General features: G+C 48.6%; 6 protein-coding genes across 22 annotated transcripts; 3 read left to right on the forward strand and 3 right to left on the reverse strand.

The window, feature by feature from the left end:
• Positions 1–7,004: 7,004 nt before the first annotated feature.
• Positions 7,005–10,025, forward strand: HYI (hydroxypyruvate isomerase (putative)). The gene is made up of 8 exons (XM_036348361.1): positions 7,005–7,528; positions 7,617–7,728; positions 8,751–8,865; positions 9,067–9,145; positions 9,243–9,292; positions 9,391–9,460; positions 9,610–9,744; positions 9,867–10,025. Exons 1-8 carry the CDS (start codon positions 7,330–7,332, stop codon positions 9,938–9,940), a joined length of 834 nt encoding a protein of 277 aa, XP_036204254.1. The 5' UTR covers positions 7,005–7,329; the 3' UTR covers positions 9,941–10,025.
• Positions 10,024–66,031, reverse strand: SZT2 (SZT2 subunit of KICSTOR complex). 5 transcript variants are annotated; one of them, XM_036348350.1, is made up of 72 exons: positions 65,936–66,031; positions 53,009–53,134; positions 52,537–52,710; positions 52,065–52,235; positions 47,598–47,729; positions 46,678–46,819; positions 46,162–46,268; positions 41,752–41,962; positions 41,364–41,534; positions 40,688–40,922; positions 40,374–40,503; positions 39,493–39,635; positions 39,108–39,260; positions 38,851–38,965; positions 38,454–38,671; positions 38,138–38,353; positions 37,427–37,505; positions 37,117–37,211; positions 36,675–36,843; positions 36,362–36,476; positions 36,145–36,258; positions 35,762–35,932; positions 35,502–35,596; positions 35,150–35,273; positions 34,881–35,045; positions 34,587–34,791; positions 34,191–34,306; positions 33,840–34,086; positions 33,220–33,361; positions 32,986–33,078; positions 32,547–32,625; positions 32,150–32,443; positions 31,844–31,985; positions 31,581–31,688; positions 31,431–31,494; positions 31,014–31,199; positions 30,539–30,706; positions 30,365–30,452; positions 30,154–30,225; positions 29,773–29,974; positions 28,782–28,881; positions 27,220–27,349; positions 25,052–25,204; positions 24,868–24,970; positions 24,673–24,778; positions 24,476–24,587; positions 23,722–23,840; positions 23,449–23,613; positions 23,101–23,185; positions 22,784–22,948; positions 22,530–22,697; positions 22,038–22,171; positions 21,447–21,613; positions 21,231–21,328; positions 20,989–21,121; positions 20,739–20,869; positions 20,510–20,610; positions 20,260–20,436; positions 19,800–20,067; positions 19,620–19,699; positions 19,408–19,533; positions 19,092–19,291; positions 17,134–17,224; positions 16,813–16,893; positions 16,659–16,733; positions 13,751–13,964; positions 13,211–13,364; positions 12,939–13,061; positions 12,430–12,835; positions 12,194–12,310; positions 10,986–11,054; positions 10,024–10,852 (listed from the first exon to the last, which is right to left on the reverse strand). In XM_036348350.1, exons 1-72 carry the CDS (start codon positions 65,960–65,962, stop codon positions 10,709–10,711), a joined length of 10,299 nt encoding a protein of 3,432 aa, XP_036204243.1. In that variant the 5' UTR covers positions 65,963–66,031; the 3' UTR covers positions 10,024–10,708. The 5 variants fall into 5 exon arrangements, with proteins under 5 accessions (XP_036204243.1, XP_036204244.1, XP_036204245.1 ...); XM_036348352.1 differs by having other exon boundaries at positions 10,709–10,875; XM_036348351.1 differs by lacking the exon at positions 16,659–16,733.
• Positions 66,032–66,052: 21 nt separating this feature from the next.
• MED8 (mediator complex subunit 8) lies at positions 66,053–82,259 on the forward strand. 7 transcript variants are annotated; one of them, XR_004973926.1, is made up of 9 exons: positions 66,054–66,173; positions 68,003–68,121; positions 68,791–68,935; positions 69,437–69,577; positions 69,769–69,850; positions 70,613–70,861; positions 71,687–71,747; positions 79,879–80,003; positions 82,070–82,189. XR_004973926.1 is itself a non-coding variant. In XM_036348356.1 (8 exons), exons 1-8 carry the CDS (start codon positions 66,168–66,170, stop codon positions 82,185–82,187), a joined length of 921 nt encoding a protein of 306 aa, XP_036204249.1. In that variant the 5' UTR covers positions 66,053–66,167; the 3' UTR covers positions 82,188–82,259. The 7 variants fall into 7 exon arrangements, 5 of the variants coding, with proteins under 5 accessions (XP_036204249.1, XP_036204253.1, XP_036204250.1 ...); XR_004973925.1 differs by lacking the exon at positions 82,070–82,189 and adding an exon at positions 80,179–80,431; XM_036348356.1 differs by lacking the exon at positions 79,879–80,003 and having other exon boundaries at positions 66,053–66,173; positions 82,070–82,259.
• Positions 82,260–82,954: 695 nt separating this feature from the next.
• ELOVL1 (ELOVL fatty acid elongase 1) lies at positions 82,955–87,894 on the forward strand. 4 transcript variants are annotated; one of them, XM_036350407.1, is made up of 8 exons: positions 82,955–83,105; positions 85,682–85,741; positions 85,929–86,119; positions 86,297–86,377; positions 86,540–86,596; positions 86,684–86,789; positions 86,880–87,016; positions 87,190–87,411. In XM_036350407.1, exons 2-8 carry the CDS (start codon positions 85,696–85,698, stop codon positions 87,409–87,411), a joined length of 840 nt encoding a protein of 279 aa, XP_036206300.1. In that variant the 5' UTR covers positions 82,955–83,105; positions 85,682–85,695. The 4 variants fall into 4 exon arrangements, with proteins under 4 accessions (XP_036206300.1, XP_036206302.1, XP_036206299.1 ...); XM_036350406.1 differs by lacking the exon at positions 82,955–83,105 and adding an exon at positions 84,278–84,975; XM_036350409.1 differs by lacking the exons at positions 82,955–83,105; positions 85,929–86,119 and adding an exon at positions 84,271–84,975.
• A 139-nt stretch (positions 87,895–88,033) lies between these two features.
• Positions 88,034–93,645, reverse strand: CDC20 (cell division cycle 20). Of its 4 annotated transcripts, none has more exons than XM_036350403.1 (11): positions 93,530–93,645; positions 91,544–91,764; positions 91,280–91,431; positions 91,090–91,186; positions 90,812–90,940; positions 90,520–90,716; positions 90,333–90,427; positions 89,956–90,184; positions 89,688–89,813; positions 88,683–88,839; positions 88,034–88,292 (listed from the first exon to the last, which is right to left on the reverse strand). In XM_036350403.1, exons 2-11 carry the CDS (start codon positions 91,722–91,724, stop codon positions 88,114–88,116), a joined length of 1,542 nt encoding a protein of 513 aa, XP_036206296.1. In that variant the 5' UTR covers positions 91,725–91,764; positions 93,530–93,645; the 3' UTR covers positions 88,034–88,113. The 4 variants fall into 4 exon arrangements, with proteins under 4 accessions (XP_036206296.1, XP_036206297.1, XP_036206295.1 ...); XM_036350404.1 differs by lacking the exon at positions 93,530–93,645 and adding an exon at positions 91,862–92,015 and having other exon boundaries at positions 88,683–88,800; XM_036350402.1 differs by lacking the exon at positions 93,530–93,645 and adding an exon at positions 91,862–92,015.
• Positions 93,646–100,251: 6,606 nt separating this feature from the next.
• Positions 100,252–116,858, reverse strand: MPL (MPL proto-oncogene, thrombopoietin receptor). The gene is made up of 12 exons (XM_036351373.1): positions 116,660–116,858; positions 116,381–116,546; positions 115,886–116,073; positions 115,104–115,393; positions 114,532–114,694; positions 114,157–114,283; positions 109,037–109,218; positions 108,731–108,873; positions 105,046–105,205; positions 104,784–104,880; positions 100,753–100,840; positions 100,252–100,547 (listed from the first exon to the last, which is right to left on the reverse strand). Exons 1-12 carry the CDS (start codon positions 116,736–116,738, stop codon positions 100,260–100,262), a joined length of 1,971 nt encoding a protein of 656 aa, XP_036207266.1. The 5' UTR covers positions 116,739–116,858; the 3' UTR covers positions 100,252–100,259.
• Between the last annotated feature and the right edge of the window lie 3,451 nt (positions 116,859–120,309).

Here is a 120,309-nt window from a genome sequence, read left to right on the forward strand (position 1 = left end):
CCCTCTTAGACACTGAAATCCCTAAGATGTTGTGGGGTCATCTAGCCTATTCCTACAATCTATAAGAAATTATATAAATTAATGAAATGATATAAATACATAGCCTCAGTGTCCAGGGTTCAGATTTTAAATTGTTCGTGTGTGTGTGTGTGTGTGTGTGTGTGTGTGTTTTAACTAAGAGAACCAGTGTTTCTTGAATGTTCACAATGCTGGATCTTGGGATGGGAATAGCAAGTTAGTTTTGGCCCATCTTGTTTTTGGAAAGAGTTAAGATGAAGCAGCCCTAGCTGGTTCGGCTCAATGGACAGAGCGTCGACCTGCAAACTGAAAGATCCCAGGTTTGATTCCAGTCAAGGGCACATGCCCGGGTTGTGGGCTCGATCCCCAGTGGAGGACTTGTAGGAGGCAGCTGATCCATGATGCTCTCTCATCATTGATGTTTCTCTCTCTCTGTCCCTCTTCCTTCCTCTCTGAAATCAATAAAAATATATTTAAAAACAAAACAAGAGAATAGAAAGGATTATTTTTTTAAAAAATGAAGCAATGAAGGCCAGCCTTGTTGGTTCCCTTGCAGAGGTTCCAAGTGCTGAACAAAATGCCTCCCTTGAGTTTTCTTTGCCACTTCGCTTGTACATGAGCTTTATTCTCTCTGGCTGACTGTCCCCATGAGATATGGTTCTATTAGGAAGGAGAGAGGAGGGAACAGTGTTGGGTAGGCAACCTACAATGTCTACAACAGGTGCCGTGGTTGGTCCATCATGGGTCAAGTGTCCACTCATTGACCAATCATTGTGTCTTCGAAGACAGAATCATGTAAGGAGATGGCACCACTCATTTACACCTTAAGGTGAACAAGTAATGAAAGTGACATAGTTTCCCCAAACAAGGGAACTGTACCCAGAAGAAGAAAGAGATCCTCTATTAGTTACCTATTGCTGCTAAAAATTACCCCAAAACTCAGTGGCTTGAAACAACAAACATTTATTATCCAAGAGTTTCCATAGGTCAGGAATGGGGTGTGGCTCAGCTGTCTCTGACTCAAACCTCGTCTGTCACAGGCTGCAATCAAGGTGCTGGCCAGGGTACAATCATCTTGAGGCTCAATAGGAGCAGACTTGCTTCCAAGCTCACTCACATGGCTGTTGGCAGCCTCAGGTCCTTGCTGGCTGTTGGCCAGAGACATCAGTCCCTTGACATGCAGGTCTGACAATAGGGTCGGTAGCTCACAACGTGGCCGCTGGTTTTTCTCAGAGCAAATGATCGGAGTGAGAGAGGGCGCCCAAGGCCAAAGCTACAGCCTTTTTGTAACTAATCTCTGAGGTGACACTGTACCACTTTTGCTGTATTCTATTTATTAGAAATGAGTTGCTAGGTTCAAGAGGAGGGGATTTGCAGGAGGTAGAGATCATTGGTACATTTTACAGGCTGCCAACCATAGGTTCTGAGCAGGTAATGCAATAAAAGACCACTAAATTGAGCAGTGACACGTTGAATCTAAAAAGTGGTAATTATAGTTGAATACAAGTAAGCTGAGTCTGTAGAAACACCTTGAGATTATGATGATACTACAACAAGAAAGATGTTAAGCCCGGCTGGTGTGGCTCAGTGGTTGAGCATCGACCCAGGAACCAAAGAGATCGAGGTTCAGTTTCCTGTCAGGGCACATGCCTGGGTTGTGGGTTTGATCCTCAGAAGAAGGCGTGCAGGAGGCAGTCAATTGATGATGTTTCTATCTCTCTATCCCTGTCCCTTCCTCTCTCTCTCTAAAAATCAATAAAAACATATTTTTTGAAAAGAAATCAATAAATAAATATTTCAAGATGAAAAGCATTACAAAAAAGATGTTACGATAACATGTGCTAACAGGTGGTAGTAATGCATATAGACGTTTTACATTTTGTTTTTATAAAATATGAAACAGATATAAAATGATATTTATAAAATAGAAGATATAAAAAAGAGTGATAAAATGAAGATACAGGACCACACCATCCAGTGGAAGAGAAAGGGGATGATCAGTACCTTTGAAGTTTCCAATGTTCACCCCCTCCCCTCCCCCTGCAGAGGTCACCATCATCCTGAATTATGTGACCATTATTCACCTGCTCTTCTTCATAGTTTTACAGATGTGTCTTACACAAAATATTGTTTGGTTTTCTTTGCTTGACTGAATAGGGATGGAATCATACTGTATATATTTCTCTGTGATTTGCTTCTTTCATTCAAGATTATGCTTCTGAGATTTATCCATCTGATGTGTTCACACAGATATTTTCAATTTGGCCAAAGCTTCACTAGGCTCTTCGTATATTACTTTAATACAAAGCAAACTCAATTTTCTCCTGTGAGCCACCAGCTGGCTCTTCACTTTTATAAACAACAATGTATGGCTATACCACAAGTCACCTATATATGGTTTGGGTTAGTTCCATATTTTTGCTACATAAATAGTGCTGCAATGAACATCACTGAACTTATTTCCTGATATACTGGTGCAAAAGTGTATCCAGGGAATGCACCGAGGAGAGGAACTGCTGATCAAGGGCATCTGAATGTCCAGCTTTAAGAGACAATGTACATTGTTTTCCAAAGTGGTTGAAGTGATTTATACTCCTATCTCCAATAAATAAATGTTCTAGTTGTTTCCAATCCTACCCAGTATTTGATATTGTCTGTCTTTTAAATGTTTGCCAATCTGGGAGGTATAAAATGGAATTTCATTGAGATTTTTATTTCCTTTTCACTTGGGTTATTTTTTTTTTTTACCACATTGGCAGGTGCAATCCAATGATCAAATGAGACTCAGTTGTACACTCAAGGTTTAGCCATTATCCATGTAACTATTTACAAATTATTGCTACCTTAACTAATTGTCATACCGGTACAAATTCTTTGGTTAGGAGTTAACTTCAAAGAATCAAGATTTGTAATAATAGCCCTGACTCAGGGCTCAGTGGACAGAGCATCGGCCTGTGGACTGAAGGGTCTCAGGTTTGATTCCGGTCAAGGGCATGTACCTTGGTTGCGGGCACATCCCCAGTCGGGGGTGTGCAGGAGGCGGCTGATTGATGTTTCTCTCTCATTGATGTTTCTAACTCTCTATCTTTCTCCCTTCCTCTCTGTAAAAAAAAATCAATAAAATATATATTTTTAAAAGAAGATTTGTAATAATAATTTAGTGTAATGCCTATGTTACAAAGTGGTATAAGGTATAAATAGTCAAACGATGAATAAAGAAAATAATTTTCATGTGCATTGTTCTCCTTTTGTATTTATTTTGGTATATTAAGTGAAGATGTTTTTAAGGGAATTAAGGGGGAAAGTGAGTCATGCCTATCTAGTTCAGACACCATCTCTGCTGCCCTAAACGGTATACAGTAAAGAAGGAGTGGACCACTGAGAATGGGACAAATTTTGTTCCTGTTACAAACCCCAGCAGATGATGGTGCTTTTCTAAAGTCTTAGGATTTTCATGCTCAGAGATTTACAGTGAAGGATTAATAAAGAAATTACTTCCTTTAGACGTTCCTCTGTTTGGTCAACATTGGATCGTAAACGTGCTGAAGTTCGGATTGATTAAATTGTTAGGCTCGGTGAGGTCACATCCTGATTGGACCACACCCAAGAAACATGTTCCAGGACAAGTCAAAGTGCCAAGTATAATGCCAGCTGCAAACGGGCAAGAAGTCAGGTGATCTGTAATAGCTGGTGGCAGCCTGTTCTTACAGGCAGAACTGAAATGGAAACTGCCAACCACTTTGAGATCAGCCTGGGCCTGCCTTGGTTTGGAGGCTGGGTGTTGGGTGTTCCTAATGTTGCACTTTGAGCTTCCGTCTGTCAATGCTAGCACAGAAAATAGACAAGATGATTTCTACTCATGTATTGTTGGGGAATAAATGTACAGCGTTTTTGAAATGCAATTTAGCTCAGCCATGAAGAATTTAAACATATTACTATTTTTTGACCATGTAATTCCAACCTTAGGAATCTGCCCAATCAGAGAGGGAGAGTAGAGGCAGGGCAAAAAGGACTCATACTGGGAGGAAAGAGAGAGAAGGAGAAATGGAGGGTGGGGAGTTTGTGCACACAAGTATTTGTGTGTGTGAGTGCAACGATGGTGTGAACAAGTGTGGATGGACAGCAGGCTCCCAGTTCCCCCTCCTCCTTAGCCCTCCCTACTTACTCCCTTGCCAACTGCCTGCCCCAGCTTCAGGAAGGCACATGGTGGGTGGACAGCATGCTGAGCCTCCTCATATCACAGAGAGCTAGTAGTAACTTCAACATTATAGCTGGGTCCAGCACTTTCTTTCAACATCACAAACTAACTTTTTGCCTATAGTCCATTATAATCTTACTAGGGGCCCAGTGCACGAATTCGTGCACCTTGAAAGGAACTGTGGGCCGTGAGGCTGCATGGGCACAAGGGCCTCTGCCAGGCCCCTCACATGGCAGCACACTGTCCCCTGTCTGCTGGCAGCCCTGCTCCCACTGCCGGCCCTGGTCCCAAGTGCTGACGGAGCTGGCCCTGATCTTATCCACTGACTGCACAGAGCAACTGGGGCCAGCACCAGCAGCAGGTGTGAGCACTGGGCAGGGCTGTGGCACGCAGGAGCAAAGAATTTTCAGTAACCACCAGAGGCTCACAGATGACAGTGACCTGTGCCCCACCTTGGTCTGGCGCCCCTGCTCACCTGCTCCACTATCCCACCACGACGGCCACCTGCATGTTCTATGCTCTGCCGCCCACTGCCAATGCCCACCATGTTCCGCACGCGACCCCTGGTGGTCAGCGCATGTCATAGCGACCGGTTGTTCAGCCATTCGGTCAATTTGCACAGTAGCCTTTTATTATATAGGATGGGACCACTGTCATATATGTGGTTCCTTGTTGACCTAAACAACTTTATGTGCACAGGACTGTAAAGTACTTTTGGCAGGCAAGCACTGTAATGAGCATCTGCACACAAGGAACCCAAGAAAACAATTCAGAGATGGGATTGAGAGATGCATTAAAGTGCTTTTACAGTGTGCACACACACATTGAAAAACCCTAATGTCCATCAACACAGTAGTATGATAAATTCCAGGCTGTCTGGGCGTGGAACAATGAGCAGCTAATGCAATGCTTTTTAAGACCATTGAAGAACACAGGCATGAAAATGAAGGACACCTCAGCTAAAACTTGTGTGGAGAGGAATATCTCACCCCCTACCACTCCTCATCAATTATCCCCAACAGGAAAAGACATACCTGTGTCTCCAAGAGGAAGCTGTATCTACCACCCATGAAGGAGGAAGATTTTCTTCTCACCCAGCAACAAACCCAACCAATGGAAAACACTACAACTCAGCCAATAATTCATGGTTACCCTGAACTTGTACTTTCCTCCAATAAACTTTCATTTTTCTTCTGCTAGTGACTTTTGTCAACAGAAGGTTGTCATCAACGCCAACAGGAGTTTCCAATTTGGGGTGTGGTGAAGGGAGAGGCTTTATTCAATGAAAACAGCTCAATTGTGAAAGAACTTAGTGACAGCTCAGTCATGAAACAGCATGACTTGGTGTTACAATCCTGGGTTGCATTTCAGCAGGGGAAGGCGTAGTCTTCAGTGGAAACTGGTAGTGTGCTCAATGGAGACGGGGGAAGCTGGCTTATAAAGAGAAGAGTTCCCACCTCAGTCTGGGATTGGTTCTTCTCATGAAAATGAGGACTCCAAATTATCACAGTTTGATTTGTCCCAAGAGCACTGTCTTGATTGGATGGAATGGAGCCCCTCTAATTGGTTAGTGAAGATTGGATGGGGGAAATCTCAGTTCTATTGGTTGAGTTTGATCCTAGAAGCTCTTTTATAGGGGTTGACTCAGCTGAGAGTCAACCAATGCTTGGCAGTGAGGTGCGTGGTTTTCCCTGAAATGCAGTAGAAACAGTGACTACTCGACTCTGGTTATGAATTTGAGCCCAATTACGATGAATCCTTTTTGGCAAGTATATTTTTCTCAGGGTTAACACTTTCTTGCCCCACCCTCCTTTCTAAAAATGTCTTTCATCTTGTGTCACTCCTGTGGGTCTCTCTCCTTGCTAGATGAGATGTTGCCCGACCCATGAATTGTTTAATAAAGCCAATTAGTTCTTCAAATTTACTAAGATAATTTTTATTTTATGGCATGACAAATGCTCACAAAATAATATTAAATGACACTCTAGCCAGCATGCTCAGTGGTCAGAGCCTCGGCCTGCACCTGGAAGGGTCCTAGTTTGATTCCCACTTAAGGGCACATAACTGGGTTGCAGGTTTGATGCCTGCTCCCAGTTGGGGCACGTGTGGGAGGCAACCAATTGATGTGTCTCCCTCACACTGATGTTTCTCTCCTGTCTCCCTGTCTCCCACTCCCTTTCTCACTTCCAATCTCTCTGAAATTCAATGGAAAAAAATATCCTTACTTCTCCGGCAAAGATTTAAAATAATAATAATAATAATTAATAATAATAAATGAAAAGCAGACTATAAAACCATATATAAAATATGATCAAAATTTTCTAAGAAAAAACTGCACTTTAATTTTTTTAATCTGTAAGGGAAAGTTAATGGGTGATTGGTGTGATAACTGGTGGTTTAAATGTTCTTACTTGGTTATAAGCTTTCAAATGTTCTGTAATGAACAGGTGCCATTTTTACAATGAGGAAAAATACTTACTAGTAAGTGTTTGCTAAAGTCTCATTCCTTCATTTTTTTTTAAAAATATATTTTATTGATTGTTTACAGAGAGGAAGGGAGAGGGATAGAGAGTCAGAAACAGATGAGAGAGAAACATTGATCAGCTGCCTCCTGCACACCCCCTACTGGGGATGTGCCCGCAACCAAGGTACATGCCCCTGACCGGATTCGAACCCGGGACCCTTCAGTCCGCAGGCCGACGCTCTATCCACTGAGCCACAGCGGCTAGGGCTCATTCCTTCATTTTAATGGCCTTGGAGGCAGGCTGGCTTCTTACTTGCCACTGCAACCTCAAAGGGCCACTGGGCACCCCACCTTCTCTCTGTCTGCCTCCTGGCCGCGCTTCCCTCGCTCTGCCCTCTCTCCACTCCCTGCGCTTCCCTTTCTCCTATTTTGAAATATTTCACTTTTCTGCACTGTCCACGGTTTTTACAACACATTGCTTACCAAAAACTGCCCACAGCGCTCACGACCCTGACTCGCGGCTCCAGCGCGCCCCCTGTCGGTCGGCCGGGGCAGTGCACCTCCGCGAGCTCCGGACGCGCCCTCGCTAGCGCCCCACCCGCTTCCGCCTTCGGGCGCCGCGGACTCTGCCCCGCGCTCCCAGCCGGTCATGGCTCCGCTGCGCTTCTCGGCCAATGTGTCCTGGCTGTTCCCCGAGCTCCCCGGCCTCCCCGCACGTTTGCGGGCAGCGGGCAGCTCGGGCTTCGAGGCCGCCGAGGTCGCCTGGCCGTACGCGGAGCCGCCGGAGGCGCTGGCGCGCGCGGCGCAAGAAGCGGGGCTGCAGCTGGTGCTGATCAACACGCCTCCGGGTGCGCCGTGGGGCCCGGGCCCGGGCCCGGGCCCGGGAGGTGGGGGCCAGGCGCCTGAGCCGGGCGCTGAGGTCCGTTCTCTCTGCAGGAGACCGAGAGAAGGGGGAAATGGGGCTGGGGGCCGTTCCCGGGAGGCAGGCGGCCTTCCGCGAGGGGCTGGAGCAGGCGGTGCTGTACGCTAAGGCTCTGGGCTGTCCCAGGTATCCTGCCCTTTCCTCTTCCCCTTCTAAGACCCAAGACCCTACCGCACGTGTTTGGGGGGTGGCGGATGAGGACGCCAGGTTTTGAGAGGCTCAGAAGTCTGAGCGCGCTGGCGCTTCTACACCCCTGCAGTCCTGGTGCTTTGTAAATTGCCTTTCATATTTGTTGTGTGTCATTCTCAGTTGGCAACTCTTTCATGCTTCTCCCCTGCTGGGATCCCATGCTGGGAGCTCAGTCCGACCTGGGAGATAGCAAAGTAAACAGAAAACGGAGGAGGGATACATTTGAGAACAGGTCAATGCACGGAGGCGGAGGCAGTGGGAGCAGAGTAGGCACCTGTCTGGGATTAGAGGAAGCTTCCCACAGGTGTGATGTTGAACTGGGTCTTAAGGAGTGGGCATTTGCTTGATGTAGGAGCATTCCAGGCAGGGATGCTGTGGCCAGAGGCAAGAGGCGGCTTGGTGTGTTCAGCAAAGTTCAAGAGGCTGGATGTGGCTGAGAAAGATCAGGTGGTGATGGGAGGTGCAAGGCTCTAAGTGGGGCTGATCAAATGTCAAATCCTGCGGGTCTAAATAGGCTGAGAAGGAACTGGCAGTAAGGGGTCGCTATTGGTAGGGGTGGGGTGGGGTCAGAAATCAGACGAGAAGCAGCTAAAAAACATTCAGGAAATAGAGACAAAGCAGCATGGAATTCTCAAGAAGGGTTTGGGTCAAAATGTCTAAAAATGGGACTTCAGCATGTTTCAAGGCTGAGAAGGGCCCCTGGAAAGGAGGCTGAAAGTACAGGAGGGGCTAAGTGAGGAACTGGACTCTGAGGCAGGAGGATTGACCCTCAGGATTGTGGGAAAAGGCTTGCCCAAAAGCTGACACAGGTGTGTCTGAGGCCTGAGCATCAGGGCCAAGTGGTATGGACCAGAGACCTTTGGGGGATGGGAGGAGGGCAGCCGGAAGAGGAGCTGAGGGAGCAAAGGCCTGCTCTGGGATGGACTCCACAGCCCCTTCCGGTCCCCTTTTCCCCACAGGATTCACCTGTTGGCCGGCCGCGTACCCCGGGGTGCCGACCGAGCAGCAGTCAGGGGTGAAATGGAGACAGTTTTTCTGGAGAACCTGAGGCACGCAGCCGGGGTTTTGGCTCAGGTGAGATGACAGTGAAGACTGACACACATACTCACACGAACGTGTCCGAGTGCAGGGAAGGGTGCACAGTGCGGAGAGCAGCCGGCATAAGGCTGGGCACTGGCCGAGGTCAGAGGGACTGGTGAGGGGCTTGGTCAGTGACAAAAATAGAGGCCAAACCTGGGGGGAAGAGCTCTATTCACAGATCCAACCCGGTGCTAGGAGAACCTCGTGGGACTGCTGGAGCCCATTAATACCCGCATCACTGACCCCCAGTACTTCCTGGATTCGCCCCAGCAGGGTAGGACCCCCGCCCTGTGCTGCCTCCTGTCCCTTTGATTCTTGTGCCCTCCTTGAGTGTCACCCCCCCCCCCCCCCCCCCCCCGGTTTCTCTCCAGCGGCAGCCATCTTACAGAAGGTTGGAAGGCCCAACCTCCAGTTACAAATGGTACGTGAAGAAAAGGAGTGCTTCTCAGGGCCCATGCTCTCCAACTGGGCAGCATGGTGGGGCCTGAGGCAGTTCTGACTGTAGTAATCTCCGCCCAGGACATATTCCACTGGCAGATCATGGATGGGAATCTGACAGGAAACATCCGCGAGTTCCTGCCCATCGTTGGTGAGAGGGTCCCCTTTCTTTGCTCCTTCCTCATCTGCTGTGCTGCTTCCTTTGTTCTCCCACTCTTCCAATCCGCACCCCCCCCCCACACCCACACACACACCTGTCCTTCAGGCCTGAGCCTCACATCTGCCCATATCTGTCCCCAGGGCATGTGCAGGTGGCACAGGTCCCAGGCCGGGGGGACCCTGGCAGCCCTGGAGAGCTGAACTTCTCCTATCTATTCCAACTGCTGGAAGACGAAGGCTACAACGGCTTTGTAGGCTGCGAGTACCAGCCTCAAGGTGAGGGGCGGGCTGAGGCTCCAGGCTTGGCCCTGGGAACGGGAGAACTGGGGGACAGGTATTGGACAGGAGCTGTTTTCCTCCTCATGGGTTGAGATGCTGCTGCCCCACTCTCCCCTCAGGAGACACAGTGGAGGGCTTGAGTTGGCTACGTTCCTACTGGGATAGGCGGGGCCGCTCACAGGCTGGCCAGTGAGGTCCTGCAGTCCACCAACTTGCCTCTCTGGGACAGTGAATTGAGCTTCCTGAGTATCCTCTGGAATTAAAGACAACTTGCTGAACATTTTCATACATGTATGTTATTGGGACACACAGTGTCTAACCCTTCACTTTCCCTGATCGCTTCCCTCCTGTTGGGAAGGGACACACGGCTCACATCTGAGTCTTCCAGTCTGCAGTGTTGCTGTGGAGAAGGGAGAGCTTTGAGTCCACCTCCTCACGTACATTTGAGACCCCAGGGGTCGGAAGCAAAGGGACTTGCTCAGGCTCAGGTGCTCCAAAGACAGAGCTGGGATTGGAGCCCAGGTGTCTTATCTCAATGGCAATGTCCATCAGTGATGTCTCGGTGGGTAGTGAGGACCAGAGAGCTCAAGGTGGGAGGTGGGTGACTTGGAGGCGGGATTCAGGCAGAGGAGCCCTCGGGTGAGCGCTTGCCACCTGGTGTGAAGAAGTCCTGGACTCCACCAGGTAAGCAGGAAGGAGTCCCCCCTGGAAGGGCCCAGGGGCCTGAGAGATGGGAACCTCAGGGAGGTGACCTGACCTGCTAGAGCCCTGTGAGTCTTTAGGGAGGGTAGTCCCTGCTGCCAAGCTGAGGCTACAGACCCCGCAGAGAGATGCACAAAGCTGTTGGTATCCCTCAGTGTCCAGGCTTGTGCTGGGGTACACAGGGCTGGTCAGTCCTGCTTCAAGTGGGTAATCTTATAGATCATGATTCGAGGAACAGTGACATTCAGCGGTCCATTCCTCAGAGGAGACGGGTCCAGAGGGTGAAACAGGCTGTGTTGATGACAGACTCAAGGTGATGGTAGGTGGAGACCAGCTGGGCAGGGGGGCTCTCGCTGTCCTGGGGCTGTACTGGGAAGGGCTCTCGGAAAACCACTGTCAGAGACTGGGGAACACAGTGGGGGTCCACTGGTGAGAGAAGGGCAGGTAGGCATCCCAACCTCAGCAGGCTCGGGTGCAGCATTTGGGGTACAGCTTCCCACCAGGCTGACACAGAGTCCCACACCCCCTGTTCTCACCGTCTTTCCCAAGTGGGAATCCAGAAACACTAGCACAAAACAGTCAGTGAACTTCTGATTTAACACAACCTGTAGCAGAAGACAAAATGAGATGAGGAGGGAGGTTTGTCTCACCTGAGGAAGGACAGACCCTCCTGAGGGCCTCCTGGACGTGGGGGGGGCCAGTCTGAAGAAGGGCTGCTTCCATCACCACACCCGAACCCACCTGCACTCACTCCACCGTCACCTAGAACCTCACCTTCAAACGCAACCTCAGTCCTCATCCTCACTGGCCCCTGGTCAGCCTGTCCAGCTTCATCAGAGTGAAGGGGAGGGGGGCTTGACTGGGAGGTTCCTGAAGTCATCTATCTGGAGGCGCTGCACAGAGCTGGCACCGCAGCCCAACCACCACGGGGAGTTCTCTACCCTTGACAGGCCCCTCCTTGCCTCCTGTGCTATCCCAGGTTTTATATCTCTCTGACTGCCCTGGACTGTCCCCTCCTGTCTGTCTGTCCCTGGGCAATCTCTTCCACTCCCAGGCTGCAGGGACACCCTGTCCATACAGATGCTGCCCAGATCTCTCTCCTGAGTGCCAATCCCCGATGTCCCTTCAGAACACCTTGAAACTAATCTTCCCCACAACAGGTTGCAGGACCCATCACCACGAACCAACTCCTACTTTTTCTTGTGAAGTCTTCTCTTTATTATTATTTATTTATTTATTTATTTTTTATTGCTTAAAGTATTACAAAGGGTATTACATATGTGTCCATTTTATCCCCCCGCCCTAGACAGTCCCCTAGCCTCCCCTATCCCCCCATGTCTTATGTCCACTGGTTATGCTTTGAAGTCTTCTCTTAAGTGTCCTTTCCTGGACACTGCTCTCATTGGCTCATCTCTAACCTTTTACTCCCCCCGTGTGTGCGCCTATCACCACAGCTCTTCTCTCCCTGGCCTCCCTGGCAGCGCTTTCAGCTTCAGTGCACACAGTTCCCTGGGGATCTGGCTGAGAGGCGGATTCTCAGTCAGGGGTGAGTGCATTTTGGCAAGCTCCCAGGTGTTGCTGGTGCGAGGGCCACATTTTGGGGAGAATAAGACGGCTTAACGCCCAAGAGGTCCTTTCTGGGACTGCAGCCTCTAAGACCAACCACCGATGAGGTTCCAGAAGTTGGCCCTGAGGATCTCTAGCCAAGGAAGGTTTGTTTTTGAGGCGGGTCAAGGAGACTTACCAGGTACTGCGTTCCCAAGTCTGGGCTCTGGAAGTGGCGGCAGCTCTGGGGAAAGCGGCTCAGGAGAACCTTGATCAGGCTCTGGTACCAGGAGACCGTCATGGACAGGAAGCAGTCCTGGGGGAGGTCCACAGGCCTGGACCTGCTGTCCCAGAGCCACCCTGCACCCTCCACCCTGGCTGCCCATGGAATTCCTAACGTCCAGCCCAGCCCCTCTGGAACCCACAGTTCCTTACCAGCTGGGGGTCAATGTCTGCAATGGATTTGGCATGGACCGCCTCTAAGAGCTCCTCCAGCTCAGCCAGGGCCAAGCGCCCCCCTAGCCGCAGCCGATCAGGCCCTGGTGGCTCCAGCAAGAAGAGGCGCTTCCAGAGGGTGTCCCTGCGGCAGTGCCCTCCAGCTAGCCGTACCAGCTGAGCCAGTCGCGCCCGTGCCACGCCCACCTCTGTAGCCAGCGGAGGGAACAGAGGAGCTGGGCCAGGCACCGGACCAACCCCTGAGGCCTCCCTAGGGCTACCAGCGGAGCTCCCAGAAGCCTCTGGCTCAGGGGGAAGTCTGGGTGGCTTCCGGAACCTGCGCATGTCAGCAGTTAGTCTGGGAAAGAGCTCTCGTTGGCTGGTGAGCACCACGAAGAACTTCAGCCTGGAATGGGGAGGGGGCCAGAGTGGCGGTTACAGCAGGAAACAGGGAAAGGGCAGGGGGCAGGCTGGACAATGGGCACATTCAAGGTAGGGGATCTGCTGACCGCAGAACATGCCGCTCAGCCTCTCCTTGCTCCTCAAAGGGTGCGGCACAGTGACAGACAAGCAGAGACACATCAAAGTCATCCTGATGACGAAGCCCCTCAGAGTCCAGGTAGGAGCCGGAGCTGTGCGGTGGGGATGAGATGTCAGCCTGAGGTCCTAATGAAGTCAACCTCACCCCTTCTGCCCAAGAAAACACACGTCTCCCAACTGTGAGGATGGTTCTGACCGCAGCTACACCAGTTAACATGCTGGTGTCCCCTCTCCTCCATACCTGTGCCATGCTGACACCAGGGCGTATTCATTATGTTCTGGGCCCCCTGGCCGAGCCATCCGCAATGGCTTCATGTGGTAGGAGCTAGCATGGTCAGCCACGTAGTTGTACAGCTGGTGGGCAGCAATGAGCTGTGTGGGAAGCTCCAGGGTCCCTAAGGGGCAAGTTACAGGAGACAGTGAGCCTGGGATAGACACACTGATCGGATGGGCTGGGGGATTAGGAGGTCCTAAGGCTCTGACAAGCAGACTGGCCCTGCTTTTCTGGGGAGCTCCTAAGGTCCTGCAGAACATCAAGATGGGACAAAGTGGCTCAGGACAGGCAGGGCAGGGTATACAACATAGGATATAAACTTTGATATGAAACAGACTGTGAAGAAGTTAAGACAGAGACGTGGGGGCAGGGTCCAAGCCATATGAGGCAACTAACAACATGGGATAGAAAGTCGAAGTCTGGCCCTAGGAAGTGATCCCATCGGCCCACACCTTTGTGGCCTGTTCTTTTTCAGCTTCACTGGCTTGCCCTTGGGCACCAACCCACCTTGGTAAATGTGATTGCGACCAAAGTGGGGCCCATCAGGGTGGTGGGCCAGGAAGTGCCTCAGGAAGGTGGTGAGGTGGTAGCCGTGCCGCAGCACCAGGTGGGCGCCCAGCACGTGCTGGTGCACGAGGCGCAGGTGGAAGTCATAGCTGAATGAGTGCACGTGCATCAGGTCCCGCACCTTGTCACACTCCTCGGTGAACAGCATGGACAGCTGGGGAGGCACGGGCTGGGTTAGGAAATGGTAGCACAGGCTGCCCAGCACATTCCCATTTCCTCCTCTTCCATGGGAGAGGACAGCTCAGGACTCACCCTATTGCCCAAACAGCTCAGGGACGCCCTCCTCATTATATTCTCTTTTATACCGTATTGTAACCCTGTGGACATGAAACTGACCCTTTTGAGAGATGACTTTTTATTCTGAAGCCCAGAGTCTGCTAAAGTCTGGCACAGATTCACTGATGCAACAAATACTTGCTGAGTGCCTACCTGGTACCATTCTAGGTGCTGGGGATACACTGGCCAACAAACCCAAGCCCTCAGGAAGCTTACATTTGAGTGGTGGGGAGATAATACAATAAACACTAGACAGAGAAAATGAGTACACAGTAGGTTAGAAGATGGTGTTATGGAAAATCAAGAAGTAAAGCAGTTGCCATTTTAAACAAGGTGGTCAGGGTAGGCCAGGTGTGTAATTATTTATTATTCGAAAGTTTTTGCTGTCACCTTCCCATTTCTCCAGCTTTATTTTCCCGTCAAAATACTCATTCTTCCCAAGTACATCACATTCTCTCTCCACTTTTGTACCTGCTGCTGTTCTCTGCCTGGATGCTGCCCTCCCTGGTCCTCAAACCTGGCTAACTTCTCTTGGATAAAGCTTTGTCTAGGCCAGTGATGGCGAACCTATGATACACGTGTCAGAGGTGACACGCGAACTCATTTTTTTGGTTGATGTTTCTTTGTTAAATGGCATTTAAATATATAAAATAAATATCAAAAATATACATCTTTGTTTTACTATGGTTGCAAATATCAAAAATTTTCTATATGTGACACGGCACCAGAGTTAAGTTAGGGTTTTTCAAAATGCTGACACGCCGAGCTCAAAAGGTTCGCCATCACTGGTCTAGGACATCCTGCCATGACTAGGCCAGGGTGGGCCTCCTCTAACTGACCTGTGAATGAGTGAATGAAGGGTGGTAGAGAGACTGAGCTGAGCTTCTCTTGGTGGAAATCACCATTAGTGAAAGTGTTAACAATTGGATCAATGGTGCCCGAATGGCAGGATCTACATGAGCACTTCCTTGGGGGCCCTGGGCATAGGAGTTAATAGGAAAGGAGAAATGACTGTAGAAGAAGCAATAGCCTAGGAGTCAGAGTAGCTGCACGATGCTGGGGAAGTCACATTATCTGCTTCAGTTTCCTATCATGGAGATGAAGTAAAGGTCTCCCTAAAGCTAGAGGCAGTGTGAACAACTTCCACAGCCAGGGAGGAGCCTCAGAGTCAGTACTGCCCCCAACTAGCTCTGTACCTGGGGCAAATTAATGAGCGTCCATGAGCCTCAGTTTCCTGATCTGTACCAGAGAAATAAAACTCCACTTCAGTATATATACTAAGCACTTAAACAATAATAATAATACAGCAATTTAGAAACCCAAGTAGGGTTAGCGATTAGATATGTAGAGGCAGAGAGCCAAGCTGGATAGAGACCAGGGAGCAGGGAAGTCAGGACTTCAGAAAGCTTGAGAGTAATGGGGGGGGGGGAGGGGTCCTTCCCATTAATACAATAGCCCAATGTGAAAATCCCTGCGGCCCACAGCTCCCTTCTGAGCACACAGGCTCCAGGAGGTTCCTGCACAGTCGCCAAGCTTTCCTGGATCACATTATCCTGTGATGACTGGATTGGTATCCACAGCAAGTCAAAGGCAACCATCTATGGGCTGATAGGAGCTATCCAGACAGGAGAGGAATCTGTGTTGTCTGTGCTGGAAGGCAACAGACTGGACCCAGGCAGATCCTGATCTCTTGGAAACTAAATGGGAGGCATGAGGAAGGCCTGGGCCTTCGCATGACATGGGCACCCTGACGAAGCTGAATCATGGAAGTACTGAGGGCTCCAGGGCCCTGACCTCACTGAACCGCTCACTCACTGAGCGCTCCTCAGGCTCGGCCCTCATGGGGTGCAGAGGCCCTGCCTTGAGGCAGACAGACAGGCCTGAATAGTAACTGGCGGGGATGCTGTGTGGGTGGGAACTCCAGCCCACATTCTAAGTGTTAGTGACTCTACGCGATGCAAAGGCTATTGCCAGCTCTAGATCAGGCCAGGACTGCCCATGGCACCGACCTACCCATGTGTCAGATTAGCCCCTATGCTCAAATGTCTGCACTAACCATCTATGGCAGGGGTGGGCACACTTTTTGACTCGAGGGCCACAATGGATTCTTAAACTGGACCGGAGGGCCGGAACAAAAGCATGGATGGAGTGTTTGTGTGAACTAATATAAATTCAAAGTAAACATCATTACATAAAAGGGTACGGTCTTTTTTTTTTTTTTTTAGTTTTATTCATTTCAAACGGGCCGAATCCGGCCCGCGGGCCGTAGTTTGCCCACGGCTGGTCTATGGTTATGGATTGACACAGTGCCAGGCTGTCAGTGCCCAATGACCACGGCTAGCTCAGCCACTGTGCTGGACTGCCTTCTGCCCTCTTGTTACAGCTGAAGACAACTCTGGACTACCTGCAGAGTGACACTGGTCGATGGTCCAGTCACCAGAAGGACCACTAACCTAGCCAGCCCACAGCACCAGATCAGCCAGACTGCCCAGGCATTATTCTCATTGGCCACAGCATACCAGGGATGCACGGACCACACCTGAGACCCCATATTCCTGCCCCCGCCACATACCTGAGAATTGACGGCTTGCCCCATGGGGATTCGGGAACACTCTAGGGCAAACTGTTTGACACAGAAGTAACAGCCCTGGAGAGAGGGTGAAGTGAGGTCAGGAGGGTAAGACAGGTGGGTCTGGCTCTCCTCACTCAGGGCTCCCCCTGCTCACCTGGAAAGCCAGCTCCATGAGGATGATGCCTCCGGGCAGTGCCCGCTGTAGGTGGTAGGTGGTGACCGGAGAGCCAGTGCTCTGAAGAAAGAAAAAAAGACGGCTTCAGCGGCAAGAGTTGGAGGTTCACCGGCTGCAGATCAGCAGGGAAGAAGTCTCTGGGGCGGGTGACTTTCATGATGTCAGGCTGGGATCAACAACCTTAGTCATCACCCAGGGTCACTGACCTCTGGCCTTGGGAAAATAATTCAGGCTCAGTGACACCGGTATCTGGGACATCACTGATTTCACTATCAGGGAAGGTATGTAATGACATGTTACCTTGGGGCTCCCTTCAGTCTTGCTTTTGGGGCAGGAGAAGGAGCTCCGACCGTCTGTTCCAAGGATGGCCATGGCCCGCGGCCGGCTGGTGCTGTAGGAAAGGAAGAGGGACAAGAAGATGCATCCAGCCAGTGGGTGAAGGATTACAGCTATCTGACTCAGTCCATTTTATGTGGACTTGTCTGTAGGAGAGCAGACAGCCCAGAGAGGGCCTGCTCGGGACACCACGGTGAGGAAGTGGCAAGGCTCTCTAGTAACTGCTGCTTTAAGGGGCAGTGAGCAGTGCTCAGTGCAGATGTGGATGCCAGGCCTTTCTCTACCAGTGAGAGGATGAGGGTAGGGCCAGAGAGGCTGCTGAGACACCCATGAGGGCAGGGAGATCTGTTTACTGGGGGCAGCAGGGGAGGCGGGAGGGGCCAGGGGACTGTATGTCTAAGATTTCATTAGGAAAATTCAAGGAGATGCTTGAAGCCCTGGTTAGGAACTTTCCTCTGAGAGGGAAAAGCAGTTCTCTCTCAACTGGGGAATGGTACTCCCAGCATTCCACAGGCCCACTGTTCTTCATTTCTCGACTCAGAGGCCAGGGGAGAAGAGAAGCAGGGACAGGACTGTGAACAAGGACAAAACAGAAAGGGCCAAGGGGACCCAATTATTATACTTACGAGGTACAAACCACCAGAACTCTTGCTAGGGGTGGGGAGGGGGTGCCTAAGCCTCTGGTGAAATGTGCCATTTCATCCTTAAGAAGACAGGGACAAGACCAGCTAGTGACTGGTGATACTTAAAGACTGGTGACAAAGAAAGGCCTGACTTTACATTTTGCTCTAGAAACATGTTTTTTAAGCTAGTGTATCTTTTGTTTAAAAAGGAATTTAGATTTTTGATAAATAGAAAGTAAGCAAACAAGTCTCTCAGAGAAGCTCCTACAGCTGGGACCTGGCCGAGGGCAGCAAGCTGAACAGCTACTCCTCCTGTTGTCACTGAGCAATGAGGGGCAGTGGCACCAGCACAAAGCCCAGGCCTGTCCTCTCTTCCTAAGGCCTGGAAAAGAGGGGCATCCTGGGAGGTGGAGAGCTGGTTACAAACACTAAGGAGTTGGAACTGGCTTTCTGGTTCAAGGTGGGATCTTGATTAAGGACACAATTATATTTATTAACTTGAAAGTGCATCATACTTGAAGTAAGAGAAGGGAGAAAATAAACTCACAAATCCAGAGACACAAAAGTAACTGTAACAGGTACTTTCCCATCAGCCACTGGGAAGAGGTGGGAACACAGAATCTGGAGGCTCAGATGTTGAGAAGAACACAGAGCAGGGCCACAGAAATGGGGATTTGAGATTCAATACAGAGGAAAAGGTGGTTGTGAACTTGTCACTGAGCTCTGGGGAGAAGGACGGTGGTGATAGAGGAGCTGCCAACTTTCCAAGACTGTAGTAGCCAGTGAATGAACATGACCAAGAACAGGCCAGAGTGCAGTGATGCAAGCAGGTCCAGTGCAGGGGTCCTAGGTGAGAAAGACACTACCCCTGGTGAGTAAGGGACTTCCTAGGTCATGAACCATGTAAAATCTCAGGAGAGGACAGTGGGGTGATCAGGACAGCCATCATTAAGGCCCAGGTCCAGGGGCTTAGGAGTGGTACCAGATCCATGTGCATGGCTGTACACCAGCATGTAAGCACATGAGATGTAATGTACCTGGGCATAAGCTCTGTGAGAATGTACACAGTTCTGTGAGTTCCCTGAGAGAGAGAGGTTTAAGGATGTGAATGAGGGCTGCACGGAAGTGTCCAAGATCCTCGTGTGTGTGTGTGCTGGCCTAGAGGGGTGAACATTAATAAGGCCCGAACTGTCCTCACGGGACCTATGTGAAGACAGGAAGGCCAGGCGGAGCCTCACCTGCAGTGGAGGAAGGGAGGGGAAGAAAAGGAGGAGGAGGAAAAGGAAGAGATGGGCTCACCTTCGGGCAGGCGAGGGGGGCCGCAGTGGCACTAGCACAAAGCCCATGCTCTGCAGATACTGCACGTACTGCTGCAGGAAGGCCAGGCTCAGCTCCTTCAGCCAAGGCTCCTCACGCGCACCCGGCGGGGGCACATCCAAGGCCTCACAGCTTATGGGGGCCTCTCGGCTCCCAGGCCCTGCCTCAGGGCGATGGCGCCGCTGCAGGAGTGGATATTAAGGAAGGCTCTACACACTGTCAACCACCAGGAGTGGAGGAATGGAGGTCACTGTAAAGGGAGATCCCAGGGGAGAAATCCAGGATTCTTGAGCCTCACCTGCCCCTCGGGGGGCCCACAGGTCTCTGGCGGCCCATGCAGCCAGGCAGCTGGGTCGAAGAGCAGGGCTGTTGCACAGTAATGCACCAGGCGGGATGACTGCTTCAGGGTCTCCAGCTCCCCGGCCTGAGGAAACGGGGCAGTGAACACTGGAGTGGTGGCCAGGGAAGGGTCAGAGGATGCTCCTGGAGGATGGGGGTCGGGCCACTCACACTGATGGGCATGCTGGCGGGGGTGGAGCGCTGCTGCCAGGTTACAAACAGGTTCTCCATCTTCATCTGCCGCTCCAGCTCTGGGGATGGGAAGCACCAGTAGTGGCCACCAGGACCTGCTGCCCCTGTCCCTCCCAGACTCCAGTCTGCCCCTGCCCACTGAACGCCCAGTGCCCTCACCTCTGCGCTCTGTCATCTTGATCTCCAGGAACTGTTGTCCATGGTAGGTGACGGGATCAGGGGGTCTGGGCACAGGGCCAAGCGAGGAGCTGGGGCGGGCAGCTGAGATATCCCTCAGGGCCTCATCAAAGGGGAATGTGTCCAGGGGCAGGGGGCCCCCGCCCCGAGAGGACCCACTCAGCCGGCCTTGCTCACGGCTCAGTGGGGGGCTTGCACTCCGGATGAGGGTCTCTGCTTCCACGGTCGGCACTAGGAATGGGTTTGGCTCCTGAGAAAGATGGAGCCTCACAATGAGTGCCTGGCTTTTGTCCTCAGACCTTCTCTCCTGCCCTGGCCTCCTCTCTGTCTCTCCTTCCCCACTACCTCTGCTTTTAGTCTGTCGCCTTCCCCTGCTTCTGAGCCAGTACTTCCTTAAAACCCTGGGAGCCAGAACTAGAGGAGGGAGCGGAGCAGCAGGCACCTTTTCATCCCGCACTGGGAAGTCCAACTGGCCATAATGATGGAAGAGGCCAAGCTTCTGGCTGAGGAGGCAGAAGATGAGGTGGGCACGAGCGTTCTGCCACTGCACGAGGCGAACCAGTGCTCGCCCCAATGCTGCCCCTAGGTCTGGAGCCCAGTTGTAAGTCAGCAGCTGCAGCTGGAAGTCAGGGGTCAGGGTTAGTGAGATCACAGAACCTCTTCCCTGACCCAGCCCCTGACCCCACATCTACCTTCTTATCCACGACCTCCAGTAGCAAGAACCTCTGCCGGGGAGCATTTCGTCCAGAGCTCCCGTCGCTTCCAGGCTCGAAGCGCTGCAAGGCTTTGGGAGCTACAGGGTGGGGGAGGGTCATAATGGGGGCCTGGAGGCAGGTCCCCCTCAATCCCATCCTGTCCCCCGCAAGATCAGACACTACCTTCAGTCACTGCAAACCCAGCTCCCCTAGGCCATGCCCTCACCCTGCTGGGTGGGTCTCCTCCACTGCGAGAAGTTCCTTCCCAGAAGCAGCAGATGCCGCTCAGCTGCAGGGCGGGGTGTTGGGCCCAGTTGTCCCAGGGAACAAGGACTGAAGATGTCTGGCTCTGAACTCCTATTGGGAGGGAGGGACGCTCAGAAGGCAGACCATCCATGGCCTCCTCTCCGGCCATCACCTCCTGAGCCTAGGCCCCCAGCTCTCCTAGCTCAGCCTCTGTGAGACCCCAAACTCACAAATGCTGCTCAAAGATGCGGACACTGGTGTCTCCAGCCATTGAGGTGACCAGAGTGGTGAACTCAGACAAGATGGACGAAAGGAGGAACCGGGATACCATGTGGGTGGAGCTCCTGGACACTGAGGTGCAACCTAGATCGGGGCAAAGAAGTCCTGGTCGGTGTGTGTGTGTGTGTGTGTGTGTGTGTGTGTGTGTAAGGGGGGGGGGGCAGGCAGAGGAGGGGGGGGGGCGGGGTCTCACCAGTCTGAACCATGAATTCCATCCAGCGCTGAGTAACCCGAGCGAACACCGGCTGCAGGGTCCCCACCTCGCCCTCCTCCAGCTGCGTGGTCCGGCGTCTGAAGACACAGCAGGAGTAAGAACCGCACACTGATACTCGATATGTATGTGTTTACATAAATCCGTTATCAACTATGATTTCACACCACACCCTCCGGACACGTCACACATACACACCTGTGTCTCTGGGCTCCAGAATCCAGGCCCGACGCCCGCTCGGTTCCACCTGGAGTGCGAACATTTTCAGTTTTGTGACGTCTCCGGCCCCGAGTGTCTTCCGGCCGATCCAGGACAATGTCATCAGTTGTTTTGGGGGAACCCAAGTCCCCAGATTCTGTTTTATTCTGGAGGCAATGCAGTGAATGAGGAGGGCTATAGGGAAGGGGAACAGGGTAGAGGATGGAATGGTAACAAGAGCCTGGAGGATTTGGAGGCTCAGGTTCAGGCCCTGGTTTCACTGCAGGCTGACTAAGCAGCCTCGGACAAGCTACTCAACTTTCCAGCCCAGTTGTCTCACTGGTCAAAGCCCTGCTTATCCTGCAGGTTGTGAGGATAGGGTAAGAAAAGTGGAAGGGAGGGCACTTAATAAGCTGAAGCTCTCTCTGTCAGTGAGAACTTGCTACATTCTGCAAGCTCCTACCCAAGGGACAGGGTAGTTTTATATAACAGGAGATGCGAGGCAAGGCCTGCAGGGGAGTGCAGGTAGAACTAGGAGGCAGGCAGGAAAGCAGATGCCAACTTCATCACCTCCTCCCATTCCCCCCTTACCAGCATATCCCAGAAGCTACGCCGGCCAGCTTTGCTGGGGGGAGTCACAGGCTCCCCAGGGGCAGGCCCAGGGGGAAAGGTGCTAGCTCGGCCTGCGGGGCTCTTGGTTTCCAAGGACCCACTCCTGAGACTTCCTGTGGACACCAGACAATACAAATTTTGTCACTGGCCATCAATCCCCATTCCAGAAACCCTAGCCCCAGGGTATGACAGTGACTTCACACTTTCTCTGTGGGTTAGTGAATGACAGCATATGCAATTGAGTGTGGCTGCAGATTTTGTGTGGAGTTGCTATATTTCCCACTCTAGGCAGGTAACCCTAAGCCTGGGCACATTTCTGCCAGGGACTTGCCGACGCAAGGAAGGTAAGGGACAATTAAGAATGTGTATTTCAGATGGGGCCCCTGTGATGTCTTCCAGAATCCCACCTTTGCACCCTCACCTGAAACACCATCTTGCCTGGACCCGTGAGGCTCTCTGGCCCCCACATACCTGGGGACATGTCCTCTGTGCATAGGGAGGCTGGCAGTAGCTGCAGCTCCATGACAGCATCAGCCAAGGCCTGACGAGCTGCTCCTCGGAGCTTCTCTTCCAGTTGCACGATACTGATATTCCCTTTTTCCCACACATCTAGTCGAAGCCGTGGGGCGCCACTCTGAGCTGGAGGAAAGAATGAAGGTCACTTAAGGGTGTCCCTAATTCCTACAGCATAACCGAACACCCCTCCTCTCACCAAGCTGCCCCACCTGAAGAACTGTCCGGCAGGACTGGGCAGCGAGTGACCATGGTCAGCTGCTCAAATTCCTCCTCTCGCAGTAGATCTGGGGGCCCCGGAGAAGAGGGGGGCCATGATGCCAGTGAGATGGGGGCCCCTCCCTCATCCACAAAGGATAGAGTGATGCAGGCAACTCCTAGATAGAATCCACAGGAAAACTCAGGTCTGGGACTTCCGGATCCCCTCTCCTCATCTCCCCAAACCCCCCCTTAGCTGCAAGGCTGGGAAAGGCCCTCGCAGCCACCACAGAAAAGGCTTTCCCACACCTGGCAGTGCCCTATCCTGTACCTTTGCCACCGGTGCCCTGTCCACCAGGCTTGTTATACAAGTAAATGTCCAAGTCGGGGAGGCTACCCTGTGGTGGGAGTGGATGCTGGAGAGAGAAGAGCCAGAGAACTAAGACTAGGCAAATGGACAAAAGCCATCAGGGAATGGGTGTCCACAGTGTGGAATGGGAAGCACAGGAAGACACAGGTGGATCATAAAGGTATATGTGGGGGGAGGGGGTGTACACAGGTCCATGGGACAAGGTATACATGGGGCATCTGTATAAAAATTATACAGGAAGGGTGTGTGGGGGGGGGGAGGGGGTATTTGGGTGCGTGTGGGTGTTGAATGAGGTGGGTGAAACCTCACCTGGAAGTGGTTCCGGCCATTGCTGTCTGTGTACTTGGGAGAGTGCAGGAAGATAAGCAGGTTTTGCCGTAGGTACCAGGCCAAGGCCGGAAGCCAGGGCCTGCAGGAGGGGGGTAAGGCCAGATGCAACACCTCTGAGGGGAGACTTCCAGGGGGCTGGATGAACTGCAGAGAGTGGGAAGGGGAGTCAGAGCTGGATGAAGAGGTTCTGGCCGAGACTGTCCTGGATCTGCGGTTGCCATGGAGGATGTTGGAGTCTGGGAGGGAGCTGACCTCTACATCAGCTGGCGTCAGCTTGCAGTTCCGAACAAGCATGACTGTGATGACGTCCAGAGTGGCCTCATCCAGGCGCCGACGCAGAACCCGCACTAGCTCATCTGTGATCTCGGGACCTTGATACAGCCGTGGTGGGAAGGTGGAGACCCTGCGGAGGACCCAGCTACCCCAACCAGCCCTTAACCCCAGACTCACATCCTCCCACACACCAGAGGCAGCCAGCACTAGGTTTTAGTTCTGCCAAGCTACTCACTGTGTGACTGTGGACAAGTGAGTTTTACCTCTCAAAGCCTCAGTGCCCTTAGCCATAAAATGGGGATAGCAACAGTATCTACCTCATATGTAACAATCTTAGCTGAAGACCTAGCACACACAGTAATTGGGCCATAAACTTTAGCTGGAAAATCCATTTGCCTAATAGACACCTCAGGCTCAACATATCTCAAATTGAACCAATCACCTTCACCCCCAACTCACCCCTGGTATCCAGCCAGTGGGGCCACTATCTACCCATAGTTACCCAGGACAGATACCTGATATCAACTTTAATGACCCCTTCCCCAAGCTGCATTTCAATCAGCTCTAAGTCCTGGCCTCTAAATATCACAGCAGTCTGTCCTTTTCCACCCAGCTCCTACTCAAAGGAAGCCCAGAGCACAGCATGAGCTGGAGTAGGAAGGCTCCAAGAGAAGTCCCAGAGAATTCTGGAACCTCATCTGGCCACTCCCTACCCTCTCCCTGCAGTCCTTACCAGCCTGCCCTACACCATGCACCAGCAACTGGATATGTCTGTCCACTTGGCCCACAGGACGAGCAGCATCTGCACTGCGGCTGGAAGCCAAGTCGAGGGGAGAACGAGGACCCTGTAAGAAAACCCTGTCAGGGCCCGGCTTCAGAGAGCGAAGTCTGATGGAGAACAGGGCCTCAGGGAGTGAAGGTGATACATGCCGAGGCTTCCTCAGAGTAGATGGGCTCCTGGCTTCGGGACAGGGCGAGGGAGGGGGGCATAGCATCGCCTTCTGGCGGCCGCTCGCTGCAGGATGTCTCCAGGAGCCTGGGAAAGAGTGGCAAGGTCTTTGGACATACCGCCTCCTGCACCTTCCAGGGACCACGCTTTACCCCATCTTTGCAGGACTCACGTACCGAAGATAATACACAGCCTTCGTTGCTCGCTCCTGATAAACAAACATATTCTTCCGGTTCACCACGGAGAAGGCATTGAGCACAGAGCGCAGGGCCTGGATGGCTGTAGGAGTGACGGGGGCTCAGGGAACTCTTCTCCAGACCCCCCTACACACTCCACCTGCCCTCTCATGCCATCATGTACCACGAGAGACCCCCATGCTGGGCCCCATTTTGAGGCGTGAATGGACTCGAATCACGGTTCCCCACACAACGTCACAGGAGAAATGGCCAGGGACAAACTGCATTGTGGCTGCGAGGTATCCTCGGGGTGCACAGCTCTCATCAGCAGCATAATCTGACGGGGGAACGGAGACGTGGATCAGAAATGGCACACAGCCCTCTGCCCTCACAGACTTCTCACCTGTGAACTGGTCGACCCATCCCCCCTTCCCAGGCTCCTCAGCCCTGTCTATTACTCTGCAGGGCAAAGAGGGTTATTTTGGGAAATAAGGCAGGACCATGCTCCTAGGAAGACAGGTCATAGCACAAAGGTTTTCAGAACTATCTTAGGGAGATGTGGGAAAGAAGCCAAGAAGAGGTGTCAGGGGAGGCAAAGCACGAGAAAATCCTGAAGTTAATGCCACAGCACCCTGACCCTGTCCCGATATACCTCATGATGCAATATGCACCCCATCTGTGTACTCACTGGGAGTTACAACAATAACCCCATTTAAACAAAAGATAGACTACTTGTACACACCCACTGCAGAGTGGGGAGAGCTGTGTCCTGTGCTTTGGAGGATAGCGATCCCAAAGAACCCAGAGGGTGGCGTGACATATGCGAGAGTCCACAGCCACAGTCCAATGCCTTGTTTGACCCTTTCCTGGTTGACATGGAACCTTACAGTAGCCCAAAGGTGGCAATTTGGTTTCCCAGAGAAGCTGCTGTCAGATGTGAGCAGTTAGAGAAAACCCAGGAGGCTGCAGAGTCTGGAATGGAATGCTGGTTGCTAAGGGTTTCAGCAAAACCACATGGAGAGACTAAAATGAGGAAGGGCTCGGTCTGGCTTCTGCCTGGTCTTACACCTCAGACTGCTGGGAGTCATTGTGAAGTGAAAGTGCTGGGCTGTCCTCGCTCATGCTCAATTTGCAGAAGATGCCATCAAAACCCTGGGAAGCCCACTAATTACAGGAATTCTGCTTTGATATGGAATACATCCCAGGATGTGCTGAGAGATGCACTCTCTGAAGCTGCCAGGAAGGTTCGTCTACAGACTTGCTGAGAATGTTAAAAATAAGGAGTGGTCTGATTTTACTTTTAAACCAGAAGGGAGAACTACAAAGGAATGGCATTTCATCTTATGACACACAAACTATTTGCTAAAATTCTGCAGCACACCAAAAAATATATTTTTTGCCGACCTGACCAAAAAAAACAAAAAAAAGGTATAGTTTTGACTCATTCACACTGGACAGCTATTGTTGTGTTCGCTGTTGTCATTTATTAATTTGACAATTTAAGGGAGAAGAGGTTAGTGGTCCTAATCTCTTTTTAGATATTGCATATTTTAAAAATTCTTGTGGCACACTGGTTGAAAAATCACTGCTCTGAGTTGGGGTGAGAGGTCATCAGGAATAAAAGAAGGGAGCAGAAGTGTGGAGACCTCAATTACCACCTCGAGTAGATTACCATGTTCCTTAACCATGACCAGAAATCCCCAAGGGGTCCTGTGCCTGCCTGTTTGGAGGGACAGCCAATCAGAAAGACCTCCTACCGGGTCTCAGGCTCCACTCCGCTGGCCTTCTCTCACCTGTCAACTGGCCTACTTGTCCCCCACACCCACTGCTTGCCCAGTCTATTACCCTGTAGGAGAAAGACGATCATTTTGGAAAACAAGACAGGACCAGGCCCTTAGGAAGACAGGTGACAGCCAGTGCCCTTTCACTGACCCCTCTCTCCAGTATTCTTCAACCTTTCCCCCTCTCCTGGCTCTTTCGCTGTGGAACATAAATGTGCTCCAGTCTCTGCCATAGTTTAAAATTGCTGCCTTGACCTCCATTTCCGTTAGTTCCTGCCATATCTATTTCCTCTCTCCCTTCACTACCAAGCCACTTGAAAGATTAGTTATTCTCTGCTCGACCTAACATCCTTTCACTTTTCAATTTCCTCTAGTTTGTATTCCCGTCTCTCCACTGAAAGTACTTCCACTGAAGTCTCTGATGAACTTGAAATACCCAAGTCTAGTGATCCTTTGTGTCCTCTCCTCGCTCTCACTGTATTACTTGCCACCAATGAGCAAGCAATGGAGAAGCCCTCGGCTTCTCCCAGTCTTTGATAAAGGAAAGGAAGGCTCCTGGGTGGAACCTTACCATCGCTGGGCAGGGGTGCCCGCTGACGGGAGTGGAAGGGGGTCTCGCTGCGCCACAGATCTTCTTCACTCTCGGCCACCAGGAGAGAGTTACACACGTGACTGTCATGAAGGTCCTGAAGCAGCAGCCGCTAGGAGAAGGAGCAAGGTATCAAGGAACTGGAATGGATTCCCTCATAAACTGGTGGTGGTACTGAGAGGTAATCAAAGGCCAGAGAGAATGCCCATTATCTCAGGGGTGGGAGGGTCAGAGGTCAAAAAGAGCATCAGTGATCACTGGCAGGTCAGAGATGGTATCTAAGTCACTGGGCTTAGGGCTCTGAGCATTGGTCCCGTTAGGAATACTTGTCCTTCTTCATTGCCAGAGTCTGTTCACCATCCTTCAGGTCTCAGCTTAAAAATAAGTTCTTCTAAGAAACTTTCCTTGACACTTAGAATCACCTGGGAATCTTTTTAAAATCCTGATTTCTGGGCCTCATCCCAGGTGATTCCAATGTGCAGCCAAGGTTGAGAACCGCTGCTTTAGAGGGTCAGATCCAGTTATATGCTCTCATAACAGTCTCTACTTTTCCTCTGTAGAAGTCTTCACAATTGTAATGAAAATAATTTGTGTGATTTAGTTGTTCAATGTTTATCTCCCCCACTCAACACAAGCCCGAGAGAGTCACGCTTTCCCTCTTGTTCACCATTATATCCCTAACTAGTGGCCCGGTGCACAAGGTATGTGCACGGGGGGGAGGGGGAGGGGGCAGTGTCCCTCAGCCTGGTCTGCACCCTCTCCAATCTGGGACCCCCTCAGGGAATGTCCGACTAAACTGGCAGTCGGACATCCCTCTTGCAATCTGGGACCGCTGGCTCCTAACCGCTTACCTGCCTGCCTGCCTGCCTGATCACCCCTAACCACTCTGCCTGTTGGCCTGATCACCCCGAAATGCCACCCCCGCTGGCCTGCTCATCCTCAACTGCCCTCCCCTGCCGGCCTGATCACCCTAAGAGCCTCTGCCTCGGCACCACCACCATGGCTTTGTCCGGAAGGTCTCCAGGTCTAATTAGCATATTACCCTTTTATTAGTATAGATCAGCGGTTCTCAACCTGTGGGTCGCGACCCCTTTGGGGGTCGAATGACCCTTTCACACAGGTCGCCTAAGACCATCGGAAAACACATATATAATTACATATTGTTTTTGTGATTAATCACTGCTTTAATTATGTTCAATTTGTAACAATGAAATTGGGGGTCACCACAACATGAGGAACTGTATTAAAGGGTCGCGGCATTAGGAAGGTTGAAAACCACTGGTATAGATGCTAGCACAGTGCAATGAGTAGGAACATCTCATAGTCCCTGGAGGGATGAGAGGAGCCCACAGTACTGGGGATGGGTTAGGGAGAGTTCCTTAGTTTGTGGGGAGTCTGGGGAGGGGGGCATCCTAATAAATGAGTAGGTATCAAAGAAAACATCCAAGATGGATCAGCAGCCTCTGGAAGTCAAGGTCTTGGAAATTCCTTTCTCCCTGGGGCTGTGACCATGCCTGGAGAGCCCTGTCCCTGGCTGCCCTTACCTGGTTGACCTCCCTGCAGATCTCCCCAACTCGCCTCACCAAGAGCTGCTGCAGGTGGCGGCACTCAGTGCCTGGCCCCCCATCTTCCCGAATCAGGCTCCTAGGAAGGAGGGGTGGATCAGACACAGAATTGCAGTGGGGAGAAAATTGTGGGGAAGGGTCATGGGAGCTGGGCCAAGAGGAACCATGAAAAGGAAGTAGGTTGAACAAAGGAAAGTAAACATGATGGGAAATGGGAAAGATGGAATTCTCAGTGGCAATTCTGGAAGCCTAGGCTCCATGCCTGCCTCACCAGCCTCCATATGGGTACCACACTGAGGCTTCTACCATACAGCTCTCCTTTTATCACTGGCAGGTCAGAGATGGTATCTAAGTCACTGGGCTCAGGGTTCTGAGCATGGACCCCAGTTAGGAACACTTGTCCCTTGGGAAGTTAGAAACACTTTATCCGAATGATGGCCTTCCCTTCTCTCAACTCCACCTCTGTGATTAGAGCAGTACTTATTTAACCAGAGGCCTAGGTATGAATCCTGGCTCTGCCACTTACTAACTGTGACCTTAGGGAAGTACTTAACTTATCTGTGCTTGAGTTTCTTCACTTATGATAATAATACTTTGTAGGGATGTTATATAGATTAGATAAGCTTAAACACTGCATGCCACTTAGTAAGCACTTGTTAAATATTGTCTATTATTCCTTATTTTTATAGATCAACTTCTGAAGCTGCTCTGAACTGTAGATGCTCTTAATGCTCAGCAAGGAGCCAAAATCTCCATCAGCTTTTCAACTCCTTTAGGAAAGCAGAGTGACATGCTTTGCTATTAGCTGTGGGAAGTGGTCAGGAGCACCCAACCTTGGAATAAAAGTCAGATCCCTACCCAAACTCTCAGTCCCATGTCTTACCCTTTAATAACATTCAGGAAGGGTGAAGTGGGACCAGGCAGAGGAGGCTACCATCAGAGTGAGGGTGCGGCCCTGGCTCCTCCTTACCGTGCATGTGCATACACTTCCACACGGTCCTGCAGTATCCGGACGATGAGCCAGAAGTCAGGCAGGCAGGGCCCAGGGAGGCTTGAGAGCGAAGGCTGTGCAGGTGTTGGCTCAGGTGCGGTCCGCAATGTGAAGGGGGCCTTCTCACCCAGGGTCTCATTGGGACCCTCACTGTCAGAGCCACTGCTGCCACCATCATAACCTGTGTCAAATGTGCTGAAGTTCAACCCCGTCCTGAGGCTCATCTGAGCCTCCAAAGTACACTGGGCTCGATGGCTCCTCCAGGTTAGTTCCCCCTGACGCTCCATTCCCGACTTTCCACTGTGCAACCCTACGTCCACTTCCCATCAGCCTAGAGTCCTTCCCGCTGCCCCCGCTTACCTAAGTGGTCTGAGTCCACACTGCCCTGACTGGACATGAGGCTTAGCCCCTGGCTGGGCCCAGGCTGGCTCCCTGGGAAGAGAAGGAAAAGAAAGGCCTAGAGCACCTCCTCAATCCCACCTAGGACCACCTTCCAAAAATGGAAACAGGTCCAGGGATGTACAAGTCCTGTGTCCCGGCCTCAGGCTGAGCTGCCCAAGTCTTTTCTTACCTCCCTGTGGCAGGCTGGGCAGACTGATGAGGGAGGGTCCCTCAGAATCCTCTGGGGAGCCAGGGGCTTGGAGGTTAGCTGTCAGGGCCTGAGGGGAGGAAGTCAGGACTGAGTCCAGGCCCCACACACCACCACCACCCCTGCCATTCCCAGGTCAGCCCAGGAAAGACTCACCTCCCCTTCGTTGTTGTCAGCCTTATCCTCATGGCTGTGCCAAGACCAGGCCACAGAAGGGGGCACCCCATGGGGTCCACCTGGCTGTTGGCCAGCTGCCACGAAGAAGAAGCCACTGCCAGGGTCCTCGAGAAGAACATGACCAGGAAGGTGGAGGCGGCGGAACTCCTGAGGAATAGGAGCCACAGTTACAATTTAGACAGGAGCAGCCCTGCTTCTTCATGGCACCCCACACTTCCTTACCAGACCCTCACAACTACCTCTATATGAAAGGTTCAATGACTCGCTTAAAGTCCAGTGGGCCAGTGGCAAGGTTGGGAGCTAGGTCTCGTCCCACTGGGGCTGCCAGGCATGGGGTAAAGGACAGACAATGTGGTGAGGAGGTGGGCAGAAGGGTAATTCAATGGACTCAAACGAAGAGAGGGCTTTCCAGTTCTGTATCTGGAGTCCAGGGACTATTCTGAGGATAACATACCTCTTTGAACTGTGTGAGGGAGCGCTCTGGTCCAAACACAAAACTCAGCGGCAGAGTCTGGCGAAGGCAAGTGGAGCGTCCAGGAGAGCTATGGATGTGGGCAGCCGCTCGGTGCAGGGCAGGGCTCTGGGGGATGCCCCCTCTTCGGAGTGCCCCCACCATCTCATCCTCCAGCAACCAGCGGATCTAGAGTAAGAGGACAATCCCGGAAGTGGCAAAGGGCACCTCCCTTGCTGAGTGGAAATCACCTCATTCCCAGACTAGAAGATACTAGAAGACACTCTGCCTCACAGACTGAGGAAGATCTCACTTCAATCCCAGGATAAGGGGGTGCCTTACCCCACTGATATGATGGAGAGGGTATCAGTCATAGTGTTGAGGGGCTGTCCCTTAGGTTGGGGGAGGGAAGGCCCTCACCTCACTCATAGTGGTCTCAATAGCCAATCTGTGGGGTGTGGCCAAATTGGATAGTCCTGGGTGCCTAATTGGAAGAAAGGGTTAGACACTGGTTTCCAGAAAATAAAACTGAAGGGGAGCAAGAAACTCTTAAAGGAGAAAAAGAAATACCTATCTTCTTCTGGGGGTGGCAGTGGGGGCCCCAGGCCATCATCCGATCTTAAAGATGATGGTTGCCCTGGGGACCGTGGGAATGAAACACTGCTCTCAGATGTTGACCTGAACAGGTAGGAGCAAAGATCAAAGGTCAGTAACTAATATCCTCCCAAGACCTCCTCAGCATTCCTTTCTTGAAATATTTCAAGTGTCCCTAGATTCCGTAATGGTCCCCCTCCCCCAAGGCCCAGGTCCCCCCACCAAACACGCTGCCACACCGGTGGTGCTGAGGGTCCGAGGCCGGGGGGAGCTCTACTTCCAGCGGCAAGGTCAGCACAAAGACATCCAAAGTGACACTGAGGTCCCTCAGGGGTACTCGGCCCCCAATTGGGGGGCCCTCCAGACTGGAAAGCACCTGGCCTGGGAGAGGGGGGGAAAGTTAGGGGTTACTGAGAACCCTAGGACAAGCATAGATTCCAAATTCTCAGTGCTAAAGAGTTATAGCCAAAGACCCTCCCCAAGCAGGCAGGCAGGCAGGCTGTCCTGGGACCTGTGGCCCACCCCCCCGGGCACCCCCATCTCACCCAGGCAGGTGGGCAGGCTGCACACGGGTACTGAGCTGTGCTGCCCACGCAGCCGCACAGAGCACGTGAGGTGCAGGAAGAGCGGTGGCAGGTCATGCACAAGGCTCTCAGGCCCAGTGGGCGAGTCGCCCCCAAGGATACTGAAGGAGTCTTCATCAGGGTTCACGGTGTCTGCATCTGACAGCGAGGTGGAGTCTAGCCCAGCAGGCCCCAGGTCCGGCTCCCGGCTCTCGCAGTATTCCACCTCCAGCTCTGGGTCGCTCTCGGTGACCACACAGCAGGCAGATGTGTCTCCTAGAGATGCAGGTCTCATGGTCAATAGGAAAGGCTGGCCGTGGAGGCCCCTGAATCCTGGCTTGAAGCAGCCTTTCCCACCTTGATCCACTTCCCCACACACCTTCTTCTCCCATGAGTTCAGCCTCTGAAAACTCCAGGTCACTGACTTTTCTGTCTATTGTGTCCCGGGGGCCCTCATCCTGGGCAAAAAAAAAAGAAAAGGAAGAGACAGCTTGATCCAAGGCAGAGCAAGTGCCACATCCAGGACTCAGGGAACCCAGAGTCAAGAGGATCCGAATGGGCCCGGCTTGTGTGGCTCAGTGTTGAGCATCGACCCAAGAACCAAGAGGTCAGTGGTTCGATTCCTGGTCAGGGCACGTGCAGGAGGCAGCCAATCAACGATTCTCATCATTGATGTTTCTATCCCTCTCTCCTCACTTCCTCTCTAAAAAATCAGTAAGAGCATATTTTTTAAAAAAGAGAGAATCTGGGTGGGCCAAGTAGAACCTCTGGGGCTAGAGGTCAGGGGGGGGAGAAAGGTAAAGGAGAAAGCTACTCACCTCTCGCCTGCTGGACGGAGGGCAGTAGAAGAAGTAGTGGGGATTGGAGGGCACTGTGCGGAAGTGGAGACCACTAATCTCCAGGAACTTCTCCTGTTTGGGGTTAGGAGGAGGCTAGAATGTCAGCCGTCCCTCAGAACACAGCCCCTACCCTACAACAGACACCTACACCCTCAACCCAGGAGAGAGTATTAACCCGCTGCACAGGCAGGACTTCTGCTCCCCTACCCTTACCTGGATGAGGCTATGAAGGACATCATGTGCCTCTCCTCTGAGCTGGCAGACGTCTGTCAGAGAGATCTCCAGGCCAGGGTCTGGATTGCCAGGCACACGGGTGCTCTGAAACTCAGGCTCACTTAGGTCCTCGGTCTCTATGCTGAGTGGGTGGGGTGGGGGGTGGGGGCATTAAAGTTTTAAGAACCATCTCCTGGAGGAGGAGCCTCCTTCCCAACTGGGAGCAGCACACACGTGTCGGCCTGTCTCTAGGAAGGGTGAGCTGGGGACTCAGCAGTGGGCACAATAAAGTTTTTGCCCCTATGAAACTCAAAGTAGTTCACGGGGATCACTGCTATCATATGAATGTTCTCGGAACAGCTTCTACTTTCACTGATAGCAACTGTCAACTCCCTACCCCAACCCAGCTCAACACTCCACACCAGAACAGGAGACAGGAGAGCCAAAAGGGAGGATGCTCCCCAAGCCAAATGAGAGAAAGACTGGGCAGGAGGCAGGACGCCAGCAACAAAGCGCTACTGCCTCTCACTCAGGTGCTCGGCCATTCCCTGGGATCGAAAGGTCCCAGTTTATTGGGACTTTGTGTGCCCCCTTCCACGTTATTCCAGGACAATCCTAACCTGGACTCAGAAGCCAGGATAGCTCGTTCCCGAGGCTCAGGGGCCTCCTCGATGCTGCTGCTGAAGGGACCAGGACTGAGAGGACCAGGACTTGGGGGTGCGTGAGGCAAACCCTGAGTGTGTCCACAGAGAGCAAGCAGAAAAGGGGTGATGTCTACTTCCTGTAGCAGCTCCTCACAGGCATCCACTGCCATCAGCAAGTCCTGGGAGGTCACACTCTGTGCTTGCTGCAAGCTCCGGAACAGCCCTGACAGAGTGGAAGGGCCCTTGAGGGTCAAGCTCTGGAACCACCTCCCCAATCCCAAGCCCTATAATCCTCATGTCTCCTCCCTGATGCTCCCTCCTGCTCACCACGGACGTAGCATCGCTGAGCATGCTCCTGCAATAAGGCACAATGGTTGGCTGCCTCCTTGTATCTGGGCTCCATCCAGGCTGAGGAGGGGGAGGTCTGGTCGAGAAACTGAGTCCTAAGAATGAGAGGGAAGTGGGAGTTTGGCCAACTTCCCTAAGAGGCACTTTAGACTCACTGTCCACCCACATTCCAGTGGATCATCCACCGGTCCCCGCCAAATGTATTCATGGCCCCGCAAGTTCAACTGATTTGCTGAAGGAAGCCCAGCAAGGAGCTGGCAGGACATGGCTAAGCAGCTGAGCTCCTGCCACTGACCAACAACCTGCCTGTCCAGACCTGAGTGTGTAGCTGAGCCCTGACTGGGGATAACCTAGGTCAACGTTAAGGGCACTCACTGAAAGATGAGGTCTCGGGGCGCCTGAGGGGGCTGCATGCCAACCATTTGCTCCCTCAGCGCTTCCAGGGCACAGCTATAGATGAAGACAGGACATCGGGCCCGGGGCCCATCTGCACCCTCCGTCTGTGGAGCCTGACGCCCAGTGTAAGCCTGGAAGTCCCGATGGAAGGGCGGGCTCAGCTCTCCTGGATTCAAGGTACTGTCTATGGGAAGAGGTGTCACATGATCTTCAAGCCCTCTATTTGTTCCCACTTCTGCTCCAGCTTAACTGACTTAAGAGGCAGCACCTTACCATAGACCGGGGTGACACTGAGGACAGGGACCTGGGCCTTTGGAGCCCTGACCCCAGCTCCTCCCAGAACTTTCAGACTGGAGACCCCACTCCAATCCCCGAACTTGGGCTTTGTCTCTTCTTGAGAGGGTCCCTCTAGGCCATAGGTGGCCAGATGCTGGACATCTGAGAAGTAAAAGAGAGGCATCAATCAGAGCTGCCTGGTGGCCCAGTGAGGGAGCTCAGGGTTTGTATCTGAGGGGCTAGTGAGGAAGGTCAGTGGTTGGTACCTGAGAAGGTAGCTGGGAGGAATGTCAGAAATACATGTTGGGGGGTCACAAGCCTTGCATAGCAGCGCCACTGAGGGGGCTGGGCCGAGATGAGAGGCTTGAGAGTTTCAGGAGGGCCCACATTCTGTAAGACAGAAACAAAATTAGAGCAACCTGTAAGGGAGCAAACAACCCCTCTTCCTTCCTCCACCCTGGAGGGTATAGCTTGCAAGACCCAGAACAAAGCTGAATGACGGCATCCTGTCATCGGCAGGAGGCCTACTGTCCCCAGTGACAGAAAGTGGGGGATGAATATGTGGTGATGGAAGGAGGTCAGTATGAAAACGGCTCAAGGACATGAACCAGTGCTGACCATGGCAGGAAGCACCAAGTCTCCAGTTGTCTGAGTGCTGCTGACTGACTGTTCCTTCAGGATCCCACGGCCCCCCACTGGTGGCCCCTCTGGACCTGCAACGAGGACAGAGATGAGTGGAAGAAGGCAGTACCAGCGGAGAGGCAAGGCTCTGAGGTGAGGAGAGAGGGAGACCAAAACCCAAAGACAGAAACCACCTTGTGGGATGGGGGTAAAGGGGCATGGCCAGAGTCATATTTGGAAAGAGATGGGGAGCTTACCGGGACTGTAGGGGGTCCGCCGCAGCACCTCACTCAAGAAGGTAGCCTGGTCCGCGGAGCTCAGAGGGATCTCCCGGTCACTCAGCTCCTGCCCCAGGCAGCTGTGCAGCAGGCACAGCACCATGTCGTTGGCGGGACAAGGCCCCTCGGCGAGAGGGACGCCCTCTGGCTCTGCCCGACACACACTCCACTCAGCACCAAGAGCCTCCTGCTGCCCAGTGCCCCAGCTCAGCCCCGACCAGCACACCCCTCCTGCAGTTCCCAAGCCTCCTCTGGCCCTATTACTCATCTGCTGGTTCGCAGACTCATCTGCTCTCTATGCTCTAATTCACCCAGGCTTGCTAGCCCTCTAGGTGTGGGTGAGTGGTACAAAGTTCACCCACCTCTAGAAAGCAAAAGGAAGAACATCTGGAGCTGCTGGCACCGAGGCAACAGTCCCATTAGGTCAAAATGGAAAGGTATTTCATGGATACAGGCATCTCCTCGCTGGTCCAATCCTAAGAGGGAGGGAAGAAAGACAAGACCCACGTTGAGACCAGATTTTCTGTCTGTGCTGCCTTCGCCCTACCCACTCCCCTCAGGAGCCCCTTCCCTACTGACCATCAGAGACCCTTGGCTCTGGGGGCAGGGGACTCCATTCCTTGCTCTGGCACAGCTGTATCAGGTATTCAAAGCTCAGCATTGAGCCTATGCAGGCAGCATCGCGAGGGTGGAGCTAGGAGAGGAACAGCAGAGGTCAGGGGTAGCTCCTCTGGTCTCAGAGACCTGGGCCTCCAGCTCCCAAGGAAGCCCACACGGTCAGACACTCAGAACACACAGGTTCAGAGGGATCAGAAAGCCCAATGGCTGTGGTGCTCCCAAAGGGAGGACACCCCACCTATAAGGGGTGGGGGGTATTGCTAAGGTCACTCACAGCTCTCGGGATCTCAGAATATGTCAAGTCCTGGAGATGCTTCCAGCAATCAGGGCCTGGTCCCACTCGCCCACACTGAGGCTCCACCCACACCTCGGTGACCAGATTGAGCTCTGAGTCTCCCTCCAGGGCCTCCACCTCCACATCGTTGTCATCATCTGTTGAGAAACTAAAGGAGGAAGGGGCCTGAGCCTGTGATTGAGGAGAGTCCAATCCACAACCCCATGGTTGGAGTCAGTCCGCGGAGGCCAGGAAGGTGGTGCAAACACAAGGCAGCCACAAGTCACATGTGGCCTTACCAGACCTGCGCCTGCCTGATGAAGCATCTAAAAACAGCACCCTCTGCCCCAACTCCCTCAGGTATGGGAGGCAGAACTTCAGGGGACAGCAGGGAGGAGGAGGAATGTGGAGAGAGGCAACCCTCTGAGGGGCCAGGTCTCACCTGTCCTTGGTGGAGGTGGAGTGTGGGGGGAAGAGGATGTACTGGACCACACATGTGTGCCTCTCTTCCACTGCAGCCTGCCCCGGAGGCTCGTTCTGAGGGTAGATAGGATGGGAGATCCTGGGCAAACCCCAGCCCAGAGAGAGATCTGGCCCCACCCAGCTCTGGCCCTCAGAACTTTAGTCCCCTTGCCACACTGTCCTGGGACTGGCCTCGGGTCTGGTCCAGCGGTCCCAACCCAGATCAGAGGTCAGGGCCCCTGGGATGGTGACAAGCCTAGGTGGGAGGGATGATGAGGGACAGCACCTACCTGAATGGGAAGCTCCAGCACCATGTTGATGATTCCTTCCCCACTGCAGGCGAAGTGGAACCCTTCGGAGAGTCGGACTCTGAAGCCCCATAAAGGTGGGGGCAGGACAGGATGAGATGGGAGAGACACAGAGTATACATCCCAACCCCATGCCACTTATGCACCCACTTTCTAGCAGCCATCTAGGTAGACTTCAGTGCTGGTGGCCTTGCTAACACTAGTTGTCCTTCTAATGTAACAAGTCCAATTAGGACCAGAGGCCTAAATAAGAAGAGTGGAAGGAGGCGGATGGAGGGCAGTGGCAAGCCCTGCTCTGTGCTGGACGCTCTGCATAACAGCAGCAGCAAAGAGATTGAGGCTTAGAGCCGAAACCGGTTTGGCTCAGTGGATGGAGCGTCGGCCTGCGGACTGAAGGGTCCCAGGTTCGATTCCGGTCAGGGGCATGTACCTGGGTTGTGGGCACATCCCCAGTAGGAGATGTGCAGGAGGCAGCTGATCGATGTTTCTCTCTCATCGATGTTTCTAACTCTCTATCTCTCTCCCTTCCTCTCTGTAAAAAATCAATAAAATATATTTAAAAAAAAAAAAAAGAGAGATTGAGGCTTAGAGATGGGCAGTGTCTGGCATAGACTTTCTGCCAGTGTCCTGACCCAGAGTCTACACTGGCTCTCTCCCTTGCCCCCAGTTGTTTGGCAGGTTCAGGTGACATACTCAGTGAGGATGGAGAGGAGCTGGGCAATGGCGCTGAGCGGCAGTGCGGGGGCCAGTCCTGACGGGACGCTCCAGAGCCAGCGCTGATGGTAGAGGTAGCGGGACAGCGAAGCTAGGCTAGAAGAGGCTGAGCGGCCTGACACCAAGGGCAGTGGGCCTGGTGGCTCCAGTGTCAGCAAGAAGGGTGCCCGGTAGTCCAGGGGCAGCTTCTCATACCTGGGAAGAAGGGGCAACTCTCAGTTGATTGCTGCATATACCCGGCTAAGCCACAGCCTTCCCATGTACTCCAGGCCCCAACCCCACCCTCGGTACCAACCTGATAAGTAGTTTGTCCAGTGGCTTATGCAGGACCACAAGGCAGGGCCGGTCAGAGAGGGCCTGCTGTGGCCCCAGCAAGGGGGGAGACTTGGAGGGAGAGTTGCCCCCACCGATGCCCCCCAGCCCTTTTCGTTTCACCTTGGGTGTTGGTTCCTTACTTTGCACTCGGTGGGGGAAACGCAGTCGTAGGATCTCTTCCCGCAAGCCTGACACAATCTGAGGAAAAATGCAATTAGATTCTCCTACTCCCAAATCCTACAAATCTGGTAGAAGGGGCCCACAGACAAGGTGAGAGAACCTTACTTAATCTGGGGGTTCCTCGCGCTATGCCCTGGCCCTGTGGGTTTGGGGAGGAGGAGCCAGTCTAAACTCCAGACTCCTTGGGGCCAGCTCACCTTGTGCCGGGCCTGTGCTGGTGTGCCGATGGGAAAACCCAGGCGAAGAACCATACATGGGGCCTTGGAAATGATGCGGACCATGTAGAAGGAGGAGGGGGGCTGGTCTGGGGCACTGAGGAGAAATGGGAGTCAGTGGGCAGCCCTAGGTTGGCTGTAATTGAGTTTAGGAGGAAGTAGGGGTACAGTCTGGGGTTAGAGGAAGAGACATGAGTTGAGATGGTGGGGGAGGAGTGAAGGGACATCACTTTGCCCACCTGGAGAGCAGCTTCACATAGGAATAGCCCTCAACTAGCACGAAGCTGCTCCAGTCCCGAAGCAGAGAGGTCAGCGAGGAGTGAGAGATCCTGCACTGGACAGTGCTGTAGCGGCCGTTGCTGCCCGGGGTGTGCAAGTGCTTGGGGATTGGTCTGGGAAGAGGGGTTAGCGTTGAGGTCAGACCCCCCAGCTCCAATCTGAACAGATTACTACCTCTCTCTTCTAGGACCTATTTGAGTATATGGGGCTAATGAGCAGGAAGAAAGGCCATAGTTTTTCTTGGCCACAGTTGGTAAGGGCTCGGCTGCTGCTCCCCTTCCCCATCTTCCCTATTCCCTCACCCCTGCTCCTCCATCCCAACTACGGTCCTAAGAGGTTACTCACGTGTCATGCTCCAGGATTAGCACTAGGCGATGCATGTGCAGCCAACGCTGCCATGAATTTGCATCCATGGACAGCACTGGCTTCCAGTAGGCAGCAAACTGGGCATGGGATGAGTCGGACCCACTGTGTTGAAGGGAGAGCACCTGGGGGTGGGAAGGAAAGCCCTATGTGAGTATTCATAGGAAACCAGGGTACAGCCTCCACACGGTGCACAGAACCATGGAGTTCGGAGGGTCAGAGACAGCAGTGGTTTAAGGCTAAAGGGACTCATACATAACCCAGCCTGGGCTGGGTGTAAAAACTGCCTCCAATGTGAAGGCTAGATTAGGATGAATGAGCCCAGGTTCAGACTATGTGTGTAGCCTTTTAAAGCTAATTCCAGGAAAAAGGTGAGTCCTGCCACGCTTCTCTCACTGACTCTGGAGCAAAGCCACTGAGTGTTGGCAGGACCCGAGATGAAGCAATTGCTCACTAGCATAAGGCCCCTGGCCTAGCCATGTCAGGCTGACACCCGGGGGCCGAGTGTGAGGAAAGCACAGGACAAAGAGGCTATGGTCTTCACGAAGTGCAGTTCACAGTAGTTGTTAATGGTGAAAAATGGGTGGCAGGGGGAGGCCAGAGTATGCCAGATGGAGCCAGATGGAGGTGGGGCAAGGGGAGGGGGAGGCCAGAGTATGTCAGATGGAGGTGGGGCAAGAGGGCTCGCAGTCCTGGGATACCACCACCTAGACAGCCAGTCTCTCTCTACAGATCCTCCTCCTTCCCCAGGGGCTTGGAAGGAGGAAGGAGAATTGCTCTCAAGCTTAAGAGGTTCTGGTTTGGGTGCCTCGGACTTGAGAGGGTGGGCACACAATGAGGGTAATGAGATCAGAGGCACTCACCGGGGTGGTGGAGCCAGGAGGGATGTAGAAGAGTGGCACCCCGCTCTTGGTGCTGTCCGGAAGCGTGAAGTGTTCTGGGACTGAAGAGAAGGACTGGAGGTGGGCCAGCATCTGGTCCGTCTGGTTAATGCTGCAGGTCAAGGGCCAATTCTGAGCCACAACTGACTCTGGTGGGTACAGAGGGGAGCCCCTAGGGACAGGGGACCCTGGACACAAGCCTGGTGCTCAGGGTATCTCTCTTCACCCCTCAAGTTCACACATCTGCGCCTCCACACAACAAATTGCATCACTTAGGGTGCAATGACCTCACTCACCTCTGCAGCGTGTTCCAGAACCGCCGAATAACGTGGGTGCGATACAGTGAGCGAATGGGTTGCCTCAGCGCACAGGACACATCATGTAAAATGTCATAGCCACCTTCCATTGTGACTTCCACCCGCGTTCCTCGAGGGCCCTCAGGCTCCAGGGGCCAGGGCGCCACAGCCACATACTCAATGCGCATGTTGTGTTTCCACAGGAGCACCAGCTTCACCTCCAGCTGGGACCCTCCTGCAGGGGAAGCAGGAGGGCTACTTAGGAGAAGCAGGCACAGGACTCCGGGCCTGGGACTGATTCCTATCTGAAACTCCCACCTACCTCATGCTCTAGCCTGGCCAAAGGTTCCAAGCATGGTTCCCTAATTTCAGGCCCCACAGCCTGCCAACTGACACAAACAAAATTTTGCAGTAATCTGAAACAAAGCCAAGCTCAGGATATCACACCACTCTCAGGTGACTCGCCTGGGGCAAAAGGAGATGGAGCTGGGCAGATAAATGTTAAGAGAACCAAGCCCTGAAGGCAGTTCTGAACCCACTTGTCTCAAATGACAAGCAGAATCTTTCATATGACACTTCCGTGTGTGATACGTGTGTCCTCTGCTTTGTTTGGCAGGTCTTCTCACACTCAAAGTCTGAGAGACTTGTGGGTACAGCAGGGCCTAGTAACACTTACCTTTGGCTAGTGTGACCTCTCGAACACTGTAGCCCTCTCGAAGCCGTACAGACACGGTGCTGACCAGGTCGGCTGGCACCTCCTTCTCAGTGTGCTTCTTCCGCCGAAGGGCCAAGGCAGGGTTGCTGCTGGCAGAGACCAGGTGCTCATTAAACAGTCGGTGCTGAGAGCCTAGTGAGGATGGAGAAGGGTACAGTGGTTACCGGTTAGCGGAGAGAGATATGGGAGAGGGGCTATGCTGAAATCATGGGGAGAGAACAGTACCAGAGTAGTTAGCCCCAGGTATATTTTCAGTCCCCCAGAAACCCACACCCTAGATAGATTCCCGTATCATCTCAGCCCATCTTACACTTCCCCATTCCCGCACCTGCCCCAGTCGGCCTCTCACCGCAATAATATTCAGGGTTCAGGGCTTCCCCACTGCGCAGGAAGGAGTAGAGGAGAAATGCCCGGTGGTAGACAGTCAGACCCAGGTTGCCCGGCTCAGGCTCCGGACAAGTGGACAGGTAAGAGCCAAATGTTGCCATTGCAATGAACTTCATCAATTCCACATTGGGCACGTGGCCAAAACTGCAGTCATAGGAGTAAACTCCTCCCACCTGGAGAAAGTAAACAATTGGAGACCTCGCTCAAAAAGAGGCACCGGAGAATGAAGTATGAGCGGAAGAGAATGGGTTGGTGGCTGCTCCCATCCCCTGGACCACGGTGTGGAGAGTGGGCCAGTGTTCTCCCAGGACAGGCGGCTGTTACTTTCCTTCCCTGAGCCCTTCTGCCTGAAGCCTGTGCCATCAGGTCATACCCTTCTTCCTCAATCAAATACCAGCCTGCCCCCATTCATTATTTTGGCAACTGGCTCACCGGCTTCTGTCACCATCCTGAGAGACTTCAATCTCTCTCTAACAAAGTGCTCCTGAAACTTTAGGACGCTACAAAATACCCGAGGATTTTCTTGAAATGCAGTAGGTCTGGGGTGGGGCCTGAGATTCTGCATTTCTAACAAGCTCCCTGGTGATGCCAATGCTACTGGCTAGCCAATGCTGCTAGGCCATACTTTGTTTTAAAAAATATTTTTATTGATTTCAGAGAGGAAGAGAGAAGGAGACAGAAACATCAATGATGAAAGAGAATCACTGACTGGCTGCCTCCTGCACGCCCCACACTGGGGATCGAGCCTGCAACCCCGGCATGTGACCTAACTGGGATTCGAATCGTGACCTTCTGGTTCATAGGTCGACACTCATCCACTGAGCCAGCAGGGCACAACCTTATCCCTTTATCTTCCATCCTCCTTCTCCTGCTGCTCTTTGACTTTATTAAGACTGCCAGGCCTTGAACCTCTGCTCTCTCCAAGTGTTCACCAGCCTCCTCATCTTCCTCTCTCAACCCAGTCGGGTCCCTATGTTCAAGCAACTTCATCAGCATAATTTTCAATTCCTTGGCCCTCCGTACTTTTTTTCTGCTTCTACCTCAAAAACCCAAGTTGGATGCCAATGGATCCCAAATGGAGAAAAACATAGTTGTGTTGGTTGATACCACCTCAAAACATATGACACCCAACCCAGCTAGTCCTTCAATGCTGTCCTCAATATTGTTCCTTCCTCACACCCTGGCCTCCTTCCCCTTACAGTATTCATCTTCACCTTCTATTTCAGAGAGAAATCAATCACAGGCCCTTGGTAGAATTTATCTACGGCTTCACTTCTATCCTCCCGCTTTCAAAGAAAGACTTGAGCTTCTGCTCCTCAAATGTTTCTTAAGTCAATTGCCCTCCTGTCAGTTTAGGGTCTTTACTCTATCAGGCTTCCTTTTCTTTCCTTTAGTTTCAAGTTGTTTCACCATGGATCCTTAGAACATGCTTAAGCCTCTAGCTTAAAAAGCAAACAAAACAAAATAGTAAAACACCCCTCTTCTTCCACCCTGTACTTCCCTCTGGCTATTCTTGTCTCACTCTCCACTTGATCCGAATAGCCAAATTCTTTGTGTCAACACTTGTCTCTACTTCCTTCTAGTCCAGGGGTGGACAAACTTTTTGACTCGAGGGCCACAATGGGTTCTTAAACTGGACTGGAGGGCCGGAACAAAAGCATGGATGGAGTGTTTGTGTGAACTAATATAAATTCAAAGTAAACATCATTACATAAAAGGGTACGGTCTTTTTTTTCAATAGTTTTATTCATTTCTATCCGGCCCGCGGCCGTAGTTTGCCCACGGCTGTTCTAGCCTATCCACTCTTCAACCCACTGCAATCATTTCCCTCAACATCTCTTCACTGAAATGGCCTGAAAAAGATCCCCATGACCTCCTAATCACCAAATCGAAAAGGCACTTTTCATTCCTCATTTTACAGAAAGACTGTTAACTAGTCTCTTCTTCCCCAAACTCTAAATTCTCTGACATCAGAATCTCCTGGTTCTCACCTGATTATTTCCCTTCATTGTATGCTCAGCCCTCTACCTATGAAGGACCTTTAAACATTAGTGTTTCCCCAGGTTCTTCACTCTCTATCTCTCAACTAGTGCAGTCTCCTGAGTATCAGATATACATATCCAACTGCTAACTGCTATGAATAGCAGCCATTATTTAAGTAACTAGAAGCCTGGTGCACGGATTCATGCACTGGTGGGGTCCCTCTGCCTGGCCTGTGGGGATCGGGCAAAACTGGCTCTCCAACATCCCCCGAGGAGTCCCGGATTGCGAGAGGGCAACGCACCCTGGAATCAGACTTTCTCCTCTCTAGTTCCCGGTGTGTCACCCGAGAACCACAGCTGCCAAGTCACCACAGCTTGGCAGCTCCTGCATTGAATGTCTGCTCTCTGATGGTCAGTGTGCATCATAGCTACCAGCCAGAGCGCCTGCCCCCTGGTGGTCACTGTGCTTCATAGCTACCAGTCAGACAGTCACTTGGCTTTGATATACGTAGGTTATGTTCTACATTAAGTACTTTATTGCCGGGAGCCGGTCCATCCTTGCTGTTTCAAGGGACCTGGCATATATGGCATACTGTTCTTAATATGTTTGCTCACCTTCTTGGCACTATGTGTTTTAACCAAGGTCACCTCTCTGAGAAAGGTTGTTTCCCCAGGTAGGGATTTTCCCCTGAAGTTAGGGAGGGAATAAAACCTCTTAACTAAGTGCCAGGCAGGTAATTAATCACTTTAACTATGAACAATCATGCTTAAGCTACATAATCTTTACTCCCTGGAATGGAGATAAGAAACGCCCTAATCTTTGGAATAGAGATTGATAGGATTGGAATCAACTGGTATAAATACAGATGTAAAAACACAGAACTTAGAACACAGAACTAAGAAGACGGAACCAAGAGAGACAGAACCTACACACAGAACTTAGAAGACAGAACCCACACAGAACCTACAGACAGAAGAACTTTGCTGGAGAGAACATGGCAAAAGATCCTGGACTGAACCTGACTACAGAAATTGACAAAAGAACCTGACTAGAACCTGGTGACTGAACCTGGCTGGAGAACCTAGCGAGGGAACATGGCTACAGAACCTGGCTGGAGAACCTGGAGAACCTAGCAAGAGAACATGGACACAGAACCTAGCTGGAGATCCTAAGCAGAACCTCTCTGGAGATCCAGACCAGAACTTGGCTGGAGATCCTGGCTGGAGATCCTGGCTGGAGATCCTGGCTAGGCTGCTGATCAACTGAACACTGTCTCTGTGTCATTCCTTCTTCGCTGACTCCGTCCACACCTTTGGGGACCCCTGGACCCGCTGGGGTTGGACCCCGGCACTTTATTATTATTTTTTTTTTACATTAAGCACTTTAAATGCATCCTTTCATCCAATGAGGAAGGTACTATTATAATCTCTATTTACAAATAAATCCAACCAAGAAGTGATGTGCCCAGGGTCACAAGGCTAGTAAGTGGAGCCAGGATTCAGGCCAGGCATGCCTAACTCCAAAGGCCATTCTGTTGACCCATCAAATGCAGCATGCTCAAACCTGGATTCATCATCTTGTCCTCACTACACCCCAACTGCTTCTCTTTGTTTGCTCTGCCAGCTACCCATTCATCACTGAAGTCAGTACATTGAAGATATCCTTAACTTCTTTCTCCCTCACCCCTTACCACTTGTTAATCATGTCATGTTGATTCTACCTTTTCGTTTTCTCAATCCTATTCTTTTCTCTCTTACCCTAATTCCCCTAACTTAAGCCCTAATCCTCTCACCTGACCATTGCAATTAATAGTGGTCTTTCCTCCATCCCTGCCCTTTACCCAGCATCAAGAGTGACCTTAATAAAACACAAACCCAACAAGTGACTTTCCTTCTATTTATCTGTGTCACCCACAGAATTTTGCTGACACTCAATACAGCAGAACCAGCTTTTCATGCTCTGGCCTCCAGCCTTGTTTCCCATAGCTCTTTGCCCCTGCCCCACAGTTCATCAATCCAAATCGACTGCAGTTCCCTGAATATACCACTTTCCTCCTAAGCTAGTTAGAGCTAGGCTTTCTGACCCTGACAAACAAAACAGTAGTAACTAATCTAATGAGGCTGGTGCTGACTGCCAGAGTTCAAATTCTGCGTTCTTTTTACTATAACATGCTGTTTCCCACATCCTAAGGACAGAGGACAAAGACAAGAGTCCTCTCCCACCACTGCCACCTACCTCTTTCTAGACATGGCACCTCTTCCCACCACACACATGTAATTATGCTATTGGCTTTACCTGGGGAAATCATCACCTGCAAAGAAAATAACTAATCACATCCCACTTTGTAAGATGCCATACTTCCCCCTCCTTCATCCTAGAAAGTCCTCACCTGTACAAAGGAACACGCCACAGTGCCACTGCGAAGCTGGTTCAGCAAGGTCTCACAGACAGCAACATCAGGCACGCTGGTCACCCCATCTGTGATCACAATGATACCTGGAGGAGGAAACATCAGACTCAGGCCCAGGGACACTGACCCGTCAAAACCAGGCACTCAACTGATGAAGCCCTGAAGACCTTGGTGTCTGCCAACAAATGTGTTTTATAAGATTCAAACACCTTTCTTTTCCCCTTCACTCCTGCTTTTTTCTCGTGAGTGCTGGATCCCAGTCTCTTCCTGAATGATGTCCTTGGAGTGCTACTCCTTCCCACAGGATCCCTGATGGTTGTCAGAGCTGTGGGTACTGCGATATCCACTAACACACACTTAACTCTTACAAACAAGAAACAGACCCTCTCCTCTGGGGCCCACTGATTCCCTGGAAACTAGCTTTGCTGATAACGCTCCTCCCAAATCCTTCCTCAATTCTATTTCCCCAATCCCACCAACATTCCTTCTACTGACCTGCACTAGAGTTTGAGGGGAGCAACTGCAGCGCCAAGATGCCCTGACGAATCATACTGACCAGTCCAAGATCAGCTGTCACCATGGAGACTCCCATCTTCCGGCCAGGGAGCTCCCCTGAGTCTGGGGACTGGTCCTCTGCCTGGCCAAGTAACAGAAAAGACAGAATGGGGCAGACAGCATTGCCACATCCATAGCAAAGCCCGAATTTACAGCAGCACTGCCCAAGCCAATATAGGCCCAATCGTATGAAGACCCCAAACCTCCAACTATGCAGCCAAACCCTGACAGTGCTTCCTCCCCGAGTTGTGTTCAGATACTAACCCTCAGATGGACAGGGAATGCAGCACCAAATGTAGCACTAGATTGTACTGGAGCAAGGCTTCCCCATCTTTTGCCAATACGGCCCTCTTTCCATATTTTTCTACTGTCACTATGAAATATTTTATACATCAATTGACACCATGTTTCAGACACACAGAACTGCCAACTGTCTGACTACTTCTAGGACATTGGATGGAATGAAAATGCATTCTAGTGAGCCCAAAGAGCTTTGTCCTTGACTGTATAAAGTACTAACTAGAAGTCAAAGCTATCCATGATCACCTTCTCAGATCCATCAAGGGAGAAGATCCAGGACTAAAAAAAACATAGCAAAGAGCCTTCACATTTTCTCCCAGCAAGAATTTGTGTCCTGGAAAGAGTATCCGAGCCCTCCTCCCAATAGGGAACCTGTCATGGGTACTCACTAGCACTTCTAATCCTGGCTCACTCTGCCTCTGGCTCTTTTTTTCTACTCTCTGTCCCCTCTGTATTAGGCTTACTCCCCCTCCCCCCCCCTCCCCCCGCCCCGTTCCTTAACAGCTGCTCTTTCTAAATGGCAACTGCTTTGTCTCCCACATACTTTGTCTCCCACATACCTGGCTCTGGGGGTCATACTGCTGCTGCAGCATGGTGGCCACCTTATCCTCAAAGAGACAGAGCTGTGCATATACCTGCTGCAGGAACACTTCCCGCTGGGAAGGGTCCAAAAGGCAGCCCTGGATCAGTACCTGAGAAGCATGAGGGAAAGACCAAGACATGAAGGTCAGGGGATACTGGGCAGTACCCCTCCTGACCTCCCTATTTACTCTCCCTCTAGGCAACCCTGACTTCCCACCCAAGCAAGCTAATTCCACAGCCAGTTCCTCCCTCACCGGATCATCTACTCCATCACTCCTCAGCCCAGGTATTCCTGCTCACTGCCCCCAGGTCATGTCACCTTAATCTGGGTTCACAACCTTCCTCCGCTTTAGGTCCTCCACACTGGGTTTCCCCATATCCCCGCATGGGGGCGACAAAAGATCTTCCAACTCCTTCCATCTTTGTCCATAAACTGCCCCACCTCAGCTTAGCAATGCCTTTTTCATTCTACCTCATATATTTTTTATTCTTGTTGATTCCTAAGCACTGCACACAGAGGCTGTCTGGAAATTTTCTCTTTTTTTAAGTTAAAAATCTTCTTATTCCCCCAATGAATGCTCCTTCCTTCCCTTTACTCTCAATAACTTCCCCCCTCAATAGGAATTCCCAGCTTACCCTAACCATGAAGGTATACTACTCTCCAACCCACAGAAAACACCTCAAATTTTGCTAGATGTTTATATCTGTGTTCGTGTGCTTCCTTCCAGGCTCTGAAGGAAAGATTTCATCTCCTCCTCTTTTTCCCTAAAGCTAATCTCTCCATCTAATTTTGGGTCCTCCTTCCAATACCTTCATTTTCTCTCCATGGGGTTTCTTTTCTTCTACTTCCAACATAAATAAGTGCTCCCATCCAGGGCTCTCCCTGCTTTTCCCATACCTCTTTTATTCCCCCCTTTCTCTCTCCTAAGCTCCAAAGGGCCCTTCTTTTGCTTCTGTAACTTGTTTCCTGAGCCTACACAGCCCAACTGGGTCATTTCTACTACCTCTGTAACTTTCTAAATAAACTTTCTCTTATAATTTGAAAAAAGAAAAAGAAAAAAAAGCCCCCATCCTAAAAATGTTACATCGGGCTGTTGATCCCTGGTGGCCCTGGGATCTCTCCTTTTTCTCTCCCTATCAGACTCCTTCAACCTGTCTCACATACTCCAACCCTGCTCTCCTATACAACAACTCCCTCTTCGTTCCCTATTCAGAACTGGGAAGTGTGTGAGCACAGCCCAAACAGGGGAGAGGGGCACTCTATACCACTCTACATGCCAGACTGTGAGAAGCAAAATAGAATCAGGGGATATAAAAAGATGAGAAAGATGCTCACAGCTGTATTGTTTAGAAGAGTGAAAATTGGGTCAACCTAAGGGTACAACAATAAAGGTTTGGCTAAATACATAATGATAAAATATGATAAAGTCAAGCAGCCATTAAAAGTCATGTTTCTAAAGAATATTTAGTAATGTGGAAAAACACCCACCCTTGCTGGTTTGGCTCAGTGGATAGAGCACCGGCCTGAGGATTGAAGGGTCTCAGGTTCAATTCTGGTCAAGGGCACATGCCTGGGTTGCGGGCGCGATCCCCAGTAGGGGGTGTGCAGGAGGCAGCTGATCAATGATACTCCCTCATCATTGATGTTTCTATTTCTGTCTTTCCCTTCCTCTCTGAAATCAATAAAAAATCTTTTAAAAAAAAAAAGGAAGAAAAACACCGATATTATACTTAAAAAAAACAGGACATAAAATTGTGTGTCTGGAATGAGCCTGATGTTTCTCCTCTATTTGGATGAGGGTTGGTGGTGAGGAAGGGTAAACACATACTCAAAGACAAGAAGGAAACTCCATAAAATGCTAATAGTAGTTATTTTTGAGTGGTATATTATGGGTGAGTTTTGTTTTTCTTTTAATTCTATTATTTTTCAATTCTCCTTCAATAGACATGTATTGTAAAGTGAGTTAATTTTTTTTTTTTTTTTTTAAGAATATCAGGATACATCTTGAGAGAGCTGTAGAGATGGTGAGGAAGCTGGCTCAGGGCCAAGGGACCCTTGGGGCTCAAATATGTCCTCTCCTCTCCACAGTTGCTGTCCTTGTTCAGGCCTCATCTCCTCTCCCATGCTATAATAATCTTCTGTTCTCCCCAATCCAGAATTTGTTCCCTAATCCATCTTCCTCATTGGCCACAAACAAGTGTGATCTTCCTAGAGTACAAATCTGATTTTGTTACCATCCATTTAAAACCTTCTCAGGTTCCCTATTACCTATGGCTAATAGTTTTCATTTGCATGTTTTCTATGTGGCAGGCACTGCTTGACATGTATTAATTTAATCACCACATAATATTAATACACCTCAAATTTTGCTAGATGTTTTTATCTGTGTTCTTGTGCTTCCTTCCAGGCTCTTTTCTCCCCATTTTGGAGAAAAGATCCAGATTCATAAAGAGGTTAAGTAACTTGCCTAAGGGCACACAGCCAATACGTGGTACAGTCAGGAAGCAAATACAGGCAATGCGATTCAAGACCCAGCACCCTTCACCACCACCCACCACACTAAAGTCCCCAATAGAATAAGTATTAGTTCTTAGCTATGACATTCAAAGGTTTTCATAATCCTGCCCTTATCTCACCAGTCTCCTCCTTAACTCCTCACCTCCACATTCAAACTTTACTGTGTCAAACTAAGTAACATGTAATGAGAGCAGTTTCCTAGCTATATCTTTGCTCCACAGGTCACTCGGCCTGGAAAGCCCGTTTCCCTGTTCTTGAATGGTTAATTTCAATCCTTCCTTCATGACACAGTTCAAATGCCTCTTTGTCCCAAGATGAGGACTTCTAATTCCTGCAGAGACATCCAGGCTTTGCTGGATGCTCCCCTACCTTGCTCTCATTGCTCCCGAATCATAACTTATTAGTGCCCTTATCACATTCAACTGAAATTATCTCCTTCAATATCAGTATGCTCCATTAAACCCTAACCCTATCTCCTCCCATCAGGATAAGGACAGTGTCTGATTCAGCTATGTATTCAGGACCCAATCCAGACCTGGAATAGAACAGGCTTCAGTAAGTGTTTGCCAAACCCAACCAAGTGTTGAGTGATTACCTAATACCTATGCTTTTCCTGCCTTGGCTTTCAACACCTACCAAGTCTGGCCTCTGGGGATGGAGCCCACAACCAACAGTCCTAACAGCTGCACTAGGAGAGCACTTTAATCCAGGGCAGAGAGCTGGGATTCAGGTGTGTACCAATGGCCTTGCATATTTCTTTTTTTTTTAAAATATATTTTTATTGATTTCAGAGAGGAAGGGAGAGGGAGAGAGAGAGAGAAACATCAATAATGAGAGAGAATCATTGATTGGCTGCCTCCTGCACACCTCCGACTGGGGACTGAGCCTGCAACCTGGGCATGTGCCCTGACCGGAATTGAACCCGGGACCCTTCAGTCCTAGGCTGACACTCTATCCACTGAGCAAACCAGCTAAGGCAAGCTTTGTGTATTTCAAGACCCTCAGATGCTGTTCCTTGCATCCCTGTCTTTCAAAACCAGCTAAGGTGACGATGTAGCCATCAGGCACAGTTTCAGGGTAAGCCCCTACCAGTGAGTTGAGAGGGTAGTTAAGAGCAGATGAGGGGAAACTGGGTCATGCTTATCTAAGCCAAAAACAGATATTCCAGTAACCGACTTGACCATTCTCCAAAAGGAGTGTCTTGTGATAGCCTGCTTGGGTGTTGGATAAGCCCTGTAATTATCTGGTCAGCATCACACCCAACCCTTTACAGGGCTCTGAGAAAATGACTCGCTTCTGTCCTTGGAAGAAATTACGTTTCTGAGTATTGGTTATATTTCAAAATCATAAAACTATTCCTGAAGACCATCTTCAAAGGTTAGTGCCAGGAGTCAGGACACACAGAAAAAATAGACTCCAGTGGCCAGACCAGAGACTTATAGGAGTGAGAGAGAAATTTGTCCAATCAATGCCAGCTGACCTAAAGCTTATGGGATGGGTCTTTTTTTTTTTTTTTTAATATATATTTTTATTGATTACAGAGAGGAAGGGATAGGGAGAAAGAGATAGAAACACCAATGATGAGAGAGAATCACTGATCGGCTGCTACCCGCACGCCCCCCACTGGGGATCAAGCCCGCAACCTAGGCATCTGCCCTAACTGGGAATCGAACCGGTGACCTCCTGGCTCCTAGGTCGACGCTCTACCGCTGAGCTACACCCGGCTGGGCATGGGAAGGCTCTTTTAAGACCAGGGAAACGGATTCTTTCCAAGAAGAGAGAGAGTCATAGAGATGACTAAGAAACAGGTTTAAGAAGCTAGCAGAGCTGGGGACTTGGGCACAGGTAGTAGACTCAGGATAAGGACTTGGTCACAGGACGACCAGAAATGAGGTCTGAGGGTACAAACTTGGAAAGGATGCAATACCTGGTGGGACTGTAGGCCAATAATTGAGGAGTAGGCCTGGATAGTTACGTAGATCTCAGGCTGGAAGTCGATGCAAGATCCAGGCACTCGGAAGGGCCGAAGCAGCCCTCGGAGGCAGCGGGAGAGGGCGTGGAAAACTTCATCAAACAAGATCTCCCCCGTGGAATCATCCTGAGGGCAATGCACACAAAGATCTCTCAAGGGGTGGCGGGGGGCAAAGGCAGCCCTGGACAGAGGGCAGAGACAAGGAGCTTTCATGGGTCAGTGGGCCTCTTATCTTCAGGTTGATCGCACCCCCAAACACAGTGCCACCACTGGAATGGGATCTGTCTTTACCCACCGTTCCCTTACAGCCTAGCCGGTCTCCTTCCACAATGGTAGGCTGAGACCACTGTTCATTTCTCCCAAGCCTTTCCCTCTCCTCCTCACCCCCACCCCATCCTTTCTTCCACTATCTCCCCCAGCTCCTTACCACAATGCCAGTAGATGGGCTAAGGTCCAGCTCAATGACAAATCGATACTGCCAAGCCAAGAAGGTGACCTGAGTAGAAGGTACGAGGAGGAATGGCCTTGGGACCACTGGTTCATCTGGCTGCCACCCAGGGGGCAAGACACTGAGGACTTCCAACTCCTGCTCAGATTGAAGCTGACCATTAGGATGAAGAGGAAAGAAAAGTATCAGGAAAGAGGCACACTTTTTGTCCCAGGGCCTGAACTTCCAGAGCCAAAATGACACAACACTGGCTCCACTTCCCACAACCCAACACATACTTTTCCTATCTGGAAAATTATGAAACAAAATTTTCCCTGAAGAATCATCTTGTGGGCAAAGTCACTTGCCCCTCCCAGAGTTAGTCTCCCCTCCTGCCTCTTTCCAGTACCCTCTTAAATAAAACAGATTTTCTGAGCCGGCCCCTCAAATCCTGTATGTCTCTGGGCCTCACCAACATTTCCTGGGGTGTGGCCTGCACAGTTTGATGCAGGTGATTGAGGAACCAAGCCAGGCGAACATTTCGGGAGATTCGATAATCTTTTTTCATCAACAGAAACACCTGCCCAGCTTCTTCCACCTAGGGACAAAGAGACATTAATAAATTTATAAAAATTCACTGCATTCCTCCTATATACAGGTCACTGTGCAAGTAATTTTAAAAAAATATATTTTATTGAATTTTTACAGAGAGGAAAGGAGAGGGATAGTTAGAAACATCGATGAGAGAGAAACATCGATCAGCTGCCTCCTGCACGCTCCCTACTGGGGATGTGCCCGCAACCAAGGTACATGCCCTTGACCGGAATCGAACCTGGGACCCTTGAGTCCACAGGCCGACACTCTAACCACCGAGCCAAACCGGCTAGGGCACTGTGCAAGTAATTTGTCTGAGGATCTCACAATGCATAAGTGAGAGGCAAGGCAGCAGAGGTGAAAAGTTTACTCCCACCTCCATGCAAGGTGTACCCAAGGATTCAATTCTCAGCTCTCTGCTCCCATTCCCCCTGCAGATCTCTATATAGATGAAGTGACCTTTACACATTATCAAATGTTCATGTGAGTTTCTCCTATAAACTATAAGCTCCTTGAAAGCAGGGATTGTATCTTGTTCGAGCTTGGTGTCCCTGTGCTTGACAAATTGCCTAAAACAGAACAGATGCTCAATAATGCCAGATAGTTCCTCCTAATAACCCCAATGACAGCAGAAACTAAAATAGGGATGGGGAACGTCTAGCCCTCAGGCCGTATAAGGCCCTAAAAATCATTTGGTCTGGCCCTGCCAATGCATTAGGGATGAGTTAATTAAATGTTTGACCAAATATAGCAGGCTAATTTTAAAATATATATATTTTAATTGATTTCAGAGAGGAAGGAAGAGGGAGAGAAAGACAGAAACATCCATGATGGGAGAGATCATTGATCGGCTGCCTCCTGCAAGTCCCCCACTGGGGATCGAGCCCACAACCCAGGGATGTACCCTTGACCGGAATCGAACCTCGGACCTTTCAGTTCACAGGCCGACGCTCTACCCACTGAGCCAAACCGGCTAGGGCAAGCAGGCTAATTTTTAAGTTGATAATTTTGTATGGCCTGTGAATGATGTTATAAATATCCAAATGGCCCTTGGCAGAAAAAAAGGTTTCCCAGCCCTGAACTAATGAAATCATCACTGAGTAAATGGTAAGCCTGTTGAATACCTCAAAATCAAACCTCTGTGGGTCACGATCTCTTACCCCCACACCTGCCAGTTATTAACACTCTAGTTCCTTCCCTCCATTGCCTTATGGACAGTTGGTTCAATGTCCTGACAAGCATCAGTTCCCTTGCCCATGTCCTTGTCCTTACTACATAAACCCTGCCAAATGCTGACTCAGGCTGTAGTTGACATTCTCCCTCATCCATACATGTACCACACCACCTGCCCTTTGACAGAAAGAAAGTTGCCACCTCTGGCAGGCCTTTACCAATCCTTTTCCTTCTCCCTGGTCAGCACTTAGAGGGTTTTCCAATCCCTCACCCCCATAGTCCTGACAGATAAATGTGCCTACGGTGTCACAGAGAAAATAGGGTCAATCCCCAAACATTTCTCCCTGACTAATCCTTATAGGTATGTAACATTCCTTTTACTCCAAGCATGTCAAACTCTCAGCCCACAGGCCGCATGCAGCCCAGCCAATATGACGGTATGTACGAAATGTGTTAATAAAAATTTCGTAACTTAAGTTTTACAATATCCTGTTATACATAATTATTAATAATGAACTACAACGCTAACGATGGATTACTATAATAGTGTTGCGTTCATTTCCCTTACTCGCCATATGAGCAGGCGCACCATTTCTCTCCACTAATATTAGCAGCGAATATTTTAGCAGCCAATTGCCACGTCATTAGTCTTGGACTGACTTGTTCGGTGTGCGCAACAGGAAATACTTCCCTTTCGGAGAACAAGAAAAATAGGTTTATTTGCGTTACACTTATTAGTTTGTGTAGTTACTCAGTGTCTGGTAAGTTAATGTTCAAGAAAAAAAATTAATTTTTATTAAAATGTTCTATTATTTTATGTTAACGATTACTCATTTATTTCAGGCCTTTGTATTCAGCATGATTCTATCGAAATAAACCTCCATTTCTATGAAAATTGAAGCTTTTGTTTTTTTGCAACCCACCTAAACTTAAACCTTGTTTATTTGGCCCGTGTTAGCCTTTGAGTTTGACATGCTTGCTTTACTACCTTACTCTTGCCTCAGATGAAAAGATTACTCTCCTGCTCTAGACAAATTGCAAATTTCTCTTCCTGTGTCCCTGACTAGTGAAGGGGAAAATGCCAGGCTGTGAGGATTGAAGGTGGTAGAGGAATGAACAGAAAGAAGCCAATGACTGCCTGTTGAGAACTGTGGTGTTGAAAGGAAGTGTTTTTGTCCCTCTAAAATTGGGAAATATGAATGGAGTATAGATCAAGATAGTTCTGGAGAAGCAATAATAGAGGGTGCCTAAAGTCAGAGAAGATTACGGAGAGTAGAGGTGCAATGACTACAGAAGAAGAAAGTCTTCTCTAAGACAGAGGGTGAGCATCAAAAGCTACAGAAACAGATACTGGGAAATGGCAGAGATGGAAGTAGAAGGCAAAAAGAAGAGAGAAACTCATACTGAGGACCTAAAATATATTCAATAATACAACTATAGAGGTTAAGAGCAAGAATTTCAGATTTAGACAGCTTAGGACTGAATCCTAATTTTCCACTTATTAGTTAACCTCTTTAAACTTCAGTGGCCTCATTTGTAAAATGGAGGTAATCCTAATACTAATCTAATAATTCTGTTATGCAGATTAAGTGACATCATGCATATGAAATACTCAACACAGTGCCTAGCACTTAGCAAGAATAAAATTTAACTATTGCGCCCGGCCCGTGTGGCTCAGTGGTTGAGCGTCGAACTATAAACCAGGAGGTCACGATTCAATTTCCCTGGTCAGGGCACATGTCCAAGTTTTGGGCTTGAGATCCCCAGTGTGGGGCATGCAGGAGGCAGCCGGTCAATGATTCTCTCATCATTGATGTTTCTCTCTTTCTCTCCCTCTCCTTTCTCTCTGAAATCAATAAAAATATATTTTTTAAAAATTGAACTATTGCAGTTATTACTAGATGCACACTAGGATCTTTACATAGATAATCTCATTCAGTCTTCACACAAAACATTTAACAGAAGAAAACGGAGATCAAAAAAAGTTAAGTGGCTTAGGTACAGGGTCAGAAGTCAAACCCAGGCTTGATGAGCTGCAAAGCCCTTCTATTGAGTGATAAATGGATTAAAGTAGCGACTTATGAGCAGAAAAGATTTAAAGTGGTTATATGAAGGAAATGGGAGTTTACAAGCAGAAAGGATACTCTAACATAAATCAGCAAGACAAATGCTAATTTACACAGTGATTTTATGTGATTCAGCATTATTTTATATTGTCTCTACACCATCTAGGATCACAGGTCTGGGAAATTCTACTCTCTATTATTCTGCTTCTCTACTCTGGGCTGAGGTAGACCCTGGCTAGGACTCTGGCTTTTGTCCTGAATTAGGCCAAGCTATCCAACTCTTTTCTTCCAACAGGACAGAAACATATCTACATTTTAAAAGTTCCTTCTGCCCTGGTCAGAGGATTTAACCTTGGCCTGAGGACTGAACATTGGCCTGAGCACTGAAGGGTCACGGGTTCGATTCCAGGTCACATACCTGGGTTGCAGGTTGGATCCCCAGGGCGAGTGCAGGAGGCAACTGATCAAGGTATCTCTTCCATAATGATGTTTCTGTCTTTCCCTCCCTACCTGTCTATCTTCCCTCCCTCTCTCCCTCCTTCCCTCCTTTGCACTCTCTCTAAAAAATCAATGGGAAAAATATCCTTGGGTGAAGATTAATAAAACAAATTCCTCTGGGTCTTGGAGAAAGAAGCACCGCACTGTGTCATGGTCAGAGCGAGGCTGAGTGGCTGATGCTTACTGCACTGGGGTCTGGGCTTGGTCCCAGGAGTGGGGCTTCTCCTGGCACCTTCCCACAGGTCAGTGGCCTCAACTAGAGAGGGGAGAGGACACTGGCCAGAAAGGGAACACCCACCAAGCCAGAATTGCAGCAGAAAGTTCCCTCCACTCCCACCCTAGGCTTTCTGACCTTCCTCTAAGGCTTGAAATCCAATCTGGATCACTCCCTGGAAATGTCCTTAAAAAGGTTTATAAGAAAAAAAGGAGGATGAACTCAGGCAAGTTCTGGAGGAGATGAAAGCTTTATATGAACAAAACCAATGAAGTGAAGTTGGGTGGACGAAGTAATTTGATACCAACCACCAAATTTCAACACTGTACTTTGCTAGGAAATTGACAGCATACCTGTATGACCCACTCAGGTGGGAATATAGCAGTGTTTTGCCAAATGTTTTACGATTTCACATGTCTGCTAAAGAAATAGCATGGCTCAATCATTATAAAAAGTTCTTTGCTACTTATGTGAGGTCACTGAGAGGAGATGAAGGTTTGGATATTACATGGGATATGAACCTCCCCAATGCCTATATACTGAAGTACGATGTCTAAAAGACTGAAGAATTTGCAGTTGATGATGGCACTTCAGTCCTATTTAAAAAAACTACAGCACTTTCTACCTGGGTGGAAGTGCAAGCAGCTGATTAGACAAGGCATTCTGGAGCACGTCCTGTGGCAACCTCATACTGAGGCACTGCCAAGCTTCCCTGTGGCACGAGGGTGAACCCATCTACACAAACTTCTATACTTCCTTCTCCACCCTCCCTTGCCCCCCACCCCTCTTTGGTTTTAAAGGTTAGACATTCTTTAATATAACCAGCAATACTTGGCTGAGGATGGTTTGTTCTCCTATTGTACAAGATTCCTTCTCTTTTTTGTAATCTGTATCTATAATTATAACATTCCTACAATTACAAAAAAAAAAAAATTCCCTCTGGATACCATGTGATTCAGAAAGTTTCCTTAATGACCATGGGAAATGAGTCATCTAAACCAGAGCTACTCAAAGTAGCCATTCTATGTTCCAGGGGAGACAAGGAGTTGTGCTACCACGTGAAATCACCACTGCCTTTCATTGAGAAAGTCTTGCTATGAAAAAACAAACAAAAGTCAGCTTCAACTAACCTTTGAGACAAGTGAGCTTAGTTGTACTTTAAGATATTTTTAGAATAAGACAGACAAGAACTGGCGGTTAATTGGAAGTGAGAAAGAAAGTGATAAAAAGGGAGGTGTCAGGGTTGACAGAAACCAGTAAGTGGCAGAAAGATTTCCAAGTTAGCTAGGAAAAATTAATATATTTACCATCACTTTCTAACCACAACCTCCTAAAAAAGTCCCATCAAATTAGTCTTATTGCCAAGCCCCTAAAGTCAGAAAAGGAGTCTACTGGCAACGAAAGAACCTGCAGCAATTACTTGCCCTCTCTTTCTCTGATCCATGGTCTCAGAGTGGGATACTCTCATAAAAGGGCAACCTTTCCCTCAGGATTGACCGAGCTGGCGTGGGTGTGAGATTAGTAACCATGCTTGTGTTTGAGTTGACTATGCTGGATCCCTGCCAACTTCTTATCTGAAAAAGGATAGGCTGGGGCTCAGAGTATTATCAGAACAGGAAGAATATCCCACCCTGGCTGAGTAGCTTAGTTGGTTGGAGCATTGTCTTGAAGCACCAAGGTTGCAGGTTTGATCCCTGGTAGGGGCACATACAAGAATCAACAAATGAATGCATGGATGGGTGGAGCAACAAATCTAGATGTGTCTCTCTCCCCCTTAAATAGAGAAATAAATTAAAAACACACACACAATAGGAAGAATATCCCAATTTAGCAGTCCTTCATGTTTATCACCCTATCCCCAGGGCCTAGTGCAGTGCCTGGCATATAAGATGCTCAAAACAATTTTGCTAAGTAAGTGAATTCACGCTATGTTCTCAGCAAAGTAAACTTAACATTTAAAACTAACCATAATCAGTACAATTGTTCTCAGGGTGAGAAAATCTTAACACTAGCCTCCATACTATTTTCCTTTTGTTCTTCTTTGGTAGTCAGAGCACATGTCCAAGGGCCAACACTATAAGGACAGTCGGGACATTTGGTCACTCTATCTTCTAGAACTAAAATCTTGGCAATGATTTCCTGCACTGTTAGGTATCTCTGTTGGGTATTCACAAAACAGTCTATAATTCTTCATAGCACCCACCACAGTTTACAATAAAAGAATGTATGTACTTTTTATTTTATTTATTTATTTATTAAAGTTATACGAGAAAGTTTATTTAGAGAGTCACAGAGGTAGTAGAGGTGAGCCGGCTGGGCTGCGTAGGCTCAGGAAACAAGTTGCAGAAGCAAAAGAAGGGTCCTTGGAGCCTCGGAGAGAGAAGGGCAAAGGTAACATGCCTGGAGGGTGGTAGTAGGGGAAGGGAAAGGTGCTGAGCAAGCTATTTATGCACTTTTAAAAATATTTTTTAATTGATTTTTTTTAGAGAGAGGAAGGGAGAGGGAGAGAGGAGAAAACATCCTTTGGCTGCCTCCTACATACCCCCTACTGGAGATCAACCTAGCAACCTGGGCATGTGTCCTGACCAAGAGTGGAACAGACAACCTCTGAGTACATGGGAGGATATTCAACCAACTGAGCCAAACTGGCCAGGGCTTTATGTACTTTTTAATGTTTGTTTCTCCTACAGGTCTAGAAGCTCCAGGGAAGTAGGGCTTTGTCTATATATTGTTCTTTGCTGTATCCTAAGAAACTAGCACAGTGCCAAAGCACACTAAGTATTGAAATGCTTGTTGAATAAAAGCATGAAAGAGAAATTGCTCTCACAATCGATTTACCAGTTATTCTTAGCTTTTCCACTTTTATCAACATCTGCTCTTTGTTGTTCAAGAGTTTCCATCCTTCCTCATCACCCACTTTATGGAAAAACTAGCAAATCTATTGTTTGGGGTTTTCCTTTGCTTTCATGAGAGCTGTGGTATTTTTTGTTTGTTTGTTTTAAGCCAGTTTTTTACTAGTCTGTTCTTTTTCAGTATTATCTTCTTTTTTGCTGTTCTTAGAATCTGGGGAGAAGGTTCTGGTGTGCATTCTAATAGATTTGTTTTGAAAGAAAGTGTGATTTGATAGCCGAGACTATGGGCTTGAGCTTTAGTCCTCCTCTATAAAATACCACCAGCTACCCCAAATATGAAAATATAAATATGAAAATATAAACGCACACATCAGTATAATAACAAGTCAGTCAACAATCAGTTGCTTCTGAGTCTATCAAACATCTGATGACAGCCCGGAGTCTTTGCTTTTCCGTAATAAGTATCTCCAGGTTCTCTAAGTGCGTCTCCAACAGCATGACTTCAAATTTCCTCATTATTTTATTTTATATCATATGCCTATGAATGAACTCTGGTTGATCTACTTCTCAACCTAAAATGTGGGGGCCGATATGGAACACAATACCCAGGTGAGGTCACACATTCAGAGCCCTCGAGGTTCTATTCACATATTGAAAAGCTTTATCGTCCCATACTCAGGAACCTCCATGACTTTCTCTCTTGTGCTGCTGTTCAGATCTGTCCTCATGTAGCTGGCTTTTTGGGACACATACAATTATTCAATTAGTCCTATTATATTCGATAAATTCAGTCTATTATTCTATTGTGAAGTTAGGAGAGGGCTCCTTTTTCTTCTAATAAGTCTCTTTACAGCAGCAGTTCTCAACCTGTGGGTCGCAACCCCTTTGGGGTTGAATGACCTTTTCACAGGGGTCGCCTAAGACCATCGGAAAACACATATATAATTACATATTGTTTTTGTGGTTAATCACTGTGCTTTAATTATGTTCAATTTGTAACAATGAAAATACATCCTTCATATCAGATATTTACATTACGATTCATAACAGTAGCAAAAGTACAGTTATGAAGTAGCAACGAAAATATTTTATGGTTGGGGGTCACCCCAACATGAGGAACTGTATTAAAGGGTCGCGGCATTAGGAAGGTTGAGAACCACTGCTTTACAGCTTAATTTCCCTGCTAATTTGATCAGGATGCCATCGTCCTCATCCAAGTCCAAAGAGGACAAAGGCAAGGTGAGCATGCATTCATTTATCAGCCAACAAATTTATGAAAAGCCTGCCACATACCAGCACTAGGTCCTAAGTATACAATGGAAAGCAAAACCTGGCATTCTCTATTCTTACAAAATTTACCCAATGGAAAAAAAAAATCAAGTCACTACTCTAATTATTTTATTATATAAACTGAATATATTCACCAAGGGATAAGAATGGGGTTCTATGATAACATGTAACTAAATAATCTGTCCCAGGCTAGGATCTTAGGAGAAAGAGACACTGAAGGTTAAACAGGGTTTGTTAAGTGAGGAGGGAGAGGGGGGTAAACCAGATGGAGGGTATGATCACTGTGCTATTAGAAAACTTTCTTTAGATTATTAGTTAGTAGGCTGCTTAATTACACTACTATACAGCTTCCATTTTTCCGCCTTGTCTCTAAAGTCATTTAGAATGATGGACTGACTGTCCAAGGCCAAGCTGGAGTCTAGTTCATCAATCAGTTCTTACAGAATCCACTATCTTGAAGCCAGGAACAATTTTTCTCACATTCCCCCGTATATGTGATCCTTCAAAGTCAACAACCATGTTTTCAAAACATCCTTATGTTTTCTTCACTTTCAAGGTGTAATTTATCAGAACCGGAGGACTTAAAAAGATTTAGGCAGTCCGGCCATGTGACTCAGTGGTTGGGTATCAACCCATGAACCAAGAGGTTACTGGTGTCAGCCGTGGGCAAACTACGGCCTGTGGGCCGGATCCGGCCTGTTTGAAATGAATAAAACTAAAAAAAAATAAAGACCATACCCTTTTATGTAATGATGTTTACTTTGAATTTATATTAGTTCACACAAACATTCCATCCATGCTTTTGTTCCGGCCCTCCGGTCCAGTTTAAGAACCCATTGTGGCCCTCGAGTCAAAAAATTTGCCCACCCCTGGGTTAGATTCACAGTCAGGGCAAATGCCTGGGTTTCAGGCTCGATCCCCAGTAGGGGGCGTGCAGGAGGCAGCCTATCCATGATGTTTCTCTCCCTCTAAAAGCATATTTATTTTTAAAAAAAGATTTAAGCAGCTCCAATGGTATTTTTCAAAGTGTGATCCAAGGGCCAGCTGCATCAGGATTACCTGAGGTTCTTATCAGAATGCAGACTCCTGGGCACCACCCCAAACCAACTGAATTAGAGTGGATAGGGTTCAGGAATCTACACTTAACAAGCTCCCCAAGTGATTCTTCCACTTTAATGTTTGAGAATCCCTGAATCTGTGATGTTCTCACAGTGCCTACACTCATACAGAGCTTCAAGTCCCTAATATTTAATCCTCCTGAGTCTGAAGTGCATTTATACTTAGAAGAGTCCGGCAAAGAGAAAGCAGGGTTTTGGAGTCAAGAGATCGATCTGAAATTAAATCTGGTTCTACTACTTACTATCTAGGTGAGCCTGGACAAGTTACATAATTTTCCCAGGCCTCAGTTTCTTCACTGATAACGTGGATAATATCTATTTCATAAAGATATTGTTGTAACTAAACAGGAGAGTCAGAACAATGATAGAGGGAGCCTATCATTCTTTGGAACAATTATTGAGGCCTACATACCATTTATAACAAGATGAATAAAACATCATCAGATACTGCACTGCATATCATGTATATCAGTATAAAGGAAACATTCCCATCTCATTAACTTGTTTTTTGCACCTGGCTCTTTGTAGTTGAGATATAATTCAAGCTTTGTGCTGTTTTCTGTTAAGAGTCCCATGAAAAATGTAGACTTCCCCCCCACCTCCCCGCCCTGAACTGTCTGAAGTCTCCTTACCACTATACATATGACATAGTCCTGAAACTCTAGTATGGCCTCAACCTGAATCTTCTCCAGCCTCATCTCTCACCCATCTTCCCCTAAGTTAGAGTCCCTAGGATCAAATGCTTGTTCTGCTGCTTATCGGTGGAAGGTCTTGGTGAAGGTATGTAAACTCTCTGTGCCTTAGTTTCCTTTTCTGTGAAAGGGGACTAATAAAAGTACCTATTTCTGGGGTGGGGGGTGGAGGAGTTAGAAGTATTATATGACTTTAGCAAGCACCTGTGTTAGCTATTCTCATTGTCACACTGTAGACACTAGCAGCTGCTTCCTCTCAGATCTCCAAAGGCTCAACCTTCTCACTTCAGAATTCTCACTATTCCTTTAGTCTTCTCATTCTTAAGGCTTAAATGTTATTCCTCTGAAGCAACTTCCTGATCCACCTCAGCTCCCACCATTTCTTAACAAAGTAGGTTAAGAACTGTTGTTAAAGCTTATTGGCTTAAATGTACTCTCCTTTGGTGTGGTCCCTTTGGGGGCCAATTGGGAGAAAGAGAAACCAATAGTGCAACATTTTGATACTGAAAATTGAACAAGTATCTTTTTAAAATAAAGAACCAGTCCCTCCAAAAAAAACAACAACAAAAAACTGCTGTTAAATACTCATTCACTCTGTATTTTTCCTTTGCAGCACTTATTATCATAATTCAATGTTTGCTTACGCCATTAAAATAAGGAACATGTCTTACACTGCCCCATATCCACCCTGATAATTAGTACAATTCTGGATCCATAACAGCACTCAAAATATTTTAAGTATTTGATGAACGAATGATTTCTTAAATCTGACTATGCCCAAACGCTCTCTCTAGGGGTGGTAGCAACCCTAAAGGTCAGTCACTTTTCTGCCCAGAGGCGGAAGAATTCTTTACCCCTTTACTTCCTGAGATAACATTTTCAGAAATGCAAATCAAGAACTTAACAAATGCTTAATCTTTGGCTGAATGAGATTCCCAGGAGTGTGTTTTGACTCTGTTACTTTAGATCTGCACTGTTCAATATGGTAGCTGCTACTGCATGGGGCTACTAAGCACTTGAAGTATTATTGCTAGTATAAAATGATATGTGCTGAAGTGTAAAATACATGCTAGACTTTAAAGATTTGGTACAGCCCTAACTGGTTTGGCTCAGTGGATAGAGCATCGGCCTTCGGACTGAAGGGTCTCAGGTTCGATTCCAGTCAAGGGCATGTACCTTGGTTGCAGGCACATCCCCAGTGGGAGGGTGTGCAGGAGGCAGCTGATCGATGTTTCTCTCTCATCGATGTTTCTAACTCTATATCCCTCTCCCTTCCTCTCTGTAAAAAATCAATCAATCAATATATATATATATATATATATATATATATATATATATATATATATATATAGATTTGGCACAAAAAAGAATGTTAATATATCATAATTTAAAAATATTTATTATAAGTTAAAGTAATATTTTGGAAATATAGGATTAAATAAATACATGACTAATTTTTCTCCATTTCATTTTACTTTTTTAAATGTGGCTACTAGGAAATTTATATAGATGGCTTGCATTAGGTTTCTACTGGACAATGCTGTTTAAGACTATCTGCCTAGAAAGTATGTTGTATTTCCCCATTTTATTTCCTTGTTTTAATCCATAACAAAATAGACTATAAATTATTTCATGGTTTTTCTCAATACTGGTATTTCTGATGCATGGGCTCTTCCTGTGAATATGTCTGATTATTTTAAATAAGGCATAATTTCCTACTTAATCCTGAGTCTCATCACATCAAATCCCAGTGAACTGGAGATTTACCATCCCATGGCTACTTCATTATTTATAAATATTTATTATTATTAAACATTATGGTTAAGAACGTAAGATCTGGAGCCAGGCCCCCTGTTTTTGGAGTCCTGGCTCTACTACTTACTAGCTGTGCAACTTTGTTTCTCTGAATTTCTCTGTGCCTGTTTCCACAACTGAAAAATGGGGATGGTAATAGTGTCGACTTCATAGGGTTGAGAGCATTCATTGGTATTGGTAAAGTGCTTAGGATGATGCCTGGTATGCAGTAATCATTTAGTAATGACTACTATTTGTGTCATCATACACACCCCTCACCCTTCCCACCTACTCATATTCTCTTGTAATATTGGACACCTCCCCTAGTGATGTTGTTCCTTCCAAATCTGAGCAATTTTATGCTCGGAGCTTCTAACTGCAGAATTCTGCTACCTGCCAGCTGAGTGGCACTTGAGTAAGGTACTTAACCTCCCTCACGTCCCAATTTCCTTTATCTGTAAACGAGAATGGGTGTTGCCACCTTCCTTGCACGAGTTTGAATAACACAAGGTATATGACGTTCCTTTCGAGGTCCTTACCACCTAATTGACACCTCAAATGCATTTTTCTGGTTTAATACTTGTGATCCTCACAACACACCATGAGATAGGTATTTTATGAAGGAAACAACATCTGGGATGTCAAAACTTGCCCCAAGTTAGCTCAATAGTGGAACGAGGTTTCACTCCGAGTCAAAAATATTTTCACGAAACCAAAACTGCTTTCCCTAAGCATGAACGCTAGAAATAAATTATTTCATGCTGTTTATGGGATTGCAATGTTTGAAGAAATGCAGAAATCGGAAAAGTAAGTCCATCGCCCTGTTGCCCCCTGAAACTGCAACAGAAAATCAAAATAAAGGGTTTAATACTATTATTAGGTCAAATCACCCAAGAGCCTTAGAGTCGGCGACGTGGATGAAATTTCAGTAAACAACACAAAGCAGCGAGTTTCCCCTCGAGGAAATTGCGGACCTCGGGAAGGAGGCTCAACTGACAGGCTTTCGGGGCTAGCCCGGTCGCCCCAAGACCCGGAGGAGGCCACGGCCGGACCAGGCCGCCGGGCCCTCGGATCTCGGGGACCAGAGCTGCGCCCGCCCGCCCCTCACCTCCGGCTCCGGGCGTTCCGAAGCCATCACACAGCGCTCCCGCGCCGGCCCGGGCCAGGGAAGATGTTCCGCTTGTGACCCCTGACCCGGCTGCCGCGCACCTGGCAGGAACAGGAAGTGAGTAGGCGGGACAACTTATGAGCTCTCTGATTGGTGGAAGCAACCCTCTCCGCGTGACTCGTTGACTTGAAAACCGGAAGAGGAGGTGGTTGCCGCAGACACTGCCCCCGCTATGCAGGTGAGTGTTTGGTTGGGGCTATCGATAGCCACTTAGTTTCGGTTAACCGGCCCGAGAGTAGGCTGACCGAGGAGAGAATGAGGAGTTGAAGCTGAGAGTAGGGGGCAGAGCCCGAGGCTGACACTTAAGGGAACGTGGGGTGGAGGGGCGAGGCCTACGGGGGAGGAGAGGCGGAGATGACATGGGTTGGGAGCCCGTGTGACCAGAGAGAAACCACGGCTAATTCGGGAGGGAGGAAGCAGCACTGATTTGCTAGGTTATGGGAAAGGACCAGGTTGTAATTTGGGAAGGTTGAGCTGCATTCTAAGGAAGACGACTCAAGAAAGTGCCGGGGTGACCGACTGTTGGATGCCGAAATAACAGGGAATTTGCAATCGGAGAGAAGCCCGGGGGATGAAGAAATTGTGGAACCCCTGTGGCCAAAAGCTAAACTAATTATAATCTGAGGCCGTGGGTGGCTCCTGCCCTGCACATTGGCGAGTTTGCAAGACGATTTCCCAACCTGTGCCCAAAGTAAAACCGGAGGCTATGGATAGAAAAAAATTATTTTGCAGGACTCTCCCCCTCCCCCCAGCATTTACCGTTTTTTGTCTGGTGCTTAGGACGTGTGCATTTTTAAAAAATATATTTTTATTGATTTCAGAGAGAAAGGAAGGGAGAGGGAGAGAGATAGAAACATCAATGATGATAGAGAATCATTGATCTGCTGCCTCCTGCACGCCCCCTATTGAGGATCAAGCTTGCAACCCAGGCATGTGCCCTTGACTGGACTCATCCAGAGACCCTTCAGTCCGCAGGCCGATGCTCTGTCCACTGAACCAAACCAGCTGGGGCGACATTTGCATTTTTAAAATGTATTTTTATTTTATTGCTGACAGTATTACAGATGTCTCCCATTTTCTCCCTTTTTGCCCAACCCCCACCCCAAGCCTTCCCCATTCATTATGTTGTTTTGTTGTTCATTTGTCATAGTTTCTTGCACCTGGACGTCTGTCAGTAAATGTTTATAAGTCTGTGAAAGGGGCACAGGAATGTTGGCACAGAGATAAAATGAGTGCAGATTAATTCAGCAAGGAGAAGGTTGAAACATCAAATGCTAAGGGCAAATGAAGAGCTGAGGCAGGAGCTGCGGTGGTGGTCCAAGGCCAGCCAGTGGTCAGAGAAACCTTCCTGTATAGGTAGATTTCTCAGAGATTGTGTGCCATTGGCAAGAACAGCCTGGCTCACAAGGCAAGCTCTAGAACAGAGTCGTACCGATGCTGCAGAGGTACACAAAAGTGAATAAACCCAGACATTAGGTCTCGAGAAAAGTTCTCAATGAGAGAATAGAGCAGTGATGGCGAACCTCTGACACGCGAACTCATTTTTTTGGTTGATTTTTCTTTGTTAAATGGCATTTAAATATATAAAATAAATATAAATCTTTGTTTTAGTATGGTTGCAAATATCAAAAAATGTCTATATGTGACACGGCACCAGAGTTAAGTTAGGGGTTTTCAAAATGCTGACACGCCGAGCTCAAAAGGTTCGCCATCACTGGAATAGAGTATACTTAGTACAGAGAAAAACCAGGCATGAATTAGGAAATGGTGGAGAAAGGAATCAGTTGGTGGAAAGAATCGAGGTCAGGTGCATGAGTTGAAAGGTCTAAGAGTTGATGCTGTCTGTAACCCAAATACCAAAGATAGAAAACAACCTGGCTCTCCTATGCCAGTGAGATCCTGTGTTACTTAATAGTGTTGCATACTGTCATCCTGGCTTTTCAGCCTTCCTTTGTATGTGTCATACTCACACTCATCTGGGTAACCAACCTGTTCCTATTGGTGCAGAGGGAGGAGAAGCAGCTTGAAGCGTCATTAGATGCACTGCTGAGTCAAGTGGCTGATCTGAAGAACTCACTGGGGAGTTTCATTTACAAATTAGAGAACGAGTATGACCGGTTGACCTGGTAAGGATGGCCAGGGTAATCTGGGGAGGGCTGCATGGGTGGGAGGGCCAAGCCTCCTGGTGAATAGGGCACCTCCAGTGATAGAACCATGTATCAGTTTGCAAACATCTTATGATTTGGTAAGAGCTAGGTTTCCCAACATTTAACGAATGAAGTATACTATAGGGCCTCCATGACAAGGAAGTAGAGAAATGCCCAGTTTCCCAATCTAGGCTCTTTCTAGCTTTTGATTCTCACCCTTTGACTTCTTTGAAAAGAAATCCTCCCACTACAGTAGGAACACAAAGGTCATATTGGATCTCTTGCTATAGATATTGGTGAGCCTTTTAAATCCAACCTACTCTGGAAATATAGATCTTATTTCCAGGCCAGAAAAGAGGCTTTTACTCCGTTTCTGAACTTTTGGTGATAACAGTGTAGGCATGGTTCCTATTTTGCCACTGTTCCTCACCCCATTCAAGAAATGAAGTTTTTTCTCCATCTGTGTCAGAAACTGAAAGTGTGTCCCTCTTTTCTAACCCCACAATCCCTATAAGACACGCTGGTTCCTACCTAGTCCAGCTCTAGGGCTAGGAGTCTTTTGGGGGTGAGTCTGAGTATTCCTAATCTGAAGGACCCCTTTGAGGCTACTTTACTGGGAATATTCTGACACCTTCTTACTACCACCAGGCCCTCTGTCCTGGACAGCTTTGCCTTGCTCTCTGGACAGTTGAACACTCTGAACAAGGTCTTGAAGCATGAAAAGACACCACTGTTCCGTAACCAGGTCATCATCCCTCTGGTGTTGTCCCCAGACCGTGATGAAGATCTTATGGTAAGAGGAGGAGAAGGGTACAACTTGGGAAATTAAGTTCTTTGGTAAGGACCTAGAGCACAGTCGTTGGCTGGTTATTGTAGAGGTTCTGAATGTGGAGCAATAAAAAATGAGGCTGCATTTTGGAGGCCTTGCTTTTTGTCCTGGAGTTGGGGAGCTGCTCCCAAATAAACCTGAGGACTTGCCACCAAGGCAAAGGCCTTTCTCATCCAACACCTGTCTCGAGCAAAATGCATTTTCTATTGTAACTTTGTATATTTTAGTCTTTGATTAAAATGGAGCAGAGAGATTTGCCCCTGTGTCTAGTACAGATAGGAGTGTGAGGAAACAGAGATGAATGATAGAGTGAGGGGTATGGTGTCCTAGGAAGCAAAGTATCATACATCTTAGGCTGTATTTTTCCTGAAAATGCATTGTTTGCCTGTGACAGGACCTATATATCGGTCCAGATTGAATCTTCTTGGAATGCCTAGGATGATTAATAAAAGCTGTGTTTAACAGCGGCAGACGGAAGGACGAGTACCTGTTTTCAGCCATGAGGTAGTCCCTGACCATCTGAGAACCAAGCCTGACCCTGAGGTTGAAGAGCAAGAGAAGCAACTGACAACAGATGCTGCCCGCATCGGTGCTGATGTAGCTCAGGTTGGACTGATTCACTGCCCTGCTGCCCCCCATCCCCCAAGTCCCACGTGAGAAGCTAGGCCTTACTATTGCTGTCTCATAGGATGCACAGTTGATTGCATATAAATACCCCCTGGAAGAGCACAGGAAAGCAGCTTCCCCACAGTCATTTCTTGCTTGCCCTAATCTCTCTACCAATTTGTGTGTTACAGAAGCAGATCCAGAGTTTAAATAAAATGTGCTCAAACCTTTTGGAGAAAATCAGCAAAGAGGAACGAGAATCAGAGAGTGGAGGTATGGAGGGATCGGTGACAAAATGGAGAAGGAAAGCCCTGAGTTTAATCCTTACTTCCATAAGTCAGATCTCTTTCCTCTTTTATAGAAAAAGGTTAGAAACTTGCCCAAAGGCACCAGCCATAGTAATAAGTAGTGGAGTGCCCTAGCTGGTGTTGCTAAGTGGTTAGCACATCAGTCCCTATCACTGAAGGGTCAAAGGTTCGACTCCCAGTCAAGGGCATGTGCCTGGGTTTCAGGTTCATCACCAGCCCCTACCAGGGCACATGTGGGAGGCAACCAATTGATGTCTCTTTCACATCGACGTTTTTCTCACTTTTTCCTCTTTTCTCCCCCTCCTTCCCTTCCACTCTCTCTAAAAATCAATGGAAAAAATATCCTCAGGTGAGGATTGAAAATAAAAATAAATTTTTTAAAAATGGAGCAGGAAAGAGGGATAAGACCACTTTTATAGGAATGGTGGTTAGTAGCGAAGTGAGGACACATAAGAATGAGCTGCTTAGGAAAGGGTATACATCCATTTTGTTAGCTTTTTGTGTTTAAGTCCAGCCCTAGAACAGATGGAGGAAATGGGCAAAGTGAAAAGGGAGAATTCTGAGATAGTTGTGGGGGTTCTTTGACTCTTCCTCTGGGCTACCAGGGAGTCTAGATGCTGCTAAAGTCAGAACGCTAAACCCTGGTACTCATACTGGTCTTCCTACTGCTAGGTTCCATCCAGGGTCAGAGGAATACTTCAGGGTCCTCACTCACCTTTTTCTTCAGGTCTCCGGCCAAACAAGCAGACCTTTAACCCTACAGACACCAATGCCTTGGTGGCAGCTGTTGCCTTTGGAAAGGGGCTGTCCAATTGGAGACCTTCAGGCACCAGTGGATCTGGCCAGCCAGGCCAGCCAGGAACTGGAACAATCCTTGCAGGAGCCTCAGGATTGCAGCAGGTGCAGATGACAGGTGCTCCAAGCCAGCAGCAGTCAATTCTCAGTGGGGTACAAATGGCCCAGGCAGGTCAACCAGGTAAGGTGGCAGGGATTGACATGGAGACAGACCTTGAGCAAGGAGGTGGGAATAAGCTGAATTGTCTGAGCCTTCAGCCTCCCCAGAGCTGGAGATTTTCTCCCATTCTCCTGGATTGTGATCCAGAAAACAATTTTTGAGAGTAAAAATCTCATTTGAGACGCTAACAAACTCCAGAGAATGAAGAATAACTTTGAATAGCAGAAACTGCTCTCACCTCCAACCGCTATCTCAAATCTGTCTCTCAGCTACCCTTCTGTTCCATTTACTCTGCATATCAGATATGTTAGGGGTTTTTTCTTAGAGAAACCGATGGTCAGACCTTAATTAAGACCATTTGGTAGGTGGGTTGAGAATTGATAAGCAGTAAGTTTCCCAGTGCTACATGTATTCTTTTCTCCATATTCTGTCTCCTGCTCACTTTTAGTGAGGATGAGGACAGTCTGGAGGAGTTCAGATGCAAGTAACCAGAAGAGATATTTTCTTCTACACTGTCTGAGAAAAGGGACAATTAAAATAAAAGTATATTCTTTTACCTGTGAATGGGGATCACACAGATTTAGCTATCTTTTCTAGGAATAGGTGAGCAGGAGTCTGATCCTTCCCACCACGTCATCTCCCCACAAACAGCCCTTTCCTCCTTGATACCGTTAGGGAGAGAGCTGGTGTGCAACCACGCCTCTGAGCTTTGGCGTCCAGGTTCAGATGCTACAGAGGTTTTGAGTTGATAGAGAGGGTGGCAGAAGGAAACCTAAGAGACCACATTTCTGAATTATCATAAAAGTCTTACCATGCATCAAGTGTCTTTCTTTATGTTCCTTTTAGGGAAAATGCCAAGTGGAATAAAAACCAACATCAAGTCAGCTTCAATGCATCCCTACCAGCGGTGAGTGTGGCCAGCGACCTCGACTCCCAGATGCTCTTTGTAGAGCTAGGCAGTAAAATTGCCTTTTGCCCAAACTGACCTAGATGGGTACAATAAAAGGACATGGCTTTCAGCAACAGACAAATCCCAGCTTTGTCACTGACTAACTGTGTGACCTTGGGCAAGTGACCTAATTTTTCTGAGCCTGTTTTCTTATCTGTAAATGATAGTAATCTCTACATCATAAGACTGTTGTGAGGATTAAATGAGAAAATGAATGTAAAACACTTAGCACAGTGTCTATATATATAAAAGGTAATATATAAAATGTCCCCTTGGGAGTTCGACCGAGAGACTGGGAGTTCAATCACTCGCTATGAAATGCGCTGACCACCAGGGGGTGGCAGGGAACGAAGGAAGGCCCCGCTGGCAGCCAGAAGGCCCCGATTGGCCCTGATTGCCAGCCAGGCCTAGGGACCCTACCTATGCCTGAATTTTGTGCACCGGGCCTCTAGTATGAAATAATTGCTATTTAATAAATCATAGTTTCTACAGCCACTTCTCCCTACTGCCCTCCTCAGTCCTTGATCCAGAACTGACCCTGATCTGATACTGCTTCATGTCAGTGGTGAGCTGATGAACACAGGATCATGGACCACTCTGTTCTGTTGGAAAGTCTGCTTATTTTGTGCTGCTAGAAACTGTGGCAGCCTCTATGTTCTTAGAGGCACACTGTCTCTGCCCGGCTCCATCCTGGCCATGTCTTCAATCTAGGCGATGAGGCTTCTGGGCTGGGGTGAACGATCTACCTAAAGCTTTGGTAAAGCTTGGGCCTGCTCTGCTCTCCATGAGCCTGTGCTTCAAGGAAGAGCCGGATCAATCATGGGAATGGGTAGCCACCAGTACCTTTGCCTGTGTTTTTAAGTTGAAGAGCAGAATGATTTTGAGTCTCTAATCTAAGTTGCCTTTCTCACTCCTTTTGGGCAAGGGCAAGGGTTGAGTCAGTAGAAGTGGACCAAAGGGTTTCTCTGAATAAAGTTACTTAAATTTTGATGGTCATATGTCAGGCATATCTGACAGCAATTTATGAGACTTTCAAGGTTGCTTCAAGGTAATTGTAATTTGTTCTCCCTAAAAAGTTTTTATCTCTGATTAGCTTTGATCTAAAAGTCCTGAGTTATGAGGACAGCCTTCTAGCTGCTTTTTTTCTGTTCTCTTTCGTCACATCTAGTACTTTGGCATTTGTTCGGTGCCAGGCAGAATTCTGCCAGGCTGTGGCAGCAGAGGACTGGAAAAGTGGTCCCAGATGTCACATTCATTTCTGTTCCATCAAGACAAGAAATGGTATCCACAAAGTACACTGACCATATCACACAGCAGCACAGGGAGTCATGTCATTGGCTCTGAGGCAAAGCCAGACCTTTCTCCCACTTACTACTCTGTCAGCTCACTCAGGTGTTCTTTATCTTCTTATCCCTTCCCTTCCTACTGGTGTTGTCAAAGCTAACTCTCATATTGCCTAGGGCAGTGATGGCAAACCTATGACACGCGTGTCAGAGGTGACACGCGAACTCATTTTTTGATTTTTCTTTGTTAAATGGCATTTAAATATATAAAATAAATATCAAAAATATAAGTCTTTGTTTTACTATGGTTGCAAATATCAAAAAATTTCTATATGTGACATGGCACCAGAGTTAAGTTAGGGTTTTTCAAAATGCTGACACGCCGAGCTCAAAAGGTTCGCCATCACTGGCCTAGGGTTTATGCTGTGCTTCTGTAAAATCCCTGAAGCAAACTTTTGGTAACTGCTATTCTTCATTCCACCAAAAGATTCCTTCCTGCTGAAAGGCACCAAAGCCATGTTTCTTCGTTGTCTATGGCTAATACTGACTTTATTCCCACTCTACCTATTTGAAATGGATTCCTTGTCCTCTAAGAATGGAAATATTCTATCCCAACAGGAACATATGCAGTAACCTGACATGTATCTTGTGCCCATAAACAAATACTCCTTATTCTGGAGGCATTCACATCTCCAACTTCTAAACTTTGAAAGCACATGCTCTCATTTCCAAGCCCGCTCCCACCTCCAAATCCTCTGGAGTGCACAACCTATGTAGCATCGCCAACTATGGGGCCCATATAACCCAGTAACCACCTCAGTGGAGAGTATGTATCTCCCACTCCTAACATACTCATTCCCTCAGGGGGTAATATATATGGAGCTTCCTTTGAAGAAGAGGCCATGATGATCCTAGCTGGTTTGGTCAGTGGATAGAGCAACTGCCTGTTAACTGAAGGGTTCCAGGTTTGATTCTAGTCAAGGGCACATGCCTAGGTTGTGGGCTCAATACCCAGTGTGTGTGTGTGTGTGTGTGTGTGTGTGTGTGTGTGTGGCGGAGGCAGCCGATCAATGATTCTCATCATTGATCATTCTATCTCTCCCTCTCCCTTCCTCTCTGAAATCAATAAAATATATATTTAAAAAAAAAAAAAAAAGGACATGATGTGCTCAAATTTAGGATTTGCAAAAGATGGCTCTCTTGCCCTACTCTGGTAATATTCCTCAGGTTCTGACTGCTCTGCTTTCTCCTCTTTGGGGCCCCTGGCAAATGAGATTGTCTTCCAGGTTTATATCTAGCATGGAGAAAACAGCAGCTGTGAAATCTCAAGATCTTACTCAGCACTGAGTTCATCCTGCAGGTGGGAGCTCACTGAATCACTGTCTGACACCCATTGCCTAGGACCTCTCCTTCTGCAGCTCTGTCCTAAAGTTGGGATTGGGTCATTGTTGAGCCTCCCTTTTGATCTTTGCCCCAGTCACCCCATTTTCTTCCCCTTCTGATATTTATTGTTGTCTTACCTAGCTAGCTTACTTTAATTAACCTTGTACTTTCTTGGGAAACAGCCAAGATAGGTAGGTTGTAGCTAAGTGCTCCTTCCAACTCCATAAGGGGTCCTGGCATTGGAACTGAGATGGAGAGGTTGTGTAGTGCCCACCTCCCATCCTGCTGCTGGGGAAAGAAGCTGAACTCTGTAGGAATGCCCTAGTGCAAGGCTGGTCCCTTTTCCCACCCCCATCTCACCTCCCCCAGGCAGCTGGGAACAACTTCTCCCTTTGTCTGAGCTTCTTGTCCGGAATAATCCTATGGACAATGTGTTCTCTGTGCCCTGTGGACACAGGAGCCGTATGAGCTGATCCCAGCACCAGGCAGGACGGAGGCTGAATCCTTCCAAACGCCCACCCTGGGTCAACTCCTGATTACTGTCCAGAGAAACTACTGAGGGATGTACATTTTCTTTTATCTGCTTCAGATTTGGGGGGATAACTTACTGAATTTTAGCAACAGGCCAGAAGTAGGGCCAGGGGCTCCCCCCCCCCTTTTTTTTAATCAGTCCTGACAGTTCATTGTGCCTAACTGGGGAGGCTTGATATGACTCTGGCCTTACAGCCTTGAACACATAGGGGCTAACATTTGGAAGGGATTTGCCACCCTGTATGGCTACAAGCCTGTACAGCATGTTACTATACTAAATATGGTAGGCACTTGTATCTAAACATAGAAAAGGCACAGTAAAAATAGTATAAAAAATGTATAGGGCACTTACCATGAATGGAGCTTGGATTTGCTGAGTGAGTCAGTGAGTGAGTGGCGAGTGAATGTGAAGGCCTAGGACATGACTGCACTACTGTAGACTTTACCAACACTGGACACCAGCATCACCACAAGCACATGAGTAATGCATTGCACCACGACATGATGGCTGTGACATCACTAGGCAAAGGGAGGCTTTCAGCACTATTAATCTTATGGGACCATCGTATATGCAGTCTGTTTACCAAAATGTGTGGCGCATGACTGTAATCTGAAGGGCTTTGGAGTAAGCCACCGGATTCCCTAGGGATCTTTATTTTATTTTTATTTTTTTGCCATTACATTTACTTCACTGAAAAAGTTTGGAAAACAGCTCAAATTTCTTGGAAGGCAAATAAGATTCTGTGTGATCTAGCCCCTGACTTATTTTCTATATTATCCCATCACTCACTCTATTCCCCAGGTATACAGACTTTATTCAGCCTCCATTTCTTTAAAATTAAAATGTCTTTATTGATATCAGAGAGAAGAAGGGAGAGAGAGAAACATCAGTAATGAGAGAGAATCATCTATCGGCTGCTTCCTGCACGCCCCCTACTGAGGATCAAGCCTGCAACCCCAGCACGTGCCCTGACTGGCAATCGAATTTTGACCTCCTGGTTCACGGGTCAATGCTCAACCACTGAGCGACACCGGCCGGTCCAGCCTTCATTTCTTTATTCCCACTGGTCCCTCTACATGGAACACTTTGCCCCATCATTCTGTCTGATGAATACCCAATGATCCTTCAAAATTCAGCTCATGAGTCATTCCTCTGTGAACCTTTCCAACAACCCAATCTGTCCTCAATTCCTTGCCACTCCCACTGGTAAGGTCAATTACCTCCTCTTTTATGCTCCACATTTGTACCTTGTGCATACTAAGTCTAGCTCTTGCTGCCCTTTACTGTCCCCCACGTTCAAACACATTAAACTTTCAGGGTTTGAATCCCAGTTTTTCCACCTAGGAATTGTGTGATCTTTGGCAAGACAATGTGTCTTGTATTACAGCATCTGTAATGTAGCATTTGGGTTAAGAGCGGGTTCTAGTGCCAGACTGCTTGGGTTTGAATCCTAGCTGTGACACGACCTGTGTGGTTTTGGGCGAGTTAATTTACTTCTCTGCCTCAGTTTTTTTTAAATTCATGGGGATGATAATAATAGTGGCTATTTCATTGGTTTGCTATGAAGTTTAAATAGATTAATATAGAGAGAGTGCTTAGAATAGTGCCTGACAATAGTAGAAGTTCAATAAATATTACCTATCCTCAAGGTAGTGTCTAGAACTCTGCTCTCAGTAATTGTTGCTTAAATCAATGATTGACCAATATTTCTGAGGAAGTAACCTTTTCTTTCCACTGCAGTTTGTCTGTGCTCACATCTCAGGAGTTTGGCCTCAGAGACACCCTTTATGCTCATTTCATTTCCCATGGTGTCTCCTTAGCATCTCATGCAGACAAATCACTGACTTATCTGATGTGATAAGACATTTTCAAATCTAGTTTTGTGAATTTTTTTTCTCCTACTTAGTTGTCATCTATACTCTTCCTAATGAGCCCAGTTTGGTCTCTTAAATTGCTTCATTTTTATTTGAGACCAAATGACAAATTCCCTCACCTGAAATGTTCTATTTCATTCCTCCTACACTATGTCTCTTCCCTGTCCAAACCAGGTAAACACTTAGTTCCATTGTCTGCCTACATTCTGTTTTTAAACAGGGCCTGCGTCACTCAGAGATCTCTCTGCAGCTATGATCAGTTCTCTCCTTGATTGTCCTTACTTATTTGCCCTGGCCTCCGTCCTGCTTCACCTGGGTTATCAGCTTAGCATTGCTGTCAGTTCTGGTTCCTCTCTCTTCTTCCTTCTCACTCTGATTGCTCTGGTTCAGGCCTTCATTGTGTCACATCTGTGCCTCTCAGCTGTTCTCTCAGATGGTCTCCATTCCTCATTTTTCTCTTGATAATATAGTTTACTGTCATCAGGTTTATCTTCGTAAAGAGCAATGGGGATCATACCAACCCCCTTTCTTAAAAATCAGGGACACACCCAATACAACTGAAACTCCTCATTCTTTAAAAAAAATTTTTTGTATTGCTATTGATTTCAGAGAGGAAGGGAGAGGGAGAGAGAGATAGAAACATCAATGATGAGAGAGAATCATCGATTGGCTGCCTCCTCCAACCAGTAATTGAACCGTGACTTCCTGTTTCATAGGTCGATATTCAACCACTGAGCCACACTGGCCAGGAAAAAGTCCTCATTCTTTCATTCAAAACACTTCATGATAGGGGGCCACCCGACTTTTTAACCTTCTATCATAAGTAGGCCTTTCATTCACCTTATTCTTTAACCAAACAGAATCACTGTGCTTTCCTCCATCCATCCCTTCAGCCTAGGAATACCTATTTGCTTCCACCTTGCTATGTGACCTTGAAAAGATCCTTCACCCTTTCTGATCCCATTCTTTTCATCTGGTAAGCAGTGATAACAGTACCTTACAAGACTGAACCATAAGAACACCTGGAAAGCAACTGGCCCCATGCTTGCCAGAGAAAGTACTGAATAGTAAGCTACATTTTCTCTTTTACCCTCTTGGCTCTTCTCACACATCTTCCAGATTTTTGCTAACTCTTCCATTTTAAGAATCTCCCCGAGTTTGTCTACTACCCCAAAGCTTCCCCTTTTCTCTCTCCAGAGCTCTTCCTGCAGGTTTTATCACAGCCCTCTTCCTTCTGAGTTTCTTTTTCAATGATCAGTTCAGGGAACACTCTTTGATACCCATGGCATTGGCTACCTACTCTTGTCCCTGACCTCTCAAGAGTCCAGGCAAACCCCCAAATTCCAGATGATATGAGTGTTTGTAAACAGCCTCTCCCTTCTGCCAGCCAGATGTCTTTCCAGCTCCATTTTCCTCAGCCAAGGTCCCAGGCTTAGGCAGTGTATACCTTCTATCTGGCTAAGGCCCAGGGACATGTAGAATGATTAACTGACAAACCCTTCACCCTCATCTTGGCTCCCTTGTCCTCACAGACTCAGCACTCCCCTCAACTCCCCCATGTGAGTGCTGTGTAGAAAGTGCCCTTTGTCCTTTACAAGATGGGCATGGGGAAGCTTGACACAGCCCCTAGGAGGCTACCTGACACTCCTGTTGTCCCTCAGCCTAGAGTGACCCTTAGTTTCTATTGTTCTTAGATGACAACAGCCCCATCGCCACCACCACCACTACCACCCCCCCCCCAGCACCCTCCTGCCTCTCCCATACTCTATTCCACTGCTCCACCTGCTCAGTCACTCACTCACTCCCATATAGATTTACCTTATTTTTTACTTATTGCCATTCCTGTTTGTTTGATTCCACTTTCCTTTAATTTTTCCGCTGAAATATAAAGCCTAAAATAATGATAGAATTGTTAGAGTTTATACAGGTGACAGTTTTCAGACTAAACCCATGGAGAAAGTAAATCCATGCCTTCTGGGGAAAGAGGATGGAGAAGGGCCCCTTAGAGAACAGTGAGTGAGGAGGCAGTCAGACAGGATGGGACCCAGAGGAAATTGTCACCTGATTTCCTGTCATCCTTATCAATATTGTGAGTTCCTGGCCTTGGCTGGGTCGCTCAGTTGGTTAGTGTTGTCCTGATATGCCAAGGTTGCAGGTTCTATCTTTGGTTAGGGCATATACAAGAATCAATCAATGGATGCATAAATAAGTGGAACAATAGATTGATGTTTCTGCCTTTCTTTTTCTCCCTCTCTCTCTCAAATCAATAAATAAATTTTTTAAATTAAAAAAACAAAACAAAACAAAACTGTGAGTTCCTAGACCCCTCCAGTTTATCAGCCTGCCCTGGTGTGGGAACCTTCACTGAACCCTCTGACCTCCAAGGCCTTCCACCTAGCCTCCCCACAGGTCCCAAACTCTCCCATTTCCTCCCGGTCCATTGACAAACTTACTCTTCCTTTTCACACATCTCAGTCTGTGAGGTGTGTGCTGGAGCCCATTGCTTCCTTCCACGCAGTACATAAACACACTCAAGCCTCTTGCCATGAAAAGATCATCAGAATCAATCTGGAGGCGAGAGCCAGGCATTGATCTTTTAAAAGCTCCCCAGGTGATTCTAGGACTGAAAAAGATAAAGAATAAAATTCAAACCATGGAATACAGGGCTCTTCATAAACTGACGCCAGCCTAGATTTCCTGCCCTTACCCATATGCCCTCTGAGCTAGAGCCACACCAAACTACCTCGAGCTCCCCAAACCTGCCACATGTCTAGCTTCTATGCCTTTAAACACATGCTTCCCTCTGCCTGTAATGTCTTTCCCTGCCTTCTATAAAGTGTCCTTTAATGCTCAGCAAAGGTGTCATTTCTGTGAAACCTTCAAGAACTAACTCCCACCTTAGAGTACAGTGTCCCCCACCCCTACCCGTGTGCTTTCATAATCTCTGGATTTATCTCTGGGAATACGTAACACTTGCTACTCAAATTATTCATTTATGTGTCTTTCTTCCCCACTAGACTGTGAGTATTTTACAGGAATCCCACAGCCATGGGGATGCCATTTGGTAGAACTTGGGGTTAAGTGGTCCATATCAGATATTTGAAGATACTTTCTCCCAGGACGAGGACAAAAATCAAATGAAGTGAGTCTTTCAGCATGTTCATTCATGTAATAAATCAGCATTTACTGAGGGCTTACCGTGGTCTTTTTGCCAATGTGGTCCAGGTGAATACATGGGTAGTTGAAGTTCCCTATTACTATGATTGGGCTCTGGGATAGTTTCGTTGTCAATAATGGTCTGCTTTGTTCTTCTCTAGTTCATCTCTAGATGGACACTGAATCCAAAACCTCTCAATAGCACTCTCAGAAAAGTGCTTTGTACAGTAAGCATTTAGGAAATATTTGTTAAATGAATGCTCATGAATCTACATACACATGTATACCTTCTTGATATACTGGTTACCCCCCACCTTGTCTACTAAATGTTGAGATAGGAACAATGCTAAGCACTTCACGTGGGTTATCTCCTTTAATCTTATTTTTTTTTAATATATATATTTTTTATTTCAGAGAGGGAGAAGGAGAGAGAGAAACATCAATGATTAGAGATAATCATTGATCAGCTGCCTCCTGCATGCCCCCAGCTAGGGATTGAGCCTGCAACTCGAGCATATGCCCAGACTGGGAATCAAACCGTAATCTTCTGGTTCATAGGTCGATGCTCAACCACTGAGCCACACTGGCCGGGCTCTTTAATCTTCACAACAATCCAATGAGATAGGTACTGTTGTCCCCATTTTCTAGAAGGTCAGCAGCTTACAGAAAGTCACACAGCTACTAACTGGAAGATTTTAACTCAAGCCTTTGGAGACAGTTCTGATCCTGAAGCCACTGAAGTATGCCTGGAACACATTAGGCTTTCAATAAACATTTATTGACTCAATGAATACCGCTACTCCAAGGAAGTAGAAAGGCTTTCGAATTCTTACTATCCTCCCCTCCTTGACTCTTGGTCCCTCGACCTCCTTCCCTTTCTCACATTGTTTCATTCACTCTAATATTCACTCAACAAACATGGAGGGCCAAATGAGCCACGTGCTGGACTGGATGCTGGAGACAGAGACAACTAAAACAGCCCCTGCTGAGAAGAACTTGGGGTGGGGGAAGGGTGATACAAATAATTACATCGTGGTAAGGTTATGAGAAAGGGGAGAGGATCGATTTATTGCCTAGGAGACTCCTTGTATCTTGTGTTGAGCCAGGCAACAAGGCTTGGAGAAGTGGGGAGTATGAAAGATGCTGACATCTCTGGGGAATGGTTAAAGCATAGGATGTGGCCCAGGAGAATGGCATAGGTTGAACAGGAGACAGAGCCAGATCAGTTATGCCTTAGTGTACAATTTGAAGTGTGAGCCTTTTGAATAGTTGAATTCTTCTGCCATTTCCTGTTAAGGGCAGGTACTAATGGGCTGGGTCATAGGTATACTTTGGTTCTGACCTCTTCCCTCTAAGACTGAACTTCTATACAATGGGGCCTTGACTTACGAGTGTCCCAACTAACGAGTTTTTTGAGATACCAGCTGTCTCTCGGCTGATTTTTTGCATTGAGTTGATAGAGTAATTTGAGTTAATGAGCTCCTTAACGAGCTCGGTCTCTGAACGAATTAAACTCGTAAGTCAAGGCCCCACTGTATAGCTACATCCAACCATTTAGGAACATATTATTTCTTCCAAACCACTGTCTCCTCTGAATTCCTTATTCTATCTGCATTTGCACCATCCAATCCTGTAAGCAATTATTAGATCATTATATGCAAAGCACTATTCCAGGAGCTACTGAAGATAAAGATTTCATTTCACTAAAACCTAGTCACCCCCAAGAATTCAGTCCAGTTGAGTGTGGAAGAGGGAAAGCTGGATAGACAGTTGGCTCGGGGAAATCTCACAGTGTCTGCCTCTCCATTCCCATCAGTTTCCAGATCTTCTTAGGTCAGGCTGTATCTCTCACTGGTCTCTCCAATGCCCTCTTCATACTGGCTGCCAGAGTGAAGTGATTCAACTGGATGGTAAACCCCTGCAGGGACAGCTCTGCCTTATTCGCGGATGTGTCACCAGCACCTTGCAGATGGCAGGTTGTCTATAAATATTTGATGAATTATTTGATTATAGCCTCCTCAAAAATCTTCACTGTTTCTCCACTGCTTCCAGAATAAAGTCAAAGTGCCCGGTTCGACCTTCAAGATCTACATTCAGCCACAGCCACAGCCAGCTTCACTTTCCTTCTTTCCCTTTCACTGCCTGGAAGGCCAGTGTAGCCAGCCAGTGACTCACTCCGAGTTCCTGCCCCAGGCCACTTGTGTGTGTGTATGTGTGTGTGTGTGTTTAAATAAAAAGCAAATTAAATGCTTTATTACAGTTTAGTGCTTTCTTAAATATCATATAATATCAAACACAGTGAGACACAAAACACACATGTGCATAGCATGTAACAAGGGTTTCACTCGATGCATTTCAGACCACACCACCTGCCGCCGGGCCGGTACAGGGCAGAGGGGCTGTACCCCAGCCACTTGTATTTTCCCACCTCCATGACAGGACGTCCTCAGCGACTCCTAATGCTAGGGCTCATCCAGACCTATGGGCTCGGAGGGAAGGCTTGCATGCCCAGCTGCTCCCTCCTACAGAGACCTCCCTGCTCCTGTGGCTCATGGCCGCCCAGGTCTCCCCCTTTCTAGAGGGTGCTCTTTGAGGAAGGGCTGAGCCCTGGAACTTTTCCCAGGGTCCTAAGCTGGGTGGGCCTGCCTGCCCACGCAGATGTGTTGGTCGTGTTGGCGGATTAATCACCCGAAGGCCCAGAATAAGGCCATTCATGGGCTGAATGTCAGGAAGAAGCAGGTTACGACTCTGGCGGCCCTACCCAGGCCGCGCGAGCTGACAGCGGCGGGCTGAGTGATGCCGAGGGAAGGGGTGGGGAGTCGGGGCTGGGCGTGCTTCCTGCCCGGGATCGGGCGGCCCGCCCCTGCTCCCGCCCTGCGGGCCGAGCCCAGTTGAGGCTGGACTGCCCCTCCTGCCTCAGCCGAAGACCCAATCAGCAAGCGCCCCCCACCCGGCCCGCCCCCTCCCCCTCTGGTGACAGAAAGTCGGCCCAGCAGATGAGGAAGTGGCAGGCAGGCTGGCCCTGGGGACTTCTCTCTGGCCCTGCTCCCTCCGAGCCCTCCACTGCTGCCTGCCTGGCCCCCCACTGGTGAGTCTGGACCTTTCCTGGGCGGGCGCTCCACGTGCCCGGGGCCCCCTGCCTGGCTCGCCCGGCCCAGCCCTGCCCTGCCCTGGCTGTGGGCGAGGCTGTTCCTGGGGAGAGTGAGTGGGAGGTCCCAGCTCTCTGGGGCTGGGCCTCTCCAGCAACCGCCCTCCCGTGCGTGGACCCCATTTACTCAAACCTAGGCCTTCCTCCACCACCTCTAGGTCTTATCCCTCTTCCCTCTTGTCCCCTCCCTCCCTCCTCCCTTCTCTTCCCTCCTCTTTTCCCCTCCCCCTTCCTCTGCCTGTTTCCTTTTCCCTTCCATCCATCTTAAAAGGAAGGACCGAGTTCCCCTGCGGGGACACACCCAGATTCCTCTCTAGCTTGGAGAGAGGTCCTTTCCAGAACCTTGAGCCACTCCTGACCTCCAGGGTGCATGCGAGTGTGGTGGTTGAGAGAGATAACAAGCTGGCAAACTCATGGGTCAGGAAGGAACTGTGTGTTAGAGCACATGTTACCCTCTCCTGGCCGGCCCTCCCACAGAATAGGCAAACAGCAAAAATATGATTGTGAATGAATGAATGAATGAATGAATGATCGTCATCTGTGAAAAGAGATCTGTGTGCTTGACCGAGGACAGGTGTGTGTCAGCATGTGGTATGGGGGATTTTATATGCATTCCCTGCTAAGTGGGCTGTATGAGCTTATGTATGTGACCACATTTATCTGTGACTCATGTATGTGTGAGCATAAGCATCTGCACATGGTAATGCAGGACCTAGGAGGATGTGTGAGTGCTTAGGGTGTGTTCACTAGAGTGAATGTATTTTTGGAGCAGGTCTGAGTATTAGAAACTATGCATGTCAGCGTCCACGGGGGCTTGTTTGGGTGGTGTGTCAGAGGAGGGCAGTTGTTGCCGGCAGGCGCTGTGTAGGCTCCATGTGTGCATATGTGTGCTAGCCCTTGGTGATATGGTCATTGGGTGGGTGAGGGGAGAGCTGTGTGAGAGGCAGGTGTGTGTGAGGCCATGTGTGTATGGAAGGACTTGGGCCTGACGGTGGTGGGGCAGTTGGGGGTTGACATGGAGGTTGGGGGAGCGTCTGTGGGATGGGGGCCCAGTATGTGTGTGTGAGGGGTGCATGTGCAGCCTCGGTGGATGTGTCAGGTGTGTTCTTCACTCAGTACCTGCGCAGGTTGCTCTCAGAGCATCTGCTGCCCGGGCTGTTCAGGGACTGCATTATCCCTCTGGGACTTCTTCAGAGCCCCAGGCTCCCCTGGGTCTGACTTTTGTGTCCCAGTGAGCCCTCCTCCGTCATTCCTTGAGGTCCTGAGGGGGAGAGGGCCTAGATCATTAGACTCCTCCCTGAGGGAGGGGAAGATTCCTGAGACCTCCCCCACGTCCCCACCTCCTCACATGCCACTGGCTTCCCTGCCCCTCCCTGGGAGAGAAGGGTGATAGTACCCATTTAAAGTAGGACAAACTGAGAATTTATGGCTAGTTTAGCAGATGCTGGGTGTGGGTTTTCTGCAGTTCTCTTTGCTCCAAGGTTTGGGCTGGGACTGGAGCCTCAGCAGGTTTGTGATTCAAAACCTAAAACCTTAGACCATCTGGCTGATCTAGAGAGGGTGGGTAGACGGTGAGTCCCAGCTTTATTTGGCTTTCTCAATCCTCGTGGGTCCTGCTCCTCCAGGCACTGACCTGTGGCCTGGACCCACCCTCCACCCCATGTGCAGTGCAGCGGGGGTGGGTGGAGGGCGGGGCTGCCGCCAGATCTAGTCAGACAGGTGGAGCTGCCAGGGCAGGAGTCTCAAAGAGCCCGGCTCCCAGAGAGGAAGGGCAAGAGGAGAGCACCGGAGAGGAGCCGAGAGGCTGGAGGTGAGAGCTCAGGAGGGCCCAGAAGAGCCTGGGAATGTCTCAGCAGGGGAGAGGAGGAAGGGGCAGGCGGGGATTGGGAGGTGAGAGTCCCGGAAGGGACAGGAGGGACCAACCAAGAAGGGACAGGATGGGCTGGAAGGGCTGGGAAGTGAGAGTCCCGGCAGGGCAAAGGAGGGACCCTCGGGAGAGGAGAGTCCTGGAAAGGACAATCCCAGGAGAAGGGCATCCCGAAATGGGCCAGGAGAGGTTGAAGGGGAGGATCCCTGGAGAGAAGAACGACCCAGAGCTGGAAAGGCCAGAGACTTTGGTGAGGAAGGGAGAGGCAGTTCATTCGGGAGATGAATTTTCTGTGAGAGGTAAGACTTTCTAGAAAGAGATCAAAATTGAGAGTTTTCTTGTGGAGGAAGAGGGGAGGGGAGGTCATGAAGTAAAAACCACCAGAGAAGAGCAGAGAGTGAAGGGAAGAGAGGAAGGTGTGGAGAGGAAGGGTGGAACAGCCCTTACCAGGCAGGCAGGATGTGTGGGAAGCAGATGCCCCCGCCAGACTGTCTCCTCCTACCCCTAGTCCCCAGCAATTCCTTCCTCTCTCTGTTATATCCTTTTGCAATGAGTATCGGGGGTTGTCTAGTCTCTGTCCTGTCTGTGGGTCAGGGGTAAGATGGGAGAACACAGCCCTGGCTGACACCCGCCTTCCATACCTCCCCAGAGTCGTTAACTAGGATGGAAGCTCTTGTGAACGTGTACCAGAGCATGATGAAACATGGGGGTAAGAAAGATGCTGTCCACCTGCCCTACCTCCCTCCTGTCCTGAGATCTCTGGGTCTAGGGCTGTCACCTAATGGAAAGCCCTCCCAACCCCTTTGACCCTTGTGACCTGACCTCATATCTGTACACCTGATTGGGACCCTTTGAACCCTGTGGCACTTCCTGACTCCTTTGATCCTTATTTGCAGATCCCCGGATACAGGGCTACCCTTTGATGGGGTCCCCCTTGCTAATGACCTCCATTCTCCTGACTTATGTGTACTTCGTTCTCTCACTTGGGCCTCGAATCATGGCCAATCGGAAGCCCTTCCAACTGCGTGGTTTCATGGTTGTCTACAACTTCTCACTGGTGGCACTCTCCCTCTACATTGTCTATGAGGTGGGACCCTGGGATGCCTAGGCCTTAATTTCTGCTGGCAGGATAAGGGGCAGGCCTTAGAGCCAGAGCATGCATCTCCTTTCCAGAAAGGCTCAGATCCATCTCTTCAACTAGAAAACGGGAGGGAATGAGGGGAGGGAGGGCATTCTGGTGGTCTAATCCACATCCCATTTCTAGTTCCTGATGTCTGGCTGGCTGAGTAGCTACACCTGGCGCTGTGACCCTGTGGACTTTTCCAACAACCCGGAGGCACTGAGGGTAAGTAGGAGGGAGTTGGGGGGTGGGGGTGTCGGGGGGTGCCTACATCGTAAACAACCTGGGGATAGAAATTTGGGTGTGACCTGTGTTCATGGGCCAGTGTAGGGAGGCTCTAGTTAGTAGTGAGGGGCGGGGTCCTAAGGCTGCCCTGACTTCTTGCAGATGGTTCGAGTGGCCTGGCTCTTCCTCTTCTCCAAGTTCATTGAACTCATGGACACGGTGAGAGTATATGAAATGAGAACTTGAGGTGGGGGAGAAAGGAGTGAGAGGCCCTGACTCTGAAACTCCTTTCCCTACTCTGCTCAGGTGATCTTTATTCTCCGGAAAAAAGATGGGCAGGTGACCTTCCTACATGTCTTCCATCACTCAGTGCTTCCCTGGAGCTGGTGGTGGGGAGTGAAAATTGCCCCAGGTGAGTGGTGAACGCCTTTGGGGGAAAAAGGGGCAGGCACTGGGGATTAGAGGCTCGACTCTCCTGACCCTGTTCACTGTCCGTCCACAGGAGGAATGGGCTCTTTCCATGCCATGATAAACTCCTCTGTGCATGTCATCATGTACCTGTACTATGGACTATCTGCCCTCGGCCCTGTGGCTCAGCCCTACCTTTGGTGGAAAAAGCACATGACGGCCATCCAGCTGGTGAGGGGCCTGGACCTGGTCTATACCATCCCAATACTACTAGTCTGGATCCTTCCTTTATCCAACCTGTCTCACCTTTGACACTATCCCCCCACTCAGTGTTCAGTCTTTCTCTACCCCTTCCCTCCAGCCCTCTCAGTATTCCCTCTGACCCTTGCCTTTCTCTATCCTAGATCCAGTTTGTCCTGGTCTCGCTGCACATCTCCCAGTACTACTTCTTGCCCAGCTGTAACTACCAGTACCCAGTCATCATCCACCTCATCTGGATGTACGGCACCATCTTCTTCGTGCTCTTCTCCAATTTCTGGTATCATTCTTACACCAAAGGCAAACGGCTGCCCCGTGTAGTTCAGCAAAATGGAGCTCCAGGTACTGCCAAAGTCAAGGCCAACTGAGAACCATGCTCTTGCTAGGCGCCCACCTAAGTGCCTCAGGACTGCACCTTGGGCAGCATCCATCATTGTCCTCCCCAACTACACCTGTGACCAGGGATTATGTGGTCAGGACTGAGCAGGGGACAAGCCTTCCCCTCCCCACAGCTGGTACACAGGGACCACAGCTTCCGTTCCTCACCCACTTGTCCCAGCCAGCCCCAGGGACGTGGCCTCGTTGCCCTCTGCCACTTGAGCTGGGGGCTGAAAGGGCTGGACGCTTACTTCCCCCTCCCTGCCTTAAACTTGGGAGAGAAGCACTCAGGACTGGCCCCCACCAGGGTCTTGTGGCCTTTTTCCTCACACTGAAGAGGTCAGCAATAATCTGTCACTACGGACCCAGGCTCCCTCCTTCCCACCCATACGTCCGAGTGGGTGGGAGGCCTGGGAATACAGCCTGTGGAGGCTGCTCACTCATGTCTTCATTAAAAGTGACAGAGGAAACTACTGAGGCTGTGTGTGTACGTATATGTAGGTGGAGGAGGTGGGGGACAAAGCCTGCTATCCCTGTCAAGGCTCCCACAGGATGGACATTTTAGCTCTCAAACACAGGAGAGGAGCCCCTTGAGAAAGCCAGAGACAGAGGTCATGCAAGGAGAAGAGAGACATGACTTTATTAGAAAAATAAAAAAAGCAAACATAAAAACTGAAGTGATGAGTTGGTCCTCAACGGATGCCTTGATGGATAAGGCTGCTTTTGGTTGCACTAGCCTTTTCCCGCTCCCGCCGCCGTGCAGGGTCCAACTCAAAGCAGCGCCACATGCGTAGGGTCTCATCTGCTGCTGCTGATGCCACTGTGGCTCCATCTGGACTCATGGCCAAACTTAGGACCCGGGCTGTGTGACCTGGGCATGAGAAAGGAAAAAGTAAGAGCAGCACATGAATGGAGACATACTACAACTCTCCAATTTTAAGGGCAAACCTACCTTTTTTGGGGTTTTGTTTTTTGTAACAGCTTTGAGATAATAATTTACATGCCATAAAATGTATTCTTTTAAATTGTACAATTCATTGCTTTTTAGTATAGTCACAAAGTTGTGACTATAAAGTCACAACTATAATTCCAGACCATTTTCATCACTCCATAAAGAAAAGCACACATTACCCTTTCCCTCCAGCCCCTGGTAACCATTAGTCTGTTTTATCTTTCTGCATTTGCCTCTTCTGGATAGTCCATATAAATAATCATACAATATGTAGTCTTTTGTGTCTGGCTTCTGTCATTTAGCACATACCTTTGAGCTCAGCCACCTTGACCATGGTTGGGTACTTCCAAATAACCAGCTGGTTCTGGGCAAAGCCATGACCTGAGATAAGTTCCTTGTAGTGGGAAGACCAGAGGATGGAGCACACCTGTGGAGAGGGGATGGTGTAGATACAGCATAGAGCCGACTACTCAAACCAGAAGTAAGTCCATTCTAGAGTTAGGAACATTGCCAGGTCACTGAGACTTGAGTGGCGATGATCCTAACAAAAGCCTTTTGAGAATTATAACTGTTATCCATTTACAGATGAGGAATCGAGCAGAAGGAAGTTCAGCAAGTTGCCTAAGATCACAAGCAAGTTAAGTTAGTAGGTGACAGAGCCAGAATTTGAACTCTGGCTCAAAAGCCCAAATCTAGAATGAAGGTGGGCAGAATGGGTGTTGAATGGAAGGAGAAGCTGGAGTTGTTGCAGGGAGACTCACCAGCAAGTCATCAAATTCTAATGGATTTGGGTTATATGCTGTAGGTGATGGGGGGCCATTGCAGGATTTAAGGAGGACAGTAACATACCACCCCGACCACAGCAGAGGACAGACTAGAGGAGCTAAGAATACTGAGACCAGTGCACTGAGGGGAGGAAACACTTGTGAATGACATTCTGAGGTAAAACTGCTATCTTGGTGACTAGGTGAGGAGGATGAAAGATTCTAGGTTTTTTCAGATTTCTAAGTAGGTTCTGTCCTCAAAGAATATAAGTGGAGGAGGCGTAGGGACACATTTTAGGGAGGCAAAGGGAAGCAACAAGTTTAATTAGGAACCTATTAGGCTGGTGCCACCTATAGGACTTGGGACAGGAGATGGGCCACAGGGTGTTGGAAATATGGATCTGGAGCCTGAGTGAGAGCTGATTTAGAAGTTTGGAAATCATCAGGGTACAGACTTAGTGAAGCCATTGAAGGGGACATGGTTGCCCAGGAAGAAGTAAAGAGTAAGAATGTATCTAGGAGTGAGAGACTAGAATAGGTAAAAGACTACCTGGGAGTGGGCATCCACAGCATTCAGACAGGCCCCAGAGCAGACGTTCCAGATGCGAATGTGCCGATCACTGGTGCCCCCTCCAGTTGCCAGTATATTGGACTGCCAGGGACACCAAGCTACAGCCTAGATGGGACAAAAGTGGAGTCAGCAGGGAGTTATAGAGGGTCCTAGACTAACCTAGTCCAATCCCAGCATCCCATCTCCCTGTAATATTCCTCAGGTTCTGGGTGAGGGTCTGCAGAGGCCCCAGCTGAGCCCCTCTTACCTTGACAGCCCCTTGATGCTGGGTGAATGTCTGCAGGGGAACCCAGCCCGCCTCTAAAGCAGCACTAGGCCACACATTGACCAAGTTATCATTGCCACCACTGGCCAAATGTCGTCCATCTGGGGACCAGCGCAGCCCACACACTTCCTGGCTGTGACCACTCAGTGTGGCCACATGGTGTTCTGCGACCCGAACATCATGGTGATGGATGTGACCAGAGCGTGAGCCACTGCAAGAAGGAAGATGGGAATCAGGTCCTGTGGCAGCGCCAAGTGCCACCGTAGGGCAGAGCTGCTTCCCTTCAGGGGTGTACAGTGGGGGGAGGGCAAAAAAAAATCACAGCCTGATCTTGCAACAGACTAGCAAACACCACTGACCTGGACAGTATGTAGCTATTCCAACACAGGGCGCCCACTCGGGCAGAATGACTGGTCATGTTCCGAAGCCGCTTCTGCTGCTGCACATCCCATAGCTAGAGAGAGAGGACCACGACCATCAGAGGCTGGGCCCTGGCACAGCATCCTCCTCCTGGGCAAGCTCCCAGGGTCCGGGGACAAGTCGCACCTGGACCTCCGCGCTGCTGGTGCCCACAGCCAGGTAGTTGCCCTCCTTGATCCAGGACACAGAGGAAACGTAGTCTCCAGGCTGCTCCATCTGCAGCAGCTGCAGGATGTCGCCGGTGCTGGCGCTCCACAAGTACACACTGTTGTCCAAAGCCACGGCCAGCACGTTCCCCGAGCTCCAGTCCACCAGGTTCAGGTCTGCCAGAGGGGCAGAGGCAAGGACGTCCGCTGCCCTGTGTCCTGGTGCCCAGGCCCTCTTCCCACCCACCCAGCCATGCGCAGGCCGCGCTTACAATAGTCGTTGCGGATTTCAGGGGCATCCAGGATCCGGTCCGGCAGGGAGGGGATGTACCGGCAGGTCCTCTTGCTGGAGCCGGGCGTGGCCTTCTGGCTGTAGAGGACTTTCAGTCTGTTCTCGTAACCTGTCCGTGGAGGGAGGCTCGACCTGGAGACCCGAAACCTCCCCTGGCCCTCCCCTGGCCGGCCGATAAGCACTCCCCCCGACCCCCACCCCGTCTTAGGTGGGAAGGGCAGACATCTCCCTCCAAACACCGTGAACCTCGGGTCTCACCCTCTGGAACTTTCTGTGGTTTCCCGCTGAGCCGAAGGATCTTGGCTTCCTCCACGTCAAAACCGTTCAGGTTCAAAGCCCAGGCTTTCTGATGCTCCTGGCACAGAAGGGTGGCGGTGGGTGAGGCGGGATGGCGTGGGGCGAAGTGCACAGACGGGCCCCCGGCCCCAAGTCCCTCGGGGGCGCATACCTTCTTGGTGGGCGTCTGGCTGTTTTCCGAATGGTTGTTCTCCTTACTCAGGAGGAAGCTGGCCACCTCCATCTGGGTCGCACTGCGATGGGGGATATAGCGGTCCCCACCAGGTTTGCTGGGGGTGGTCTGAATCTTGGAGCCGGATTTGCCTGGGGTGGAGAGAGGGACGCAGACAGTCCCACTCGGCTCCCGAGGGAGGGGACCCGCAGGCCGCGGTCACCCGTGCGCCCTCCCTCCCCCCGCCCCGCCGCACCCACTGACCCGGAGTGCGGCCCGGGGTCCGGCCGGCGGTGTGGGACCGATTGGCCGCCCGCATGGGTGAGGGCGCGGGCCCCGAGGCTTCCTTAGCTTTGCGCTGCCAGCGCGCGGGGGGCGCATTGGGGATGGGGGTGTCCAGCTGCAGCAGGGAGTGCAGGTCGCTGTCGAACACGAACTGCGCCATGGGGGCGAAGCGTCCGCAGGGGAAAGGTGCCCGCCGAGCCCTGGAAGAAGACAGGCGTCCGTGCTCGGAAAGGCCGGCCCCACCGCCAGGGCCGCCTGGCCGCGGGCCCCCCACGGCAGGGCCCCGCCGCCACTCACCGTCAGCTCCGAGCCGGTGCGATCCCCGACCGACCTGAGAAGCGCAAGCCTGAGCGTCTTAAACTCTCCGCTCCAGGCAGTCATTGGCTTCTTTGAAACCCAACGGTCGTAACCGTCACTTTTTCCCATTGGCCTCCACGGCCCGGGGGGCGGGTCTTCCGGGGCAAGTCGCAGATCTCACGAGAGTTCAGCCGGGGCACGTGATTTGTGTCGGAAAGCGAGAGGGACGGGGCGGGGAGCGTCCGGGGGCGGGGCTCGCGCTGCCTCCTCCTGGCCGGTTCGCTTCCATTCATTCCTCGGGTTCCCCTCACCCGCCCTGCACATTTAAACCCTCCCTGCGGGGTTTATTTATGATACCCGAGTGCCGAGCGCTGTGGGGCGACCTGAAGCACTGACCCCTTTAGAGAACGGAAGCGGGAGGGTGGAGGGAGAGGGCGGGATGGGGTCTGAAAGGGCTGAGAGGCTTCACGGAGGGAAGCCGGAGGAGTTAGGGTTCACCCGCTGTTGGCCCCGCGACAGTAGGGACGCTGTAGGCAGACGTGAGCAGAGCTAGCACGTTGGGCCAGGTTCAGGAAGTCATGGGGTGTAACAATAGCCAGGTGCCTAACAATAGCCAGTGATGGCCAACCTTTTGAGCTCGGCGTGTCAGCACTTTGAAAAACCCTAACTTAACTCTGGTGCCTTGTCACATATAGAAATTTTTTGATATTTGCAACCATAGTAAAACAGACATTTTTGATATTTATTTTATATATTTAAATGCCATTTATCAAAGAAAAATCAACCCAAAAAAAATGAGTTCGCGTGTCACCTCTGACACGCATGTCATAGGTTCGCCATCACTGCAATAGACAATTGTTGGGTGGGAAGCCCCCCCCCCCCCCCCCCGCCCCCAGGGGTGACCTTTCCTCCCCTAGCATATGGATGGAGTCCCCGACCTTTCCTCCCTAGAGATAGCATCTAGGCCTCAGTTGTATTTCAACTCCAGGCCCAGAAAAGCAACAACACCAGATAAGCAAAGCCAAGGCTGACCTTAGAGCTGGCTGCATTGAATAATGACCCTCTGCCCTGGTGCCGGCCAATCAGTGGAGACCATGACTCTGAAAGGACACACCTGTAAAACTGCTGAATATTCTATTGAGATCTTCCCCTGGGACGTCACCTACACTCTCCGCCCTTAAAACCCTCAGGATGGAGGACCCCAGTATGTTCTCCTTCCTAGGAGCACACACCCGCTCTTCCCTCTCCCTTCTCCTTCCCTGCCATCTCCCTGCCCCTGGCACCTTACCATTAGCTTCCTCACTCCCAAGCTCCAAGGTCCCTTCCTTTACACCTATAACTTGTTTCTGAAGCCCATTTCTTCTAGGAATTACTTTTCTACTTCTGTAATTGACCCAATAAATATTCTCTTACGGTTTGGGCCTGGAGTTACTTCTTCCCTAGCCAGAACCCAAGTACCGAGGTTGCTGAACCCAGATGTGGTCTGACCCCACTGGTCATACACCTGGTGCTATTCCTGCCGCCTACAACAGGAACACTGCTAGGAAAGAAGTAGTACATGTGTTTGTTTTTAAAATTGTTTTGTTTGCTGTTTTACAATCAGGGGAAATGAAGCTGAAAGGGGTGAATTCCTTATAGTCAAGAAAAAGAATCAGGATTCAGACCTACCTGTCTGGAATGTTGGGGTCCAACCCCAACAGGTCCAGGGATTCCCAAAGGTGTGAACGGAATCGGCGAAGATTGAAGGAATGACACGGAGACAGCGTTCAGATGGTCTGCATAGCCAGGTTCTCTAGTCAGGTTCTCCAGCCAGGTTCTGTTCTATTCTCCTGTTACATCTGTATTTATACCAGTTGATTTTAATCCTATCCATTCTATTCCAAAGGTTAGGGCATTTGTTATCTCCATTCCAAGGTCGCTACTCTATTGTTCTGTTAAACTACAAGGAAGTAACTGAAGGAGATTATCCTAAATAAAGATTATGTAGCTTAATCGTGATTGTTCGTAGTTAAAGTGATTAACTACCCGCCTGGCACTTAGTTAGGGGTTTTACTGTTTTATTCCCTTCCATAGTCCTGTTAATCCCTAACTCCAGGGAAAAATCCTCACCTGGGGAAACAACCTTTCTCGGAGAGGTGACCTTGGTTAAAACACATAGCACTAAGTAGGGGAGGAAACATATTAAGAACAGTATGCCATATATGCCAGATCCCTTGAAACATATGCTGTGCAGATATTTCTTCCCTGCAGCAACTGTGTTAAGCAGCAAGGATGGACCGGCTTCCGGCACTGGAAGGTAAGGTTGGACTTGCCGTGAGGAAGACATTGTGGCTTACTCTTATGGGGCTTTAGAGGTGTCAGGAATTTTAGAGATCCACTGCGGAGGTGCACCCTCCCCATCTTGGAAACACCCATATTTCATAGGTGAAGAAACAGAGGCCCAGGGAAGGGATGTGCCAGAGTTCACACAAATTGGTGGAAATTCAGGTTCAAAACCCATTTAATCCAGTGTTCTAATAATGCTCTAATAATGATTTGAATGAATTGTGTGAATGTGCTTAGAGGTGAAACAGCAATAATAAAAATAATAATAGGTACCATTTATTGGCCATCTGCTAACTATTGTGTTTAAAGGGCTTGCATACATTATTGACTTTAATCCTTATTCCTATAAGACATAATCTTGCCCCTTTTATAGAAAAAGAAACTAGGTCAGAAAAAGGTTAGAAACTTGCCCAAAGGCACACAGCCAATAATAATAAGTAGTGGAGTTCCCTGGCCAGTGTTTCTCAGTGGTTAGATCATCTGCCTGAGCACTGAAGGGTCTTGGACAAGGGCACACCTGGGTTGCAGGTTCAGGTTCGATCTTGACCATGGGTGATTGGGGTGCATGTGGGAGGCATCCAACCAATGTGTCTCATGTGGATGTTTCTCTCTCTCTCTCTCTCTCTCTCTCTCTCTCTCTCTCTCTCTGTCTCTTATCTCCATCCCCTCCCTTCCTTTCACTCACTAAAAATCAATGAAAAAAAAATCCTCTGGTGAGAATTAACAAAACAAATGTGCGAACCACATCCTGCATGGTTCAAGGTTCAGGATCTGGAGAAGGGCCGCACACAAATGATAGAGACAAGACAAGAAATAGTAATTTGGAAATATTTGGGGCCAGGCGGGAAGCCCAATGCAAGGGGAAGGACTTCCACTGGTGCCCACGCCTTGCCAACCTTTTATTCAATTTTGGATACAGATATTGCCCTTAGGCAGGCAATTCCGGTAACAGACAGACTATCTTAAAGGTCAGTAAAGATTTACTCTGAGACTATTTTGTCAGGAAATTACTTGAGCCACTATTGTCTCGACTACACAATTGGTGCATAGCTCTGGCCCTTGCCAGGGCTCAAGGTTCACCAGCGTTCCAGGATCCTTGTTTACATGTCTCTGATAGTGAAGACAATGGGTAGCTTCCAACGAACAAACAAACAAAAATAAGTAGTGGAGTGAACTGTGATGATGACAGAGAAAAATCTGGTGCTCTTAGCCCAAATTTAATATTGTTACCTTTGATTTTGAAGTGTTTATGTTCTCTATTTCCAATTACCTTGGAAAACAAGGAGTTGCATGTCCTGGGTTTTAAATGGGGAGTCCCATATACATAGGAAATGTAGTCTAGAATCAGGCTGGTCAGGGCCTTAAATGTTAAGCTAAGGAGTTTGGACTTGATCTGTTTTATCAGTGAAAGTTTTCTGTGTAGGGAAGGGCCAAACAAAACATATCTGAGGGTGGGACATGGCCAGAGTTTGCAGCTTCTGGAGTAGGGTTAACTGCAGAGAATAAGGATAGGGTAAATAAGGGTACAACCTCAAGGAATTCATAATTTTAAAATAAAGGAATGAAAGAAGCCAGATTATACTGACATGGACCTTGAAATGGGAAGAATTCTAATATGATGCAAAATAGTTAAACAGAATGATGACAGAAGAGGTCAGATAGAGCTATTGAGAAACAAATCATCGGTGACCTTGGAGAGAGAGGGATCAGGAGAGTGGGTGCTCGGGTTCCAATTGGAAAGTTCGAAGAAAGAAGGGTGGGGAGAATACGAAGGCAGCAGCACGGCCTACTTGTGTGAGAAATCTGGGAGTGGAAAAGGGGCAGTGCAATGGGAGTTTGAGGGAATAATAGCACCAAGAGTCCTATGTCTTTTTTTGTTGTTGTTAATCCTCACCCAAGGATATTTTTCCATGGATTTTTAGAGAGAATAGAAGAGAGGAGAGGGACAGAGAAAGAAAAAAAGCATAGATGAGAGAGAGACACATTGATTGGTTGCCTCCCACACATGCCCCAACTAGGGCTGAGGATCAAGCCAGCAACAGAGGTACATGCCCTTGACCTGAATTGAACCCGAGACCCTTCAGTCCACAGGCTGATGCGTTATTCACTGAGCCAAACTGACTAGGGCGAGGCCTATGTCTTTTGGAAGGTGAAGGCAAGAGTCAGGGGAGGTGAAAGGGGCCAGGCAAGGGCCAGCTGACAGAACAAAGGAAACTGGGTACCTTCCCTAGGAAGAAATGGGGTAGAAAACACAGGGAGCTTTTCCAGTCTAGGAAAGAAACATCACTTCCTCTTGGGCTAGAGGCAAGGAGAACAAGGCTTTTGAGATGGATAATTAGAGGCTGAGGAGCTGGTTAGATTGGGAGGAACTCACACCTGAAGGACTTGAATCTAGGGAAGCAGAGGATATGGAAGGAATAAAATATAGGTGATATTCAGGGGGTGGAACAACTTAGTTGGGATATTAAAAATAGCTCAATAAACACTGAGTATTAACTATATGCATGGCATTGTGTTAACATTTTTAATCCTTACATTAGCAAATAGTGGAAGAGAAAGAAATCAGGTTCTGAAGAGTCAAAGGTAAGAAGTGAGATTAGTAGGAAGATCAATCTGGAGGCAACATACAGGTTGAAACTGGAGAGATATAAAGAGAGACTACCGTGTGGCTCACTGGTTGAGCATCGACCTATGAATCAGGAGGTCACAATTCAATTCCAGATCAGGGCACTTGCCCAGGTTGTGGGCTCGATTCCCAGTGGGGGCAGTGCAGGAGGCAGCTAATCAATGATTCTCTTTCATCATTGATGTTTCTCTCTCTCCCTCTCCCTTCCTCTTTGAAATCAATAAAAAATATATATTTTAAAAGAGGCAAAGATATTAGTTAAAAGGCTGTATGTAGTTCAGTGGAGATAGAGGAAATGGAATTTAAGAAGTAAAAGTGACCCTAACCGGTTTGGCTCAGTGGATAGAGCGTCGGCCTGCGGACTGAGGGGTCCCGGGTTCAATTCTGGTCAAGGGCATGTACCTTGGTTGCAGGCATATACCCAGTGGGGGGTGTGCAGGAGGCAGCTGATCGATGTTTCTCTCTCATCGATGTTTCTGACTCTCTATTCCTCTCCCTTCCTCTCTGTAAAAAATCAATAAAAAATATATATAGAAGTAAAAGTGATCAGGACATGATGGTTGAGTGGGTGTAAAGGTGAGAGGTTCACTGGTTTGGGCCTCATCCCTGTCTTGAGTCCCTAGGAATAAAGTCGGAGCCTTGAAGATGACTAGGGGAAGGAATGATGGAAAATGAGTGTACTGGATGTCATCCATTTGTCCCATGCAGACCCACTATTCATCCTTCTCCACCCTGCCCGTGCCCTATGAAGATGATTCATAAGGCCTGTGTCAATGGATTTCCTTGGGCTCTAGTTTTTGTTTGGGTTCCACCAATGGGGGGATATTATGGGTTGAATCGTGTCCCCCAAATTCATATGTTGAATTCCTAAGTCCCAGTACTTCAGAGTGTGACCTTATTTGGAAATAGGTTCATTGCAGATGTAATTAGTTAAGATGAGGTCATTTGGGAGGGCCCTAATCCAGTATGTCTGGTGTCCTTATGAAACGGGGAAATTTGGGCACAGACACACACAAGGAGAATGCCATGTGAAAATGAAGACAGAGATAAGGGTGATGTTTCTCCCAAGTCAAGGTCCGCCAAAGACTGCCAGGAAACCACCAGAAGCTAGGGGAGAGGCATGGGACAGATTGTGTCTCACAGCCTCAGAAGGAACCAACCCTGCTGACAGCTTGAACTCCCAGCCTCCAGAACTGTGAGACAATAAATTTTTGTTATTTAAGCCACCAAGTTTGTGGTACTTTGTTACAGCAACCCTAGCAAACCAATACAGAAATCAGAGGGTGGGAGAAGAGTGACCTTGAGCTATTTATTCCCCTGGCTCCCTCCCTGCCACGTCTCCATGGGTTGGCTGTATATCTCTGCCTAAATGGAGAGCCAAGCAGCCCTCTTTCACAGCTACTCTCCCCAGGTCTAGGAACTACTCTCTCCCCTTATCCTTTGATGCCTAGGGGTGGAATCAGCTCCCAATTGCTGTTAGTCCTGGGTTATTGCACTGTTCCTTGATGGTTTTCATAAATCCTGCCTCATCTTTATAAATATTCCCTTTATTAAACTCTCATCAAGATACCCAGTTTGAGTGTGCCGTATATTTCTGCCAAGACCCTGACTGATACAATGGGTATGTTTGGAGCCAGAAAAAACAAACAAACAAACAAAACTAAATCAAAAACACCCTTGTTTGAGAATTTGAATGGATCAGGAGAATCCATAGCCAGAATGGCTGAAGCACATTTTACTGCTGTATATGAATGGCTTAGAGCAGTGGTTCTCAACCTTCCTAATGCCGCGACCCTTTAATACAGTTCCTCATGTTGTGGTGACCCCCAACCATAAAATTATTTTCGTTGCTACTTCATAACTGTAATTTTGCTACTGTTATGAATCGTCATGTAAATATCTGATATGCAGGATGTATTTTCATTGTTACAAATTGAACATAATTAAAGCATAGTGATTAATCACAAAAACAATGTGTAATTATATATGTGTTTTCCGATGGTCTTAGGCGACCCCCGTGAAAGGGTCGTTCGATCCCCAAAGGGGTTGCGACCCACAGGTTGAGAACCGCTGGCTTAGAGGATGAGGGAGGTTGGCATGGGGTTAAGGTGATGGTGTCCAGAAAGATTTAATTCATTTAGAAAACATTTATTGAAGGCTTACTCCCATGCACCAAGCACTGCTCTGCAGCGGGGGATGGGGATGGGGGGTGGGGGGGAGGGGGGAGGAAGACAAATCAGAGCCTTTGTCCTCAAGGAGCTCACAATCTAGTAGCAGGAGACAGACAAGTAAATAGTTGCTTGCATAGTCATCACAGGTGCTGTAGTAGAAATCTGGCTGGAAACAAGAACTTGTGTTAGCATAGAGTAAAGGCGATGAAAATGGATGGAATTGGAGACTGTTAAGAATGGACTCTTGAGCCCTAGCCAGTTTGGCCCAGTGGATAGAGTGTCAGCCTGCGGACTGGGTTCGATTCTGGTCAAGGGCACGTACCTTGGTTGCAGACTCCTCCCTGGCTCAGGCCCTGGTTGGGGCACTTGCAGGAGGCAACCAATCAATGTGTTTCTCTCTGTCTTTCCCTCTCTCATCCACTCTCTCTAAAAGGTCAATGGAAAAATATCCTTGGGTGAGGATTAACTAAAACAAAAAACAAACAAACAAAAAATAAATAAAAAGAATGGACTCTTGAGAGACTGCTATAATTAAGGAGTGGAAGAGATGCCAGGCTAAGAGAACAAGAAAGAATAATTATGACCATTCAGATATATTAAACACTATATCCTAGGCACTGTGCTTAGATTATCTCACTTAATCCTCTTCACAACTCTGTAGGGTTCCATTACCCCTGTTTTATAGATGAGAAACTAAGGCTCAAAGACTTTATTTGGCCTCAGCTAGTAAATGGAATGACAGGAATTGAACTCAGTGCTGACTCCAGAGTCTGTGCTCTTAACTAGAGGAACAAAACCAGGAGAGACCGTGATGTCATAGAAGCCAAGGTAGGAGAGAATTTAAAGGAGAAACAAGTAGTCACTGTGGCAAATGCCACAGAGAGATCAGGTACATGGAGGGTTAACAAGATCCTATTGGATCTTGCAATTAGAAAGTTTGAGATGAACTTTGCCTGGGCAGTTTCATTAGCAAATTTGTAGTAGAAGTACTCATTGAAGTAGTCCAAAAAGCAAATGAGAAGTGGGGAAGTGTGGCATTAAAGAGGTGAGAGAAAGAAGGTGGAAATTAGAGCTTAGTCAAATAAATGAGCCTTGCCTGAGGAAAGAGGCTCCAGGATTTATGTCAGCAGCAGTATTGCAAGATCAGTGTTGTGAAGCCCAGCTACAAGGGTCAACAAAGAGGATGGAAATGAGGTCTGAGATGTGTATGGTGTGGTAGGGGTGGGGGTGGGGGCGGGGGGGGGGTAGTAAGTAGAAAGGTGGGAAGAAAGGTCTACTAGAGGGTTTGGTTCTGTCCAGGGTACTGGGAGTGAGGAGCCTGCCAACAGGTCAGTGGTAAGTAGGAATGGTTGGCGATGTGAGTGGTGCAGTAGGATCCCGACTCAGCCATGGGCAGTTGCCCAGAGAGGGGCATGGTCCCCAGGCAAGCGGGCTGCAATCCTCGGTAGTCCATCTGGGTCTGGGAGGAACATAGGGGCAAGGGAGTCTTCTCTGAGGACTTAGGTAGAATTTCAAGGAGGCTGGGTTCCACTTCTTCATAGACATCTGAGACTGCAGCCTTGGGCTGGGAGAGATGAGAGGAAAAGTGGGCTGGATTAGCAGGTCCTCTGCGAGAAGACCCAGATTGTGTAGGAAGGAGGGTCTGGCTTGGGGTAGGCCCAGGACGATGGAATACTGGTAGGCAATGGTCTTAGAAAGGTTGTTGTGTGTTCAAGGATCCAGCTCCTTGTAGGACTAGTGGTGGGTGGTAGGGAGAGGAGTGCACTCACCGGACTCAGGGTTGCAGTATCCCTAAGGTACTGGCCTAGGACCCGGTGTAGGTCTGGCAGTGAGGGCCACAGGGCATGCCTCAGGCTCCTGGGGGAGAAGGAAAAAAGGAGACCGAGTCACGGGAGTGAGTTGGGAGGGAGGAGAACATTGAGGTGGGGCAGTGGGGGAGGCTCTGAGGTGGGCAAGTAAAGCTTGGAGAGGTAAGAGTGTAGTCAAGGTAATAAAAGTAAGAGTTTAGGTGCAAAGGCAACCTCTGGTGGGGGAGGGACGCTAGTGGCGAGGAGATGAAACAAAGGAGTGGTGCGGAGTGTCCTCACACATTCTGCTCCAGGGCCTTTGTGCTTTCTTTTTGCTCTGGAACACTCAATTTATTCCCTCGCTTCATTGAGGTCTCTGTTCAAATGCCATCCTGACAAAGAGGTCTTCCCTGATTACCCTGTCTAAAACAGTACCACCTCCCTTCCCTATTACTTTATCTTCTGCTCTGCTTTATTTTTCTTTATGACGCTTGACTTATTATGTATTTATTATTATTGTATCTATTTGTTTTTGTCTCGCCCCATTAGAAGAATGTAAGCTCCACGAGAGCAAAGAGTTTGTGTATTTGCTCACTTCTGTATTTCCAGTGTACAGAACAGTGTGTGGCCCATAGTAGGTGCTCAAGTAATTAGCTGAATGAATGAATGAAGAGAGCCAGTGGGGGCTTATTATTAAGTTACTGGGGAAGGTGATCTATCTGGGAAGAGTATGGATTGAGGTATGTTGGGGAACTTCCAATCCTTTAGGCTCATATTTCCACATGGAGGGACTTTAGCTGAACAACATTTCCGGTCTCTTCTGTGAACCTCACTCATAGCTCTCCAGGGCAGAAGGAGTGAGTTATCTGGTAAGCTGGGGAAAAGGAGCTGAGTATGTCTGGTTCAGCAGCACCACCCCCTCCTCTTCCCCTTTTTACTTGGATCTGGCTACCTGCATAGAGGCTAATTCCCACCTGCATATTAAAAGTTCAAAGACAGGCGTGTTCAAAGGGAGATGATAGCCTAGGACCACCAAAAGAAGCTGCCTGGAGGAGTTGCTTTCTGAGCTGAGTCTTCAAGAATCAAAAGATGTTGCCAATTGAAAGACTGAGGTGGTATGCAGTCTATCTTTTCTGTTTGTAATTTCCAATGACATTTCTCCTTAACCTTAGTCTTCCCACATAAATAAGTCATTTATTAATAACATCTATTTAAGGGTGTGCTATCTGGCATACGCTATACTGAGGATTTAAAGATTACCAAATGAGAAATAGGGAAGACATAATGAAATAAATGTAGTAAAATGCTACTGGTACTATGATAGAAGTCTGTATATGGGGTACAAAGAGAGTAGCAAATAGGGGAGGGCTAGGAAAGGTTTCCCAGGAGTTGGTGAAGAAAGTTATTTAAAGACTAGAGGCCCAGTGCACAAAAATTTGTGCACTGGCCCGGGGGAGGTGGGAGTATCCCTCAGTCCCACTTGTGCCCTCTCACAGTCTGGGACCCCTCGGGAGATAATGACCTGCTGGCTTAGGCCCACTCCCGGGTGGCAGAGGGCAGGCCCAATCCCTAGGTGCAGCCCCTGGTCGGGCTCAGAGCAAGGCCGATTGGGGAGTTGGGACGCCGCCCCCTGTCATGCACAGAGCAGGGTGGATCAGGAGGTTGTGATGCCACCCTGAGTCACGCTCAGGGTAGGGCCGATTGGGGGGTTGGGGCACCGTCCCCTGTCACACTCAAGGCAGGGTTGATGGGGAGGTTGCGGCGCCACCTCCTGTCACACACAGAGCAGGGTGGATCAGGGGGTTGTGGCGCCACCCCTGTCACATACAAAGCCGGCTGATCAGGGGGTTGGGGTGCTGCCCCTGTCACACACAGAGCAGGGCCGATCAGGGGGTTGGGGAGCTCCCCCCATCACACACAGAGCAGGGCTGATGGGGAGGTTGGGGAGCTCCCCCCTATCAGGCACAGAGCAGGGCCATCAGGGGGTTGGGGCACCTTCCCCTTTCACGAACAGAGCAGGGCGGATAGGGAGGTTGTGGCCCCGCCCCCTGTCACACACAGAGCCGCAGGGCAATCAGGGGGTTTGGGCGCTGCCCCCTGTCACGCTGCTCCAGGGGCCAGGAGGCCTCATGGCTCCGCTGATCCCAGTGCTAGGAGGCCTCGCTGCTCCGCTGATCCTGGTGCTGGGAGGCCTCGTGGCTCCGCTTGAAACAGGGGCAGTGAGGCCTCACTGCTCCGCTGATCCTGGTGCTGGGAGGCCTCGTGGCTCCACTTGACACAGGGGCAGTGAGGCCTCGCTGCTCCGCTGATCCCAGTGCTAGGAGGCCTCGCTGCTCCGCTGATCCTGGTGCTGGGAGGCCTTGTGGCTCTGCTTGACACAGGGGCAGTGAGGCCTCACTGCTCTGCTGATCCTGGTGCCAGGAGGCCTCACGGCTCCGCTGGTCCTGGGTTCGGGAGGCCTTGTGCCTCCACTGATCCCAGGCCGGGAGGCCTCTCGGCTCCGCTGATCCCAGTGCTGGGAGGCCTCGCTGCTCTGCTGATCCCGGTGCTGGGAGGCCTCACGGCTCCGCTGATCCCGGTGCTGGGAGGCCTTGCTGCTCCGCTGATCCCGGTGCTGGGAGGCATATTACCCTTTTACTATATAGGATAGAGGTCTGGTGTACGGGTGGGGGCTGACTGGTTTGCCCTGAAGGGTGTCCTGGATCAGGGTGGGGGTCCCGCTTGGGTGCCTGGCCAGCCTGGGTGAGGGGATGATGGCTGTTTGCAGCTGGTCACACCCCCTTCAGGGTGGGGCCCCCATTGGGGTGCCTGGCCAGTCTGGGTGAGGGGCTAAGGGCCATTTTCAGGCTGGCGGGTGACTGAAGCTCCTCCCAACCTCTCCTTTTTTCCTTTTTTTTTTATTCTGGGATTTATTTACCTTCTATGGCTGTCACTGGAGCTGAGAGCCGGCTTTAGCTCAGACCTCGGCTGCTGAAAGCAGGTTTCTGTGCTTTGTTTACCTTCTGTATTTGAAACTTTGTTGTGACTCCAGCTCTGAGATCCTGGCTGACTGAAAGCAGGTTTCTGGGGTTTTGTTTAGCTTCTATATTTGTAACAATGTTTCTTAGAGAGCAGCTCAGAGCCCAGCAGCGGCAGGCGGAGAATGTTGGCTTCCTCCGTGACTGGAGCAAGCAAGCCTCCTTTTCGGATCAGTTGCCTGGCTGCTGGCCGCCATCTTGGCTGGCAGTTAATTTGCATATCACCCTGATTAGCCAATGGGAAGGGTAGCGAAGTTACGGCTAATTACCATGTTTCTCTTTTATTAGATAGAATAAATGGGTATTAGTCATCCATGGAGGATATTCCAGATAGAGGGTACATAAGGTGCAAAGGCACTGAGAAATAAAACCACTTGACTTGTGGAGGAAATCATCAACAGTTTGGCAAGACTGATGAGCAGGGTGGAAGAAGATGGAAATGCTGGCAGCGGCCAGATCTGGCGGAGCTCTGTTTGTCATTCTAGAATCTGAACTCTATCCTGGGGAGCGATACAGAGATTTAAAGAGGTACATGATAAATTCATGTGTGCATTTTAGAAAGAATGGTTGGGTCAGACAAATTGGAGGGAGAAGAGGCTCTGCTTCAGTGAGTCGGGTAGTGTGTGTAGGGCTAGAGAAAAGGAGCCTTTGTTTGAGCGAGGCTTAGGAGGCGGAATGACCAGACCAGACCAGACTGGATAAGGAGGAGGAGGCACCTAAGTGTTTTGGCTCGGGTGGCAGGCGGACAGTAGTTTGCTCCTGAGATGAGGAGTCAGGAGGTGTGGCAGTGTGAGCGTCCAGTACAGTGTGCATGTTAAGAGTGATAGGAAGCAGTGCGACTCCCAGGGAAGACCGGCAGGAAGCCTTTGGCTGAAGCCACAGGTGTGGACATGCAGTTGTCCAGAAAGTGGGTGTCCAAGAGCTCGGCATGCTTATTCCGAGGCCTCTGGCCCCGCTCTGACCACGGCCCCGTCTCCGGCCGGACCGGGGCGGTACCTGTAGTGCGCAGGAAACTGCCACCGCAGCAGCAGCAGGCCCAGGAGAGTGGTGAGGCCCAGCACCAGGAGCAGAGCGGTCACCAGAGAAATCCAGGCTACGGGGATGAAAAGAGTCAGACCTCCGCCACCCGGGCCGGAGCCCCGCCCCCAGGCCCGCCCCACGCCGCCCTGGCCCCGCCCCTCGTCGACCTAGGCGCCGCTCGCGCGCGCCCCGCCAACTGCGCAGCCGCAGACCGCCTTTGCCCTGGCGGGGCCCTCACCCGTCTCCGAGGCGGTCTCTACCCGCACTGGGGCGGACCAGGCGCTCCAGGGGCCTTGGTAGGTGGGGCCGTGGAGCCTGGCGCGCAGCTGTAACCGGTAGCGGGAGCGCGGGCGCAGCTCCAAGGTCTCTCCCTGGGCCCCCAGAGGCGGCTCCAGCACCTGCGCAGAGGAGAAGCGAGAAGGTGGTTATGCTTCAGGTGCGGATGGGCGGGCATCCGGTCCTTAAGAGATCGGCATTTGTTGGACCAAAACCCTGCCACTTTGAAACTCAGGGGATCCCTTCAGAATGCCTCACGGACAGGAAACACACATCCCTGCGGAAACCCGGAGACAGAACATCTCCCCCTTCCTGCAGCCGCACTATGCCTGAGGCAAGCCCACCTCTAAAGAAGCGCCCTGACACACAGACCTCATCTGCACCGAGAACTACTTATCCCGACACAAATACACACGATACACCCTGACAGAGATCCTGGTGCAGCACAGTGACGGGGACACATGACCTCCTGTCAGAAGCAATGAAATCCCAGGCACTCAAATACTAAGGACCCTTTCCAAGTCACACTCATTCAGCAGAGGATGCCAGAATTATGCTAGTGTTGGGGTTGCAAGGACAGATTCCAAGCAGAGGGCACAAGTATCCTGTGTATAAGCAGGGAAGCTTTATTAATCATCTAGCAAGTTTTTGTGAACTGCTTGTGAAATGCCAAGTATTGGGCTAGCACTGGGGAAGGAGGTAAATGAAACATGGTCTCTTGCATGTCTACTAAGGAAGATATGCAAACAAGTAAATAATTATAAGTAATTAGTGCTATAATCTTATATAATAAAAGGCTAATATGCAAATTGTCCCCTGAACTGGGAGTTTGACAGGTAGTTCAACCAGTGGGTGGAGCTGGCCCCTCCCCCCAGCCAGCCCCAACCCTGACCTGCCCCTCCCCCCCATGCCAATCAGGGCAGGCCAGCTGGACCTCACCGGTGCACGAATTCGTGCACCGGGCCTCTAGTCTATAATAATAAAAGTGTAATGTGCTAATTAGACTGGATAGCTGAACAACCTTCCAGACGTCCTTCCGGATGAAGCTGGGGCTGTGAGGGCCGACGCAGCTGCTGTGGCCGCTGCGGCTGTGACGGCCAAGCCCCCTTCACGAATTTTGTGCACTGGGCCTCTAGTAACGACATAAGTAAGGCACCAGGAGCACAAAGGAGCATTTAGTACAGTCTGAGTTGCTTGACTGGGGACTACAGAGTAGTTTAGTATGCAGGCTGGATAGACAGGCTGGACAGTCAAAGAGGAGGCTAAGGCAGTGGTAGGAGGGATTGAAGAACTGTTAGTACAATAAATTCAACTTGTTAATAATTAGGGGGAAGAGACAAGGCAAAAGGAAGAATTGAGGAGGATTCCAAGCTTGGATAACTGGGTAAGTGGTGGTGCCATTGGTCAGAGACAAGGTACAGAGGAGAAATAAGTTTGAGGAAGAAATACTGTATGGTTCCATTTTATCAAGTTCAACAGCAGTCAAACTTATCAATAGTAATGTTGGAATAGTGGTTACCTTGGAAGGGAGGTCCTATGACTATAGGGGTGTGAGGAGTTTCCAGGGTGCTAGAAATAACATATTGTGGTCTGGATAATGGTTACATGGGTGTATACCAGTGGTCGGCAAACTCATTAGTCAACAGAGCCAAATATCAACAGTACAATAATTGAAATTTCTTTTGAGAGCCAAATTTTTTAAACTTAAACTATATAGGTAGGTACATTGTTATTAACTTAATTAGGGTACTCCTAAGCTGGCCTTTGCTAAAAACGTCCTCAATCTGATTGAGGTACGTTCACTGAGGTCGACCCCTTCCAACTCTCCCATTCACACTCGTCTTGTATACTTGTTTTGTCTATCTTCTTTCGTTCATCCTCTCTATATGTCCAAACCATCTCAACATACCTTTCTCAATCCTCGACACTACATCTTCTTTCACTCCACAACATTCCCTAAAATTAACTTAATAAACTTTACTTAAAGTTTTAAGTCAACTTCGCACTGTACGTGCGTGCCCGCATGTGGTATTTTGTGGAAGAGCCCCACTCAAGGGGCCAAAGAGCTGCATGTGGCTTGCAAGCCGCGGTTTGCCGACCACTGGTGTATACACATTTATAAGTTAATCAACCGCTTAGTTAAATAATATTTGCATGCTTTACTGTAGATGAGTTAAGTTTTGGATATATAGTAGCCCCTCCTTATTCATGATCTCACTCGGCATGGTTTCAGTTATCTAGTCAATTATGTTCTAAAAATATTAAATGAAAAAATTACAGAAATAAATAATTTGTAAGTTTTTATTTTATTTTTTAAAATGTACCTAACTGTAGTGGCTTCCCTACTACAGTTAATCCTCACCCGAGGATATTTTCCATTGATTTTTAGGGAGAGTGCGAGAGAGAGGGAAAGACAGAGAAACACTGATGTGAGAGAAACACATTGATTGGTTGCCTCCTGCACGAACCCTGACCAGGGCCGGGCCCGGGGAGGAGCCTGCAACCAAGGTACGTGCCCTTGACTGTAATCGAACCTGGGACCCTTTGGTCCAAAGGTTGAAGCTCTATCCGCTGAGCCAAACTGGCTGGGGCTAATTTGTAAGTTTTTAAATGCCTGCCATTCTGAATAGCATGATGAGAGCTCACACCATCCTGCTCCATCTGATCCAAGATGCGAATCATCCCTGTGTCCTGCCTGATAGTCCCTATGTAGCTGTCAAGGTATTGCAATGCTTGTGTTCAAGTAACCCTTATTTTACTAAATAGCCCCAAAGTTCAAGAGTAGTGATGCTGGTAATTTGGATATGCCATAGAGAAACCATAAAGTGTATGTATGTATTTATAGGAAAAAACATAGTATATATATGCTTCAGTACTGTCCATGGTTTCAGTCCTCTACTAGGGGTCTTTCAATGTATCTCCCACAGATAAGGGGGAACTACTGTATGAGTCTGAACTGCCTCTGGGGGCTTTAGGTAGATCTATCTGGTAAGAAGTTGTATATACTGTGTAGGTGGTAAATAAAAATAAAAGTAGAGAAAGAAACTAAGATTTAACTAATGTATATGAGTACCTTCTATCTGTCAGACAGTGTGCTAGACATTTATATAATTAATCTTTACTGTAACTCTGGAAGGTAGATATATTTATTCTCATTTCACCAATAAGAAAAGTGGGACTTCAAATGTTTAAGTAATTTGCCTATGGTAGAAGTTTGTTCCCATATGGTAAGTCTGGGATGGTTAATATAAGGTTGTTAAAACCATGGAGTTGAAGCACTCTCCTAAGGAAAGCGTATACTATGTTTATCTAGAAAAGAATCTAGGATGGGCCTGTAGGAAGCACAACATATCAAGGAAGGGTGGAAAAGGAAGAGCCAGGAAAGGAAAATAAGGTTTGGTCCGAGAGAGCATGAGAATCAGGAGAGACAGGTATCGCAGCAGCAAAGGGAAGAGAACATATAAAATGGGAGTAGTCAGCAGTATCAGATGCCAAAGAGAAGTTAAGTTACCAGTTGAATCATATAAACACAGATATGCAAGCCTAGACATGGACACACGGACGCCCTCACCCCTGATAACAGGCATGATGAAACTCAGGAATACCCTGTGTGGTGAGGTCTGTGGGCATTTGTTCCTTGGTCTCACCTTCCAGTCCTGATGGCCTTCTCCTGTGTATCGGAGCTGATAGCAGGTCTCTTGGGCTGCCCAGGATGATGGGTGCTGCCATTTCAATTCCAGCTGCCCGCTGGAGACCTCCCTCCAGTGCAAGTTTGGAGTGGAGATGCGCACTACAGGGATGTCATCAGGGACTGGCCTAAGCCCTTCTGTGCATGAGACATCATGCCACCAGGGCCATGGGTCAGAAGTGTCAAGAGTTGGTGCTTCTGGGCACAGGGTCAGATGCAGTTGGGGGAGGGGCTGTGTGGGAGCAGAAAGGAAGAAAGTTCTTACCAGCATGATGGATCCAGAAAGGGGAGCCCAGGTAGCTGTGAAAAGCACCCTGGGCTGTGGTCACCTCCACAAGGATGTGAATAACACTGTCATTTCGTGACTTGAAGTGGCAGCGGGAGACCTGGGAGGGCTGTAATCCTGGATTTTTCTCTTCCTCTTCACACTTCTCCCAGATGGGGTCTCTAAGAATCAGCACATAGAATCATTGAATTAGGCCTGTCTCAGAGACTAATCCTGATATTCTCCATCCCACAGGAGCTATGCCCTGCATAGATTGTCCTCTCTTAGATGGGCCTCCAGGGCGTGCTCTGTCTTCATGCCATATGTTTTGTTTTCTGACATTTGCTTTGGTGCCCCCCCAGCCTCTTCCTCTTAAGAAAGGAGCTAGATGACACATGAAAATAGCATGGGCTATATAGAGTTCAGGTCTTGGCTTGTTGGTGTATAGCTGGGCAAATTATTTGGTTTATCTTTGTCCCAATTTCCTCATTTGTAAAATGGGTTAATAATACCTATTTCACAGGACTGTTTCAAAGGTTAAAAAGCCATCGTCATTCTGCAGAAAAACATCCTATGTTTTAAACCTGTTTTCAGCCCTGGATGGTGTGCTAAGTGGTTAGAGTGTCAGCCCGAGAACCGAAGGGTCGCAGGTTTAATTCCAGTTAACGGCACATACCTGGGATGCAGGTTTCCCATCCCATTTGGTGTACCAGTGGGAGGCAACCAATTGATGTGGCTCTCTCACATCAGTGTTTCTCTCTCTCTCTCTCTCTCTCTCTCTCTCTCTCTCTCTCTCTCTCTCTCCTCTCTCCCCCTCCCTACCACTCTTTAAAATAATGGGAAAAATATCTTCCAGCGAGGATTAACAACAACAACAACAACAAAAATCTGTTCTCATACAGCAGTTCTCTTAGTCACCTCTATATGTTATTGTACTATTAGATTATTACAACAACCTCTTAACTGGCTTTTCCACCTCCATTTTTGCCACTCCCTTCAATTTGTCCCCCACACAGCTACCAGAATTTGCTTCCAAAATGTTGATCTGACAATGTCCAGAATATATCACAAATCTGCCCATTTGTTTTTTATCTTGACCACTGCCACATTAGATGCAACCACCATTATCTTTTGCCTGGATTAATGCATATGTCTAACTGGTGATCCTGCTTCTACTCTCACCTCTTTATAATTTCACAAAAAAGCAGATCTGCCCTAGCCAGTTTGGCTCAGTGGATAGAGTGTTGGTCTGTGGACTGAAGGGTCCCGGGTTCGATTCCAGTCAAGGGCACACACCTAGGTTGCGGGCTTCATCCCCAATAGGGGGCATGCAGGAGGCAGCCGATCAATGATTCTCGCTCATCATTGATGTTTCTATCTCTCTCTCTCCCTCTCCCTTCCTCTCTGAAATCAATAAAAACATATATTTTTTTAAAAAGCAGATCTTTTTTAAAAAATATATTTTTTTCAAAATTATAAAGAGGTGAGAGTAGTGTCTGCAGGCTGACACTCTATCCACTGAGTCAAAACCAGCTAGAGCAAGAAGCATATCTTTTTAAAATGTAAATCATATTATGTCACTCATTCGCTTAAAATCCTTTAATGGCTTCCCATCCCACTTGGAATAAAATCCAAACTCCATACATACCAGGGAGTACTCTATATGATTTAGCTCCTCCCTACCTCACCATTTTCTTGTTCTATAATTCTCATACCAGTTTACCACCCTTCATTCACAGGGGCCTTCTTTCTCTGCTACAGTTATGCCAAATGCACTGTCTTTGCATTTCACTTTGCCTTAGATTGCTCTGGCTCTAGATTTTCAGTGACTTATTCCTTCTTGCGTTTAGGTTTTAGCTCATTTGTCACCTTGGTGAGACTTTCTCTGACCACTCAGTCTAAATTAGCAGCCACGCCCCATCCTCCCACTTAGTCTCTATCCTATAGCCGTGTTTGTCACTCCCTCCCCTCCTCCCACTAAAATATAAGTCCCCCAGATGTTGGAACCTTTTCTGTTTTATTTGTCATTCTATCCTCAGTGCTTGGCACAGTGCTTGATAATTGTTTATTAAACAAATGAATCATGTCATGTTGACTTCCTGTAGCTGGCTAACCTATAAGTGGCTAGTTATTACAAAAATTATTTATCATTTTATGTATTTTATGTTTACTCATGCATTCACCAAATTATTGAAACTGTGTGCCTGGCACTGTGCTAGGCCCTATGAATACATAGAGAAGTAATCTTCAAGGAGCTCTCATTTCAGTGGGAGAGGCAGACAAACAAACAGATGGTATTTTTCTGTGCTGTGCACAGGCTGGTTGGGGAGTATCAAGGCAGATGATCTTCCCCAAAATGGGAGGGTCAGAGAATACTTCCTGGACAAGGCAGTGCTTAAACTGAGTCTTGGACTATAAATAGGAGGCAAAGGGGACAAACAGGCATTTGAGGCACATGCTTGGGCACAGATAAGAGATATGATGCTTTGGGGGAAATTCGAAGTGGTGTAGAATGCTTTTAGCACCCTGGTGGTGAGTGGTAAATGTGAGAAGGCAGACCACGGTCATAAATGGCTTTGTAGCCTTTCTAAGGAGCTTGAACTCAATCATGTAGTAACTACAGAGACATTAAAAGATTTTAAATAGGGCCCAACTGGTTTGGCTCAGTGGATAGAGCGTCAGCCTGAGGACCGAAAGGTCCTAGGTTCGATTCCGGTCAAGGCCATGTACCTTGGTGGTAGGCACATACCCAGTAGGAGGTGTGCAGGAGGCAGCTGATCGATGTTTCTAACTCTTTATCCCTCTACCTTCCTCTTTGTAAAAAAAAAAAGAGCAATAAAATGAATTTTTTAAAAAAGATTTTAAACAGGGAATTGTCACAATTGGCTTTATACTTTAGGAAGATCATTCTAACTGCAGTTTGTAGGAAAGGATTTGTGAGGGTAGAATAGGAGAGAAATCCATTAGGACATTGCACATGGTTTCCATGTGCAAAGTGATGAAGATATGAAAATAGGGTTGTGGACAATGGGGGTTGAGGGAAATAGATGGATTCAAGAGATACTGAAGAGGTAGAAATAAGTATTTCTGATTGGATTTTAAGGGTATAGAAACAGCAGAAGTCCAGGGTACTTTTCATGTTTCAGGCCTGAAAAATTGAGCTGATGGTAGGATGGAGGACAATAAGAGGAGTAGCAGGTTTTGGTGGAGGAAAGGATAACTTCAGTTTTGTCATCCTTGAATCCATTCAAGGCACCTGTATACATGGAAATCTATGCAGTTATTAAAAACAATGAGTTGCATTTTTTAATGATCTCCAAGGCATATTTTTAAGTAAAAAAGTAAATATAATATATACATATATATACAGATATGTGCAATTTATGCTGAAAATTATTATGTATAGACATATATAAATGTATAGAAAAACTGGAAAAATACATTAAAACTGTGAATAGTGTTGTTTCATTATTCATTCATTCAACAATTTTTTACTGAACACCTACTATATTCCAGGCACTGTGATAGGTGAAAATACATTGGTGAGTGTAAACAGACACTGACTTTGCCTTCATGGATCCTGTATAGTCAAGATTGGCCTTTTCCAACTGGAATTCTGTCAGAAAAAAAATATTTTATCCTCACCTGAAGATATGTTTATTGATTTGAGAGAGAGAGGGAGAGAGAGAGAGAGAGAGAGAGAGAGAGAGAGAGAGAGAGAGAGAGAGAGAGAAACACTGCTGTGAGAGAGAAACATTGATCAGTTGCCTCCTACATGTGCCCCAATGGGGGAATCAAACCTGCAGCCTAGGTATGTGTCCTGACTGGGAATCAAACCCGCTACCTTTTTGGTGTGTGGGATGATGCTCCAACCAACTGAACTACCTAGCCAGGGCTGAGAGAACATTTTGTTATCAACCAAGTAACCAGATAAATTATAAATGTAAAATTGTAACTATGATAAGTACTTAAGAAGGAGAGGTACCTGGTACAACAAGGATGTATAGTAGTGCTATTGGAAGATCAGGGGAAGGTTCCCTGAGGAGGTGACATTTGAGTTGAGGTCTAACTGAAGGATAAGTGGAAGTTAAGTAAAGGCAGGAGAGCTGGGTAAACAGCATGGGCAAAGACCCAGAGGCAGGAGGGAATACGGCAAATAAGAGGGAACCCAAAAGACCAGTACTAGAGCATGGAGAGCAAAAGGCAGCACAGTATAACCAGAGGCTTAAGGCTGAGGTAAGGGCTGAGTCTTTAGAACTTTCTAAGGCCATGATAGAATTCTTTTCTTTTTTAAAAATATATTTTATTGATTTTTTTATGGAGAGGAAGGAAGAAGGATAGAGAGTTAGAAACATTGGTGAGAGAGAAACATTGATCAGCTGCCTCCTGCACACCCCCCACTGGGGATGTGCCCGCAACCAAGGTACATGCCCTTGACCGGAATCGAACCTGGGACCCTTCAGTCCGCAGGCTGACTCTCTATCCACTGAGCCAAACCAGTTATAGCAATGATAGAATTCTTTATCCTAAGATCAATTGAAGGTTTTTAAGTAGGAAGTGTTATGTTCATGTTTTCACTTTTAAAAGATCACTGCAGCTCCTGTGTGGAGAATGATTTGAGGATTCAAGAGGTGATCAGTTAATGAATATTCTCAGGCACCCAAGTGAGAGTTGATGGTGGCCTGTATTAGGATATTTAATACACAAGATCAACAAGCCTTGATTATAGATTAGGTATGGTGGGGGTGACAAATCACTGAGATGTTTGGTGGAATTTCTTGAAGACCAGGCAAAGTTTTGATTGGATTTGATAGTGAAGAGTTGCAGTACATAAGGGAAGGCCAGGAAAAATCTGAGATTAACAAAGGTCACTCTGTCAGCAGCATGGGGGATGAGTTGGAGGTGAATGAGAATATAGGCAGTTGCAGTGGTCCAGGTGACAGTGGGGATGGGGAGAGGTTGAGAAGATAAAAAACCCATTGGAGGATGAGAGCATGGAGGCCATTTGGTTTTGGGACAGGAAGGGGAGTGAAGAGGACCAAGAACAACCTCTCCCTTCTTTTGGCAAGATTGTGCCTCTCTCCCATGACATCAAGCTCAACCAGCAATTCAATTCTCACCTGTCTCTGGGACAGCACCACGGCCTGCTGTGATAGAAGAAGCCTTGGGAGCTAGCATGGTCCTGTTGCTGCCACTGACAGGTAACATTCTTCAAGTCCAGGGTAAAGCATTGTAGTCCAATTTCCACTGAATCAGAGAAGGAAGTCACATTAGGGCCCACAGGCTTCTACTCTATATGGTATCCAGATCATCTTAACATACATAACTTGGAACATTTACGCTGATTCTTTGTTTTCTCCCTGAACACAGTTCTCTCTGTTGCAAGTTTGAGGTCATCAGGAAGGACCAGGGTTATCAGAGCTTCCATGTCCAGCCCATGCCTCCCTAAAGACCTTTTTATTTCCTCTTCATCTCCCCATTCCTTTATGACTCACCTGCATCTCCAGGCAGGTCCACAGTCTCAGGGTGGGACCAGGGTCCCCAAGAGCCATGGAGGGAGACCCCATCAGGTTGGCTGCGCAGCTGGAGCCAGTAGGAATTCCCAGGCTGGAGCCCCAAGATGAGGCAGCTTCCACTCATCACTGTCAGAGACGGAGCCTTGAGAGAAGAATCCCAGTCTCAGAATCTAGGTCTGCCTCTCAGCCAAGACAGCCTCCATCTCTTATATTTGAAGCCCCACAGCATGCCTGTGGAGAGATGCTCAGTTCCTTACTGCATAGATACGCACACAGCCTGGAGGCCAGGTCAGTGGGTTTCAGGAGGTGGTCAGGGGTTTTTAGGGAAGTCCCCATTAATTTGGAGGCCTCAAGCTCTCAATTTTATTGGTGTGAGTGACCCAAACTGGAAGATCCCTAAATAGACACAGTTCCTGAGGACCAATCAGAGTTTGTACTAACTCCCCAAGGACTAACCCAATCTAGTATCCCCAAAGTATGGCCTGTCCTTTCTTGGGGCAAAATAATTCGGGGTAGGAGATAGGAAGTGGAGTGAAAGAAGGCCAGAATACTTCTCTAGTTGGGGAGGTCTGCTCTAGTCCATCCTGTTGGGGCTGTGCACATGGAGTCTGGTCCAGAGCTGGGGCTGGGTTTGGCCTCCACTGAGCTGGGCAGCAGGTTTCTGTGGACAGCAACTGCATGACTGTGGGACCAGTGGAGTTCCTGGGATCCTTGGGGCCATAGCGGAGTTCATGCCTTAGGAAATCACTGATTTCAGGAGCTGGGGCCTTCCAGCTGATCTGAAGTTCCCCTGGTTGGCTCCCGCCCATGGCCTTGATGATATTGGGGGGAGCTGGTAGGCCTGAGGGCAAGATAGAGCACATCAGAACTGTCTACAGTTTAACCCATGGATTGTAGAGAGGGGTGCTGGAGGCTGGATTGGCTCTCTTGGAGGGCAGGCAGGGAGACTCCTTATCCTGTTTTCCTTTCCTCATGAGAACAGTGACCTCATTCCAAGTTAGTTAGACTCAGTGCTCCTCAAGAGTGGGGATCTCTTTTCATCAAGGGCAGGGATCTCTGTATACTTGTCACCTAGCACAGTGCCTGGCACTGTTGAATGAGTGTGTAAATGAATAGGTTAATGATGGGAAGGCCAGGGTGTCTGTGATGTGAAATGAAGTCTAGGTCTCGATGCCAAGGCTGGGAGGAATGATAGGGTGTCTTGAGGTGTCTCTGGGGGTCTAGTAATGAAGGCCATGCATGTTGTCCTGAAAGAGCACCAACTGGTCTGACTCTATGATCTAGCCTGGGGGCAGCAAATAGAGGGGCCAGGGTGACGGAGGATGGCCCTTACCCACATTGTCCACAAAGAGCACCCGCTGGGTCAGATTCTGGTTCAAGAACACATTTTTCACCCAGAGGTGCAGTGGGGAGAAGAGACGAACTTCATCCTGGGCTGTTAACTGGCACATATATCGAATTCCAAAGGGAGACACAGGGAACAGGCACGGGGGACTCAGGGGGCAGGCACGGGGCTCCTCCCTGTGGGCAGAGGAAAAGTCCATCCTACCTGCCCAGCCACCCTCAGGACCCAGGCTGGCCCCAAGCCCTACTTCTATTTCCATTACTGTCTCTTTTTTCTCAGTACCTGGGATAGGTTGGATGAGGGGTTATGTAGAGGCTTGAGCTGGATCTATCAAAAGCACATGAATTCATTAAGTGACTACTGAAGGCATGTACTTGAAGTAATTCTCTTATGGGGCCAAAGGCAGGGAAGCTACTGGAGCAGGGCTCAGCTGAGGTAAGAACAGGACAGGTGCAGGGGAGTGGGGCACAGCCCAGCACATACCCTGGGTAGGCATACAGCAGCTGGTATGTTCCACTGGGTGTTGCCTCTTCCTCATCCCAGAAGCAAGTGAGGTCCTCAAATGTTTGAGAAAAACATTTCAGAGGCTCTGAGTCCAAGGCGAGCAAGGAGGCATCTGAGGGACAGCTGGTGAGTTGGGCTCTGGCTCCTTCCAGGCATGTTTGAGAAAGATAGGGGACCAGTGGGAGCCTCCTAATTTGCATCCCTCCCAGGGCTCCCTCTTCCTGCCTATAGGTGAGATCCACCCTCCATACACCTCACCTTGGCTGGTGACTTGTGCCAGGTTTGGGGGAGCCAGGAGGAGGCAGGAGGTGACCACCAAGAGGGCCCAGGAGGGCATCTTCTCCGGCACTGTGTGGCTGCCTTAGCCCATCCTCCCTTCAGGAAGCTGGGCCCCAATCCCCTCCCGGGCCAGCCCCTCAGGTTCCTGTCAGATACAGCCCCACGTCCTGTCCCTGTCCCTGCCCCTGCCCCTGTGGGGCCTATCCAGACCACACTGGGGCCAGGGGCCAGGGGAGGGGGAAGGAGACAAGCGGGTAGGAGGGATTTGAAAGAGGATATAGGCTTTTTGGTGGGAGTGAGATGGGGGTTATAATTTGACCATGTATCAAAAGGAGACTCAGCGTCCATGTGTGTCTAAGTTGACTATTGCAGAAGGGTGTGTTAGCAACAAAAATAGTAACATTTACTAACAGTAAGCACTTACTGTGCTGCCGTGTTTTAAGTGCTTCATATCTATTGACTTAGCTAATCCTCACAATAGTCTTATTATTCCCATTAGAGAAGTGAGCAAATTAAGATGAAGAGAAGTTGAAGATTTGCCTCAGATCATATGCCTACTCAGAGGTAAAGCTCAGGAACCAAGTGCTTAACAACCATGTGATGCTCTTGGAAAGTGTAGTGCCCAGAAATGACCACCTGCCACACAACCACAACAAAATGGTGGCTATTTCCATTTTAATAGGTTCTGTGACTTTGTGTACAAGTGAACACATTCTCCCTAGAACTGGACATGCCCCTTTCATTGTGGGTAGCTCCACAGCTGCCTCCCATTCTTTGCTGTTCAAAGTGTGGTCAGTAGACCAGCAGCAAAAGCATTACCTGGGAACTTGTTAGAAATGCAGAATCTTGGGCCCTACCCAAAATGTACCAAAATAGAATCTGCATTTTACCAAAATTGCCAGATGATTCGAATACACATTAAAGTTAGAGAAGCACTAGTCTTCAGTATTTTTATCTAGTTGGCTTGAAATCAAAGGATGGTTGGTCTCAGCTCTTCAGCTCATGCTCATCTTCCTCACATGAGCAGCAGAATAGTGGGCATGACCCCTTGTCTGAAGCCCAGGCCTCCTCCTGGAGGGCTGTAACTATGGGTGGCTTTTATGTCAACTCTCAGGAGCTTTGACTCTTGCAGGTTGGGACAGGGGGCTGGGGGGGGGGGGGGGTGTAATATGCCACATAAACTCCCACAGGGAGTTGGAGCTCCCATTGCTGGCTCTACAGATTTGAGTGTCCTTAATATCACCGTTCTCTCTTCCTCCCAAATTAATGCTTTTAACATAGAACATTTGTAAAGTCCACAGGGAATGGAATGGCCCCTTAAGGGGAGGGGAGAAAGAGTAGGGAAATGGAAATCCTTCAGCCTTCCTGTGATGTCTTAGTTTCTCTGGCATCATTTCTTTGCACAAAGTCTCTGAGCCAGGTTAGTCCTGATTCCTGTCCAGCTCTCAGGTTCAAAGACTGCCTTTGCCCAATGGGGATGATTTTGGATGCCTCTCCCAGCCCCCAACCAATGGCCATCCAACCTCTATCAGGTCAAGTGAGAGAGGAAAGACAGCTTTAATGTTCATATAGGCCCGTGGCTTTGATGCTATGTATATACTGATGATTTCAAAATTAATATGTCTAACTTTCTTTCAGATTTGGATTGCGTCTCCACTTGTATGTCCAATGGGCATATTATTCTTAAGATGGCCAAAATAAAACTCTTGATTCTGGTTCCCATGCCTAAACCTGTTTTATTTTTTCCTAGTCTTATCCACGTCTATAAATGGCAATACTACTCAGTTGATCAAACCCAAAATCTCAGTACTCTTTGGTTTCTGTCTTTCTCTTATCTTGAGTTCACAGATATCTTTTATTTTTTCATTAGTACCTAGATATCTTTTTAAAATGTATCCTGAATCTGAACACTTTTTACCACCTCTTCTCCTACCATCCCAGTCCAAGTCTGAATGACTACAATAGCTTCCTAACTGTCTCCACTCCACCCCTTTCATCTGTCTTCCACGTAATGTAGGGCTATGTTTAGACTGCAAATCGTATTTCTTTGCTCCCCTGCTAAATTCCTCTAATGATCCTACTGCACTTAGAATAAAATCCAGACACCTCCTACTGGCACACAAAATCCTGCCTGACCTGGTCCCTGCCTACTTAAATCTCATCTCCTACCACTGTCTTTACTCTGGACCAGCCACAATAACCTCATTGTGTCTCTCATCTTAATCCTTATCATACTCAACCTTTCGGCAACATTTGATATTCTTCTCCTTCTTTGGGTTCTGCGATGTATCACATTCTCCTAGTTCCTCCTACTCCCCACCCCGTTTCTTTCTTTCTTTGCTCTTTCTCTTAAATGTTGCTGTTCCCCAGATAGCCTTGCTTTGCCCTTTATATTGCCCAAGTGATCTCATAGCTTCACATGCATCTATATAGCAGTAATTCCCAAGTCTTTATCACTCTCTTGATCTTAAAATTCTCAAGTTACTTTTTAGACATCTCTGTTTGTTGTTCCACAGGCACTTCAACTCACTGAGTCCCCCCCGCCCCCTCCCAAAAAACGATTACTAACTCCAATACACCCTGTCAGATCTTTTCTTCTTCTTCCTATGCTCACATCTTACCATAGCCTACCTGGGCATTTACGCCTGAAATCTGACAATGATCTTCAATTCTTCATTCTCCCTCCACTCCAGCATCCAGCTTTTACCAAGTCCGGTGACTTCTACAGGAAGCTGGTATAGTAGTGGTTAAGGGTGCAGAGCCCACAAGACAAGAGGCTTGTCTATGACTGTCAGAGTTGAGATGAGGGCTTCTGCTCCTGCATGGAAGGAGGTCCAGCTACCTGTCCTGTCATTTCCCCATTTTTTCTCTGCTCCCACACAGCTGGAAAGAGGTGCCTTCCCCAGTCCTCTACTTATTTAGAATATCAAGCAGGAACTGGACTAGGCCTAGGGAGACCACTTAGAATCCAGTAGGCTTCTTAAGGTCCAGCCCAGAGCAGCAGGCCTGGGCTTTCTGTCGGCATGTAAGGTCAAAGTGCAGCCATTGCTGAAAGAACTCAAGGGGTTGCTGGATGAGGATGGGCTCGGGCAGCAAGTGGAATGCTGTTAAACTGCTCTCTGGGGGCAGGAAGAGATGAAGTCTTGTTTTGTAGCATTTGCTGCTTTTTGCAGTGTAAATACCCAACCATGGCTAATTTCAAGCTACTAACATAATGTCACTGAACAGTGACTGAGAAGAGAATTGGCTCTCTCGAGCCTGTACCTGTGCCGTTGCCCTTGTCTCACCATTTCCCCAGATTTCCAACACCTGTTTTTTCATCCAGTCGGAAAGTCCGAGATAGGTTGCTCCAGGCACTTGGATTCTCCATCTCCCCATCGCTTTCCTAAAATTGCCCAACTTCTCTCCAAAATGCTTGTTCCATTTACTCCTCTAGCAGTGTGTTAAAGCATGTTACTTTCCCCACATCTTTTTCAGTGCTGTTTTAAGTCTGCCATTCTGATAGTTAACAAATGGCATCTCCTTACTCTGTCCTTTTTCTGAAGCTCAAATTTGCTTTTATTCTTTCTCTGCTTAAATTCCTTCCATGAATCCACACGAGACTCATCTCAAGATGCTAGAACACAGCC

Source organism: Myotis myotis, unplaced genomic scaffold, assembly GCF_014108235.1.
Source record: "Myotis myotis isolate mMyoMyo1 unplaced genomic scaffold, mMyoMyo1.p scaffold_m19_p_2, whole genome shotgun sequence".
Classification (NCBI taxonomy): Eukaryota; Metazoa; Chordata; class Mammalia; order Chiroptera; family Vespertilionidae; genus Myotis; species Myotis myotis.

Coding starts and splice junctions, on each gene's coding strand:
- SZT2 (XM_036348350.1), bottom strand. CDS start 65,962: ATGGCTTCGGAACGCCCGGAGCCGGAG. Junction 30,226..30,364: donor GCCCAGCCTGCCACAGGGAG/GTAAGAAAAGAC, acceptor TTCTCTTCCCAG/GGAGCCAGCCTGGGCCCAGC. Junction 19,534..19,619: donor CCGCCAGCATGCCCATCAGT/GTGAGTGGCCCG, acceptor CCGTTTCCTCAG/GCCGGGGAGCTGGAGACCCT.
- MED8 (XM_036348356.1), top strand. Junction 68,122..68,790: donor GAGTATGACCGGTTGACCTG/GTAAGGATGGCC, acceptor TACTACCACCAG/GCCCTCTGTCCTGGACAGCT. Junction 69,578..69,768: donor TCGGTGCTGATGTAGCTCAG/GTTGGACTGATT, acceptor TGTGTGTTACAG/AAGCAGATCCAGAGTTTAAA.
- CDC20 (XM_036350403.1), bottom strand. CDS start 91,724: ATGGCGCAGTTCGTGTTCGACAGCGACCTGCACTCCCTGCTGCAGCTG. Junction 90,428..90,519: donor CCAGCAGCGCGGAGGTCCAG/GTGCGACTTGTC, acceptor CTCTCTCTCTAG/CTATGGGATGTGCAGCAGCA. Junction 89,814..89,955: donor AGCATCAAGGGGCTGTCAAG/GTAAGAGGGGCT, acceptor TGTCCCATCTAG/GCTGTAGCTTGGTGTCCCTG.
- HYI (XM_036348361.1), top strand. CDS start 7,330: ATGGCTCCGCTGCGCTTCTCGGCCAATGTGTCCTGGCTGTTCCCCGAG. Junction 8,866..9,066: donor CAGCCGGGGTTTTGGCTCAG/GTGAGATGACAG, acceptor ACCCGGTGCTAG/GAGAACCTCGTGGGACTGCT. Junction 9,293..9,390: donor CCAACCTCCAGTTACAAATG/GTACGTGAAGAA, acceptor ATCTCCGCCCAG/GACATATTCCACTGGCAGAT.
- MPL (XM_036351373.1), bottom strand. CDS start 116,738: ATGCCCTCCTGGGCCCTCTTGGTGGTCACCTCCTGCCTCCTCCTGGCT. Junction 116,074..116,380: donor CTGCTGTATGCCTACCCAGG/GTATGTGCTGGG, acceptor CTCTGCCCACAG/GGAGGAGCCCCGTGCCTGCC. Junction 104,881..105,045: donor AGAGACCGCCTCGGAGACGG/GTGAGGGCCCCG, acceptor TCATCCCCGTAG/CCTGGATTTCTCTGGTGACC.
- ELOVL1 (XM_036350407.1), top strand. CDS start 85,696: ATGGAAGCTCTTGTGAACGTGTACCAGAGCATGATGAAACATGGGG. Junction 86,378..86,539: donor ACAACCCGGAGGCACTGAGG/GTAAGTAGGAGG, acceptor GACTTCTTGCAG/ATGGTTCGAGTGGCCTGGCT. Junction 86,790..86,879: donor GGGAGTGAAAATTGCCCCAG/GTGAGTGGTGAA, acceptor GTCCGTCCACAG/GAGGAATGGGCTCTTTCCAT.